The sequence below is a fragment of the Salvelinus fontinalis genome, chromosome 12, assembly GCF_029448725.1.
Source record: "Salvelinus fontinalis isolate EN_2023a chromosome 12, ASM2944872v1, whole genome shotgun sequence".
NCBI classification, from domain to species: Eukaryota; Metazoa; Chordata; class Actinopteri; order Salmoniformes; family Salmonidae; genus Salvelinus; species Salvelinus fontinalis.
The window spans coordinates 21,362,129-21,499,389 of NC_074676.1; the positions used below are offsets into that span (position 1 = coordinate 21,362,129).

Here is a 137,261-nt window from a genome sequence, read left to right on the forward strand (position 1 = left end):
CTACCTGTCCCAGACCTGCTGTTTTCAACTCTCTAGAGACAGCAGGAGCGGTAGAGATACTCTCAATGATCGGCTATGAAAAGCCAACTGACATTTACTCCTGAGGTGCTGACTTGTTGCACCCTCGACAACTACTGTGATTATGATTATTTGACATTGCTGGTCATTTATGAACATTTGAACATCTTGGCCATGTTCTGTTATAATCTCCACCCGGCACAGCCAGAAGAGGACTGGCGACCCCTCATAGCCTGGTTCCTCTCTAGGTTTCTTCCTAGGTTTTGGCCTTTCTATGGAGTTTTTCCTAGCCACCGTGCTTCTACACCTGCATTGCTTGCTGTTTGGGGTTTTAGGCTGGGTTTCTGTACAGCACTTTGATATATCAGCTAAGAAGGGCTATATAAATACATTTGATTTGATTTGATTTGGTCAAATAGCCCTTACACAGCCTGGAGGTGTGTTTGGTCAATGTCCTGTTGAAAAACAAATGATAGTCCCACTAAGCACAAACCAGATGGGATGAATAAATCACAGACAGTGTCACCATTAAAGCACCCCACACAATCACACCTCCTCCTCCATGCTTCACAGTGGGAACCACACATGCAGAGATATTCCGTTCACCTACTCTGCGTCTCACATAGACACAGCGGTTGGAACCAAAAATCTCAAATTTGGACCAAATGACAGATTTCCACCGGTCTAATGTCCATTGCTCGTGTTTCTTGGTCCAAGCAAGTCTCTTCTTATTATTGGTGTCCTTTAGTAGTGGTTTCTTTGCAGCAATTCGACCATGAAGGCCTGATTCACATAGTCTCCTCTGAACAGTTGACTTTTAACAAGGCACTCCTGTTAACTGAAATGCATTCCATGGGACTATTTCATGAAGCTGGTTGAGAGAATGCCAAGAGTGTGCAAAGCTTTCACCAAGGCAAACTGTGGCTACTTAGAAGTATCTAAAATATCAAATATATTTTGATTTGTTTAACACTTTTTGGGTTACTACATGATTCCATATGTGTTATTCCATAGTTGTTATGTCTTCAGTATTATTCTATAATGTAGAAAATAGTAAAAAATACAGAAAAACCCTGGAATGAGTAGGTCTCCAAACTTTTGACAGGTACTGTATATTCCTTCCTCCCATTCCTCCAGCCAAATCACAGTTAAGCCTCTGCAAATATTAACAAATCAGCAATTCTGTGTAGTATTCTATTATACACTGAACAGTGTGAAGTAAAATTCAATTTGTTGTGTTGAGTAGAAGTGTGAATTTCAGTGACAGGTTTTTGGAGAACGTTTAGCAAACGTGAACAACTGTCCTTGGTACGGGGCGAACAGGATGCTTGGCCACTGATTTTCTTCCACCATGGTATCGCGATACTACTTGGTATCGATATACTTGGCCTAGTATCGTATCGTTTGTACAATTTTGGTATGCTGACAAGCATACTGTATTTAACCCTTTAGACCCCAGTATAATTCTAGAATGCTGCTGTAGATTACTGAGAATTTTTCAAATAAAGCTTGTTTTCTCACACATTTCAAACAAGCAGACAGCTCAAAAACAAAGAACAAATGACAATTTGGTTTTAAAGACCACAACCTCTTCTTTAATGACACCACATTCATGTCAATAGGAATAACTAATTTTGTCTTCCATTGTGCAAAGACACTCACTATCAAAAAACGTTTAACACTCATTACAACATGAAACCCTAGAGTATTTACATTGTAGTAAATTTGACTAAATTACTCACTTTGAATTTACCAAGTATAACATTCTTATTTAAATATAAACAAATACAAATATCCAAAATGTGACCAGAGAACAATTTTCAGAAATGATTTCGAAACCCAGACAAAGGAGGCTATTTGATTGACAATAAATCTTATTTCTGTTACAATGTAAAAATGCAAACAACTATTTATAGACTACTTAAAAATGTAGGTAACCTCTCTCAATAAGATTAGTACAGACCAGGTCTGGCACAAAATGTAGAAATATTAGTCTACTATGATGACACTTCAGTGAATGCAACAAGTGCGCCCTTCAAACTTCACCTGCTTTCAAATGAGTAACAACTCGGTCCACACACCCTGGTGCCACAGTCTTGGTTCCTCTCTTCCTTGCACTGTAGCCATATCACAAAGTGAATGCACAAGCTGCATTTTGAATGCCTTCAGGGACCAGCGCCTGCAGTTTTTTTTTGCCTGTGCGTCCAACATTGTAATAGCTCCTCAGCTGGTCAAGATGGTAAACCCTGACCATTTTTGTTGTAATCATTACAAGCTCTGGAACAGATTTAAGTTCCTACCACCTTTAAAAACAACTCTAAAACCCCTACCACTGTCACTTTAGGCCCAGGCTGTGTGGTACAAGGGTGAATGGTGAGACTTGGGACAGATACTCCCCATGCAAATGTAGGCTCCCCTCTTGGGTGTGCTCTACCTCTACCTCTTCCCCTCCTCTTCCCCTCCCTCTTCCTCTCCCTCTGCTTCATCCTCCTCTCCCTGTCCTTCCTCATGGTCCTTTCCCTCCACTCTTTTCTCCCCCCTCTTTACTCTCCTCTTCCTTTCTCACTCCACTCCTCCATCCTCGATCCTTCCAATCATCTCTAACTCCTTTTTCTCCCTGCCTCTTGCTGCTGGGCCCTGACTCTCCACATCACTTCCGTAGCTTTCACTGACTTAGAGGAACAGAGTAACAGAGGGAGAAGAGAGAAGCAACAAACAGGATACAATTGTAGACAGGAACATAATCTCTCTCCCTCTCACACTCTGTCCCTTTCTTTCATTTTCTCAACCATACACATAACCATCTCTTCCTAACACGCCTCCCATTACACACACACACACACACACACACACACACACACACACACACACACACACACACACACACACACACACACACACACACACACACACACACACACACACACACACACACACACACACACACACACACTCTCTCTCTCTCTCTCTCGCTCTCTCTCTCCTCCAATCAACTCTTGCTTGTCTGACAGACTAACAACAGAGTTCGCCTATGTTAGCTGATTAGTTACGAAGCTGGGACAGTTTACAAATTAATTTTATCAGTAGAAGCAGGACAAAAAAAGGAACTTGTTAGCTAGATATGTAAACAAATATCTAATTCATCCTTATGAGCTCCATTAAGCGGGCATCTACTACCCTAACACGACAGCTAAGCTGTCATTGTCACGACTCCAACCGAGGCAGGCTCTCCTTCCCGTTCGGGTGGCGCTCGGCGGTCGTCGTCACCGGCCTACTAGCTGCCACTGACTCTTTTTCCTCCCCCTCCTTAATTGTTTATTTGTATCACCTGTGTTCAGTTAGTTGTTAATTAGTGTGGCTTTATTAGTCAGCCAGCCCGTAGGCTTCTTTGTGCGGGATTGTTATATTGTAGCTTTTGGGATTTCGGGAGTGAATATTGTTATTGTGGACTGGGTTTGTTTCTCGTGTCGTTGGACCGTTGTGTATGACACCCAGTACGTCCGTGTTGGACATTTTGTTTGCCAGTTGGGCATTAAAGACTCAACATATTGAAGCTCTGCTGTTCCTGCGTCCGACTTCGCACCCCCCGACACCCAGGGCGTTACAGTCATAAAATAGGAAAACAAGGCAATGTGTATATACAGTTGAAGTCGGAAGTTTACATACACTTAGGTTGGAGTCATTAAAACTCGTTTTTCAACCACTCCACAAATTCCTTGTTAACAAACTATAGTTTTGGCAAGTCGGTTAGGACATCTACTTTGTGCATGACACAAGTCATTTTTCCAACAATTGTTTGCAGACAGGTTATTTCACAGTATCACAATTCCAGTGGGTCAGACGTTTACATACACTAAGATGACTGTGCCTTTAAACAGCTTGGAAAATTCCAGAAAATTATGTCATGGCTTCAGATGCATCTGATAGGCTAATTGACATAATTTTAGTCAATTGGAGGTGTACCCGTGGATGTATTTTAAGGCCTACCTTCAAACGCAGTGCTTCTTTGCTTGAAATCATGGGAAAATCAAAAGAAATCAGCCAAGACACCAGAAAGAAAAATGTAGACCTCCACAAGTCTGGTCCATCCTTGGGAGCAATTTCCACGTTCATCTGTACAAACAATAGTACGCAAGTATAAACACCATGGGACCACACAGCCGTCATAGCGCTCAGGAAGGAGACACGTTCTGTCTACTAGAGATGATGATGAACGTGGTGCATAAATTGCAAATCAATTCCAGATCAACAGCAAAGGACCTTGTGAAGATGCTGGAGGAAACAGGTGCAAAACTACTCTATATTCACAGTAAAACAAGTCCTATATCGACATAACCTGACAGGCCGCTCAGCAAGGAAGAAGCCACTGCTCCAAAACCGCCATAAAAAAAACCAGACTACGGTTTGTAACTGCACGTGGGGACAAAGATCGCACTTTTTGGAGAAATGTCCTCTGGTCGGATGAAACAAAAATAGAACTGTTTGGCCATAATGACCATTGTTATGTTTGGAGGAAAAAGGGGGATGCTTACAAGCCGAAGAACACCATCCCAACCGTGAAGCGAAGGGGTGGCAGCATCATGATGTGGGGTTGCTTTGCTGCAGGAGGGACTGGTGCAGTTCACAAAATAGATGACGTCATGAGGAAGGAAAAATATGTGGATATATTGAAGCAACATCTCAAGACATCAGTCAGGAAGTTAAAGCTTGGTCGCAAATGGGTCTTCCAAATGGACAATGACCCCAAGAATACTTCCAAAGTTGTGGCAAAATGGCTTAAGGACAACAAAGTTGTCACGTTCGTAATAAGGACCAAGGCACAGCGTGTGTTGAGTTCCACATCTTCATTTGCAGTGAAACTTCTAAAAAACAAACAATAAACAAGCAATGAAATGTAACCTCAATGGTGCTACAACTACAAACACAAATAATATCCCACAAACACAGGTGGGAAAAATGGCTACCTAAATATGATCCCCAATTAGAGCCAACGAATACCAGCTGCCTCTAATTGGGAACCATACAAAACACCAACATAGAAATATTGAACTAGAACACCCCCTAGTAACGCCTTGACCTACTACACCATAGAGAACCAAGGGCTCTCCATGGTCAGGACGTGACAGTACCCCCCCCCCCCCCCCCCCCCCCCCCCCCCCCCCCCACCCCCTAAAGTGCGGACTCCGGCCACAAAACCTGAAACCAAATGGGGGGTGACTAGTGTCGGTGGCGGCTCCGGTGCAGGTCGTAGCCCCCGCCCAGACCCCGGATCCGACCATGGTGCAGGGCTGAACGCTGTGCCTGAACTGGGCACTCAATCCCATAGAAAATGTTTGGGCAGAACTGAAAAAGCGTGTGCGAGCAAGGAGGCCTACAAATCTGACTCGGTTACACCAAGCTTTGTCAGGAGTAATGGACCAAAAGTCATCCAACTTATTGTGGACACTTGTGGAAGGCTACCTGAAACGTTTGATCCAAATTAAACAATTTAAAGGCAATGCTACCAAATATGAATTGAGTGAATGATAACTTCTGACCCACTGGGAATGTGATGAAACAAATAAAAACTGAAATAAATCATTCTCTCTACTATTCTTCTGACATTTCAGATTCTTAAAATAAAGTGGTGATCCTAACTGACCTAAGACAGGGAATTTTTACTTCGATTAAATGTCAGGAATTGCGAAAAACTGAGTTTAAATGTATTTGGCTAAGGTGTATGTAAACTTCTGACTTCAACTGTATGCATTGTTAACACTTTCAGATAGTTATATATGTCCCAAAAAGGGTGGAAATATACCATTGTCCATGTGTGAACAATGTACCTATATTTATTAGGATTTAAGTGCCTGAGCTTTACCAAATGTTTTTCTGAAAGTCAAACTTCCTTTTTTCTGATACAGTACAAAACAAATAAAAAAATATAGACTTTTTTCACAAAAGTTATGTTGTCCAAAAGGAAGCGTATTGTAGGAATGACACAGATGACTAAACACCACTCCATTTCTGATTAACTCCACCAACGAAGTGGAGCAGAGACCAGGCTTTGTGGAATTCAGCTCTGACTACATCGATTCGACCAAGGTCGGTGGTTGTATTTGATTAATATTTATTGAAGTATGGATTTCAACAAACAAAGACAGGCACGCAACTACAGAGGACAAACATAGGTACAAGGTAAGCGTTTTATAATTGAAGTATTGACCTTGGGGTGAATAGATGGTCTCCGCTCCACTCCATTGGTGGAGTTCATCAGTAACTTCCTTTACCATAGAATGGCGTTAAATCAGTTAGTGCACCACAAGGTATATTAGCTACATCATAAAATACAATGAAATAAAATATAAAATCCCTTTGTAATTCTCCAATTAAGATAGTAGGTCTATCTGCATGGAGAAAACAACAGGCTTTCAGGTCTCAACTGCATCCATGACTGTTGGATAGAAGTAAACCCTCAGTGCCTGCTTTACTAATTTGTTTTATCAACGGTAATAGCTAAAATGCTAACATGCTAAGCTGAATAACTAGCTAGCTATATAGCTAATAAATGCTAAAAACAACATGAGAGCTAGCAGCTCAGGCTCACAGCCAACATTCCATATAGCTTGTGTACAAAGATAACATTCTAAAAAAACAAAGCTAATTCCAACTCAATGTATGAATAAAGTTTACAAGGAGCATATTTCACTAGTTATAGAGTTTATCTCTGTGATTCAAACACACCAGTTTAAATTGTAATATTTGTGTTGTGGAGAAATAACAAGGCAGGAGACGGAGTACAGTTAGTTTTCGTTTAGTCAAAACCTCTCGTGCTCTACAGGCACACTAGTGCGCATGTGCATTTCCTATTAGGTGTAGTAACGTACACTGTCGTAATACATCACTGCTTAGTAACAGCATAGTAACTAATATAAACAGATGTAGATCCCAGATACTACATAAATCACAGAGATAAAGCATAGCAGAAAATGCATAGCTTCTCTGAAAGGAGCTGAAGGTCTGATGCAACGGTCTTTGCTATCTGGGATCCTTGGGACATCCACATTGAAGTTGTAATTTAATATGGTTAAAGTATTGGTAAGGGTTGTGGTTAGGGTATGGGATAAGGTTAGGGTTAGGGTTTAGGTAGGGTAGGGTAGGGACAGTAGGGACGTCCCAAGGATTCCGGATAGCACTAACTGAAATACAACAGCTAGGTTCAAGGAAAATGGACCGAACCATTCTAGCTAGCTAGCTACAGTTCTTGGTCATCATATTTTCTTAAACCAGCTCTGCTAAACTCAGAAGACAGATTATTTTTTATTTAGATTTTTACATTTTTTATAATAATAATAACAAGGGAATAACAAAAAAAGTGTCATCTCAGGCAAAATAAAAGTTCTAATAATAACTGAGGGACAGTTAATTAATTAATTAATTTTCTATCGGCAGTGAAATAGCCCTGTACGGTCAATCACATTAAGTACACAGAGATAGAGTCTTCTCTGTTGTCAGTGCTGTGCTCTGAGAACACAGTGAGTGAGGTTTCCCACCCGTGGCTCAGTGCCACTCTAACCTGCCTCTACAGCCTGCCCTGGCCAGCACTCCCACTAATTGAAACAGATAGACAGTTTAAAAGGGGATAGTAGAGAGGAGGAATCAGAGTAAAAGGGATGAGAAGGAGCCCCTGGGGTAGAAGAGATAAAATTAGGTGACAGAGGTACAGAACAGGACAGGACACAGCAAGGGGCACAGCAGATTTGTCTTCCTATTAAACCAATGGGAAACCAATGGTTTTGGTCACACTTGTACCAGTTAGTAAACTACAGCTTTAAAAGACAACACACATCCTCATACATTTTTACAGATTGACACAACAGATCTGAAAACACACTCATTCCACCTACCTTATTGAAAGACACTCTTTCCTGCTGTCTGAGGAGAATGATACACTTTACTGTCACAACACAAACAGAGGACTGCAGAAGGAAACTACAGAAAGGTCTGACATGGAAACAACACCGACTTAGGACTACTCCACTATCTCAACACTAGACTGCTCATGGATGTATCATATTGGTACTTTGCTGTTCCACATAGAGATGACTAGACTCCTCACTGTAATTCCACATGGATATGTATAAAGGTCCACACGAAAGCCTGGGAAAAGCATTACTGACTCACCCCTACTGCCATCCTAGACCAGGGACAGAATGATGACACACACAGGTCTGTCTGTTCTCGTGTGTGTTTGTGTGTGCGTGTGCGTGTGTGAGGGAGGTTTGTCGGCCTCTCTTTGTCCCCTGTGAAGACGATGTAAGGTGATATGGAGCTGGGAAACATTGCTGTTCATGCAAGCAGGCTGGCCAGGTCTGAGCTCAGCTCAACTCAAGTTTCAAGTTTTATTAGTCGTATGTACGGGATACGCATGGTATACATTGTCCAATGAAATGGTTACTTGCAGGTTTCTTCTCGACAATGCAACAGAACTAATAAAATATAAGTATATGAACATAAAGTAAATGGCAAGATAATATAATAATACATTTTAGCATCAGTATAATGCAGGAAGGCACATTTTATAGTCCAATATGTACACGTGTATTGGGGAAGGGGGGATTGGGGGCAATTGTATAAATTGAGCAGTATAATAAAGGTCTGGTAGCAGCAGTTGTGATGTGTGTGTAGCATGAATGTACCTACAATGGGCATACAAAACATTATTTCCATGACAGACTGACCAGGTGAATCCAGGTGAACGGTATGATCCCTAATTGATGTCACTTGTTAATCCGAAAGGACTGTATTTTGATTGTGTATTTTTATAGAATTACTGTTGAAAACTGTAAATATACAGAGATTTGGCTATTTAGAACGCATTTCTACAATATGTTTCAGTTCATTTACATCTTAAACATCTTAAAACGTACTTTTATCAGTAATTTTAGCCTGTCTAAGCAGGGAATGTCTATTAATTAACAGTTTGTCACTCTTACTCTTATGTAAATTTAAGATTTTCACGTCATTTGATTCTACAAAAATGTTCTGTAATTTTACGGTTAATGTTTAGCACCCTGAGCTACCATGCTTTTGACCGTTTCTTTACATATACAGTACCAGTCGAAAGTTTGGACACACACTCATTCAAGTGTTTTTCTTTATTTTGACAGGACACATCTGGACATGACACTGGTTGAGAGAATTTCTAGAATGTGCAAAACTGTCATCAAGGCAAAGGATGGCTACTTTGAAGAATCTTAAATAGATAATATTTTTTCAAATCAAATCAAATTTTATTGGTCACATACACATGGTTAGCAGATGTTATTGTAAGTGTAGCAAAATGCTTATGCCTCTAGATCCGACAGTATAGCAGTATCTAACAGGTAATATCTAACAGTTCCACAACTAAACTTAATACACACAATCTAGTAAAGGAATGGGATGAGAACATATAAGTATAAAATATATGGATGAGCAGTGATAGAGTGGCTAAGATGCAATAAATAGTAAAGAATAGATAGTGAAGGATACAGTATACAGTATATACATATGAGATGAGTAATGCAAGATATGTAAACATTATTAAAGTAACTGGTGTTCCTTTTATTAAAGTAGCCAATGATATCAAGGCTGAGGTAGGCAGCCGCCTCTCTGTGCTAGTGGTGGATGTTTAAAACTTGTTATGGATAGGGGGCAGCATTTTCACATTTGGATGAAAAGCATGCCCATTTTAAACTGCCTGCTACTTAGTCCCAGTTGCTAATATATGCATATTATTAGTGGATTTGGATAGAAAGTACTCTGAAATTTCTAAAACTGTTTGAATGATGTCTCTGAGTATAACAGAACTCATATGGCAGGCAAAAACCTGAGAAGAAATCCAACCAGAAAGTGGGAAATCTGAGGTTGGTCGTTTTTCAACTCATTCCCTATTGAAGATACAGTGGGATATGAGTCATGTTGCACTTCATAAGGCTTCCACTAGATGTCAACAGTCTTTAGAACCTTGTTTGATGCTTCTACTGTGAAGTGGGGCCAAATGAGAGGGGAATGAGTCAGAGGTCTGCCAGAATGCCTTGAGCTCGTGATGCTCGTTCACGTGAGAGCGAGCTCTGTTCCATTGCTTTTCTGAAGACAAAGGAATTCTCCGGTTGGAACATTATTGAAGATTTATGTTAAAAACATCCTAAAGATTGATTCTATACTTCGTTTGACATGTTTCTACGGACTGTAATATTACTTTTTGTCTGAACTTTTGCCTGGACCTGCCCGCGCGTCGTGAGAGTAGATTGTGTACTAAACGTGCAAACCAAAAGGAGAAATTTGGACTTAAATGATGGACTTTATAAAACAAATCAAACATTTATTGTGGAACTGGGATTCCTGGGAGTGCATTCTGACAAAGATCATCAAAGGTAAGTGAATATTTATAATGCTATTTCCGACTTATGTTGACTCCAACATGGCGGATATCTTCTTGGGTTGTGTTGGTCTCTGAGCGCCGTACTCAGATTATTGCATGGTTTGCTTTTCTGTAAAGTTTTTTTGAAATCTGACACAGCAGTTGCATTAACCTGTTTGGGCTGCAGGGGCAGTATTGAGTAGCCGGATAAAAGGTGCCCATTTCCAACGGCCTCGTACTCAATTCTTGCTCGTACAATATGCATATTATTATTACTATTGGATAGAAAACACTCTCTAGTTTCTAAAACCGTTTAATTTTATCTGTGAGTAAAACAGAACTCATTTTGCAGCAAACTTCCTGACAGGAAGTGGAAAATCTGAAATCGATGCTCTGTTCTAGGGCCTGCCTATAAATGTCCTTGATATATGTCAGTATACATGCACTTCATACGTCTTCCACTAGATGTCGACAGGCAGTGAGAGAAGATATGGAGTGTATAACTTGATCTGGGGTCGAATAAAAGCTCTTTGTATGACGTGTCACCAGTTTCCTGTTTTCTGGAGAGCGCGTGAAGGGACCTGGTTTTGCCTTCTGTACAGCTGCCGTTATAGACGACTAATATCTCCGGCTTTGATTTTATTTGATACATGTGACAATATCATCGTAAAGTATGTTTTTTCAATATAGTTTTATTAGATTATTGAAATTTTTCCGGGACGTTAGGCGTGTTGCTTTGTCTGCGTATGTTCAGGAAGGAGAGCTTCGCGCCACTTTGCTAGCTTTCCGTGCTAATTGACATGAGAAAAGGACATTCTAAATCCAAACAACGATTGTTCTGGACAAAGGACCCCTTGTACAACATTCTGATGGAAGATCATCAAAAGTAGGACCCATTTTATGATGTTATTTCATATATCTGTCGTACGTGTGAACTAGTAGTTTGCGGCCAGGTTTTGGGCACACTCTCGCCATAACGTAAACTGCATATCAAAATGAAGTTATTTTAGAATTCTAACACGGCGATTGCATTAAGAACAAGTGTATCTATCATTTCCTATACAACATGTATATTTTAGTTATGTTTATGAATAGTTATTTGGTCAGAATATGTGAGTGTCAGAAAAATATCCGGACGTTGTGGGAAAAAGATGCTACGTTAGCACAATGTATAACCACTGATTTCAGCTCTAAATATGCACATTTCCGAACAAAACATAAGTGTATGTATAACCTGATGTTATAGGACTGTCATCTGATGAACCTTATCAAGGTTAGTCAAAAATTATATATCTTTTACTGGTTTGTTACGATCGCTAACTTTTGCTGCTGGGGAATGGATTGTGTTTCTGGCTATTGTGGTAAGCTAATATAATGCTATATTGTGTTTTCGCTGTAAAACACTTAAGAAATCGGAAATATTGGCTTGAATCACAAGATGCCTGTCTTTCATTTGCTGTACACCATGCATTTTTCAGAAATGTTTTATGATGAGTATTTAGGTATTTGACGTTGGTGTCTGTAATTACTCTGGCTGCTTCGGTGCCATTTCTGATGGTAGCTGTGATGGTAGCTGCAATGTAAAACTGATTTATAGCTCAAATATGCACATTTTTCGAACAAAACATAGATTTATTGAATAACATGTTATAAGACTGTCATCTGATGAAGTTGTTTCTTGGTTAGTTTGGTTGGTTCTTGGTTAGTTAGGTTAGTTTTGTGCATCCTACCTGTGCTGTGAAAAATGTCTGTCGGTGAGCTAACATAAATATATACGTGGTGTTTTCGCTGTAAGCAATTTTAAAAATCGGACATGTTGGCTGGATTCACAAGATGTTTATCTTTCAAATGCTGTATTGGACTTGTTAATGTGTGAAAGTTAAATATTTCTAAAAAATATATTTTGAATTTCGCGCCCTGCACTTGAGCTGGCTGTTGTCATAAGTGTACCGACCTCGGGCTTGCAGCCAGAAGAAGTTAATATTACGATTTATGTATTTTGAATTTCGCGCTCTGCAATTTCACCGGATGTTGTCGTGGTGGGACGCTAGCGGCACACCTAGCCCAAAGAGGTTTTAATATGGTAAATGTATATAACATTAGCATACTGTTGATGCGTATTTAAAACATTTCATAAACAAGTATCCATATGTGTCTAGCTGTGTCTAGCTTTGCCAGCTGTTAACACATTGTTAACAGTTGGCAAAGGGTCTCTAACTCTGATCTTGGGAGAGCCACATGCTGTGCAGGTTCTTTCCAGGCCAGCAGTAACACATTGTCCAGACTCAAGACCATGATTCTTCAAATGTGTGTTAACCTGTTTGGCGTGCAAGCCCGACGTCGGTACATTTATGACAACAGCCACTTCAAGTGCAGGGCGCGAAATTCAAAAGATAATTTTTTTAAATATTTAACTTTCACACATTAAGAAGTCCAATACAGCATATGAAAGGTACAGATCTTGTGAATCCAGCCAACATGTCCGATTTTTTTAATGTTTTACAGGGAAGACAAAATATGTAAATCTATTAGCTAACCACGTTAGCAAAAGACTCCACTTTTATTTCTCCATCAGTTTTTGACTCCATCAGTAGCTATCACAAATTCGGCCAAATAAATATATAAATAGCCACTAACCAAGAAACAACCTCATCAGATGACAGTCTGATAACATATTTATTGTATAGCATATGTTTTTTTTTCGAAAAATGTGCATATTTCAGGTATAAATCATAGTTTACATTACAGCTACAGTCAGAAATTGCACCGAAAGCAGACAGAAAAATTACAGACACCAACGCCAAATAACTAAATACTCATCATAAAACATTTCTGAAAAATACATAGTGTACAGCAATTGAAAGACAGGCATCTGTGATTCCAGACAATATTTCCAATTTATCAAGTGTTTTACAGCGAAAACACAATATAGCGTTATATTAGCGAAGCCACAATAGCCAGAAACACTTGGGCGCCAACGACCAGTTCACATGCACGACAGATATTAGAAATAGCATCATAAAATGTTTCTTACTTTTGGTGATCTTCCGTCAGAATGTTGGACAAGGTGTCCTTTGTCCAGAACAGTCGTTGTTTGGATCTGGAATGGCAAATATCCCTCTTGATTTAGCATGGGCACTTGCCAAGTGGCACGGATCTCTCCAACGTCAACAAAGTCAGAGAACGGAACACAGCAAAACTCCCCAAAAAAATTCAATAATCTGATTAAACTATATTGAAAAAAACATACTTTACGATGATATGGTCACATGTATCAAATAAGATCTAAACCGGAGATGTTAGTCGTCCATAACGACAGCTAAACAGAAGGCAAATCCATGTCCTCTTTCGCACGCTCCAGAAACAGGAAATGGACGGTCACGTCATACAAAGAGCTTTAATTCCACCTCAGTCCAAGATAGACACAACATTTCTTCTCTTACCGCCTCTTGACAACCAGGGGAAGGTGTATGAAGTGTACATAGACTCTTACGTTCATTGCCCATGTATAGGCATGAAGTTGAACAGAGCATCGATTTCTGACATTCCACTTCCTGGTCAGGAAATGTGCCGCAGAAGGAGTTCTGTTTCACTCAGAGAAATAATTCAAACGGTTTTAGAAACTAGAGAGTGTTTTCTATCCAATAGTAATAATAATATGCATATTGTACGAGCAAGAATTGAGTACGAGGCCGTTTGAAATGGGCACGATTTAACTGGCTACTCAATACTGCCCCTTGCAGCCATAAGAAGTTAATGATGGGCTGGAGCAAAAGCCTGCACAGTAGCTGTCTAGGACTAGAGATGGAGTTGGTGTTGTGCAAAGCCACACAGTCATTGGTGAACTAGGAGTACAGCAGAGGGCTGAGGACACACCCCTGGGGGGGGGGGGGGGAGCACTGTGTTAAGAGCTCATTGTGGAAGAGGTGTTGTTGCCAATCCTCACAGCCTGAGTCTGGCCATCAGGAAGGCCAAGATTCGGTTGCAGAGGGTGGTGTCCAAACCCAGGGCTATAAGCTTGGTGTCGAGCTTGGAGGAAACAATAGTGTTGACTGCAGAATTGTAGTCAATAAACAGCATTCTCACATAGGTGTTTCTCTTGTCTGTGTTACAACCATGTGAATAGCGATGGAAATGGAATCTTCCGTGGATCTCCTGGAGTGGTAGGCAAATTGGAGTTGGAGGGGGGTGCGTACCTGTGTCTGCCAGCCAGATTAGTGGAGGCTTCCTGTCAGCAACAGGGGGGTTGTGCGTACCTGTGTGTCTAGTGTTTTGGTAAACTCTCTTTGAAGAAATGGCAGCAGTTTTACGGGCGCCCAACCAATTGTGCTATTATCTATTTTTTTGCGTTATTTGTAACTTATTTTGAACATAATGTTGCTGCCACCGTATCTTACGGCAAAACAATAGCTTCTGGATATCAGGACAGCGATCACTCACCTCGGATTAGACAAAGATTTTTTCTTCAACAAGCAGGACGCACAGGACATACTCCGATCACCCAACAAGACCAACATCCCAGTTATTGGCAAGAGGAAGAGACGCAGGTACAAAGGCCACCGAGCGGGGTGCCTCGTAAGGATCCGCAGAAGGCGAGTGGGAAAGCTGCCGTTACCGCCAATATTACTCGCAGACATGCAATCATTGGACAATAAATTAGACGAGGTACGATCAAGAATATCCTACCAACGGGACATCAAAAACTGTAACATCTTATGTTTCACGGAATCGTGGCTGAACGATGACATGGATATTCAGCTAGCGGGATATACGCTGCACCGGCTAGATAGAACAGCACACTCCGGTAAGACGAGGGAGGGTGGTCTGTGTATATTTGTAAACAACAGCTGGTGAACAAAATCTAAGTAAGTGTCAAGATTTTGCTCGCCTGAAGTAGAGTATCTTATGATAAACTGCAGACCACACTATTTGCCAAGAGAGTTTTCATCTATACTTTTCGTGGCTGTTTATTTACTGCCACAGATGGATGCTGGCACTAAGACTGCACTCAGTCAGCTGTATAAGGAAAAAAGCAAACAGGAAACCGCTCACCCAGAGGCGGCGCTCATAGTGGCCGGAGACTTTAATGCAGGGAAACTTATTAAATCAGTTCTACCTAATTTCTATCAACATGTTAAATGTGCAACCAGAGGGGGAAGAAATCTAGATCACCTATACTCCACACACAGAGACGCATACAAAGCCCTCCCTCGCCCTCCATTTGGTAAATCTGACCACAATTATATCCTCCTGATTCCTGCTTACAAGCAAAAATGAAATCAGGAAGCACCAGTGACTCGGTCTATAAAAAAGTGGTCAGATGAAGCAGATGCTAAACTACAGGACTGTGTTGCTATCACAGACTAGAACATGTTCCGGGATTCTTCCGATGGCATTGAGGAGTACACCACATTAGTAACTGGCTTTATCAATAAGTGCATCGAGGACGTCGTGCCCACAGTGACTGTACGCACATGCCCCAACCAGAAGCCATGGATTACAGGCAACATTGACACTGAGCTAAATGGTAGAGCTGCCGCTTTCAAGGTGTGGGACTCTAACCCGGAAGCATATAAGAAATCCTGCTATGACCTCCGGCGTACCATCAAACAGGCAAAGCGTCAATACAGGGCTAGGATTGAATTGTAAAACACCGGCTCCGACGCTCATCTTATGTGGCATTTTATGTGGCAAACTATTACAGACTACAAAGGGAAGCACAACCGCGAGCTCCCCAGTGACATGAGCCTACCAGACGCGCTAAATCACTTATATTCTTGATTCGAGGAAAGCAACACTGAGGAATGCATAAGAGCATCACCTGCTCCGGACGACTGTGTGATCACACTCTTCATAGCCGACGTGAGTAAGACCTTTAAACAGGTCAACATTCACAAGGCTGCGGGGCCAGACGGATTACCAGGACGTGTGCTCCGGGCATGTGCTGACCAACTGGCAGCTGTCTTCACTGCCATTTTCAACATGTCCCTGATTGAGTTGGTAATACCAACATGTTTCAAGCAGACCACCATAGTCCCTGTGCCCAAGAACACTAAGGCAACCTGCCTAAATGAATACAGACCCGTAGCACTCACGTCCCTAGCCATGAAGGGCTTTGAAAGGCTGGTAATGGCTCACATCAACACCATTATCCCAGAAACCCTAGACCCACTCCAATTTGCAGACCGCCCAAACAGATTCACAGATGATGCAATCTCTATTGCACTCCACATTGCCCTTTCCCACCTGGCTGGGTGGTGCCAGAATAACAACCTATCCCTCAAAGTAACCAAGACTAAGGAGATGATTGTGGACTACAGGAAAGGAGGACAGAGCACACCCCCATTCTCATCGACGGGGCTGTAGTGGAGCAGGTTGAGAGCATCACCAACAAACTAGAATGGTCCAAACACACCAAGACAGTCATGAAGAGGGCACGACAAAGCCTATTCCCCCTCAAGAAACTAAAAAGATTTTGGCATGGGTCCTCAGATCCTCAAAAGGTTCTACAGCTGCAACATCGAGAGCATCCTGACTGGTTGCATCACTGCCTGGTACGGCAACTGTTCGGCCTCCGACCGCAAGACACTACAAAGGGTAGTGCGTATGGCCCAGTACATCACTGGGGCAAAGCTGCCTGCCATCCAGGACCTCTACACCAGGCGGTGTCAGAGGAAGGCCCTAAAAATTGCCAAAGACCCAAGCTACCCCAGTCATTGACTGTTCGCATGGCAAGCGGTACCGGAGCACCAAGTCTAGGACCAAAAGGCTTCTCAACAGTTTTTACCCCCAAGCCATAAGACTCCTGAAGAGGTAATCAAATGACTACCCGGACTATTTGCATTATGTTCCCCCCCCCAAAACCTCTTTTACGCTGCTGCTACTCTCTGTTTATCATATATGCATAGTCACTTTAACTATACATTCATGTACATACTACCTCAATTAGCTCGACTAACCGGTGCACCCGCACATTGGCTACCCGGACTATCTACATTGTGTCCCACCACTCACCACCTGCCAACCCCTCTTTTACGCTACTGCTACTCTCTGTTTATCATATATGCATAGTCACTTTAACCATACCTACATGTAATTACTACTTCAATCAGCCCAACTAACCAGTACCTGTACATAGCCCCGCTACTGTTATTTTTCGCTGTCTTTTTTACTGTTGTTTTTATTTCTTATCTATTGTTCACCTAATACCTTTATTTAAAAAAAAAAATGCACTGTTGGTTAGAGCCTGTAAGTAAGCATTTCACTCTAAGGTTGTAAGGTACATGTTGTATTTGGCGCACGTGACAAACAAACTTTGATTTGAATTGATAATCCACACCAGTATTTATAATCAACACTCTACAGTGCATATTATTCTACGCTGAGCTATTCTCCTCACATCCCCTCTGCTATAGAAAGGACAGTGTGTCTCTGGGTATTTAGCAGTCAGCATGTCAAACCTCTCAAGCTTCAAACTGATCTCATCCCAAATTGAGGCAAAATTGCCATTTAACATATTTATGGCGGCTGAAGACAAACCTGGTGTAATCTACTGGCGGTCACCTCTGCTAAGAAGAGTAGATCCTCCAGGATACTTCTTCAAGTAGGATTCTCAATTTTCCTCCAGGCTTTGATATATCAGTGCTAGGCATTTTTGCACCTCGATTGTTTCAGAATGTAATATGTACCATTAAAGATCTAGAAAGATGAAGGAAAGGAGACGAGGGGAGGAAGTGCTTAATTTTTTATAGAGATGTAGCCCATATTTAGACTATTGAGATACACCCCATGGTGCCCAATTACCGGTCATGTCTGACTGAATGCCTTTGTCTGCTTATGTTGTAGTTAATGGGACACCACCAACTTGCCTCTGTTTCCAAGGGACTGTATTGTGTTTGGGTGTCTAACAGAATCCCCAGTCAATGAAACCCACTGTATTTCCAACACAATCTGTTTTACAAATTCACAACTTAATCCCTAGCCAAGTAGTTTTCTATTTTGTTGACGACAAAGGTATAAATATGAGTTTCGTCTCCCTCCATTTCACCAGGGAAACCCACTGTATTTCCAACACAATCTGTTTTACAAATTCACAAGAGGCTCTGTGTTATCAGCATGCTGCATGTAGATGTTAGCTACGTTTTCTTAAAGAAAAACACACCTCATTCCTTTAATCCCGCAAAACTACAGCAGTGGATCTGATACCATGCCTACTTCTGTCAGCCCAGTGTGTGTGTGTGTGTGTGTGTGTGTGTGTGTGTGTGTGTGTGTGTGCGTGCGTGCGTGCGTGCGTGTGTGTGTGTCTGGCTATGCTGCTTTTTGATCTCCCCTTTATTGTCACGCCCTGACCGTAGATTGCTTTGTATGTTTCTATTTTTAGTTTCGTCAAGGTGTGATGTGGGTGGGTATTCTATGTCTGGGTATTCTATGTTGTAGGTCTAGGTTTTCTGTTTCCTGTTTCCTGTTTAGTGTTTTGTTTCACCTTTCAGGACTGTTCGTTTGTCGTTTTTGTTGTTTGTCAAGTGTTGTCGTATTTTATTTAAAAAAATTACCACTTACTACGCTGCACCTTGGTCCTCCTCTCCTTCTCCAGACGACAAGCGTTACAGAACCATCCACCAACAACGGACCAAGCAGCGTGGTAAAAAGGAGGAATGGACATGGGAGGACATTCTGGACGGTAAGAGATCTTACACATGGGAGGAGATTCTGGCTGGAAGGGATCGCCTTCCATGGGAACAGGTGGAGGCAGCCAGGAGAGCGGAGGCAGCAGGAGAAAGGAACCGGCGATATGAGGGAACACGGTTGGCAAGGAAACCCGAGAGGCAGCCCCAGAATTCTTTTGGGGGGGCACACGGGGGGATTGGCGGAGTCAGGTAGAAGACCTGAGCTAACTCCCCGTGCCTTCCGTGGCGAGCGTCGTACTGGTCAGGCACCGTGCTATGCGGTGCACGGTGTCTCCAGTACGTGTTCATAGCCCGGTACGTTACATCGCAGCTCCTCGCATCTGCCGGGCGAGAGTGGGCATCGAGCCAGGAAGGAGTGTGCCAGTCCTGCTCTCCAGGCCTCTCCTCGGCCCGGGTTATCCTGCGCTAGCTCTGCACACTGTGTCTCCAGTATGTCTGCACAGCCCAGTGCGTCCTGTGCCTGCATCCCGCACGTGCAGGGCCAAAGTCACCATACAGCCAGGACGGGTTGTGCAGGCTCTTTGCTCGAGACCTCCAGTGTGCCTCCACGGCCCAGTGTATCCGGTGCCTCGGCCAAGGACAAGGCCTCCTGCATCTCTCCCCAGCCTGGTGAGTCGTGTGCCTGTGCTAAACTCTAACCCTGCTGCATGTCTCCCCAGCCTGGTGAGTCCTGTGCCTTCTCCCAGAGCAAAGCCTCCTGTGATAATCCATGGCAAGAAGCCTCCAGTCATGATGCATGGCACGAAGCCTCCAGTGATGATCCATGGCACAAAGCCTCCAGTGATGATCCATGGCACGAAGCCTCCAGTGATGATCCATGGCACGAAGCCTCCAGTGATAATCCATGGCAAGAAGCCTCCAGTGATGATCATGGCAAGAAGCCTCCAGTGATGATCCATGGCACGAAGCCTCCAGTGATGATCCATGGCACGAGGCCTCCGGTGGTGGTCCATGGCACGAGGCCTCCGGTAATGATCCATGGCACGAAGCCTCCGGTGAGGATCCATGGCACAAAACCTCCAGTGAGGAGTTATGGCACGAGGTCTCCAACGAAGGACGTCAGTCCGGAGCCTCCAGCGTCTCCCTCTAGTCCGGAGCCTCCAGCGTCTTCCTCTAGTCCGGAGCCTCCAGCGTCTCCCTCTAGTCCGGAGCCTCCAGCGTCGCCCTCTAGTCCGGAGCCTCCAGCGACGCCCTCTAGTCCGGAGCCTCCAGCGTCGCCCTCTAGTCCGGAGCCTTCAGCGGCGACGCCCTCTAGTCCGGAGCCTCCAGCGTCGCCCTCTAGTCCGGAGCCTCCAGCGACGCCCTCTAGTCCAGAGCCTCCAGCGACGCCCTCTAGTCCGGAGCCTCCAGCGTCGCCCTCTAGTCCGGAGCCTCCAGCGACGCCCTCTAGTCCGGAGCCTCCAGCGACGCCCTCTAGTCCGGAGCCTTCAGCGGCGACGCCCTCTAGTCCGGAGCCTCCAGCGTCGCCCTCTAGTCCGGAGCCTCCAGCGACGCCCTCTAGTCCGGAGCCTCCAGCGTCGCCCTCTAGTCCGGAGCCTTCAGCGGCGACGCCCTCTAGTCCGGAGCCTCCAGCGACGCCCTCTAGTCCGGAGCCTCCAGCGACGCCCTCTAGTCCGGAGCCTCCAGCGACGCCCTCTAGTCCGGAGCCTCCAGCGTCGCCCTCTAGTCCGGAGCCTCCAGCGACGCCCTCTAGTCCGGAGCTTCCAGCGACACCCTCTAGTCCGGAGCCTCCAGCGACGCCCTCTAGTCCGGAGCCTCCAGCGACGGGCTTCAGTCCGGAGCAGCCAGAGTTTCCTTCCTGTCCGGAGTAGCCAGAGTCTCCCTCCTGTCCGGAGCAGCCAGAGTCTCCCTCCTGTCCGGAGCAGCCAGAGTCTCCCTCCTGTCCGGAGCAGCCAGAGTCTCCCTCCTGTCCGGAGCAGCCAGAGTCTCCCTCCTGTCCGGAGCAGCCAGAGTCTCCCTCTAGTCCGGAGCCTCCAGCGTCGCCCTCTAGTCCGGAGCCTTCAGCGGCGACGCCCTCTAGTCCGGAGCCTCCAGCGTCGCCCTCTAGTCCGGAGCCTCCAGCGACGCCCTCTAGTCCGGAGCCTCCAGCGTCGCCCTCTAGTCCGGAGCCTTCAGCGGCGACGCCCTCTAGTCCGGAGCCTCCAGCGACGCCCTCTAGTCCGGACCTCCAGCGACGCCCTCTAGTCCGGAGCCTCCAGCGACGCCCTCTAGTCCGGAGCCTCCAGCGTCGCCCTCTAGTCCGGAGCCTCCAGCGACGCCCTCTTGTCCGGAGCTTCCAGCGACACCCTCTAGTCCGGAGCCTCCAGCGACGCCCTCTAGTCCGGAGCCTCCAGCGACGGGCTTCAGTCCGGAGCAGCCAGAGTTTCCTTCCTGTCCGGAGTAGCCAGAGTCTCCCTCCTGTCCGGAGCAGCCAGAGTCTCCCTCCTGTCCGGAGCAGCCAGAGTCTCCCTCCTGTCCGGAGCAGCCAGAGTCTCCCTCCTGTCCGGAGCAGCCAGAGTCTCCCTCCTGTCCGGAGCAGCCAGAGTCTCCCTCCTGTCCGGAGCAGCCAGAGTCTCCCTCCTGTCCGGGGCCCGCTGCGAGGGTCCCCGGTCCGGGGTCGGCGGTAAGGTTCTCTGCTCCAGAGGAGCCACCTAAGTGGGCCAAGACTAAGGTGGAGCGGGGTCCACGTCCCGCACCAGAGCCGCCACCGCGGTGAAATGCCCACCCAGACCCTCCCCTATTGGTTCAGGTTTTGCGGCCGAAGTCCGCACCTTTGGGGGGGGGGGGGGGGGGGGGTTACTGTTACACTCTGACCGTAGATTGCTTTGTATGTTTCTATTTTTAGTTTGGTCAGGGTGTGATGTGGGTGGGTATTCTATGTCTGGGTATTCTATGTTGTAGGTCTAGGTTTTCTGTTTCCTGTTAAGTGTTTTGCTTCACCTTTCAGGACTGTTCGTTTGTCGTTTTTGTTGTTTGTCAAGTGTTGTCGTATTTTATTTAAAAAATATTACCACTTACCACGCTGCACCTTGGTCCTCCTCTCCTTCTCCAGACGACAAGCGTTACTTTTATAAAGAAGTGACTGACAGTCTTACACCAGCAAGCATTAACAGTAAGGATGTGTTATAAAGTAAAGACTACTCACCAGTACACAGAATCAGTCTTTAATGATGTACAGTACTCAAAGCTGTGAAAGGAGGACTGCCATCTTAAAACACACACACTGAGTCCTGTGCCACTTGGGACTCTGCTAAAATAATGAATACAGAATCTCTATGTAAACATTAATGGGAATATACTCACTTTGATCAGAGCCACTGTTGCTTCTGTGGCTTCTGTGTAAAGTGTAGCAGAAGAAGGCTAGTTGAAGCTGATGTAGCCTTGACATCACAATCCCCTGAAAATTGTGATGTACTCTAGTGTGGAGCGTTTTTCACATTCTAAAGCCAACCAACAACCATACAAGACCAGATAACACCCAGATACTGAAATCCAGTGAAGATGACAGTTACTTCAATTCTCAGGGGATTGTGATGTCAAGGCTATGTCAGCTTCAACTAGCCTTCTTGATGCATAGATGAACCAATGTGTAAGCCTTCTACAGGGTTCAGAATGTGGGAATACCATTTGGGAGGATGGTATCACATCCAAGCTCAGATTGATGCATGTTAGATAGGTGCTATGACCCTTATCTTACAGTTGATGACTATCAACTGCTGGGGTTCTTGTGGAGAGCAGGTCAGAGGAAGGTGGGTGTAACAGGTGGTCTCTCATATAGTAAGATTTAGTCAACTGATGGCTCAGAGCAATAAGCTTCTTGCTCTAGTGGCATGGTTATGTGTTGGTGCAGTACATACAACATCCCACACAGATATGGGGAAAATTGAGATTTAGTTAGATAGAGAGCACAGAGAGTCAGTGGAGAGAGAGAAAGAGAGCGAGAGAGGGGGAATAGCTTTTATTGAGCGTGACATAGAGAAATGGGATGTGGGGTTGTGGTTACTGGGGTGGTAATTGATTTGAGGATTCTGCTCCACTGGGAGGCAAGACATAGCCTGCCATCTTGAACACTGACAGAGGGAGGGATGGAGGGAGGGCAGGGTCCAGGTCTATGCAGAGTCAGGGGTGTGGATGAGGCCCATCCCAGCAGGGTAATAGATTGCCTGGCAGACTCACTGAGAGGGAGTTAATGAGACAGTTGGCATTGCTGTACTTTAGTTATTAATTCATTCGTAGTCCGCACACTTCAACACAAGATCAGTTTCATCAGATTGAGCCAGCACTGGTGATGTGATCAGGGAAGATGAGACGTTTCCTGTAGATATGAAGCAAAGGAACGTACACTTCTCATATCTGTTATCAATCACCATATTGATTGTGTCACGCCCTGACCTTAGAGAGCCTTTTTTATGTATCTTTTTGGTTTGGTCAGGGTGTGATTTGGGTGGGCATTCTATGTCCTTTACTTCTATGATTTTATGTTTCTATTTTTTGGCCGGGTATGGTTCTCAATCAGGGACAGCTGTCTATCGTTGTCTCTGATTGGGAACCATACTTAGGTATCCCTTTTTCCCTCCTTCCGTTGTGGGTAGGTGTCTTTGTTTGTGGCACTATAGCCCTTAAGCTTCATGGTCGTTTTGTATTGTTTTGTTGGCGACATTCCAAAATAAAAAGGAATATGTACGCTCACCACGCTGCACCTTGGTCTTCTTCCAGCATCGGCCGTGACAGATTGTCCTCTATCAAGGCAACACTGAAGCAAGAGAAAGTCTATTGAATGTAGAGGCTATGCTAATATACCATGGGTTTCTACTTCTGATATTTCTAATCACATTTAGAAATTCAATTTTGCTGAAGCAATGTCTTTTGGGAGAGAACCTAATGATTTATTATGGTAACTTTTAGGCTCAAATCTATTTCTTATTTTCTTATTACAATGGGCACTGTTCATATATTGTAGGGTCACAGCAGTAGAAAGTTTGGGACTCGGGCTTGTAGAGGACACCTAAAGAGACGTTCCACCTCACTAACCTTAATGAGCTTTGGTCTGAGCTCCTAGGCAGTAATGTCGTGCTACACAGAACTGCTCAGTTCACACATTCTTAATCAATGACATTTATCCACATCACATTACCAAAGGAGCAATGGGAGGGCATGAGAGAAATGCATTATTCAGCTAAATCTGATTTATCTCCGTTCATTAAGTCCTACCAAGTAGATCTTCACATTAACGTCTTCATAATACATTATAATGCATTAGGAGCTTAGGACTTAGGAGCTAAGTTCCTATAAACATCTACAGCCACAGTCATAGAGCGTTTTGAGCAGGCAGGTTGTGTTATTCAAGACATTCAATTTCACTACCAAATTATGATTTTACAAACATACTGAATGATGTTATTGGACTATCATATCCATTGCCTCTAATCTGAATTGCCATTCCATCTCAGCCAGAGATCATCGAATCAACCTGATATACTGATGAATTACAGGTAATGAGTTTTCTCATTGCTGTCATCAAGCTATATCACAACACATTAATTGGAAATGGAAAAAAATATTTCTGGACAATGTATTGCCTTGGCTACAGGTACTGTTCCTCTGCCGCATCCAATGCTGCTTTGACAGTTTTAACTTCAGACACCCAGAGAGAGCTGTGGTTATACTTGTTTGTATAAAAGCCAAAATAATAATTTATTCAGACATTTGTTTAGTCTTAACACTGAAATCTGATCACGGAAAGGGAAGAGGGATACGTAGTCAGTAGCACAACTGAATGCATTCCACTGAAATGTGTCTTCTGCATTTAACCCAACCCCACAGAATCAGAGAGGTGTGGGGGGGATGGCTTAATCATTGAGATCAGAGCAGATCTCATATGGAAGTGGATCTACAGTATCTGCGCTGGAAATCTAATGGAACTCACTGAATGAAACTATGGTAAGATTTGGCTTCCACGTTTAGGATTACTTCCTGGTATTTTTTATTACATCACCGATAGCTCACTCTAGTCTTGTCTTGCCAAAGAAAAGCCACATTATCTAAACTCTGTAGAGTATATGAATTGCTCTGGTTTATCTCATCTCCAAATGGTAATATAGCATGCCAACGTGACGCAAGGCCAATGTAAAATTTTGACTCGATGAGACTCAATGTACAATAGCATAAAACATATACACTGGCAAGAAAAAGTATGTGAACCCTTTGGAAATACCTGTATTTCTGCATAAATTGGTCATAAAATTTGATCTAATCTTCATCTAGGTCACAACAATAGACAAACACAGTCTGCTTAAACTAATAACAGACAAACAATTGTACGTTTTCATGTCTTTATTGAACACAACATGTGTAAACATTCACAGTGCAGGGTGGGAAAAGTATATGAACCTGGGGCGGCAGCGTAGCCTAGTGGTTAGAGCGTTGGACTAGTAACCGGAAGGTTGCAAGTTCAAATCCCCGAGCTGACAAGGTACAAATCTGTCGTTCTGCCCCTGAACAGGCAGTTAACCCACTGTTCCTAGGCCGTCATTGAAAATAAGAATTTGTTCTTAACTGACTTGCCTAGTTAAATAAAGGTAAAAAAAAACAAAACAAAAAAAAAACTTGTTGACCCTTCTTTGGCAACAATAACCTCAACCAAACATTTTCTGTAGTTGCGGATCAGACCTGCACAACAGTCAGGAGGAATTTAGGACCATTCCTCTTTACAAAACTGTTTCAGTTCAGCAGTATTCTTGGGATGTCTGTTGTGAACTGCTCTCTTGGGGTCATGCCACAGCATCTCAATCGGGTTGAGGTCAGGACTCTGACTGGGCCACTCCAGAAGGCGTATTTTCTTATGTTGAAGCCATTTTGTTGTTGATTTATATCTGTGTTTGGGGTCGTTGTCCTGTTGCATCACCCAACTTCTGTTGAGCTTCAATTGGCGGACAGATATTTATAAGAAAATATATTTCACCTTTATTTTACCAGGTAGACCAGTTGAGAACAAGTTCTCATTTACAACTGTGACCTGGCCAAGATAATGCAAAGCAGTGTGACAAAAACAACACAGTTACACAAGAGATAAACAAACGTACAGTCAATAACACAATAGAAAAATCTGTATACAGTGTGTGCAAATTAACCTGTTTGGGCTGCAGGGGCAGTATTGAGTAGCCAGATAAAAGGTGCCCATTTCAAACGGCCTCGTACTCAATTCTTGCTCGTACAATATGCATATTATTATTACTATTGGATAGAAAACACTCTGTAGTTTCTAAAACCGTTTGAATTATATCTGTGAGTAAAACGGAACTCACTTGGCACAAACTTCCTGACCAGGAAGTGGAAAGTCTGAAATCGAGGCTCTGTTCTACTTCCTGCCTATAAATGGGCATGATACGTATTAGTATACATGCACTTCATACACCTTCCCCTGGATGTCAAGAGGCGGTGAGAGAAGAAATTGAGTGTTTATCTTGGTCTGAAGTGGAATACAAGCTCTTGGAATGAAGTGTCACCAGTTTCCTGTTTTCAGGAAGGCGCGAGAAGGAACCTGGATTTGCCTTCTGATAAGCTGCCGTTATGGACGACTAATATCTCCGGCTTTGATTTTATTTGATACATGTGACCATATCATCGTAAAGTATGTTTTTTCAATATAGTTTAATCAGATTATTGAAATTTTTTCGGGAGTTTTGCCGTGTTCCGTTCTCTTCCGTTTGTTGACATGGAGAGATTCGTGCCACTTGGCTAGTGTGCTTGCTAAATCGAGAGGGAAAGAGGCCGTTCTAAATCCAAACAATGATTGTTCTTGACAAAGGACCCCTTGTCCAACATTCTGATGAAAGATCAGCAAAAGTAGGAAACATTTTATGAGGCTATTTCATATATCTGTCGTACATGTGAACTAGTCGTCGGCGCCCAGCTTTTGGGTACTCTATCTATACCCAACGCTGTATGTCGTAATGAAGTTACTTTTAGAATTCTAACACGGCGATTTCATTAAGAACTAATGGATCTATCATTTCCTATACAACATGTATTTTTTAGTTATGTTTATGAATAGCTATTTGGTCAGAATATGTGTGTCAGAAAAAGAGTCAGAAAAATATCCGGACGTTGTGGGGAAAGTAGCTACGATAGCACAATGTATGACCACTGATTTCAGCTCTAAATATGCACATTTTCGAACAAAACATAAGTGTATGTATAAGCTGATGTTATAGGACTGTCATCTGATGAAGAATATCAAGGTTAGTCAAAAATTATATATCTTTTACTGGTTTGTTACGATCGCTAACCTATGCTACTGGGAAATGGCTTGTGTTTCTGGCTATTGTGGTAAGCTAATATAACGCTATATTGTGTTTTCGCTGTAAAACACTTAATAAATCGGAAATATTGGCTGGAATCACAAGATGCCTGTCTTTCATTTGCTGTACACTATGTATTTTTCAGAAATGTTTTATGATGAGTAATTAGGTATTTGACGTTGGTGTCTGTAATTATTATGGCTGCTTTCGGTGCAATTTCTGATTGTAGCTGCAATGTAAACTATGATTTATACCTGAAATATGCACATTTTTCGAACAAAACATAGATTTATTGAATAACATGTTATAAGACTGTCATCTGATGAAGTTGTTTGTTGGTTAGATTGGTTGGTTCTTGGTTAGTTAGGTTGGCTTTGTGCATGCTACCTGTGCTGTGAAAAATGTCTGTCCTTTTTTGTATTTGGTGGTAAACTAACATAAATATACGTGCTGTTTTCGCTGTAAAACATTTTAAAAATCGGACATGTTGGCTGGATTCACAAGATGTGTACCTTTCATTAGCTGTATTGGACTTGTTAATGTGTGAAAGTTAAATATAAAAAATATATATATTTTGAATTTCGCGCCCTGCACTTAAGCTGGCTGTTGTCATATTGTGGGCGGCCTCGAGCTTGCAGCCAGAAGAAGTTTTAAGTAAGGAGGTAAGGTAATAAATAGGCCAATAGTGGCGATTACAATATAGCAATTTACACGTGCAGATGAGGATGTGCAAGTAGACTGGTGTGCAAAAGAGCAGAAAAATAAAAATAAATATGGGATGAGGTAGGTAGTTGGTTGGATGGGCTATTTAGAGATGGGCTGTGTACAGCTGCAGCGATCGGTAAGCTGCTCTGACAGCTGATGCTTAAAGTTAGTGAGGGAGATATAAGTCTCCAACTTCAATTATTTTTGCAATTTGTCCAGTCATTGGCAGCAGAGAACTGGAAGGAAAGGTGGCCAAAGGAGATGTTGGCTTTGGGTATGACCAGTGAAATATACCTGCTGGAGCGCATGCTATGGGTGGGTGTTGCTATGGTGACCAGTGAGCTGAGATAAGGCGGGGCTTTACCTAGCAAAGACTTATAGACGACCTGGAGCCTGTGGGTCTGGCGACGAATATGTAACGAGGACCAGCCAACGAGAGCATACAGGTCGCAGTGGTAGGTAGTATATGGGTCTTTGGTGACAAAATGGATGGCACTGTGATAGACTGCATCCAAATAGCTGAGTAGAGTGTTGGAGGCTATTTTGTAAATGACATCGCTGAAGAAGTCAAGGATCAGTAGGATAGTCAGTTTTATGAGGTTACGTTTGGCAGCATGAGAAAAGGAGGCTTTGTTGTGAAATAGGAAGCCGATTCTAGATGTAACTTTTGATTGGAGATGCTTAATGTGAGACTGGAAGGAGAGTTTAAAGTCTTACCAGACACCTAGATATTTGTAGTTGTACACATATTCTAAGTCAGAAACGTCCAGATTAGTGATGCTAGTTGGACGGGCGGGTGCGGGCAGCAATCGTTTGAAGAGCATGCATTTTGTTTTACTAGCATTTAAGAGCAGTTGGAGTCCACAGAAGGAGTGTTGTTTGGCGGTTTGTTAAAACAATGTCCAAAGAAGGGCCACATGTATACCTAATGGTGTCGTCTGCATAGAAGTGGATCAAAGAATCACCCGCAGCAAGAGCGACATCATTGATATATACAGAGAAAAGAGTCAGCCCGAGAATTGAACCCTGTGGCACCCCCATAGAGACTGCCAGAGGTCCGGACAACAGGCCCTCTGATTTGACACACTGAACTCTATCTGAGAAGTAGTTAGTGAACCAGGCGAGGCAGTCATTAGAGAAACCAAGGCTGTTGAGTCTGCAGATAAGAATGCGATTATTGACAGAGTCGAAAGCCTTGGCCAGGTCGACGAAGATGGCTGCATAGTACTGTCTTTTATCGATGACAGTTATGATATCGTTTAGGAACTTGAGCGTGGCTGAGGTGCAACCGTGACCAGCTCGGAAACCAGATTGCATATCAGAGAAGGTATGGTGCGATTAGAAATGGTCGGTGATCTGTTTGTTCACTTGGCTTTCGAAGACTTTAGGAAGGCAGGGCAGGATGGATATAGGTCTGTAACAGTTTGAGTTTGGAGTGTCTCCCCCTTTGAAGAGGTTGAACAGACTAGCAATAGGGGTTGCAACAATGGTGGCGGATAATTTTAGGAAGAGAGGGTGCAGATTGTCTAGTACAGCAGATTTATAGGGTTCCAGAATTTGCATCTCTTTCCGAACATCAACTATCTGGATTTGGGTGAAGGAGAAGTGGGGGAGGGGTTGCCAGGTGGAAAGCATGGCCAGCCGTAGAGAAATGCTTATTGAAATTCTCAATTATCGTGGATTTATCAGTGGTGACAGTGTTTCCTAGTCTCAGTGTTGTGGGCAGCTGGGAGAAGGTACTCTTATTCTCCATGGACTTTACAGTATCCCAAAACTTTTTGGAATTAGTGCTGCAGGATGCAAATTTCTGTTTGAAAAAGCTATCCTTTGCTTTCCTAACTGACTGTGTGTATTGGTTCCTGACTTCCCTGAAAAGGTGCATATCGCGGGGACTATTCGATGCTAGTGCAGTACGCCACGGGTTGTTTTTGTGCTGGTCAAGCGCAGTCAAGTCTGAAGTGAACCAAGGGCTATATCTGTTCTTTGTTCTACCTTTTTTGAAAGGGGCATGCTTATTTAAGATGGTGAGGAAAGCACTTTTGAAGAACAACCAGACATCCTCTACTGACGGAATGAGGTCAATATCCTTCCAGGATACCCGGGCCAGGTTTATTAGAAAGGCCTGCTCGCAGAAGTGTTTTAGGGAGCGTTTAACAGTGATGAGGGGTGGTCATTTGACAGCGGATCCATAACGGACGCAGGCAATGAGGCAGTGATCGCTGAGATCCTGTTTGAAAACAGCAAAGGTGTATTTAGAGGGCAAGTTGGTCAGGATGATATCTATGAGGGTGCCCATGTTTACGAATTTGGGGTTGTACCTGGTAGGTTCCTTGATAATTTGTGTGAGATTGAGGGCATCTAGCATCGATTGTAGGACCGCCGGGGTGTTAAGCAATTTAGGTCACCTAAATTTAGGTCACCTAAAGATAGCTTTACATTCTCCTGCAAAATGTCTTGATGAACTTTGAATACATTTTTCCGTTGATGATAGAAAGCTGTCCAGGCCCTGATGCAGAAAAGCAGCCCCAAACCATGATGCTCCCTCCACTATCCTTTACAGTTAGGATGCGCTTTTGATGTTGGTATGCTGTGCCGTTTTTTCTCCACACATAGTGTTGTGTGTTCCTTCCAAATAACTCAACTGTAGTTTCATCTGTCCACAGAATATTTTGCCAGTAGCGCTGTGGAACATCCAGGTGCACTTTTGCAAACTTCAGACGTGCAGCAATGTTTTTTTTGGACAGCAGTGGGTTCTTCTGTGGTGTCCTCCCATGAACACCATTCTTGTTTAGTGTTTTATGTATCGTAGACTCGTCAACAGAGATGTTAGCATGTTCCAGAGATTTCTGTAAGTCTTTAGGTGACACTCTAGGATTCTTCTTAACCTCAATGAACATTCTGCGCTGTGCTCTTGCAGTCATCTTTGCAGGACGGCCACTCCTAGGGAGAGTAGCAACTGTGTTGAACTTTCTCCATTTATAGACAATTTGTCTTAATTTGTCTGTTATTAGTTTAAGCACACTGTTTGTCTATTGTTGTGACTTAGATTAAGACTTAGATGAAGATCAGATCAAATTTGATGACCAATTTATGCAAAAATACAGGTACTTCCAAAGAGCATCTACAGATGATGGACTGATGAACGTCAAGGCTTTTAGAGATACTTTTGTAACCCTTACCATCTTTATGGAAGTCAAGAATTCTTAATCTTAGGTCTTCTGAGATCACTTTTGCTCGAGGCATGGTTCACATCAGGCAATGCTTCTTGTGAATAGCAAACTCAAATTTTGTGAGTGTTTTTATAGGGAAAGGCAGCTCTGACCTTCATCTCCAATCTCGTCTCATTGATTGGACTCCAGGTTAGCTGACTCGTGACTCTAATTAGCTTTTGGAGAAGTCATTAGCCTAAGGGTTCACATACTTTCCCAACCTACACTGTGAATGTTTAAATGACGTATTCAATATAGACAAGAAAAATACAATAATTTGTCTGTTATTAGTTTAAGCACACTATGTTTGTCTATTGTTGTGACTTAGATTAAGATTTAGATGAAGATCAGATCAAATTTGATGACTAATTTATGCAAGAATACAGGTAATTCCAAAGAGCATCTACAAATGGACTATCCAGACTATCCAAATAAAGTGTGACCTAAAAATCAAACACATTGTTGCTTCTCAAAACGCAGTGCAACACTCATCTTGTTAGTGCAGTATAACCAATGTAGCGTGTTGATTGAATGTACCGTATGTAAATTGATCATGTGATATTACAGTAATGTAGCATGTTAAGCTTGGTTATATTTATTAATGAGTATAATAGGTAATATTAGCATTAGGAAGTTATATTATCTATCCTGAGTGATTCTGCAGGGAAATGTTTGAATTATGTCCAGTGAACAATTTACAGTGAGGTTTATGTATATATGTAGAGTGTAAGTACGCATCTACTCTGCTTATTATTCCAGTGTGTATTGAGTAAAAAATTCATCTAAAGGTGTGATTACATGACACAATATCTTCCGTAAGTTAATGTAAGTTGTGATATGGGAGGCCATGATCAGTTTACTTGCACAGGCACACACACAGGCACGCACAGGCACACACAAACAGTTTAGCTGTCACGTTCCTTACCTGTTTTCCTTTTTCTTGTATTTATTTAGTTGGTCAGGGCGTGAGTTGGGTGGGTTTGTCTATGTTTGATTTTCTATGTTGGGATGTTTGTGTTCAGCCAGGTATGATTCTCAATCCGAGATAGCTGTCAATCGTTGTCCCTGATTGAGAATCATACTTAGGCAGCCGGGGTACACGTGTGTGTTTTGTGGGTGTTTGTTCTTGTGTCAGTGTTCCGCCACACAGGACTGTCACAGTAGTTATTTTGTATCGCATATTGTTTTTGTTAATTATTAAATCACTATGGAAACGACCCACTCTGCGTATTGGTCCGATCCGTCTCGCCTCTCCTCTTCCGAGGAGGAGGATTTCGACTGCCGTTACATTAGCCAATTTAACAGCTGGATGCCATGTTGCAGCCTCTGACTAGTCTATTCATCCATTCTTTGGGATTATCTGGCTACAAACACTATCCTCTGGACAAGATCCATTTTTGTCACTGGAGATCTCTGGGGTTGTGGGTAGCGTCCATCGTTGTGGGTAAGACAGTGGAGACAGGGGAGAGTCCAGTAAAAGGACAAATCACATTTTAAGAGAGACATTTTTTTCAGGTAATAACAGATTGCTGGGTTAGATTGGTGAGTGGACAGGACAGAGGCTGTGTGGGCAACAGAGTGGTTTATAAGATTACTTGGCAGGGGCTGGACCTCTCCCATCCTTCATTGCTTCTCTCTCAAACACACACATACATGCATGCATGCATGTACACACACACACACTAGGGGCGGTGAGGTTTTATAAGATTACAGGGCAGAGCTGGACTCGGGGGGAAAAAAGTGGGCTGGTCATGGACACTCAAACATCACAGAACTGAGGACTGGCTCAGGCAAGAACTGTGAAGCACGTGTAACCAAGTAGCCTTGAGGAAGGAAACCCCTGTATATACAGTGAGAGTAGGGGGAATAATTCTGTATGGGGGAATAAGGGGACATGGGGGGTTTGTGGAGAGATTATGACGGAAGGAAGAGACTGGGGGAGCGTGCATGTGTGTACAATATATGAATAACATCACCACTATTACTGCAGTGAATAATAGATTAATCTAATGTTCTGACAAATAGCAACTCCTGAATCCTGCTGTGAGTACGCAAAGTGGGACTGGGAGATGTTCCTCAGCCAAAGTCTGTGAGTAAATACAGCAAAACAGTGTCTCACCCTATTATGAAGGATTACTTTTGGCTTTCATCATGATTTCCCTACAGTGGAGCTGTGGATTGTTATTGCTTTGTCAGGCTGTTTGGGACAAGGTTTGAATCCTACCTACATTAGCTTACTACTATCCTGTACTTTTCATTAGCTGTATTGGACTTGTTAATGTGTGAAAGTTAAATATTTCTAAAAAATATATATTTCGAATTTCGCGCCCTGAACTTGAGCTGGCTGTTGTCATATTGTGGGCGGCCTCGGGCTTGCAGCCAGAAGAAGTTAACCTGTCTGGCTCTGGCTTTCCGCTAGTGGAACTCCTCCCACATTCCACTGAAAAGGCAGAGCGCGAAATTCAAAAGATATTTTTTTTGAAATATTTAACTTTCACACATTAACAAGTCCAATACAGCAAATGAAAGATACACATCTTGTGAATCCAGTCAACAGGTCCGATTTTTAAAAATTTTTTACAGCGAAAACACCACATATATTTATGTTAGCTCACCACTAAATACAAAAAAGGACAGACATTTTTCACAGCACAGGTAGCATGCACAAAGCCAACCTAACTAACCAAGAACCAACCAAACTAACCAACAAACAACTTCATCAGATGACAGTCTTATAACATGTTATACAATAAATCTATGTTTTGTTCGAAAAATTTGCATATTTGAGGTATAAATCAGTTTTACATTGCAGCTACAATCACAGCTACCGTCAGAAATAGAACCGAAGCAGCCAGAGTAATTACAGACACCAACGTCAGATACCTAAATACTCATCATAAAACATTTCTGAAAAATCGATGGTGTACAGCAAATTAAAGACAAACATCTTGTGAATCCAGCCAATATTTCCGATTTTTTAAGTGTTTTACAGCGAAAACACAATATAGCATTATATTAGCTTACTACAATAGCCTCCCACACTACCGCATTCATTCATCAAGGCACGTTAGCGATAGCAATAGGCACGTTAGCGATAGCAAATAAACCAGCAAGATATATAATTTTGACTAACCTTGATAAGCTTCATCAGATGACAGTCCTATAACATCAGGTTATACATACACTTATGTTTTGTTCGAAAATGTGCCTATTTAGAGCTGAAATCAGTGGTTATACATTGTGCTAACGTAGCATCTTTTTCCCACAACGTCCGGATATTTTACTGACACCTTTTCTGACACACATATTCTGACCAAATAACTATTCATAAACATAACTAAAAAATACATGTCGTATAGGAAATGATAGATACACTAGTTCTTAATGCAATCGCCGTGTTAGAATTCTGAAAATAACTTCATTACGACATCCAGCTTAGGTATAGCGAGAGAGTACCCAAAATCTGGGCGCAAACGACTAGTACAACATGTTCGACAGATATATGAAATAGCATCATAAAATGGGTCCTACTTTTGATGATCTTTCATCAGAATGTTGTACAAGGGGTCCTTTGTCGGGAAAAATTGTTGTTTGGATTTAGAACAGCCTTTTTCCCTCTCGATTTAGCAAACACACTTGCCAAGTGGCGCGAATCTCTCCATCGTCAACAAACGGAAGAGAACGGAACACGGCAAAACTCCCGAAAAAATTTCCTAATCTGATTAAACTATATTAAAAAAACATACTTTACGATGATATTGTCACATGTATCAAATAAAATCAAAGCCGGAGATAATAGTCGTCCATAACGACAGCTTATCAGTAGGCAAATCCAGGTCCCTTCTCGCGCTCTCCAGAAAACAGGAAACTGGTGACACGTCATGCCGAGAGCTATTATTCGACACCAGATCAAGTTACACACTCCATTTCTTCTCTCACTGCCTGTCGACATCTAGTGGAAGACGTATGAAGTGCATCTAAACTTTTAAATATCAAGGACTTTAATAGGCAGGCCCTAGAACAGTGCATCGATTTCAGATTTTCCACTTCCTGTCAGGAAGTTTGCTGCAAAAGGAGTTCTGTTTTACTCACAGATATAATTCAAACGGTTTTAGAAACTAGAGAGTGTTTTCTATCCAATAGTAATAATAATATGCATATTGTACGAGCAAGAATTGAGTACGAGGCCGTTTAAATTGGGCACGATTTTCCCCCAAAGTGAAAACAGCGCCCTCTGTCCTCAACAGGTTAACTTCTTTGGGGTACCCCCCCCCCCCCCCTTCTTCTCTATTTCTGCCTAAAGACATACCCTAATCTAACTGCCTGTAGCTCATGCACAGAAGCAAGGATATGCATATTCTTGGTATCATTTGAAAGGAAACACTCTGAATGTTGTGGAAATGTGAATTGAATGTAGGAGAATATAACACAATAGATCTGGTAGAAGAAAATACAAGGAAATAAACATACGTTTTCTGTTTTTTATTGTTGCTGCATCATCTTTCAAATGACCAAGAACAGCCAAACATACAGATAGGATGCTGTGGATGATTTGAATGAAGAACATAAGATGGCAACAATAGCTGAGCAAAGTTTTAGACTGAATAACTTTATAAATGAGCAAGCTACATGACATTGAGCATGAAGTCACCAAGGTGTCCCACACAAATGTACCCAAGTGGCCGAATTGGTACAGTGATACATTTTGAAGGAAATAACTATATACAAAATACATAAATACTATTCTAACACACACCCCCAAAAAATTATATATGAAAATAATTATAATAATAAAAAATAATAAACAAACAAATAACAAGGGTAACTATTTACACATTTTCTATTTACAATATTGTATATTTTATAAATAAATAAATAAATAGATAAATATTGTGAAGACCCTCAGCCCTCAGTCCTGGTGCCATGGCCCATAGCAGTCTCTTTCTGCTGTAAAGCAGATGCTTACTGAACAGGTGGTGCAGGTGATGGGGCATTTCCTGTGACAAAGGGCACAACGTCGCCTCCCCACTGTGCCCTTTTTGCCCTGAGGCACATTCATGCCTGCAGAGATGAATCTGGGCAGGTGAACACCACTGGTTGACAGAGCAGAAGGTGCTGCAGTGGACTTTCCTGGATGAGCAGCTCCCTGAAGGCTAGCTGTGAGATGGGGGCTGTCTCTATCAATTTCCTCTATAATTTGGGTTAAATCTGTATACCTAGACTTTGTTTTAGCTTTTCCTGATTTATTCGCCATAATTTAAATATATAAAGTTGTTGAAAATGCTATTGAATATGTACTGCTATGCGTAACACTCGTGGCTCCGTCAAGTAGGATTTGCAATGGCGAATGAACCTCTTTTACGCCAGAGTTTACGACAAAGGCTGGTCTTCAAACGTATAACCATTACATATTGCCGTTTACCTCAGCTCATTGGTTATCTTCCAAGCTAGATTTCAAGATGATCAGTGGTCATTGGGCCAAAATACAGTCAATCAACGATAGACCGGTCCTACCATTGGTGCGCAATGAGGTCATTGATTGGTGTCTTCAAATCGGTTTGTTTCGGCTAATACGTCCCGGGAAAAGAGCCATCATGTATGGTTGTGTTAGTAACAACCAGAGGATTGCAATGAAACCAACCATGACTGGATAAACGTTTGTTTAGTGTGTGTAATTACCACGAACGCTTCATCCAAAGTTGAATGAGAGGGAAATCACGACTCAACCCGTTTACAAATGTTTCGTGTTAGGCTATAAAAATAGATTTTATCAAACAAAACGAACATTCACTGTGTAGTTAGGACACTTGGCATTGCCACTAGAGGAAGATCTTCAATGGTAAGCGATTTATTTTATTGTTATTTCTGACTTTCGTGACGCTAATGCTTGGTTGGAAAATGCTAGTAATACTTGTGTGTGTGGGGCGCCGTCCTCAGAGAAACGCATGTTTTCTTTTGCAGTAAACCTTTTTGAAATCTGACACAGCGGCTGGATTAATAAGACGTTCATCTTTTAAATTATGTAAGATACATGTATTTACAAGAATGTTTAATACAACGAATGGTGAATTTAAAATGTCAGATCTCTGCAGTTTAACCGAATGTTGGCCTTATGGGACGTTAGCGTCTCACCTACCCTAGAGAAGTTAAAGGCTGTATTTATGAACAACATATTTAATCATAGAATTACATAAAATATAGGATCTCTATTGATTTTTTTAGGAGTGGTGCTGGAGCAGTCTAGTCCATGGACAGCACCTGTCATGTCCATTTCAAGCAGTGGTGCTGAGAGGAAAGCAGAAATGATAACCAGTATGATAAGGCTTGCTAGGCAGAGCCTTATCAAGTTTGATCAGGTGGCGCCATCTACTGCCCACTTGGGAAACAGTCTGTAACTAGCTCAGTTGCACCCCTGTTCCTCCAGTACTGCATATCTGTATATTGATGTACTATATACAGACAGCTATTATCAGCTCTGTCCTATACACTGACTGAGGACTTGGTAGCACTGGGATGACATGAGAATAAGAGCACTGGCACTGTAGCGTATAATAAAAAAACACAACTTCTTCTGCAGTCCCACAGTGAGAAAGAGAGAGAGTGAGAGGAGGGACTATACTGACTGTCTTGGATACACTGGGACAACATGACAATATTCTGGACATGGTATTCTCCTTTTTCTGTACTCCCTGACGAAGGCCATGCAGCCGAAACACGTCGTTTTTTAAACAACTTTGTTTCTATTGAACATGCCATACTAATAAAGGCATTTTAATTTATTATATGAAGAGTGCCTTGGTCCTCCTTTCTTTTTGATGACATGATAATATACTAGGCAGAGTAGGACAGCACCATGCAGGGTAGAATAGATTAGTAGGGATCCAGAGAACCCTAGCTTATTATCTAGTGGCGAATTCAGCATGTAAATCTTGGTGGGGCAAAAAAAATGTATAAAAATGGTCAGATGAAGCAGATGCTAATCTGCTATCACAGATTGGAACATGTTCCGGGATTTTTCCGATGACATTGAGGAATACACCACATCAGTCACTGGCTTTATCAATAAGTGCATTGAGGACGTCCCCCCCACAGTGACTGTACGTACATACCCCAACCAGGATTACAGGCAACATTCGCACTGAGCTAAAGGGTAGAGCTGCCGCTTTCAAGGTGCGGGACTCTAACCCGGAAGCTTACAAAAAATCCTGCTTTGCCCTGCAACGAACCATCAAACAGGCAAAGCGTCGATACAGGGCTAAGATTGAATCATACTACACCGGCTCCGACGCTCGTCGGATGTGGCAGGTTTTGCAAACTATTACAGACTACAAACGGAAGCACAGCCGCGAGCTGCCCAGTGACACATGCCTACCAGACGAGCTAAATCACTTCTATGCTCGCTTTGAGGCAAGCCACACTGAGGCATGCATGAGAGCATTAGCTGTTCCGGACGACTGTGTGATCACGCTCTCCGAAGCCGATGTGAGTAAGACTTTTAAACAGGTCAACATACACAAGGCTGCGGGGCCAGACGGATTACCAGGACGTGTGCTCCGGGCATGTGCTGACCAACTGGCAGGTGTCTTCACTGACATTTTCAACATGTCCCTGATTGAGTCTGTAATACCAACATGCTTCAAGCAGACCACCTTAGTCCCTGTGCCCAAGAACACAAAGGCAACCTGGCTACCGTCCGTAGCCATGAAGTGCTTTGAAAAGCTGGTAATGGCTCACATCAACACCATTATCCCAGAAACCCTAGACCCACTCCAATTTGCATACCGCCCAAACAGATCCACAGATGATGCAATCTCTACTGCACTCCACACTGCCCTTTCCCACCTGGACAAAAGGAACACCTATGTGAGAATGCTGTTCATTGACTACAGCTCAGCGTTCAGCACCAGAGTACCCTCAAAGCTCATCACCAAGCTAAGTAATCTGGGACTAAACACCTCCCTCTGCAACTGGATCCTGGACTTCCTGACAGGCCGCCCCCAGGTGGTGAGGGTAGGTAGCAACACATCTGGCACGCTGATCCTCAACACTGGAGCTACCCAGGGGCGCGTGCTCAGTCCCCTCCTGTACTCCCTGTTCACCCACGACTGCATGGCCAGGCACGACTCCAACACCCTCGTTAAGTTTGCTGACGACACAGCAGTGTTAGGCCTGATCACCGACAACGACGAGACAGCCTATAGGGAGGAGGTCAGAGACCTGGCCGGTTGGTGCCAGAATAACAACCTATCCCTCAACATAACCAAGACTAAGGAGATGATTGTGGACTACAGGAAAAGGAGCACCGAGCACATCCCTTTTTTCATCGACAGGGCTGTAGTGGAGCAGGTTGAGAGCTTCAAATTCCTTGGTGTCCACATCAACAACAAACTAGATTGGTCCAAACACACCAAGACAGTCGTGAAGAGAGCACGACAAAGCCTATTCCCCCTCAGGAAACTAAAAAGATTTTGCATGTGTCCTGAGATCCTCAAAAGGTTCTACAGCTGCAACATCGAGAGCATCCTGACCGGTTGCATCACAGCCTGGTACGGCAATTGCTCGGCCTCCGACCGCAATGCACTGCAGAGGAAAGTACGTACGGCCCAGTACATCACTGGGGCAAAGCTGCCTGCCATCCAGGACCTCTACACCAGGCGATGTCAGAGACAGGCCCTAAAAATTGTCAAATACCCCAGCCACCCCAGTCATAGACTGTTCTCTCTACTACCGCATGGCAAGCGGTACCGGAGTGCCAAGTCCAGGACAAAACGGCTTCTCAACAGTTTTTACCCCCAAGCCATAAGACTCCTAAACAGGTAACCAAATGGTTACCCGGACTATTTGCATTGTGTGCCCCCCCCAACCCCTCTTTTACGCTGCTGCTACTCTCTGTTTATCTTAAATGCATAGTCACTTTCCTTATACATTCATGTACATACTACCTAAATGGCCTGACCAACCAGTGCTCCCGCACATTGGCTAACCGGGCTATCTGTCACGCCCTGGCCTTAGTATTCTTTGTTTTCTTTATTATTTTAGTTAGGTCAGGGTGTGACATGGGGAATGTTTGTGTTTTGTCTCGTCTTGGGTGGTTATATGGTAAAGGGGGTGTTGGGTTTAGTGTATGGGGTTGTGTTTAGTGAATGTGTCTAGGTATGTCTATGGTTGCCTGAGTGGTTCTCAATCAGAGACAGCTGTCTTTCATTTGTCTCTGATTGGGAGCCATATTTAAGGCAGCCATAGGCATTATGCGTTTGTGGGTAATTGTCTATGTCATTGTGTAGTGGTCAGTGTCAGCACCATTTGTTTATATAGCTTCACGGTAGTCAGTTTGTTGTTTTGTTTCGTTCATTGTTCGTCTCTCTAATAAAAGAGAATGTATTTTTCACACGCTGCGTTTTGGTCCTCTCTTCCAAGTCAAGACGATCGTGACACTATCTGCATTGTGTCCCACCACCCGCCAACCCCTCTTTTTACGCTTCTGCTACTCTCTGTTCATCATATATGCATAGTCACTTTAACGATACCTACATGTACATACTACATCAATAAGCCTTACTAACAGGTGTCTGTATATAGCCTTGCTACTCTTTTTTCAAATGTCTTTTTACTGTTGTTTTATTTCTTTACTTACCTACACACACACACACACACACATACTTTTTTTTTCTCGCACCATTGATTAGAGCCTGTAAGTAATTTCACTGTAAGGTCTACTACACCTGTTGTATTCAGTGCACGTGACAAATAAACTTTGATTTGATTTGTTTTGATGCATGCCAGCAAAGCCACTACTCAACACAACACTAAACAATACATTAATTTCCCTATAACGGTGAAAAACGGTTCCCACAAACTGTTAGGGCCTATTTAAAGCTGTCCCAACAACAGTCCCAACATCTTACCACTGCTCCACCTGGCTATCAGTCTGGCAGCGAAACAGTTAATTCAGCCTCATTTACTTCCGTTTAAAAAAACATAGCTGATATTGCTGACTTGCTTAACAAATGTGTTTTTTAATGACAATTGAGATGTACAAACTATGGCATAAGGGGACGACAAGCGGATAAGAGGCCATCCATAATTTCGATTAAGACATTAATGAGCGAGCTAGGATGGACGTAGTCAATATAACTATTTGTTTAGCACTTTTGAAATGTACAGCGACAGAATTCAGAACATGGGCCGTTCTTACAGTGTTCTCCCTGTACACCAAGTCAGACCAATACGATAAATAAAGGGGGCATAGAAGCAGACAGTGAAAGCTCTTACAATTGTCAATGATTACATTTCTCTAAAACGGGTTATAGGCCACATGTGCACCACCAAGTCAGAACAGTAGGCGAAATTAAGAGTGGTAATTAGACCAAATGATTAGGTCACATGGGCTACTAACATCTTACTACACAACATACACTTAGTATTACTTTCTTAGCTACAGTATACATATCTCCTTGGCATATTACATAATTTATGCAGCAGCATACAATACATTTTTGGACTCACCTTGTTGTGCTGTGCTCACTTGAACAGGAAGGTGGCTCGGCGGTCCTTCTTGGGCAAATTGTGTCATCAAAGTCTGGCATTCTCTGGATTTATGGTGCTTTCAAAACAACTGGGAACTCGAAAAATAAATAAGGTTGAATCATGATGATGTCATTGATCTTCAGGTCGTAGCTCTAGGAAGAGGCCGGATTTACAATTCGTAAGTTGGAGTTGGATGAGTTGGATGACCGTTCAAAACGTATTTTCCCTGTCGGAGATCGTTTATTCCCTACTTCCCAGTTGTCTTGAACTCACTGAAGTCAAGCTTTCGCAGTTCCAAGTTAAGAATTGGTTTGAGCGTGGCACAAATCATGCTTCATTGACAGCCTGGCCAATGTTGACTGTTTATCATTTTAAACTTGGAAATGAGACCCTTAATCCCAGATTTGGGACCACACAGCCACTGTCACTGATTCCTTCCAAACCACTCATTGTTGAATTTGGGATTTCCAACTTGTTGCGTAATGTTTATGTCCAATGGCCGATGAGCACCAATACGTTTTATCTATAATTTCTCTTCATTATACAGTGCTCAAAAAAATTAAGGGAACACTAAAATAACACAACCTAGATCTGAATGAATGAAATATTCTTATTAAATACTTTTTTCTTTACATAGTTGAATGTGCTGACAACAAAATCACACAAAAATGATCAATGGAAATCAAATTTATCAAACCATGGAGGTCTGGATTTGGAGTCACACTCAAAATTAAAGTGGAAAACCACACTACAGGCTGATCCGACTTTGATGTAATGTCCTTAAAACAAGTCAAAATGAGGCTCAGTAGTGTGTGTGGCCTCCACGTGCCTGTATGACCTCCCTACAACACCTGGGCATGCTCCTGATGAGGTGGCGGATGGTCTCCTGAGGGATCTCCTCCCAGACCTGGACTAAAGCATCCGCCAACTCCTGGACAGGCTGTGGTGCAACGTGGCGTTGGTGGATGGAGCGAGACATGATGTCCCATATGTGCTCAATTGGATTCAGGTCTGGGGAAAGGGCGGGCCAGTCCATAGCATCCATGCCTTCCTCTTGCAGGAACTGCTGACACACTCCAGCCACATGAGGTCTAGCATTGTCTTGCATTAGGAGGAACCCAGGGCCAACCGCACCAGCATATGGTCTCACAAGGGGTCTGAGGATCTCATCTCGGTACCTAATGGCAGTCAGGCTACCTCTGGCGAGCACATGGAGGGCTGTGCGGCCCCCCAAAGAAATGCCACCCCACACCATGACTGACCCACTGCCAAACCGGTCATGCTGGAGGATGTTGCAGGCAGCAGAATGTTCTCCACGGCGTCTCCACTCTGTCACGTCTGTCACATGTGCTCAGTGTGAACCTGCTTTCATCTGTGAAGAGCACAGGGCGCCAGTGGCGAATTTGCCAATCTTAGTGTTCTCTGGCAAAGCCAAACGTCCTGCACGGTGTTGGGCTGTAAGCACAACCCCCACCTGTGGACGTCGTGCCCTCATATCACCCTCATGGAGTCTGTTTCTGACCGTTTGAGCAGACACATGCACATTTGTGGCCTGCTGGAGGTCATTTTGCAGGGCTCTGACAGTGCTCCTCCTGCTCCTCCTTGCACAAAGGCAGAGGTAGTGGTCCTGCTGCTGGGTTGTTGCCCTCCTACGGCCTCCTCCACGTCTCCTGATGTACTGGCCTGTCTCCTGGTAGCGCCTCCATGCTCTGGACACTACGCTGACAGACACAGCAAACCTTCTTGCCACAGCTCGCATTGATGTGCCATCCTGGATGAGCTGCACTACCTGAGCCACTTGTGTGGGTTGTAGACTCCGTCTCATGCTACCACTAGAGTGAAAGCACCGCCAGCATTCAAAAGGGACCAAAACATCAGCCAGAAAGCATAGGAACTGAGAAGTGGTCTGTGGTCACCACCTGCAGAACCACTCCTTTATTGGGGGTGTCTTGCTAATTGCCTATAATTTCCACCTGTTGTCTATTCCATTTGCACAACAGCATGTGACATGTATTGTCAATCAGTGTTGCTTCCTAAATGGACAGTTTGATTTCATAGAAGTGTGATTGACTTGGAGTTACATTGTGTTGTTTAAGGGTTCCCTTTATTTTTTTGAGCAGTGTATATCTTCATATGACAAGGATTAAAAAGGATTTGCCAGTAGATTGCCGACTTGATTCATGATGATGACCGCTAGCTAAGATTTTGAAAGTATTGTAATGAAACAGCAGGGAGCAGGTCTCGAACCCTCAACCTTATAGCCCGAGGTCCGGCGTGCTATCGACTTTGCCGCAAAAGCATGCTCCTGCGGCAGAGTCGATTTCCGAGCTTATAAACCAAGGGTCGTTACACTACTCCCTCCTTCCTAGCGCTAGCTTGCGACTCTACATCTTACAGGAAAGCACTCACCGGCCAAGCACACGTACTGCCGTGGATGCAAGGGCCGATCACTTCTGACACCAATGTAATGAAACAGGCGGGAGCAGGTCTCGAACCCTCAACCTTCTAGCCTGAGGTCCGGCGCGCTATCGACTGTGCCGCAAAAGCATGCTCAAGCATTAAAATCGATTTCCGCGCTTATAAACCCAGGGTCGTTACACTATGATGTTGACATGATCAGTCCAATCAAAGCTACAGTACATATAGCGTGATTTGACGTAATTTTATCTGTGGCTAATGACCTTGAGCCTTCTTGGATGGGCACTTATAACGTAATTCTATGGCAGCACCCAAGGGGCTAGAATTTTTTAAGTCTACCCTTAGACTTGGCGGTGAGGTAGTGTCCTCATGAGTGACAGAACACTGAACCAATCACGGCGCAACGCTTCGTATTTTCTGCTGGCTTGCCCCACTACCACAGAAAGCACTGAGCTAGGCTGAAACACCTGCATTTTGAAGCTGCCTTACTCAAGATAACTAAAAAGAGACCATGTTTGCATGCGGTATTATTAACTCAATGATATATATATATTTTTTTACATTGTTTGATATATTAACGCCAAAATAACATGCAAAACAGGCAAGCCCCCTGAAATGTGGGGCTCAAAACAGGTGGGGCTCTGCCACTGTTATTATCACTCCTGTAACAACCACAAAACATCTACTGCAGTCCCAGTGAGTGAGAGTGAAGGTAAGCGTGAGAGATGGAGAGACAAAGTGAGAAAAAGGGGGTAGAAGAATGTTCTCCTGCAGGTATGAACAGCAGTCTAGATCATCTTTCTCCGTCCCTCTCTCATTTCATTCCTCTCTGCTGTGTCTTGAGGGAGTTTGGATGGTGCGATTAATTTTCTAGTGGTTCTGGGGGTGTGTGGTGTGTGCTACACCTCTGCAGCTCCCTCTCCCCCTCCCCTTCTTACCTCTCTCCCTGCAATTCCATAAGAAAAGATGCTGTCTGACGGCAGCATGCTCCCCCTCCTTTCAGGTATGTACGCATGTGTCTAGGTAGGCACTGCACAGGTTCTGATAACAGGTTGGTCTGGCTTCATCCCCTGAGCCCTAGGAGTCTCTAAACCTCACTACACAGACACAAAGAAAGAAAGAAAGAAAGAGAGAGAGAGAGAGAGGGAGAGAGAGAGAGAGAGAGAGAGAGAGGAAACTCAACACAGGTGCTCCATAATGCAACAGGCTTCTCTATCCTCCAGCACAGCAGTGTGAAAGGTAGTCTTCCTTTCATCTCCCTTTCCACTGTCTTAATCCTTCCCCTCTTCTTTTATCAGACCCTTCCCATAAATTTCACAGCATTATAGTACTTAACATTACAGGCATGCAAATTCTGTCCATCCATACCCTTAAAATCATAAAAATCCATCAGGACTGGCTAGTGGACTTGAGGTGGAAGTGAAGTACCAGAGGACAGAGAGAGAGAGAGAGAGAGAGAGAGAGAGAGAGAGAGAGAGAAGAGAGGAGAGAGAGAGAAAGGAGGCCAGAGAGCAGTGGGTAAAATGGCACAGAGGGGCCCTTTCTCTGCCTCTCTATCTCCCTCCCTCCTGAGCCAGAGTAAGCTCATGCATTGCAAACACAAACAGAGTGATCTGAATGTAGGCCAGTCCTGCAGAGAAAAGTGAAAGTGAATGGTAAATCAAAACAATCTATCAGCTGGTGCCACGGCAACGAGTCCCCAAGTCACAACACTGGTGCTTGGCAGCAGGCACGCTAACTGACAACGACGCACACACACATTCTCTAATTAAGACATGGTGTAGGCTACACAAAGGTGGAACTCCTGCATAATTAAAAAGGACCAGTTAAAGAAAGACATTCTTTGAATTTTTCAGGAGCAGCCCACTTCACTTTAATATCCTTCCAGTTTAGCATATTTCTTACATTTCCAGCACTGTCCTGAGACTGCTGAGTGTAGAAGCTGTGCCTGCAGGATATATTGCAGCCAGGATACATTAGAATGGAATACCTTTATTCTCTGCTTAGTCTCTGAATTTTTTTTATAATAAAAAAGAGCCTCAGTCAACCTGTTACTATAGGGAAGTAATCCAGAGCGACAGATGGTGTACGCTCTCTCACACACACAAACATACACACAAACATGCTTCAAATGCAGGTAGTACACTCCCTCCCTCTCCACACCAGTGAAGCGTGGACCTGAAATAATAGATAAATAAATAACTACCAAGCCGGTGGGTGATGAGACTCAGGCTAGTCTTTACTTTCGAAAATCAACTCTGACGTTCTCTTCTCTCAGCCGGTGACTCGCAGGCCACTGCATCAGCAATCTATTTCTCTTCCAGTTTAGTTCATTGACTGGGTGTCAGGTCGAATCAACGCAGAGTGTGCGCAAGGGCGCTGCAGAGGACAGTGGTTTGGCTATACCCAACGACACTATAAGGCTACTCTTCTCCTAGAGAACTATAGACGGGTTAGCTGAAATCACAAACGATGTGCATGCTTCAATTGGTGCAGAAGGCCATGTGTTGTTATGATTCTGGTGGCCAGATAGCCTGCAAAAATAGTTGTTTCTATTAAATTGTCCAGTGATTTTTTTTGTCAAAATTTCGACAGCTGGACATAATAACGTCACACACTTTTTTTGCAAAACCCTCAAATAAATTGTAATGATGGAAGTGTTTCCATTACCAATTTAGAAAAATTGCATATTAATACATGTGTGACTGTCACGATCGTGTGGCGGATTGACGGACCAAAATGCAGCAGTTGGAAAATAAGCCATCTTCTTTTATTTAAGAAGAAGGAGAACAAAACAAAAACACTTAAACACTAAACAAAACAAGAAAACGACCGTGAAGCTACAAACGTTGTGCACATACATACAGGCTACAAACGTTCTACATAGACAATTACCCACAACCAATGAGAGCCTATGGCTACCCTAAATAAGGCTCCCAATCAGAGACAACCGAAATCAGCTGTCTCTAATTGGGAACTCATTCAGGTAACCATAGACTCTCCTAGACAACTACACATACATAGACAACACTAGAAACATGTACTCCACACAAACCCATATACTATACAACAACCCCTTTACCATAAACAACACCCAAAACCAACAAAACAAAAACATTCCCCATGTCACACCCTGACCTAACAAAAATAATAAAGAAAACAAAAATACTAAGGCCAGGGCGTGACATAACCCCCCCCTTGAGGCGCGAACTCCGGGCGCACCATACACAGTCTAGGGGAGGGTCTGGGTGGGCTTCCCTCCACGGTGGCGGCTCCGGCTCTGGTTGCGGTCCCCACGTCACCACAGTACCTAACCACCTCCTAGGCTTCCTCCAAACGACCCCCCTCCACCTTAACCCCATTGCATTCAGGGGCAGTTCCGGACTAAGGGGCAGTACCAGGGTAAGAGGCAGTACCAGGGTCAGTACTAGGGTCAGGGGCAGTACCAGGGTCAGGGGCAGCACCAGGGTAAGGGGCAGCACCAGGGTAAGGGGCAGCACCAGGGTAAGGGGCAGCTCCGGACTGAGGAATGGCAGCTCCGGACTGAGGAATGGCAGCTCCGGACTGAGGGACTGCAGCTCCGGACTGAGGGACGGCCCATGGCTGGCTGACAGATCTGGCTGCTCATGGCTGGCTAACGGATCTGGCTGCTCATGGCTGGCTGACGGATCTGGCTGCTCATGGCTGGCTGACGGATCTGGCTGCTCATGGCTGGCTGACGGATCTGGCTGCTCATGGCTAGCTGACGGATCTGGCTGCTCATGGCTAGCTGACGGATCTGGCTGCTCATGGCTAGCTGACGGATCTGGCTGCTCATGGCTAGCTGACGGATCTGGCTGCTCATGGCTAGCTGACGGATCTGGCTGCTCATGGCTAACTGACAGATCTGGCTGCTCATGGCTAACTGACGGATCTGGCTGCTCATGGCTAGCTGACGGATCTGGCTGCTCATGGCTAGCTGACGGATCTGGCTGCTCATGGCTAGCTGACGGATCTGGCTGCTCATGGCTAGCTGACGGATCTGGCTGCTCATGGCTAGCTGACGGATCTGGCTGCTCATGGCTGGCTGACGGATCTGGCTGCTCATGGCTGGCTGACTGATCTAGCAGATCCTGTCTGATTGGCGGCTCTGGCAGATCCTGTCTGGTTGGCGGCTCTGGCAGATCCTGTCTGGTTGGCGGCTCTGGCAGATCCTGTCTGACGGACGGCTCTAGCGGCTCCTGTCTGACGGACGGCTCTAGCGGCTCCTGTCTGGCTGGCGGCTCTAGCGGCTCCTGTCTGGCTGGCGGCTCTAGCGGCTCCTGTCTGGCGGACGGCTCAGTGGGCTCATGGCAGACAGGCGGCTTTGCAGGCTCATTGCAGACGGATGGCTCAGATGGCGCTGGGGAGACGGATGGCTCAGATGGCGCTGGGGAGACGGATGGCTCAGATGGCGCTTGGCAGACGGGCAGTTCAGTCATCGATGTGCAGACGGCAGACTCCTGCCGGCTGAGGCGCACTGTAAGCCTGATGCGTGGTGCCGGGACTGGTGGCACCGGGCTGGGGACACGCATCTCAGGGCTAGTGCGGGGAGCAGCAACAGGACGCACAGGACTCTGGGGACACACAGGAGGCTTGGTGCGTGGTTTAGACACTGGTGGTAAAGGGCTGGAGACACGCACCATATAGCTAGTGCGTGGAGGAGGCACTGGTGGTACTGGATTGGGGCGGGGAGGTGGCGCCGGAAATACCGGACCGTGCAGGCGTACTGGCTCCCTTGAACGCCGAGCCTGCCCAACCTTACCTGGTTGTATGCTCCCCGTCGCCTGACCAGTGCGGGGAGGTGGAATAACCCGCACCGGCCTATGTAGGCGAACCGGGGACACCATGCGTAAGGCTGGTGCCATGTACGCCGGCCCGAGGAGACGCACTGGTGACCAGATGCGTTGGGCCGGCTTCATGACATACGGCTCAACGCTCAGTCTAGCCCGGCCGATACGTGGAGCTGAAATGTACCGAACCGGGCTATGCACGCGTACAGGAGACACCGTGCGCTCTACTGCGTAACACGGTGTCTGCCCGTACTCCCGCTCTCCACGGTAAGTACAGGGAGTAGGCGCAGGTTTCCTACCTGACTTCGCCACACTCCCTTTAAGGCCCCCCCCAAGAAATTTTTGGGTTGTACTCACGGGTCTCCAGCCTTGTCTCCGTGCTGCCTCCTCATATCGCCTCCTCTCGGCTTTAGCTGCCTCCAGCTCTTCACGAGGAAGGCGATATTCTCCCGGTTGAGCCCACGGCCCCTTACCATCCAGTATCTCCTCCCATGTCCATGAATCCTGTGTAGGTAGGTCCTGTTGCCGCTTTCCATGCCGCTTGGTCCTATGGTGGGTAATTCTGTCACGATCGTGTGGCGGATTGACGGACCAAAATGCAGCAGTTGGAAAATAAGCCATCTTCTTTTATTTAAGAAGAAGGAGAACAAAACAAAAAACACTTAAACACTAAACAAAACAAGAAAACGACCGTGAAGCTACAAACGTTGTGCACATACATACATGCTACAAACGTTCTACATAGACAATTACCCACAACCAATGAGAGCCTATGGCTACCCTAAATAAGGCTCCCAATCAGAGACAACCGAAATCAGCTGTCTCTAATTGGGAACTCATTCAGGTAACCATAGACTCTCCTAGACAACTACACATACATAGACAACACTAGAAACATGTACTCCACACAAACCCATATACTATACAACAACCCCTTTACCATAAACAACACCCAAAACCAACAAAACAAAAACATTCCCCATGTCACACCCTGACCTAACAAAAATAATAAAGAAAACAAAAATACTAAGGCCAGGGCGTGACAGTGACTGCCTGTATGCCCTCCCACCTACAGTACAGTGCATTCGGAGAGCATGCAGACCTCTTCCCTTTTCCCACATTTAGTTACAGCCTTATTCTACAATGGATTCAATAAAAAATATCCTCATCAACTCAATACCCCATAATGACAAAGTGAAAACAGGTGTTTATAAATTTTTGCAAATTTATTAGAATAAGCCCTTTGTTATGAGACTCGAAATTGACCTCAGGTGCATCCTGTTTCCATTGATCATCCTTGAGATGTTTCTACAACTTGATTGGAGTTCACCTGTGGTAAATTCAATTGATTGGACATGATTTGGAAAGTCACACACCTGTCTACATAAGGTGCCACAGTTGACAGTGCATGTCAGAGCAAAAACCAAGCCATAAGTTCGAATGAATTGTCCGTAGAGCTCCGAGACAGGATTGTGTCAAGGCACAGATCTGGGGAAGGGTATCAAAAGAATTCTGCAGTATTGAAGATCCCCAAGAACAGTGGCAACCATCATTCCTAAATGGAAGAAGTTTGGAACCACCAAGACTCTTCCTACAGCTGGCGAAGGGCATTCATCAGGGAGGTGACCAAGAACCCGATGATCACTCTGACAGAGCTCCAGAGCTCCTTTGTGGAGATGGGAGAACCTGCCAGAAGGACAACCATCTCTGCAGCACTCCACCAATCAGACCTTTATGGTAGAGTGGCCAGACAGAAGCCACTCCTCAGTAAAAGGCACATGTCAGCCCACTTGGAGTTGCCAAAAGGACTCTCAGACCATGAGAAACAAGATTATCTGGTCTGATAAAACCAAGATGGAACTCTTTGGCCTGAATGCCAAGCGTCACGTCTGGAGGAAACCTGGCACCACCGCTACAGTGAAGCATGGAGGTGGCAGCATCATGCAGTGGGGATGTTTTTCAGCGGCAAGGACTGGGAGACTAATCAGGATGGAGGGAAAGATAAACGGAGCAAAGTGCAGCGAGATCCTTGATGAAAACCTACTCCAGATCACTCAGAACCTCAGACTAAGGTGAAGGTTCACCTCCCAACAGGACAACGACCCTAAGCACATAGCCAATGCAGGAGTGGCTTCGGGTAGCCCAGCCAAAGCCCGGACTTGAACCCGATCGAACATCTCTGGAGGGACTCGAAAATTGCTGTGCAGCAACGCTACCCATTCAACCTGACAGAGTTTGAGAGGATCTGCAGAGAAGAATGTGAGAATCTTCCCAAATACGGGTGTGCCAATCTTGTAGCGTCATACCCAAGAAGACTCAAGGCTGTAATCTCTGCCAAAGGTGCTTCGACAAAGTACTGAGTAAAGGGTCTGAATACTTATGTAAATGTGATATTTCAGTTTTTTATTTGTAATACATTTTCAAAAATTTCAAAAAATCAGTTTTTGCTTTGTCGTTATGGGGTATTATATGTAGATTGATGAGGAGAAAAAATGATGTAATCAATTTTAGAATAAGGCTCTAATGTAACAACATGTGGAAAAAGTCAAGGGGTCTGAAAACTTTCCGAATACACTGTATGGTGTATTTGGTGAGAATCACAACATAGGGTAGAAAATCAAAGGGGCAGTAGCCTACATTGGGTGTACACTATTCAATTGGAGCATTATTAAATCTGCAGTCATTCTTCTGCCATTTATTCTGTTACCAATAATACTTACATGTTAATAGTATCTTCTGATTACAATTATGTCTCATATTTTAACTAAATGCTTTCTATTAGCTTCCAAAATATAAGTACAGTTGAAGTCAGACGTTTACATAAACTTACAGTTGAAGTCAGAAGTTTACATACACCTTAGCCAAAAACATTTGAACTCAGTTTTTCACATATCCTGACATTTAATCCTAGTAAAAATTCCCTGTCTTAGGTCAGTTAATATCACCACTTTATTTTAAGAATGTGAAATGTCAGAATAATAGTAGAGAGAATGATTTATTTCAGCTTTTATTTCTTTCATCACATTCCCAATGGGTCAGAAGTTTACATACACTTAATTAGTATTTGGTAGCACTGCCTTTAAATTGTTGAACTTGGGTGAAACATTTTGGGTAGCCTTCCACAAGCTTCCCACAATAAATTGGATGAATGTTGGCCCATTCCTCCTGACAGAGCTGGTGTAACTGAATCAGGTTTGTAGGCCTCTTTGTTCGCACATGCTTTTTCATTTCTGCCCATAAACTGAAACTGCGTTTAAATGTATTTGGCTCAGGTGTATGTAAACTTCCGACTTCAACTGTAGGTGTATCTAGCTGTCCGATAACACATTCTGATGGAATGGCTTGTCCTGCACACTAAACCCAAAATGCATTGAGTGAATGTTTGAAAAAGGTCTTGGTTCCTTTCTAAACATAGCAATGTGAATGCAAAGAGGACGCAGACCACAAAATAGGCGAAGTGAACTGGCAAAAGAGTCGAGTCGTCATTCAAAGGCAAGGACCGTGTGAATACAATGAGAACAGAGTTATTTAGCTTTTTTTACTCCAGGGAAAACACCCTTAATATCAAACATAACTTCCCAGAAAGTAGTTACCATGTTCTCAGAATATACAATATTAATGTTCTAAACACATTTCATGGGACTTTGCAAGAACATTCCTGTGTCCAGTTTTCTGAGGTTTAGGAGAATATTCCATCAATGTCACACCAAACATACACAGAACATGGTTGCCATGTTCTCAGAATATACAATATTAATGTTCTAGACACATTTCATGGGACATTGCAAGAACATTACTGTGTCCAAGAACATTTAAAACAGAGGACAGTCTGTCATTGTCCCCTGGAGGTTTATGACTAGTTCACAGTCCTTGCTCATCACTGGAACTTTCCTATGAAAATGTTAGGTAATGACCTAATGAGACCCCTAAGGGAACGTTCTCTAAAGTTGTGGGAACATTTGTTGTTAGCTGGGGTAAAGCTAAAACTTTTAATTTGGCTCTATACTCCAGCATTTTGGATTTGAGAAATTAATGGTAAATAATGTATTGTGTCATTTTGGTAAAATATGTTTGTTAACACTTCTACATTAATGTCGATGCTACCATGATTACAGATAATCATGAATGAATCTTTAATAATGATGAGTGAGAAAGTTACAGATACACAATAATCATACCCCCAAAACATGCTAATCTCCCACCAGGATAAATTACAAGGGAGGTTAGCATTTTTGGGGGGATATGATATTTATGCCTCTAACATTATCTGCATAGCTATCATATTTTTTTGTTATGCTATTATTGAAAGAGTTGTGGCAATGTCAGACCAATCCAATTAAAATCAATGGAGCTGGTGGCAGACATATGTGATTAAATCTTTGTTTATACTTTAGGCCAATGTAAGGTTTGGTGCACTCATTATCAAGGGGAATTTTCATGTAAAAAGCCCAATGAGCATTAAAATGCAAACTTCATAGGAGCGCATCAAATTTGGTGTCCAATGAAAGCTAAGTCTATATTTTTAGAAATTAAGGCATATTTATAGACATTTTTTCAATTCCTTTCCATTCTAATAAGTAGGAATAAGCACAGGCGTTGATTTCAAGTTAAACAAATGGAAAGAAAACATCTGGCTGAAAAAGTCTTAAAAGTTATTAGAAACAAACCCATCTAGAATCGGGTCGGACCCCCCTTTGTCTCCAGAACAGCCTGAATTCTTCAGGGCATGGATTCTACACAGTGTTGGTCAACTGGTATCAAGGGACTGTAGATATGCCAGGAAAACATTCCACACATCATTATTCCACCCCCACCAACCTGTACAGTTGACACCAGGCAGAATGGGGCCATGGACTCATGCTGCTTACACCAAATCTATGATGCAACAGGAACCAGGACTCGTCGGACCAGGCTATGGGTTTCCACTCCTCAATTGTCCAGTGTTGGTGACCGCGTGCCCACTAGAACTGCTTCTTCTTGTTTTTAGCTGACAGGAATGGAACCTGTGTGGTCGTCTGCTGCAATAGCCCAGGACTGATGAGTTGTGCGCTCCGAGATGCCGTTCTGCACACCACTGTTGTACTGTGCCGTTATTTGTCTTGTCATGTGAGGATCAAAATGGGCAGATCAGACTGATGGGGGGGTGACAGAAACCAGGCCTCTCTCTCTCCCACAGAGAGGGAGAGGGGGAGCTGCTGGATGGGTACCTTCACACCCTGCTGTAATTCTTTGGAGGGGGAACTTTCTCTCTCGACCCTTTAGTATTGGGATTGGAATGTCTTTTGTCTAGAGAGACTGTTGCCAGTCCAAAAACGCTAATGTTCAAAAAGTGAACTTTGGAACAATATTTCTGACATCCGAATGTGGGAAATTGTCAGTTGGGAGATGTGGAAAACGAATGTCTTCATTGTGATATCATTAGAAATGGTATAGAAATGGTATAACGAACATACTGAAACTGTTTATGTCAAGTTTCCATCCAAAACATTGTGTATGTGATACGAACAATTATGAAACTATTTTTGTTAAGATATGATTGTGATTCTAATTTTCTAATAAGATAATTGTTTCTGAGAATACCTTGCACAGTAACTAGCCACACCCCAAATGAGGTCAGAGCTTGTCAGCGTGATGGAACCGCCCTTTTCGACCAGAGTGCTTAAAAGGATCGGGGAAGAATTAACATGTCATACCAGAAGATGTGAGATCATGGTCCACACGTTGAAATGGTTAGAAACTCTGAAACTCTCAACCTCAACACTAGATGGGTAGATAACTTCACCAACTAGACCAGGAAATGTGGAGCGTTAGCTACATGTAGGAAATGGTTGAAACAACACGTGGTGAAGAAGATAAACTCACCAGACTATACCCGAACATGAACAGGCTGCAGCTGTCCATGTAAAAGGGGTTAAAGAAGGTTTGGTTTCAAGAGAGATAGATGACAAACGACAGCATTCAAACACGTAAATACATTCATTGCTTCTTATTCTAAAACGCGCGGCGGTTCGTGTGCAAAGTATATGATTAATGTGAAGATAGTCCTAGAATGTATTCACAATTAATGTCAATTTTTCTCTCTCTCTCTATTTTCCCGACACCTTTCTCCATCTCTGTGTAATAAGCCATCATATCATGTCAGTCCACTAGGGACTTTTGTCTCATGTAAGTGTGTATGTGTATTCTGTGTTATTATTTAGTTAGTTAGTAAATAAATAATTAAATACATTTGTGAAGTACTGAATGATGAGCAAAGGTTGGGGTTCTTGGGGATCCAAAAAGGTTACAACTGTTCAGAATGAGACTGATATGAGGTAATGATTAATAAGTGACTGTTATCGATATATAGCTTATATCTTCTAGAGTTTAATTCAGGAAATGGTAACTTGTTAAAGAACTTCTTCTGTAGTGCCCCAAATTACTAATGAGTTAATTGGTACATGATTAATTGAATTGGGAAACAATTAAATATAGTTAGTGGATTAAATAAATAACAGTCAAAAGTCACATCACGACAGCCTGTTGCTGCCTGCCTGTTAGCTTCCACAATTGTTGCCATTTTCCTTCGGCCTCTCATCAAAGAGCTGTTTTCGCCCACAGGACTGCCGCTGACTGGATGTTTTTGTTTGTTGCACCATTCTAGGAGACAACAGGGTGGTATACCTAATAAACTGACGACTGAGTGTACATGAAACCACAATAATGTTGAAGTAGAGAACTAATATTAACATTCATATTTAGTTTTAGTTATTTTAATTCTGCAGAAGTTTAAGAAATATTCCCTAGTGTCTTCTCATTCTGTCACACAAAAAAAACATATCTTTAAGATATATTTAAGTAGGATTTGAACTCACTGTAGAGTTTGGATAAATGTGAGCTAACTATTTGCCCCATAGGAGCTCTGTCAACATCACCTGTAGAATGGTAGGTGTCAAGCTGCTGGAAACAATTTATACCCCATCTTCACATTTCCTCTCCCAGTTTGATCTTCTTCATGAATCCACACACTTTGTCATAACTGTTTAGAATGTGTGTGTCTTTACAGAGTTAGATTCAGGTTGTTCAGTTTTCTGAACACAGCAAGATAGGCAAGGCGGGCTCTCCAGTCTGTGTCCTTAAACACAACCACAAGGGGGTGTGAGTGCTCAGACAGAAAATCACTTCGGACAGGCGGGCGGGCAGAGACCAGGTAGACAGTGCAATGCACACACACCGTTACTAAAGTAAAAAGGTAGGCCTATAAATATAAAATAACTAGAGATTTCACATCAGTGACCTCAGTAAAAAAAAATCCCAATATATTTTTCTTCAGGCCCGGTCCTGCACCACTTCTATCAAGAGACAGCATCCAGTTGAAGCTATCAACTGCCTTTTCTCTCATGCCTTTTCACTCAGGAGCGAAACAGAAGTCCACATGAAGCCACCTGTGCGTCAGAAGGGGGAAGGAGAAAAATAGTTGAGTGTCATCCACAAAGCAATGATATGCAAATGTATATTGATATAATGCAGTGATACCCACATTTAGCTCCTCCAATATGTGGGTAGCATACCAAAATATAACCCACAGACATGGACCTTAATGGAAAATCATCATTATACTTTGCCACCCCAAAATGGACAAATATGTCAAGTTTGACCTGCTGGCACATGGACAATTAGTCATTATCATAGCCCATTGGTCACATAGCTGCCAGCTGGCTAGTGGCTAGATCCGTGGTGATGGTATTCTTACTCAGTCACTCCAACTAGATCCTCACTGACACAGTTTTCTGAATTGAGTGTATAATGTGATCATAGACACACTGCACAACATCTGTTTTGTGTTCATCATCCATTTGTATCGGGGAATTCAATCGCTTTTTGACAGCACCCCTTTTGATTTGAACAAAACCTCCCATACTGTACATATTTTCCTATTGTAGAAATGCTCAGAAAGTGAATTTTTGGACCTGAATAGCAGACATTTAAGAGATAAAGGTGCTCAAAGTTGATCTATTTTGCATACCCCACTATACCATGAGAAATCAATCTTCATCAATGGAAAAGATAAATGATTGAGTTCGATTTAAAAGCTTATAAACAGGGTTGTCAATCTTTTTAATAATTTCTTAATTTAAAAAAAAATGTTTATACAAATATATCATTTTGTTTAACTCAAAAGGAATGCTGTCAAAAGGTGATCGAAATAAAATGTTTTTACCCATCAATGTTTTAAATAAATAAAATGATGGTTGACTTTTCTCATTAGGGCATCTTTGCTGACAGGGCGTTACCATCCCACTGATGCACAATGATGTCATCAAGCAGTAGCCTGTGGACTTCTTGGATCTCGAGAGGGCTTACAGCAACTTCGTCACCCAGTCTGCCAGTCTGCAACAACGCTTCTTCCTCCACTACCCCTCCCATGTAAGCATCTCTTCTTTCTCTACTACCCCTCCCATGTAAGCATCTCTTCTTTCTCCACTACCCCTCCCATGTAAGCATCTCTTCTTTCTCCACTACCCCTCCCATGTAAGCATCTCTTCTTTCTCCACTACCCCTCCTCATGTAAGCATCTCTTCTTTCTCCACTACTCTTCCCATGTAAGCATCTCTTCTTTCTCCACTACCCTTCCCATGTAAGCATCTCTTCTTTCTCCACTACCCCTCCCATGTAAGCATCTCTTCTTTCTCCACTACCCCTCCCATGTAAGCATTTCTTCTTTCTCCACTACCCCTCCCATGTAAGCATCTCTTCTTTCTCCACTACCCCTCCCATGTAAGCATCTCTTCTTTCTCCACTACCCCTCCTCATGTAAGCATCTCTTCTTTCTCCACTACTCTTCCCATGTAAGCATCTCTTCTTTCTCCACTACCCTTCCCATGTAAGCATCTCTTCTTTCTCCACTACCCCTCCCATGTAAGCATCTCTTCTTTCTCCACTACCCCTCCCATGTAAGCATTTCTTCTTTCTCCACTACCCCTCCCATGTAAGCATCTCTTCTTTCTCCACTACCCCTCCCATGTAAGCATCTCTTCTTTCTCCACTACCTCTCCCATGTGAGAAGCTAACAATCACTTAAAGTTCAAAGGTACTGTGTGTACTTCCAACAATTTTCCAGGTGAACAGACTCTGTCTTTCCCCCTCTTTCCTGTCATCCCTCCAGCACACCCACTACCCCCATTATGCAGGCCTAGCAGCGGCAGGTTGGTCTCATAGGGGTCTGTTTAGTGATGCTCTACTTGAGTTTGACTCTCCATTAGGGAACCTGCTGTCAACTCTGGAACAAACTGGAGTCCTCAACAACACTCATACTGTTCACTGCTGATAACGGGTAGGAGCTATGTCGGTGTGTGTGAGATGGTGTGTCAGTGTAGTTTACTAGTAGCGTGTACGGATATTATGTAATAGTTTGGTTGCATACCATGTGTTTTTCTGTGTTTACTACTGGTTTTAAAACAAATGTGCAAGGACTAAGAGCCTTTCACATTTTACCTTTGGTGAACCTCTCTTTCCCCATCCAGGCCTGAGTTGATGTGTATGGCCACCCCCCACCCCCCCCCCCCCCCCCCCCCGTCTCACATCTGAACTAGATTTGGAACTTCATTTCATTTGAACTACCTTTTCCAGGAGTCACCTATGAGACATTATTCACACTCAGAGTTTAGTTCAATGCCATTTGGGCTGAAGAAGAGAAGATGAGTACATTGCATAATGTGTTCTTAAACCAGGCATAGTCATTGTGTGTCTCTGTTCGACTTAATTGGCGGCTCGTGGCAATAATTTGAAAGAATGTGTTGTTTTCCTCAATCAGCTGAATGCGCCACTTAGTTTATAGAACCATGGTTACGTGAGTAACCTTATTAGTGGCTTGGACGTACAGAGCGGTAAAAGCAGTTTCTAGCGCTTCTTGAAATAGTTTTCTTGCTACAAATTTGGTTATAGATTTTGAATGGTTGGAGCTATTACCTGTTTCCACCTACGACACAAGCTGTGTAGGACTCATTAGAAGGGAGAGAGTGATGAATCTGCACAGAATAACTACAAACGATCATACTTACAAGATTGTTTGATGATCATCTGTGATGTTTTCCTGAACTTTCCAATATCTTCCTGAGTGAGGCCATGATGTTCTACCCTACAGACCCCAGTGAGAAGTACAGAGAAGTGCAGAGGATAGGGATGGTCAAGGACCATTTTGAAGCCTCCACAGAGCTTGGGGAGAGCCAGATCGGGAAAATCTAGAGCCCTGCCGCTCCCTGCACTGCACCCCCAAACCTTTCTACTGGCAGTGTGGCTGATGCACCCTCAAACGTACAGTGCTACTTGTACTATAACTTTTGTAAGACTAGTTCTAGTACCTCTACTACTGTGGATGAGGTAGCCCCAAAGTTAATATCTGAAAGTGTGGACAGACTGTTCTTTAAGCCATATGAGAAACTACTGTATGTGGGAAGGAGCACTTAGAAATGGTACATCCAGTTCCACGAGTGTCTAATCTACACATTCTAATTCTATGGATGATGGCACCATCATGTGGACAAACCCTGCAATTCAGTGACAACAACACATAAAGACTACTGTATTGGCCTGTTTCAGGAAATACAGACCGAAAATAAATTGTGTGTATGCTTTTTAAATACAGGATTGTATTAATACACTTTTATAGTGAGGGCGAATGTAACATCTTACAACCAGAGGAGTGGTAGCCAAATGTAAACCTCTCTCTACTAACTAGACCCACATGAAAAATACTACAGTTTACTATAGAATACTGCAGTACTTACTATATAATTCTATAGTAAACCGTAGTATACTGTAGGATACTATACTACACACTATTGTATCTCTCAATCTTGTGTAGTACTTACTATAGAATGTTGTAGAATATTATAGTAAATACTGCAGTATTTACATTCCCCTCCCCCATAAGTGAGAAACCTACATGCCAAGTAAAGACCATATATTGTTTTCCCTTCAGGTTATATAAGAGAGCACAACCTCCACTTATATCTCAAAGATGATATAACAAAAACAATATTATAAGTACTACACTAATGTCTGCAAAAATACTACAGTAAATACTACAGTATAGTAGTCTGCAAAAACAGTACAGTAAATAATACAGTAAAGTACAGTCTGCAAAAACACTACATGAATTACTATTGTATATACTACAGTTTTCTTTTACTACAGTATTTATTACTAAAGTTAACTGTCAATACTACAGTATACTAAAGGAAATACTCCAGTATTCACTAAAGTCCACAAAACACTGCAGTGAATACTACAGTAAAGTCTGTGAAAACACTACAGTGAATACTAGTATTAATGCTATTTATGCACACTATAATACTTTTTCACGAGGGACAACTTCATGTAAACAAATTGTACAAAGTCAGAAAGTGAATGGAAAATCTCAGGAAATGGATTTTACAGAATTCCGCGGCAAATTTTACAGGAAGAACCACTGTATGTTATTGTGTGTTTGTATGCATGTGTCTGTGCCTATGTTTGTGTTGCTTCACAGTCCCCACTGTTCCATAAGGTGTTTTTCTATCTGTTTTTTTAAATCAAATTTTACTGCTTGCATGAGTTACTTGATGTGGAATAGAGTTCCATGTAGTCATGGTTCTATGGAGTACTGTGCGCCTCCCTTAGTCTGTTCTGGACTTGGAGACGGTGAAGAGACCTCTGGTGGCATGTCTTGTGGGGTATGCATGGGTGCCCGGGCTGTGTGCCAGTAGTTCAAACAGACAACTCAGTGCATTCAACATGTATTTATGCTGCAATAGTTTATGTGTCGGGGGGCTAGGGTCAGTCTGTTATATCTGGAGTATTTATCCTGTCTTATCCGGTGTCCTGTGTGAATTTAAGTATGCTCTCTCTAATTCTCTTTTTTTCCTTCCTTCCTTCTTTCTTTCTCTCTTTCTCTCTCTCTCTCTCTCTCTCTCTCTTTCTTTCTTTCTCTCAGAGGACCTGAGCCCAAGACCATGCCTCAGGACTACCTGGCCTGATGACTCTTTGCTGTCCCCAGTCCATCTGGTCATGCTGCTGCTCCTGTTTCAACTGTTCTGCCTGCGGCTATGGAACCCTGACCCGTTCACCGGACGTGCTACCTTGTCCCAGACCGGGTGTTTTCAACTCTCTAGAGACAGCAAGAGCGGTAGAAATAATCTGAATGATCGGCTATGAAAAGCCAACTGACATTTACTCCTGAGGTGCTGACCTGTTGCACCCTCTACAATCACTGTGATTATTATTATTTGACCCTGCTGGTCATCTATGAACATTTGAACATCTTGGCCATGTTCTGTTATAATCTCCACCCGGCACAGCCAGTAGAGGACTGGCCACCCCTCATAGCCTGGTTCCTCTCTAGGTTTCTTCCTAGGTTCCGGCCACACCTCCACCTTTGGCATTCCTGTCTTTTCTGTAGATATTACAAACATGTATTGCTACCACTGTATCATCAAAGGTACTATATAAGTGAGTTTCAGAGATTGTCAGAATATGAATGTCATCTGTTACTAGCAAATGATTGACTTCATGAACCTTGTTTCTTAAGCTACATATGTTAATGTGGGCTATTTTTAACACTTTTCTGGGATGCTTGAATGTTTTTATTGCTTTACTGGGAAGCTTAGCAAAGGTAGACATGCTCAGGTTATTTATGTTAGTGCAGGATGAGCTGCACACAGTGGACTTCTTTCTTGGCCACACCACCTCAGTGCTAACAGTATAACTCTGGTTCATAGTCATATGATTACTGCACACAATAGCCGTAGGATCAGCAGAGTTATTCAGGGCAGTAAGAGGGACATAAATTAAGTTACTTACACTGTGTCTTCCAATGCCCCTGGGAATGTACATTTGCTGAAGTATTATGACAATACAGCGACACAATGGTAGGGATTAAATGAGCTGGGATTGGGTCATTGATAAGTCAGTCTCAACGCAGCCTTATAATGCTGTGAAAGGATCCAGGAACCCAAATAACTTTGTCAATAAATGTTACACCCACCGAGCTGCAATAGTCTCATAGACAGTTATGGAGGGCTAAAAGTCTGCTGAACCGTTCAATGGCACGATATATGGAGGGCAGAGGGACAGATATTATGGGGTGCTTGTTGGTGTCAAGTAGTGACCCAATCAGTTCTTTAAAATCAATCTTCAGCTGTTCATGTGTCATTCGACCCCACATGAACCATGACAGTATCAGCCCCCGGTGACTGACGCAAAGCCTCAGGAAGCAACCTGGTGATCTCCTGAACTTTTACCCCAGGAAAACACAGTCTTTGGTACAGATATATGCCTCACCATGGAACTCCCTATCACAATAGCCGGAATGATCCAAACTCTGTCGTGTCTCGAAGCTGATTGCGAGGCCAGAACTCACATGAGAAGAGGACTCCTGAAGGCCACAACAGCCAAACGGACAGAACTCTGTACCAGAGAGCACGGCCCAACGGAGGGGGGCCGTGGTGGTCCAGGCTGTGCCCAGGCAGTTGATTGACTAGGACAGGGAGAGGTAGCTGGAGGGACATCCACAGTCATGGAGGGAACACCCAAGTCCCCGGCAGAAAACAGCTGGTACAGGTGCTCAAAGCGATTTGAAAGTCTTAAGTCCAGACGCGTGAAGAAGGCAGGCGTGCCGAGATTGAATCTTCTCCTTCTTTCTGGTTCCAACACGCATCCATTAACGCTCACCTGGAGTCCAACAATGAGCAGCCATTTTCTGGTTCAAGCTAGTAGAGGTGTGCAATGGCAGAAATTGATCATAGTCCAGGAAGGTCCCATTATGATCCTCTTGAATGTTTTGATAGGAAGCATTTGATAGTCTCATGGAATCCATATTCAGTTCAAGGCGATTCGTCAAATGTATAATTTCTTCATGAGGAGTAATAATCCTTTCTTTAGCTGCATCAAGTTCAAAACATTTTTCACAAATGAAGGTATCCATTGGACCTTTCCCCGTGACAACTTCGAACATCTCGTAGATCAAACACTTACTAGCATGGCAGTCCCCAGCAGATTCAAAGGAGTTTTCACTGCTGAACGTCGACAGTCGAAGGGAACAAACATTTCCTAGTGCCGCCGGGGACTTAGATGCTCCCTCCATGGCCGCGGACGCGGAGAGCGAGAGAGAGGCGCAGGGAGATGGGTGATGGCTGGGTCGGTTGTCAGTGGCAGCTCGTTCCTTGCTACGCACCGGCCGGCTGCGTGTTAATGTTTGGTGTAGCCTCTCAGAGCTGTGTTGGGCATGTCCACAGTGTCTGTAGTCGAGTGGGATACAAAACATACAATTACAGCATGTACTGGCCAACAATTGGAGTCACACACACACTGGAAATAAGGACTTTTCTTTAGTAGTTCTATAGAGAGCGTTGTATGAGTTGAGCTCTTGGTAGCCTGGCTCAGTTGTTGGTATCCAGGCACTAAAGTTTCCGGGGGGGAAAAGTTGAATGAATAAAGTTGAGCGAGGAAAAAACGAAGAAGTTGGTAATTGTGTTAAATGCAGAGTTTTGATTAAACGGTTATTAAAAGTACAAAAACGACAAACAGCACAGCAGAACAACGCGGATGTGTGACGTTTTTCAGGAAAGCAGACACATGTGCTGTATGATGGGGTATTCTTGTCAGGTCATGTTTCTACTTGCACGAATGCACACACACAGAGAAAAAAAGATTGTAACTTGGACCTAAATCATGCATTAATGTTGACATTTGAATTACAGTGGCATATTTAAGCAATAAGACCTGAGGGTGTGTGGTATATAGTATGGCCAATATACCACAGCTAAGGGCTGTTCTTAGTGCCTGAATACAGCCCTTAGCCGTTGTATTTTGGCCACCACAAAACCCAGAGGTGCCTTATTGCTATTATAATCTGGTTACCAATGTAATTAGAGCAGTAAAAATAAATGTTTTGTCATACCTGTGGTATACGGTCTGATATACCACGGCTGTAAGCCAATCAGCATTCAGAGCTCGAACCAACCAGTTTATTACTGGGGTTGGGATTTTACTCTATAAATGCACTTTAGACAGATGATTCATAGAAATTGTGATCCAGCAGCACAGTCACACAACCACAAGAAAGAGACAGTCAGACGCATCCCGACATCAAGCATATCGTTTATTCATAAGTTCAAACCCATGACAAAGCAGTGTTTTTCTTTGTTTTTCTTTTACATTTTGACAAGTCCCCCTAATGATACAAGATAGATTAATGTGTTTTTGTCACATACTGATGCTCTAGTTATACAGTGAATAATATTGTTTGTTTATGGATTTAAAAAAAAAGTATATTACGTGTTAACTGGATGTCTGAGCTGCTATTCATGACTAGGGGATCCTTGGTGGTTGGTTGGTGTACTTTAGCTATTAGGGAAGCTCAAAGGACTTCAATTAATCTGTTACAAGACAGAAACAAAGACACAAAACAAACGGGTACAGTTAAGAGATGGCACACATCTGGAGCTCAAAGCCATGGGCTACATTGTCAAGATGCGATAGGTTCCCGTCAGAGGTGTGGACTCGAGTCACATGACTTTGACTCAATTCACAAATTTGATGACTTGAGACTCTGCTTGATAGAAAATAAAATAACTTGATTATCTGGCCAGGTTTTGGAACGTTTTGTCTCCGTGGAGAGCCAGAGACAGTATCGCACTTGCAAAAAATCAAACATATTGGCTAGTGAAACGCACACATGGCCCTCTGATTGGACCAGCAAAGTCAATCAACACAGGTCGGGTGAGCTAGCGTAGTGAGGTTTTAGGGAGTTGAAACTGAATGGGCAAAATATATATTTTTTTATACATATTTTAATAGGCTGCATATAGCCTACCATTTGTATTGTATATTAACACAATTGCTTATTCGATGTGGTCATTAACATAGGTCTACGGCATTGAACAATTATTTTAAAAACATCTCATCTGTGCTTCAGAACCAAAAAGCTGCGGGTCTTGACTGTTGACCAATGTCCAGTCATCAGCATTGGTGCGCAAAGGCGGTCGCACACATCCAAATAGTGACCAGAAAGCACTTGTTTAATTTTCTCCGGTTTTGCCTAGCAACAACAGAGTAGCCTGCCTACATTCATATGATCCATATAGAGTACCGTTTAGCAATCTGCTACGGACGCATCTTTGCCACAACTATGGCTACCTGGTGATTTCATTTATAATTTTCAAATTTCCGATATGGCTTAGTTTGGGTGGGTTATAATTATACAGCTCAGTGGTAACATCACACTACCTTCAATACTTATGGGATGAAGATGTAACATATTCTGGCGAATTAATTACTTATTTGTGAGGAAGAAAAAGGCTACAGACAGATCATGCTTTCCATCCGACCCCGACAACCTCTGCTGCATACAGGTAAGCCATATGATCCTGCTAGCTCTGGACTCCAGCGAAGTGACAATGACCACGTTTACATGCGCACAGTAGTCCGGATAGTAGCTCATATCCCGCTTAGTCTTATTCGGTTGTTTACATGCACCTTTGATATCCCGCTCATGAGTAACCATGAATAAACAGAATATTCCTCATTTAAATTCATATGGGCTAAATGGGATAGTAACTGAAATATGAACACTGACTGTAGGCCTATTACCTCTCACATGTAGCGGGGTGAGTATAATTTGTGGAACGTTCCAACAACTTTGTAAATAACGAGGTTGCCAACACACAACGCATTCAAAGTTCTATAGCGGCAGAATAAGATACCGGGTAGGTTGTTGGCAGTTAAAGATTTTCACTCACCACATTTATTCAGAAAAATGTCTATCCTCGATCTGGTAGCCTATGGACAAACATTAAGAACAATATATGTGGTGAGTTGATGCCTATTTGGCAGCTAGTTAGCTAGGTGAATTGATCATGCTACTTTGTATGCATTGTTTGTTGGCATCCTTGTACTTTACGAAGTTTTTGGAACAGATTCATGTTGGAACGTTCCACAAATTATACCCACAACATATAGCATAATAAAATATTAACCCCTTCAGAATTATGCATTTATTGCAGTAAAATTATACAACAAATGTTAATTTCGTCATGGGAACAGGAGTGGAGAAATATTATTTCTTTCTTTCAGCATCTCGAGAAAATACAAATACCAGGGTAATGTGTTATCTTTGACACTAATGCAAGCAGACATATGCACCCAAGCCAAACTGTCTTATCAGAAATGTGTTTAATTGTTTTCTCAGCTTTTCTTTTCCTTAAAACCAGTCAAAATGATTACATTTTTACATTTTGCAAAGGACCAATCGTTCCAATGTTTTGGAGTTGTTGCATTTTCTTCCAGGTCTATAAACAAAACAGACAACGTTACAGGTATTAACTAGATTACTAATACATTCATTCTATCAATGTAAGACATTATTCTGGTGAGCACTACTTTATTTAGTCTTCTGGGCAACAATTTATGACAAGAAAAGCTGCATGTAGGCCTATCTAACCATAGTTGACAAACAATCGGCCTACCAAATGTAGTAAATTATAATATGGCCTACCAAATACTGGAAATTATAATATGGCCACCAAATACTGGAAATTATAATATGGCCTACCAAATGTAGTAAATTATAATATGGCCTACCAAATACTGGAAATTATAATATGGCCTACCAAATGTCAGAAATGATAAGCAGAAAGTTGTCTAAATTAGTGGTGAATGTAGCTAGTAGGCTATACGGTCCAGTATGGAGTAGGGGCAAAATAAATTATGGAATTATGGTGGATTGAACTGCACAGGTAGCCCACCTTTTGAAGTGATTTGACTATCAGATGAAAACATTATTGCAGAACACCATAGACTGCACAACACCCATGATATGTGCAACTGAGCCTGCACAGACAGCGAAAAACAACAGTAAAGGGTATAAGTTGTTTACCTCCCATCTAAGATCAGCATATCCCAGGCATTTTATCTGGGTTTCTCATAACCAGGACACAAGCTTTTTTGGGTTATTGTAATTGGGAATGGTGTTTATATGCACCATCTCAAAAACAGAATACTTGAGTATCCCGAATAATAACGGGATATTAGTGTGCATGTAAACGTGGTCACTGTGACATGATATCCCTAGTTGATAGACAGCTAACTTGAATGACTTTCAGCTCAAAATGCAGGTGTAAAACATAGTTTATTTGTGTATCTTTCGTTTTGAAAATGCATCACCGTTTTTTGGCTGTAATGATAGGCTAAATTTGAGCAGCGATTGTGCGCACCTTTGCGTGGGGGTCTAAAACTTTAAACGGGTCAAACAGTTAGAAAACCACTGAGCTGGCGAACAGATGGCTGATTTGCTGAACAGCTATATAGGATCGTGTGCAGTGCAAACGTCAAATTGTAGGGACAGAGGATTGTCATAAATTAATATACATCTTTTTTTTTTGCTGATGATCAAGAATATCAACTGTTTACCCTGCAAGCTCACCAGCAATGGGGTATCAAGCAACAATTTCTAGCATAGGCCAGGCCTACTGGTGTTTTGGTATGTCAAAATTGCTTGAAATTTATAATTTACTTATAAGGCTTGCATTTGGAATTTGGTAAAATAAATTATTACATAATCAAAATGTGTTGTTGACAAAATAATGAAAAGGGCTGTCTGGTAGCCTAAAAAAATTGACAAAGATTTGTAGTTAAACAAGCCTTTGCCTGTATAGTTTAAAAAAAAACTTGATTTGAGACATAAAAAAACTTGTGACTCGACTCGCTCTTAGAATGCAAGACTAGGACTTGACTCAAGACTAAACCCGTTCTACTTGGGACTCGATTTGGACCTTGTGACTTTAGATTTGCAGTGACTCGAATAATAGTGACTTGGTCCCACCTCTAGTTCCCGTGTGAAAGCAGACTCTGAAAGCTATTTTAATTGGTTAATCTCTACTACTCTGCTTTATCAGCGGAGTGGCCAGCACTTGAGTGGGTGTGGCATTGGATATCAGCAAGGTCAAAGGTGACACGTTACGTGTGTCCCCTAATAACAATGTCACAGATTTGCCTAAAAGCAGTGCTGCTGAAGCCTGTCTGTGGGGTGAACGTCTGTCTGAGTTAGCAAGAACTTAGTGGTTCACAAAACTTCGTGGTTGATGTAGAGACGTGTATGGAAAGGCAACACGCTCATTAAAACAAATAATAAAAGGAAATGTACAATGTTTTATCTTTTTCCATCGTGGTTTTCATGGTTCTTTTTTGAATTCGTCTCCCTTTTATTTTACATATTCCATTTCAATAACATACTTAACGTAAAGGACACAGCACTATCTTGTTGACTCTATAGTATTTACAGGATCTAACCGACAGCGATACACATTTAGATTTTACCCTCTCTCCCCTCCTACTGACACCACTTTCACAAATAAACTGGTCACCATGGAGGTCCCATGCCTCCTCATCACCAGCAGATCAACAATGCTCTCCTCTACAAGATCTTACTTTTGCTGTTTGATACACGTTGAAGAATAAAAGCAGTAGAAGTAGACGAGCATCCCTCGTCTTCTATACTCAACCTGATATTGGGGATTGCAGTATGACACCTGTTATTTCAATTCATTCTGTGTTGGCCACCTCTCTACTCCCTTCATCTGTTTAGATGTTATACTGTATGCTATGTGAACTGGAAAAGACAACTGTAGAAAGTAAAATGTCCTATTATAAGTAGGCAAACGATGTACTGTATATTACCTATGATAAGAGTGAAATCAAGGAGTACATGTGGAAAGGTCAACTAATCAGGACATTTATCAGGCAGAATATGAGCCATTAGACATTGTAAAGTCAACTTGTAAAACTGTGTTGGTCGGACCAAAGCCTATTATATCCAAGAAACTACCGGTCTTTCAATGGTGGCAAGTCAATATCAAACCTTTTTCTAACTTAAAGGGGAACTCCTCTCAAAAACTACCTTTTTGTATTTTTTCCATAATTGTTCAGCATTTTGCATCATGATGATGTGGCCGGTGACATCTTGAAAGTCCAATATCTTGAAAACTTTAATTTTTAGACTCTATCCTCTTTTTGACTTGATCGACCTTAAAGAGAAGGTAGAAGGACACAGGAGAAGGCACCACTACTTTCTTAGTCAGCATTATCTATGTCATGACTTTACTTTCCTTGTTGCCTTATGTACAGTCAACCAAGGCCAATCTGGCCTTATTCTCAGTGGACTCAACCCAAACAGGGACCGACACCCACCTGTACAACAGTGCTTCCTGTGAGGGAGTAGTGTTGAACAGTCAGAACTGTGGGATTATGGCTTCTCCTGAAGAGGACCTTCAACTGTCCTCAACCTGATATTCAGACTGATTATGTCTGTACATGTACATTAGGACACTTCACTGTTGGACCAGATAGAATGGAATAACATTGGATGTTTCTATAATACTGTATTTGCACCATTAGAAGTCCAGAAGCTGAATGATTCTCTCCCTCTCTGTTCCCAAAGCTCTGACAGTTATCGCCCCCCTGTTTCCATAGCAACCTCTTCCTGCCACTCTGCTGTGTTTGGAGATTTGATCAGAGGAGCTGTTGTCCAATGACAGATGACTACTGAGACTGTTCTGGACCGTGGTGGGCAGGGCTTACTATCAGGTCAACATCATCAACATAAATCAGAACCCTTTCAATGTCAAAATGACCAATATGATGAAGAGCCTCCATTGCAAAACTGAGGCTTCATTCCATTTTGGCCCTAGTCCCTTCCCCTAGCTCCTGATGGCAACTCCATTTAGCTCAATTGAAGGGCTAACTGTGGCCATCACCACATCGCTTACACCTGCTCAGTCCTTTCAGATCTGACGCCAGTACATTTTCAAACTATGAATAAAAAAATGGTGGACTTCAAAGCTGGGGAAGGAACTAGAGAAGAGAATTGGAACCAGGCATAAGCCACATAACACAACCAGTGAAAGGATAAGCTCTCTGAAATAGGTCCAAGTCCCACCATTTGGTAAACACTGGGCTAAAACATCATCCCTCTCTTCCTTTCTACTTCCTTTCTTCACTTCCTCTTGTTTGATTATTGGTTGTGGATGCTACTTACATAGTTTGTATGAGTCATCTGTATTTCTCTACTGCCTATACATAGGTGTTCCTAATGTGTATATTTACAGAACACACCATTTCTTGTACACGATACAGGTGTTAGCTCGGACCAATCACATCACTGTACTCTCTCTCTTCTTCGATCTTTGAACAAAAACATATTTACACCAAACCACACCTGACCAAATAATATGCTTAATGTCCTCTTGATTGTTGCGCTATTTGTGTGTCCTAATTTTTCTGTGTGTGATTGTGTGTGCATTACCCTCCTAGCCATGCATTGGAACATGTGAAATAGCAGTAGGAATATCATTGTTGTTATTGTTTTTTAAACCGAAGAGGATACATAATATCTAAAATAAGGTGCCAAGACTTATTCCTAGAACTGTATCATAGAAAAAGAAACAGGCGATCCATCTAGAAGATGGAAAATAAACTTGTAAACAAATGAATCAATAAATAAGTCAATAAATTAATAAAACACGTCGCATACTGTAGAACGGAAATTAACATTCCAGTTTTAGAGGGATACTGTATATATGGAGTGTTTTACAACGGAAAGAAGAGCCACCAGTACCCTCTGGTGGTGAGATTGATGAACCTACACAAGCTGCAGCAAGAAGAAGAGGAGATGGTTGTCATGGCAACACTTCCTACTTCCTGCCTGCTCTACTCCAGGTAGATGTCTTCGGTGGGGCAGGCGTACTCCAGGTGCTCCTGGTAATACTCCTGGAAAGCCCGTCTAGAGAGCAAGACAGAGAACAAAGGCCGTAGCTTAACAAACAGATGTCCACAATCAAATCACCCTGCAATAATGTCTCAGCCAGACTCACATCATGGTTCTAACCCAAGATGAGCATCAGCTTAGTAAACATTTCCCCATACCATTATTCATGTCTGAAGCCTTTCTGTCCACTAACCCTGAGTCCCCAGCCCATACCGTCCTGCTCTGCCCTCTGCTTTGCTGTGTCGACCTTGAACCATGGCCATCTTTAATAATTCAAACCCAATTTGCCTGATTCAGACAAGACAGGAACTACAGACATTATAAACCCCAGCACACACACACACACACACACACACTCTCTCTGTCTTTCTCTGTCTCTGGCTGAGAGAATGACTCAATACTTTGTAATGACTTTTCTTCTCCTCTCCAGCATGCCAGCTGAACTAAAGGGCTTGATACTATAGGTATAGTAGTCTATGGTTTCCAACATTATTATTCAGACCACAGTATAACAGTTTTTCATATAAGCAATAATGACCGAGATTGGGAGATAAAGCAGTGCTAAAGCATTGTTAGGCTCAACCCTAATCCACCCCCCCCCCCCCCCCCCCCCCCCCCCCCCCCCCCTCTTAGCCCTGCCTCTCTGTTTTGCACTATCCTGCGAGCCACATCGAGTCGGAGTGGTCTTCCAATTCAACTGAATGAAGGGTAGTGTCTTTTCAGCACTCTAGTTGGCCCTCCAAACTAAGTAAATTGACATGCAGACTTCCTTTCGAGTGGTTATCAAAACTCCCAAAACTGCAACCCACGGGTCTAAAGTTGCTTCAAGAAGATGGCAGGTAAAAATACTAGGATGGAAACGCATGTAAGTAATTATATCTTAAAAACAAATTATGCAAAAAAAATACAGTTCAGAGGAATATGTTAGTTAATGTATACTGAACACAAATATACAATGCAACAATTTCAATGATTTTACTGAGTTAGTTAATTTAAGGAAATCAGTCAATTTAAATAAATTCATGAAACCCTAATCTATGGATTTTACATGACTGGCCCAGCCAATCAGACTGAGTTTTTCCCCACAAAAGGGCTTTATCACAGACAGAAATACTCCTCAGTTTCATCAGCTGTGTTGGTGGTTGGTCTTAGATGAACCCACAGGGGAAGAAGCCGGAAGTGGAGGTCCTGGGCTGGGGTGGTTACACATGGTCTGCGGTTGTGAAGCCGGTTGGGAGTACTGCCAAATTCTCAAAAACAATGTTGGAGGCAGCTTATGGTAGAGAAATTAACATTCAATTCCTTGACAACAGCTCGTGGACATTCCTGCAGTCAGCATGCCAATTGCACGTGACAAAACTGCACATTTTAGAGTGGCTTTTTATTGTCCCCAGCACAAAGTGCACCTGTGTAATGACCATGCTGTTTAATCAGCTTCTTAAATATGCCACACCTGTCAGGTGGATGGATTATCTTGGGAAAGGAGAAATGCTCATAAACAGGGATATAAACACATTTGTGCACAGATTGAGAAAAATACGCTTTTGTGCGTATGTGATCTTTTATTTCAGCTCATGAAACATGGGACACACAGTTAACATGTTGCGTTTATATTTTTGTTCAGTATAGAAAAACATGATTATGCATATTTTTTGGTCATCACTACGGGGTCACAGCCAATGCCTTACTGCAACTTAAATAAAACAAATAGTGCTGTGGAGAGGCTCTACATGCCTAGGTTTACATGCACAGCTTAAAGGGGATTGAGAATCATACTCCAAAGTGTGTCCTATAGCAGAGATGGGTGTGTGAAAGGGAGACTGAAGTACTGTGTGTGACTCACCCAACACTCTCGGCCACACGCCGCATTGACTCCTGGGAGACAAAGACGTGGCAGGCAAACCTGTTCAGCATGGGGTGTTTAGTAATGAAGCCAAAGTAGCTGAGGAGTGAGAGAGGGGGATAAATGAATAAAGTTGAATGTTTTACCTTTATTCTTTGCTGTTTTATTGTCTAATGAAATGTTTCCTCAACATTAATTTTCATACCAATTGTTTTTGGGATGGCATCCACAGAAAGAGATGTTCTTCATCTGGAAGAAGTGACTACATCTGTCAAACTGGAGAGGGGGAGAGAGAGAGAGAAAGGGAGGGAGGGGGGGAGAGAGAGAGAGAAAGGGAGAAGGGGAGTGAGGGAGAGAGAGAGAGAAAGGGAGGGAGGGGAGTGAGAGAGAGAAAGGGAGGGAGGGGAGAGAGAGAAAGGGAGGGAGGGGGGGAGAGAGAGAGAGAAAGGGAGGGAGGGGGGGAGAGAGAGAGAGAAAGGGAGGGAGGGGGGGAGAGAGAGAGAGAAAGGGAGGGAGGGGAGAGAGAGAGAAAAAGGGAGGGAGGGGAGAGAGAGAGAGAAAAAGGGAGGGAGGGGAGAGAAAGAGAGAAAGGGAGGGAGGAAGAGAGAGAAAGGGAGGGAGGGGGGGAGAGAGAGAGAGAAAGGGAGGGAGGGGGGGAGAGAGAGAGAGAAAGGGAGGGAGGGGAGAGAGAGAGAAAAAGGGAGGGAGGGGAGAGAGAGAGAGAAAAAGGGAGGGAGGGGAGAGAAAGAGAGAAAGGGAGGGGGAGAGAGAAAAAGGGAGGGGGAGAGAGAGAAAGGGAGGGAGGGGGGGAGAGAGAGAGAGAAAGGGAGGGAGGGGGGGAGAGAGAGAGAGAAAGGGAGGGAGGGGGGGAGAGAGAGAGAGAAAGGGAGGGAGGGGAGAGAGAGAGAAAAAGGGAGGGAGGGGAGAGAGAGAGAGAAAGGGAGGGAGGGGGAGAGAAAAAGGGAGGGGGGAAGAGAGAGAGAAAGGGAGGGGGAGAGAGAAAAAAAGGGAGGGGGGGGAGAGAGAGAGAGAAAGGGAGGGAGGGGGGGAGAGAGAGAGAGAAAGGGAGGGAGGGGGGGAGAGAGAGAGAGAAAGGGAGGGAGGGGGGGAGAGAGAGAGAGAAAGGGAGGGAGGGGAGAGAGAGAGAAAAAGGGAGGGAGGGGAGAGAGAGAGAGAAAAAGGGAGGGAGGGGAGAGAAAGAGAGAAAGGGAGGGGGGAAGAGAGAGAGAAAGGGAGGGGGAGAGAGATGCTCATATTATGTGGTAGTTTCAGCATCCTTTTTATTGCACTACAGTCGCTTAAGAGACTCTGGCCAAAAAATATATGTCCAAGTTTACACTCGTCCCTTACCCTCACCCCCCTTCCCATGCACCCCTCACTTACATCTCCCCATCTCTCACCTCATCCAAAGTGTCATATTCGTCCTCCAGGCTCATTACCAGTTTAACCCCTTGTAAACTAATCTCCAGCTCACACAGAGAGGGGGGTCTCACATGGACCGTCCGCTTCCGCGCTATCGCAATCTGACAAAGAGAGAGTTCAATACAGATCAACTTTGTTAATTGAACACTGTCTCACACTATTGAGCACTCTATGACCTGTTCGTTTACCCAATCCAGAGTGGTGCATTTCCTGTTTACCTTCTGCATGGCGGCACAGAGGATACCATTGCCTTGGTGATAGGGCACCTCCACAGAACCCAGGAACTGAACGCTGAAACTGTCCATCCAGGCTGGGTTCCTCTTCACTCCTACCGGAAGTACACACACAGGAGGTGACATCAGACTGGATGCATTTATGTACTGTCTATTTTATCTTATTGACATTCAGGTTATGTGTCTCCAGTGATGACATACTCTGTATAGAAAGTGAAGTGTTGACTGTATGTCAACTTTCCAGTAGAACTGTGCTCCTACCAGACATGAACGTAAGGTTTATGTCTCTCTATCACTCACCCATTATCTCCTTGAACTGCCCTATGACCTCATGGGCATAGAAGGCAGGGAATATCCCCATCTCTCCTGTCCGCATGTTGTAGCCTCTGTACCAGTAGTCATCCTCCTCCTCCTCGACATACAGAGGGTCGTCCACATCCAGCTCCAACTCATCCACATGTCTAGGGATAAACCTGTAGGAGGCAGAGTGTATAGATACACACACATTACTTGGTTTTAGTGAGGAGGAAGCAGCATCTGTCTGGGTATCAGGTGACTCCCCGAGGAGAGGCTGTTAGCTGAAGAAACAGCAGAGACACATTTAGGGATAGAGGGAGGAGGGGAGAGAAGAGGGAGGGCGGTAGGAAGGGGTGAAAGGGAAGGGGGAGGGGAAGTGCTGAATGATTTAGGTTTATAAAGGTTAGGGAGAGAGGAATGATTCAGTTACTGAGCAAAGGGGAAACAGTGAGCACACATACACACACACACTGAGGCCCAGGTGGTGGCAGGCTAGTGTGTGTATAGCTGTTCCCCCTGCAATTTCACTAGGGCCATGACACCTGCCCCCCTCTCACTCTCTACTTTCCTCTCTTCCTCTCTCCTTCCCTCCGTCCCTCTCTCCAGACCACTAGTGATTCACCAGAGTCACGTCTCCTACTGCACACAACCATCCTTTATCCCATATCACCTACAATCCATAGTGCATGTGTGGGACTAAGAACAAAGAGTCAAACAGATAAGAGATTATAACATGCTCTCTTGAAATGATATTTACAGGTTTTTCTCTGATCATGATTTCAGATTGTATATAAACAGAGAGCAACACAACAAGCAACGGTATGTCTGTAAAGGATGTTCTGAATGCTATGGCTCACCTGTATACAGCCCTGTGTGTCTGGTCCCTCTCCTCTCCGTTGATGGTACAGGAGAACAGCCCAAATGACTCTGTACCTGCACAGGTACAAACAGTGAGATCACTGATACACATGTTGGTAGGGACATTATTATAACCCATAGAACCTCTCTGAATAACATCGAAATGAATTATAACTGCATCTGTCAAAATAACCCATTACGATGAAATTCTTCTTTCTGTTTGTAATAGGTCCTTAATTATGTAGCCGATCCTTCAGTGATCTTCTATCATGCTACAGCTTGGGAGAGCTAACATGGACACTCTGGATTCAGTAAATGAGACATATTCAGTTGGGATCTAACGCGTACAGGCCTGAATAAGAATGAATACAACAACCATGTCTCAGTCACTAGTTAGCACAGTCATGGGTGGTACTGATAACTCAAAAATGTACTCAAAAGGCATACGTGAAATATGCAAATAAGCCTCAACACCCTACAGCTTTAAAAAAACACCCAAAATAAAACCTTTATCAACGCAGTTCCACAAAGAACCAGAACATATTTTTGTAGAACCTTTTATGATGCTTGCTTTTGGAATGAAAAATGGTTATTTGGCGCTCTTGATTTTTCTATGGGTCTTCAAAGAACCATTCCATTTAAAGTTTGTTCAAAGAACCTAAAATGGTTCCCCTATGGCATCACTGAATAACCTTATTTGGTTCCAACTGGAACCGGTATTTTTAAGTGTAGGCTACTTACTAGAGGATCGTGAGGTGCTGTTGACAAACACGTTGAGGAACTTCTTGGAGAAGTGCATGTCAGCCTCAGGTGAGGAGTCTTCTGACGAGCTGAGGAGTTCTGGCCGCACCCCTCCGTTCCCCCGGAAGTACCCCACCTCCCCCATCGCCAGAGGGTCATCATCACACAGTGTAGACAGCTCACTGTCATCACTCAGCACAGAGGTACATCTGGGAAGGGCACGGTTCACACAGGTTAGTCATAATAGCTTAATAGAAGAAGACAATATAAAAGCATCCATAATGCCCTATAAAGTTGACTCCTGATAAATCAGCTTGGGACTGTTGTGACAGCACTGACTAAACAGGAGTAATTAAACAACTTGATGTAAATTACTTTTAAATTGCCAATAGAATAAAATTCAACTAAACCCTTCCACAATAAAGGTGGGCCCTTTCTCCAAGTAAGTACCTCCTGAGGCTGACCAGCTCCAGTGTAGTGTTCTCATCCACCACCAGAGTGTACTTCATAGAGTCGTATGCCAGACCGTCGTCATCCGGCTGGGACCGCAGAGGGAGGTCTCTCTCACACAGGGTGCCTTCCTGCTCCAACAGGGTGAGGTCTCGAACGCTCTCGTCGATGGGCGGAGAGCTATCCAGGTACTGGTGGCTGCCACCGTAGGATGACTGCTTCCTCAGGCAGCTCAGGAACGGGGAGGAGTCTCCCTCTTCCTCATCGTTGTCAGTGGAGTAGGTGAGGCTGAAGCATCGGTTGGTCTGGGCTGTGGGGATGTCCAGGGTCATGCTGTGTTTGACAGTGGTGATGCGTTCCAGGGAGGCCGTAGAACGTCCGGTGGGCTTGGCCTCTGTCTCGCGGCCCTCGTCCTTGTCAATCGCCACGCTCTCACTCAGACTGGGAGGGTCCAGCTCCTTCCTCTCCTCCAGCATCATCAGGTCATTATCGGGCTCCACAGTATCATCATCATCCTCTTTTTCATCCTTCCTCTTGGTGTTTTTGCCTGATTTAGGGCTGGTGATTTCTTTCTCAGAGTCCTGAGTGTGATTGTTGTCTGTGGATACCCTGTTGCCATAACGCTCCACGATCACCGGTCTGATGGTGTCAGCTGTGGGATTGCTCTTGTACAGACAGGGGCCAAATCGATCGTTGGCTTTCCCTGTATTCCATTTGGGCAGCTCTGCACTCTTCTCCATCTTCTCTCTCTCCTTCCACTCCTTCCTCGGACCCTTCCCTTTTTTATCCTTCGATTCCTTCGTCCCAGATTTCAGCATTTTGTCACCCGCAGCGTCGGTGAACGTGTCTGGCTCGATGTCTGAGGAAGGTGAGATGGTGTCCGAGACGGACACTGACCTCTTGAAACAGTCCTCGGGACAGCTAATTGGATAAGACCCCTCCAAGATCATCTTGTTCACCAGGTTGTTAAGCAACCAGGGTGAGTCTGAATTCTCGCTCAGCTCGTCCTCGCTCTCCGACTCGGACTCTCCCTCACTGTTGACGTCGTAGTCGTCAGCGTGAGTGGGTATAAGTCTGGGTCCCACTGGCAGGTAGAAGGAGCGTTTGAAGCTCTCCAGGCTGTGGTCGGGTTCTATCTGGAGTACCATCTGTTTGGAGATTCTGTCCTCACAGCGCGGGGGTGTGGGCAGGGCCTCATCTGGGTCAGGCTGGTGCTCATAGGGCAATTCATCATAATCATCTACACTCTGTAGGCCCATCAGAGCCTGACCGTCATCATAGGGCTCTGGGGGCAGGATGGGGGAGTCAGCAGGGGGGGGGGTGGCTAGGCTGGGGGAGGGTAGTGGTGAAGGTAAGGGTGAGCCCACTTTGATGGGGTCTGGGTGGCCAAGGAGGAGCGATACCTTCATTCCCACAATGCTGCTGTCCTGTTCTAACTCGTTGTCAGGGCCCAGTTCCTGGTCGGAGGTGGGTGAGCTGGCCTCCTCAATGGAGTTGGTGAGGTGAGAGGAGCGTCCACTACTACTGTCATCACTGGTCATATCCAGCTCTGTCTCTGAGATGGAGGAGATCATATTGGAGACCAGGGGTCCTCCGCAGGCAAACGCTGCCTCCAGCTCCCCCTCAATGTCTGATTCTGACCCGGGAGAGCTCAGGTCATGCTCTTGGTCTGAGGTAGCGTAGCACCGCTTGGCGTTCATGTCAGCGATGCCAGGGTCCGAGGACGGAGAGGTGGAGTCATTGGCCGCCTCATTGGCTGTAGCTGGAAGCTCGCTCTGGTCAGTGCTTCTGGATTGGTCGAGAACATCGGAGCGGCTTGATGGCATATAGCTGGAGAAAGAAGCCAGCTCACAGGGCTCGATGGAGGGGAACTCAACGTAGACTGAGCTCTGGTTCTCCTTACATGCCATGTCATAGGTCTCCTTACACATGAACTCTACGTCAAAATCTTTCTCCAGCTCCTCACCTGACAGAGGGGTGTCAGCTCCGTCATTTCCCCCAATGGGAGCAGTGGAGGACAGGCATCGGCTGGTCCCGTCTGGGTCGTTTTCCAGTTCCCGGTCCAGGCCTGACTTAGTATTGACCGTGTAGGTGTCGGTGGGACGTCGCTGGGTGGACATGCAGGACCGTGAACTTTTGTGGTTGTGGTCAGCGTTGTTGAGGTCGTGGTCGACCTCGTGGTCGGCTGAGGAGTTAATGACCTCGTCAGAGCCCAGGTGAGACTTGTGTTGACCGAAGGAGCCTGATGGAGAGAGGGAGAGGAGAGGGGATAGAGAGAGAAGAGAACAAGTGGAGATAAAATGAAGAGAGATGATAGAGGTTGAGGGAGATGAGAATGCAGAGAAGAAAAGAGATTAGAATTGATCATGAGAACATTATTGCAATAGCCACTTTAAACCAGAAGTTACCAGAGTAGGGATGGCAGTGATGGGAGCAGTAGATAAACAGACCTATCTAAACTATCCTCTGTGTTGGGCACAAACACAGTCTATATCTATAGCTCTGGCCAGTGAGGACAGGACGACTACAATTTTACATCACTAGATGTTTATGGGGGATGACTTCTGATGTGCGGCCATTTTGTTTGCTATTATATTCGGGTCTCTCCCATCTGTTGCCATCCATGTCGCAGAGGGGCCTGCGAGGGGACTGGGGGTGGCCACCATCCCCTGCCTGTTTGGGGGGGGGTACCTTTGCTCTGGGACGCTGGGGCCTGGGGGGCTGTTTGGGAAGGGCACTGGCCTGTCACGTGGCTCCCATCTTCCAGACAAGAGTGGGCTGGAGACAGACGGCCTGCACGCAAAAGGACAACAGCTTACAGTAACATTTAAAGACACAGCATCAATAGACAATACTAGGTAGATAAATGATCATACAAACATTTGTAGAAAACCTTTTCCTTAGAAAGCTAGGGTATTTGAGTGGAAATAAGCTGCTAGGTGTTGGCAGTGGTTTATTATTGGTAAGTAATAAGACAGCACAGTATTCACCTTGTGAGGTGGGCTTGCGTAGAGAGTGCTGCCAGCTGCCCTTCTTTGGAGAAAGACTGCTGTTGTTGTTCAATGAGTCCTGAGAGAGAGAGAGAGTGGTGGTGAGGTTAAGGGTGGTGGGCCGGCTCTTCAGCGTGCCCAGGGTAGGGGAAGGAGGAAGGGAAGCGGAGGGGGAGGGTGGAGCGTCAGGGTCCACGTCTTCATCCTCATCTTCCTCATCCTCGTCATCGATCATCTCAAACTCCTGGAAGTCATCCTGGAAGGAGCAGACCTGGTGGTGAATATCGCTCTTCTCCAGAATCAGACAGTCCTGACAGAGAGAGAGAGAGCGAGAGGGAGGATATGAAGGGAGGGGGAGAGAGAATGAGTAACTGGTGGCATGGCAGAGATTGCTTTAACAATATTTTAACATTGTGAGCAGCTAAAATGCAATGCTGTCAGCAATTCTCAAATGCTAGTATGAACAAAAGCAACAACCCCAGAGTCACCTTCCTGGGCTCATATACAATAGTTTTCAGAGAGCTGTGGGACAGTTAAACCCAGAGCTGCCTACAAGAAGAATATAACACTGCAGTATCCCATCAGCACACAAACACACATCAAAGCACTGCAGTAGGCTGGGGCTCAGGTGACTTGTCCACTCTGCTCCAAAGTCTAGAAGGAGAGAGAGAGAGAGAGCAACGTGGATTGATGATGCCTCTCAGGTTTCAGCTGTTTTACAGTAAAATTAAATTTAAATTAGATTCAGATGTGTGTGTGCGCATTTGCATGCATGCTTTTGTCCAGGCTAAAAGCACTCAGCACATCTTTGTACTGTATATCTTTGCACATGCAAAAAGTATGGAAATAGTCCCTGTACCGTTCAGTAATTTTATTTTTTTTACCTTTTATTTAACAAGGCAAGTCAGTTAAGAACAAATTCTTATTTACACTGACAGCCTACACCGGCCAAACCCAGACAACACTGGGCCTATTGTGTGCCACCCTATGGGACTCCAAATCACAGCCAGTTGTGATACAGCCTGGAATCAAACCAGGGTGTCTGTAGTGACACATCAAGCTCTGAGATGCAGTGCCTTAGACCGCTGCCCCACCCGGGAACCCTAATTTATTTTATTTTTATTTTATTTTACCGATATTTTATTTTAATCTAATCAGTCTCCAAGTGACTAGTTGGTGGCAATAATTATAGATGATATCTTTATTTAGTCATAGTCGCTACAATATGAATAGCCAAGTTGTTACATCACTCACTACACAACACTATATTGCTTTTGACAGGAAGAACACTGGATTGAATATATTCTAGCTATCCACTTTGCATTTGAACAGCACAGCACTTTCCTCATCGGTCTCTTTCCCTCCTCTCTCCCTCTCAAGCCCACCTTCTTGTCCCCTTCACACAGGACTGCTAACGCCTGCTAAACCTTAACACCAGAGAAACTAAAATCAACCATCAATCTATAACCCAGGGGAAATCTAGAAGATACATGTACAGCACAGTTTCTCAGAGAAAGTCAAATGACAAAGCCTATTGTACAAGAGACATTTCATATCTTTTATGGGAGTTGATCAATTGCTTTTTATTAGTATTACATTTTTTTTGTGTGTGTGATCGCATTTGTTGATCTATTAATCTTATAGTCATACTGATAGTTTTGTGTATTGGTAGTGTATTAATGATATTGTAATGTACTCATAACAGTATTACACCATAGTGGACATTTAAACATTGACATGTGACATCATTTATCTACAGTTAAACATCACCAGATAAATAAGAATGTAATGACTACATTCTGCTCATTGGTGGCAGTGGTGATAGTGGACAGCTATAAATATGAGTGCGTGTGTTTGTGGATCAATCCCAAGTACCCAAGGACATCCCACCATGTGGGTCCAGACAGAGCTGACATTCCCTCCCTTCTACAGGCCAGGCAGCCAGCCTGGCGGAAGCACAACCCTTGTGCTGACAATGAGTTTCCCCTCTCTCCCTGTCTCAACGATAGGAGCCAGCACCATTATATCCAGAGGAATTAAATTGATAGGAGGGAGAAAATGTTGCTGTACTGTTTGTTAATGTGATAGTGTTCTGTGTTTGTGTCACATTATCAGTTCATTACCATACCACCCTGCATACCACTGCTGGCTTGCTTCTGAAGCTAAGCAGGGTTGGTCCTGGTCAGTCCCTGGATGGGAGACCAGATGCTGCTGGAAGTGGTGTTGGAGGGCCAGTAGGAGGCACTCTTTCCTCTGGTCTAAAAAATATCCCAATGCCCCAGGGCAGTGATTGGGGACACTGCCCTGTGTAGGGTGCTGTCTTTCGGATGGGATGTTAAACGGGTGTCCTGACTCTCTGAGATCATTAAAGATCCCATGGCACTTATCGTAAGAGTAGGGGTGTTAACCCCGGTGTCCTGGCTAAATTCCCAATCTGGCCCTCAAACCATCATGGTCACCTAATAATCCCCAGTTTACAATTGGCTCATTCATCCCCTGTAACTACTCCCCAGGTCGTTGCTGCAAATGAGAACGTGTTCTCAGTCAACTTACCTGGTAAAATAATGGTAAAATAAATAAAATTACATTCTACTAGTATATACTGTACATCCAACAACAGGAGACCAAACATACATATTCCCAATACATCCATGTTAATCCAAAAACAGATTAATATTGATTGGTCCTGGTTTATCAATAGCATTTAGTGATTGATTAATAACACTAATGGCTCCTCTCCACACCCTAATTATACAATGCAGTTGGAAAGTGTTCAGACCCCTTGACTTTTTCCACATTTTGTTACGCTACAGCCTTATTCTAAAATGAATGAAATAAAAAAAATGGAAATAGCTTATTTACATAACTATTCAGACCCTTTGCTATGAGACTCGAAATTGAGCTCAGGTGCATCTTGTTTCCATATCATCCTTGATGTTTTTACAACGTGTGGTAAATTCAATTGGATTGGACATGATTTGGAAAGGCACACATAAGGTCCCATAGTTGACAGTGCATGTCAGAGCAAATACCAAGCCATGAGGTTGAAGGAATTGTCTGTAGGGCTCTGAGACATGATTGTGTCGAGGCACAGATCTGGGGAAGGATACAAACAACATTTCTGTAGCATTGAAGGTCTCCAAGAACACAGTGGCCTCCATCATTCTTAAATGGAAGAAGTTTGGAACCACCAACACTCTTCCTAGAGCTGGCCGCATGGACTGGGAGACTATTCAAGATCGAGGGAAAGATGAACGGAGCAAAGTACAGAGAGATCCTTGATGAAAACCTGCTCCAGAGTGCTCAGGACCTCAGCCTGGGGTGAAGGTTCACCTTCCAACAAGACAATGACCCTAAGCACACAGCCAAGACAACGCAGGAGTGCCTTGGGGACAAGTCTCTGAATGTCCCAACCAGAGTCCAGACTTGAACCCGATCGAACATCTCTGGAGAGACCTGAAAATTGCTGTGCAGTGATGCTCCCCATCCAACCGGACAGAGGTTGAGAGGATCTGCAGAGAAGAATGGGAGAAACTCACCAAATACAGGTGTGCCAAGTTTGTAGCGTCATACCAAAGAAGACTTGAGGCTGTAATCACTGCCAAAGGTGCTTCAACAAAGTACTGAGTAAATTATCTGAATGTCACACCCTGATCAATTTCACCTGTCCTGGTTATTGTCTCCACCCCCTCCATGTGTCGCTTGTTTTCCCCAGTGTATTTATCCCTGTGTTTCCTGTCTCTCTGTGCCAGTTCGTCTTGTATGTTTCCAAGTCAACCAGTGGTTTTCCCGATCTCCGGATTTTTGCATTCTCCTTTTTCTAGTCCTCCCGGTTGACCATTGCCTGTTTCTGGACTTTGTACCCGCCTGCCTGACCATTCTGCCTGCCTTGACCATGAGCCTGTCTGCCACTTTGTACCTCCTGGACTCTGATCTGGTTCTGACCTTTTTGCCTGTGCACAACCATTCTCTTGTCTACCCCTTTGGCTTAATAAACATTGTAAGACTCCAACCACCTGCCTCCTGTGTCTGCATTTGGGTCTCGCCTTGTGCCTTGATACTGAACCCTGATGTAAATGTAATATTTCAGTTTTTATAACATTGCAAAATAAATCTAAACCTGTTACAGTATGATACTGAATTACAGTAAATTACTGGCAGCACAGTAAGTTACTGTAGATTTACAGGAAAAAAAATATGGTATGGTACAGTATTCTGTGGGGAACAGCATTGTCACAAATGGGTGCACCAAAAATAGCCTCTTACAAAGCACGCCTCAAAATATGGTAATGAGACAGATTCTTTTGCCGCCCACATTTTCCTACAAAACAGCATAGTTCATAGTATGCTTCTGTAAATATACGCAAAACAGTTATTTACTTTAAAATTGTATTGTAAAATTACAGAAGTGTAGCGGGATGACATTGAGCCCCCATAATGTATTGCTCTTTAGTACTGTAATATAGAATTACAGTAGCTGTTCATTTTTCTGTAAATTTACAGCAATTTGTTAGTGCCGGAAAAGGAGAGCTACCAGAGTGAGAGACGCAGACCCACAGGCCCTATTTGTCTACTACCCCTTTGCTATGGCATATTATTAATAATATATATGTGCAGGGGCATTAATCACTGTTAGAGAGAGCAAAAGAGAGTGAAAGAAAGGATGGCGGTAGAGGGGGAGACTCACTTCACCTGATAGCTCAGTGATTTATGCCCGAGTCTGACTCAAGAGACTGAGTATCCTGTCTGCTCCCAAAATACTGACTGCCCTCTCTCATTCTTCCTCTCACTCTCTCTCATTCATTTTGTATTTATCTCTCATAATTTCTCTGGTTCTACTCCCAAAGATTGACAGATGCCAACAGGAAAATAAGCCATTTGCTTCCACCCAACCAGGCTTTCACTGAGATTCATTATACATGGAAAACAGAGAATGGAAGACAACTCATGCTCATTTATAGCTCATCTCTTGAGCTCGTCTGTAGCTCATATCTAACTCCCAGATAGACAGACAGCCAGGTCACGAGACTGGAGGGAAAAATGCAGAAACTGTCCAACTCAGTTGTTAACCTCCCTTTTCTCTTCACTGAAGCATTATGGGAAATGTAGGCCAGTGTTCTCTCCACTCCTCTTAATCTGCATAGGAATGACAGTGAGGACATGTGAGAGTACCCAAATTAGTAAAAATCATCATCATGATATTCAGAATGTCAACATTAGGAATAACAGAATTGGAATTGCTTCTTTGTGCGTAATGGGGAAATGAACCATTCCTAGGTTGATTATTTATATATGTACAGTAACAGTCAAAAGTTTACCTCTACATGTACTCATTACAAGATTTTTCTTTATTTTTACTATTTTCTACACTGTAGAATAACAGTGAATACATTAAAACTATGAAATAACACATATGGAATCATGTAGTAACCAAAAAAAGTGTTAAACAAATCAAAATATAACCACCCTTTGCTTGATGACAGCTTTGCACACTCTTGGCACTCACACCCAGCTTCACCTGGAATGCTTTTCCAATAGTCTTGAAGGAATTCCTACAAATGCTGAGCACTTGTTGGCTGCTTTTCCTTCACTCTGCGGTCCAACCCAATCGGGTTGAGGTCGGGTGATTGTGGAGGCCAGGTCATATGATGCAGCACTCCATCACTCTCCTCCTTGGTCAAATAGCCCCTACACAGCCTGGAGGTATGTTGGGTCATTGCCCTGTTGAAAAACAAATGATAGTCCCACTAAGCCCAAACCAGATGGGATGGCGTATCACTGCAGAATGCTGTGGTAGCCATGCTGGTTAAGTGTGCCTTGAATTATAAATAAATCACTGACAGTGTCACCGGCAATGCACCCCCACACCTCCTCCATGCTTAACGGTGGAAACCACACATGCAAAGATCATCCGTTCACCTACTCTGCGTCTCACAGACACAGCGGTTGGAACCAAAAATCTAAAATTTGGACTCCACTGGTCTAATGTCCATTGCTCGTGTTTCTTGGCCCAAGCAACTCTTCTGCTTATTTGTGTCCTTTATTAATGGTTTATTTGCAGCAATTTGACCACGAAGGCCTGATTCACGGAGTCTCCTCTGAACAATTGATGTTGAGATGTGTGTTACTTGAACTCTGAGAAGCATTTATTTGGGCTGCAATTTCTGAAGCTGGCAAGTCGATTGAACTTATCCTCTGCAGCGGATGTAGCTCTAGGTTTTCCTTTCCTGTGGCGGTCCTCACGAGAGCCAGTTTTATCATATTGCTTGACGGTTTTTGTGACTGCACTTGAAGAAACTTTCAAGTCCTTGAAATTTTCCGGATTGACTGACCATGTCTTAAATTAATGATGGACTGTTGTTTCTCTTTGCTTATTTGAACTGTTCTTGACATAATATGGACTTGGTCTTTTACGAAAAAGGGCTATCTTCTGTATATCCCCCTACCTTGTCACAACACAACTGATTGGCTCAAACGCATTAAGGAAAGAAATTCCACAAATTATCAAGGCATTCCAGGTGACTACGTCATGATGCTGGTTGAGAGAATGCCAACAGTGCAAAGCTGTCAACAAGGCAAAGGGTGGCTACTTTGAAGAATCTGAAATGTATTTTGATTTAACATTTTCTGGTTACTACATGATTCCATATGTGTTACTTCATAGTTTATGTCTTCACTATTATTCAACAAATGTAGAGAAGTCAAAATAAAGTCAAAATGAATAAAAACCCTGCAATGAGTAGGCGTGTCCAAACTATTGACTGGTACTGTATGTGTGTATCGCAGCTTACTACAGTTCAACCAAGTCAAAAAACATAATTACACACATGAAAACATCTGTATTCCTCCTTCTCAAAGCATTCTGGGTCATCATCAAAAACACATTAGTAACTGCAGCAGTTTACACCAATAGTATGGAGGAAGGCATGAGCTTATGTTGTAAAAACATCATCACATTTTAAACATTTAAATCTTCTCTCCCACGAAATGCCCGTTCTGGTATATAAAAAAAATCCAATGATTGAAGACTCTGCTCCGGGACATAATCAGTTTATGATGGTATGGATGTGTGTGTGCGTGTGTAACTCAAAGGGAGCCAAGCCTAATCTTGAAAGGGGTATGCAGATTAGGAAGTGAACAATGAATGGTCATTAATCAGAGATGGGGATTGGGCAGAAGGATAATCCCACTTTCTGATTGGTTGTCAGCCTTGAAGATCAAAGAAAGTGTTAAAAGAACCCTCCACAAAATTATTTCAGTGCTTTATCACACACATACAAATACATGTGTAAACAAACAGAAACCATTTAACTACGTGATAATTAATGGGCTGATGACAATCACCCAATCAAATACATAAACCAAACACATACATTGTGTGTGTGTACAACACACACACACACACACAACTCTCCAGCTCTGTTCTTAATCCAGAGTGTCAGTCCGATGTCAGCAGGATTAGTTCCTTTGTGGCTGGGCGACTTGGTGGCGGTGGGTTTGATGATGCAACATAACAAAGAGTGACACTGTCTCTGGCATACACCCACACATCTGTGGACTGAGCAGTCAGGGCCTGTTCGTTCCATTGGGTGATCTGCGTTTGAAATATGACATCTCAGACTGCAAGGATAAAAGCTTTGCTTTCTGAGGTTGTAGGCCCGGGTCGTCTCTACACACTGACAAATTGCTTTGTAGAAAGAACTTTGCATGTGACTGAAAAAATATAACTCAATTTTCCAGTTAATGAGGCAGAAGCAAAAACATCTCTCTCTGCTTTGGGGAAGAGGAGGAATTGAGGAAGAAAGGAGGGGGTTGAAGGTAGGATCTCTCTGAACGGAGCTCTGCAAAGCAGTTAGGGAAGGAATGAGCAGTCAGGGGAGAGGGGAGAGAGAGGGAGGAGAAAAGGTGGAAAGGAATGATGCGGGAGGACTGTCTCTGCATAGCAGCAAACTGCACTGGGTTATTCACCCTTTTCTGCAGCTATGGCTCAAAGCCACACACATAAAACATTCACATCCCTCAGGAGAGAGAGGGGGGAGGGAGAGTGAAAATGGGGAGAGAGATAGAGAATGAGAGAAAGGGGTGACAGATAAATAATTAAAGAAGGAAACAGAGAGATAGATAGAGAGGAAGCAGACCCAGTGCTTCTCCAGTAGTACAGGTCTGTGGATTATCTCCAGAGCTCGGTCACTAAGAGGGGATTTGAGTTGTACATTACAGTACCATTCATATTCTGCTCTGATGCTGGAACTGATGTTGATAGGATGGAAATGATAGGGCAGGGCTGAGCTTAGTATAAGGACACTAATGTAATGAGCTCTAGTAACACAGGTATTAACAGCAAGTTACACTGCCGCTTATATAAGAGATGAGCCGAGTAACACACAAATTGGCAGTTATCACCTCCAATGGCTATATCACTCCCTCTCTCTCATTCAATCTTTCTCTCACTCTGCTTGCTGTCAACCACAGCAATTGTCAATCAAAGCCCTAAGCACCATGTGTTGGCAGAGACTCACACAGCCACACAAAGAAACCCAAACAGACTGACAGCCAAGTTGCTTTGCTTCAAATTTGTAGGTAGACATTTTTTTTCTATCTGTACTATAGGAGGAGCTTTTAGTTTACACAGCAGTAGTTTGAAGCCGTCTGCAAGCTAATCTATTTAATGATGAGAGCAGAATAGCCCCCAGAAAATTATACTAGTTACAGACATGCTGTTTCACTACATTACATTGATGTATGTGCCTGTGTGTTTGTGTATGTGTGTGCATGCGTGTGTGTGTTCCACCTTCTCGTATGGATCAGAGTCGTAGTTGAGTCCTATTCCACAGTCATCTGTGATTTCAGACAGATCCTCATCATCAAACTCCTCCAGACTGATGTCATGGGCAGGCCTGGAAGAACAGGAGGGAGAACGTTAATACTTACACATAGTACACGCACACACCTACATCTACAAACAAACACACACATTTGTGATTTCACCTCCAGTCCTCATGTACCTGACCACCACCCTTGAGGTGAGCATCTCTCCGAGTGATTCCCACACAGAGTGGTCCGACCCTGGGGACGACTGCTCTGAGATATGGCGTTTCACTCTATTTGGGTCTGTGCCTCACTCACCAGACACAAGAACTCACACATCCTCCATATTTTGCTTTGATCTCTAAGCAGACAGAGTTTATTTTTTCCCCCCCATGTCCCCAGTTTACAGACAATAGTGCATGAGCTCATCATCTTGTTTTCTATAAACCATCTGTATAACTGTGGTCCATTAGTTACAACAGACGCTCAGCTATCTACTACATTAGTAAGATACTTTTGTAAGGCTCAGAGGGAAATGCTGCAATGCAGGTTCTCTAGTGAGGACAGGACATTCCAGACAGGGCTTAGTACAGATGTCCTTCTTGAGACTAGTTGAGTATCTGGAGCATCAGCATTTGTGGGTTCGGTTAGTGTCAGAAAACACATCAAAGGTGGAAACGTAAAACTAGATCATTGTCTAACTGGGCAAAATTGCATACCGTAAGTGCTAAATCAGAAATATTGGCTAGATCATAAACACACACACAGAGCTCCTGACCAGCAGCAGCCTACAATGTGATACAGGGAAATTATTTGGGATGTCATCCAATATGAATTGCTGTCTGAAAAGAAACTATTTAGGCCTTTGTGAACTCTCCTTACTGTAATAAAAAAAGCAACTACAGGACTGTTGTCGCTGATATCACTGTGTGTACAAACTATCTCCAATTATGTTAACATTGGACATCTAGGCTGAGTTGCAATGAAAAAGCCATATCTCAGACTGGCCAATAAAAAAAGATTAAGATGGGCAAAAGAACAGACACTGGACAGAGAAACTGAGCTTCCCGGAGTCGCCTCTTCATTGTTGACGTTGAGACTTGTGTTTAGCGGGTACTATTTAATGAAGCTGCCAGTTGAGGACTTGTGAGTCGTCTGTTTCTCAAACTAGACACTAATGTACTTGTCCTCTTCCTCAGTTGTGCACTGGGGCCCCCCACTCCTCTTTCTATTCTGGTTAGAGCCAGTTTGCCCTGTTCTGTGAAGAGAGTAGTACACAGCGTTGTACGAGATCTTCAGTTTCTTGGAAAATTCTCACATGGAACAGCCTTCATTTCTCAGAGCAAGAATAGACTGACGAGGTTCAGAAGTTATTTGTTTCTGGCCATTTTGAGCCTGTAATCGAACTCACAAATGCTGATGCTCCAGATACTCAACTAGTCTAAAGAAGGACAGTTTTATTGCTTCTTTAATCAGAACAACAGTTTTCAGCTGTGCTAACATACTTGAAAAAGGGTTTTCTAATGATGAATTAGCCTTTTAAAATTATAAACTTGGATTAGCTAAAACAACGTGTCATTGGAACACAGATGGTGATGGTTGCTGATAATGGGCCTATGTACACCTATGTAGACATTCCATAAAAAACAAAAGAAACTGCCATTTCCAGCTACAATAGTAATTTACACCCTTAACAATGTCTCACTGTATTTCTGATCAATTTGATTTTATTTTAATGGACGGAGAAAAAAAAAAAATCTTTCAATAGCAAGCACATTTCTAAGTGACCACAAACTCTAACAGTAGTGTAGGTCCTGGATGTCAGGAAGATTGGCCCCAGTGATGTATTGGGACGTACACACTACCCTCTGTAGCGCCTTACGCTCAAATTCCGAGCAGTTTCCATACCAGGCGGTGATGCAATCAGTCAGGATGCTCAACGGTGCAGCTGTATAACTTTGAGGATCTGGGGACCCGTGCCAAATCTTTTCAGTCTCCAGGGGGGGGGGGGGGGGGGGGGGGAATGTGTTGCTGTGCCCTCTTCACAACTGTCTTGGTGTGTTTGGACCATGTTAGTTAGATGGTGATGTGGACACCAAGGAACTTGAAACTCTCGACCCGCTCCACTTCAGCCCCGTCGATGTTAAATGGTGGCCTGTTTGGCCCTCCTTTTCCTATGGTCCACGATCAGCTCCATTGTCTTGCTCACATTGAAGGAGAGGTTGCTGTCCTGGCACCACACTGCCAGGTCTCTGACCTCCCTATAGGGTGTCTCATCATTGTAGGTGATCAGGCCTACCTCTGTTGTGACGTCAGCAAACGTAATGATGGTGTTGGAATCATAGTCCGTAATAGTATTCAAGCCCTGCCACATCCGACGAACGTCAGAGCCGGTGTAGTAGAATTCAATCTTAGTCCTGTATTGAAGCTTTTCCTATTTGATGGTTTGTGTAAATGCCTAGCGGGATTTCTTATAAGCGTCCGGATTAGTGTCTTGCTCCTTGAAAGCTCGGTGGGGTTGTTGCCTGTAATCCATAGCTTCTGGTTGGGATATGTACGTACGGTCTAGAGGTAGAACGGTTAAATCGGCATGGCTGATTAATTAGGTCCAATTTCATAACAATCGGTAATCTGCCTTTTTGGATGCCGATTGTGGCCGATTACATTGCAATCCACGAGGAAACTGCATGGCAGGCTGATCACCTGTTACGCGATTGCAGCTTCAAGAGGACCTTGTGGTGGCAATGAGCCAAGGTAAGTTGCTAGCTAGCATTAAACTTATCTTATAAAAAAACAAATCAATCTTCACATAACAACTAGTTAACTACAGTACACATGGTTGATATTACTAGTTTAACTAGCTTGTCCTGCGTTGCATATAATCAATGCAGTGCCTGTTAATTTATCAAATCACAGCCTACTTCAACTTTGCCAAACGGGTGATGATTTAACTTCTTATGGCTGGGGGCGGTATTGAGTAGCATGGATGAATAAGGTGCCCAGAGTAAACTGCCTGCTACTCAGGCCCAGAAGCTAAGCTAACACTCTGAAGTTTCGAAAACTGTTTGAATGATGTCTGTGAGTATAACAGAACTCATATGGCAGGCAAAAACCTGGGAAAAATCCAACCGGGAAGTGGGAAATCGCCCCAGGTTTGTAGGCTTGCCTATCCAATATACAGTGTCTATGGGGTCATATTGCACTTCCTAGGGTGTCCACTAGATGTCAACAGTCTTCAGAACCTTGTTTGCTGCTTCTACTGTGAAGGATGAGGGAATAAGTCATGGTTGAGGTATGGGTCTGGCAGAGTGCCACTCAGGCGCGCCCCGGTGAGAGTTAGCTGCGTTCCATCGCATTTCTACAGACAAAGGAATTCTCCGGTTGAAACATTATTGAAGATTTATGTTAAAAACATCCTTGATTCTATACATCGTTTGACATGTTTCTACGAACTGTAATGGAATTTTTTGAATTTGTCTGGCCTGCGTGTCATCAATTTAGATTTTGGAACTAAATGCGCGAACAAAATGGAGGTATTTGGACATCATTTATGGATGTTATCGAAAACAAAACAAACATTTATTGTGGAACTGGGATTCGTGGGAGTGCATTCTGATGAAGATCAAAGGTAAGTGAATATTTATAATGCTATTTCTGACTTCTGTTGACTCCACAACATGGCGGTTATCTGTATGGCTTGTTTTGGTCTCTGAGCGCTGGACTCAAGATAATAGCATGGTGTGCTTTTTCCGTAAAGTTTTTTTGAAATCTGCCACAGCGGTTGCATTAAGGAGAAGTTTATCTAAAGTTCCATGTAAAACACGTGTATCTTTTATCAATGTTTATTATGAGTATTTCTGTAAATTGATGTGGCTCTGCAAAATCACCGAATGTTTTGGAGGCAAAACATTACTGAACATAACGCGCTAAGATTTTTGGATATAAATATGAACTTTATCGAACAAAACATACATGTATTGTGTAACATGAAGTCCTATGAGTGTCATCTGATGATGATCATCAAAGGTTAGTGATTCCTTTTATCTCTATTTCTGCTTTTTGTGACTCCTCTCTTTGGCTGGAAAAATGGCTGTGTTTTTCTGTGACTAGGTACTGACCTAACATAATCAAATGGTGTGCTTTCGTTGTAAAGCCTTTTTGAAAAATCGGACACTGTGGTGGGATTAACAACAAGTGTATCTTTAAAATGGTGTAAAATACTTGTATGTTTGATGAATTTTAATTATGAGATTTCTGTTTTAATTTGGCGCCCTGCACTTTCACTGGCTGTTAAGTTGATCCCGTTAACGGGATCTCAGCCGTAAGAAGTTAACAAAAGCGCATTCACGAAAAAGCACATTTGTTACACAAATGTACCTAACCATAAACACCAATGGCTTTATTAAAATCAATACACAGCAGTATATTTTTTTAACCTGCATATTTAGTTAAGATAAATGCATGCTAGCAGACAATATTAACTAGGGAAATTGTGTCACTTCTCTTGCGTTCAATGCAAGCAGAGTCAGGGTATATGCAACAGTTTGGGCCGCCTGGCTCATTGCAAACTGTGTTCCTTACTAACAAAGACCGTAATTAATTAGCCAAAATGTTACATAACATTGAAGGTTGTGCAATGTAACAGCAATATTTAGACTTAGGGTTGCAACCCGTTCGACAAAATAAAGAATGGTTCTGTATTTCACTGAAAGAATAAACGTTTTGTTTTCAAAATGATCGTTTCTGGATTTGACCATATTAATGACCAAAGGCTTGTATTTCTGTGTGTTTATTATAAACAAGTCTATGATTTGATAGAGCAGTCTGACTGAGCGGTGGTAGATAGGCAGCAGCAGGCTCGTATGCATTCATTCAAACAGCCCATTCCTTCGTTTGCCAGCAGCTCTTAGCCATGCTTGAGGCACAGCGCTGTTTATGACTTCAAGCCTATCAACTCCCAAGAGTAGGCTGGTGTAACCAACGTGAAATGGCTAGCTAGTTAGCGGGGTGTGCGCTAATAGCGTTTCAAACGTCACTCGCTCTGAGACTTGGAGTAGTTGTTCCCCTTGCTCTGCATGGGGAACAACCTGTCCCAAATTAATATAGTTTCGGAGTTTATTTTGATATTTAAACCTGTGTGTCCTGATTGCGTCTGATGTAGGTGGACAAAATCAACATCCGTGCGATGGCACACTCGGACACACACACTCGTCAGCATGTTAGACTACACACGCTGAGCATCATTCACAGGTGATAGTCACCCATCAGACTAATCTACATTTAATATTGTCTTTACATATACTAAATAATATGTGTGAAATTAGATTTGATTTAGAAATGGGCCATTATTATGCTCCTGTTGGAAGAGGGGCAGGGGAAATAAGTCATGTATGCACTTAAATAGCGAATGGAGGATGCTTTTCCCGCGGTTCATTTTCATGCAAGCCAGGTAGGCTACTCCGGTTGTAAAGCAAAGCAATGTGCTTAGTAATAGGATTGTTGAGAAATACATTTCGCCTATAGAAAGCTGATATGGCCTCTATTAAAAAGAGGATACTCAAAACTCTTCTCACGCAATTGCATAGCATATAGTAAATTTTGCACAACATAAGCTCATTGCTCTCATGAAGTGTTCGATTTGATTTTCGAATGCATTTGTATTGATGTCAGAGTGATTAGAAGATTACAGGAGTGCAGACTACCAGGCCATTAGTGACAAGTTTGGTGGCCTACTAATGACCATCAGCGGCATCAGAGCGTAGTTTTGGAGAAGCCTAGTTACCGTGACTAAACAATCACATGGAATTTGACTGTGGTCATGACTCATGAACGCAGATGTGGCAGTAACACGGTCACTGTAACAACCCAGGGCAGGGCATGTGTGTTGCTAATGGGATTGCATTCTACACTCTTAGAAAAAAAGGAGCTATCTAGAACTTAAAGGTAAAACCCCTTTGGGTTCCAGGTAGAACACTTGGAACCAAAAAGGGTTATCCTATGGGGACAACTAAAGAACCCTTTCATAACCCTTTTTTCTAAGTGTGTAGCTAGCTCTCAATTCTGGGAGGTGAATCTAGCACTGCCAGATTTCTGAGAGAAGTCGAACTTCACTCATGATTCCAGAACTCCACTCAGGAGGAGCAGCCTTAGAATAGAATTAGTCTCGTTTATTCTTCTAAATTCTAATCATCAAAAGGAGGGGTGGCTCCTTTCAGCTCCACTCCCACTTTATCTTTCTGTAAGAGATTCCTGGTGATGTAGATGACTAATATGACTCATCCCCTGGGCACAAACTGGTTGAAAGATTGTGTCAGCGTAATTTGTCAAACTTTGGTGACGTGGAATCTTTAAAAAATACATTGGATTTGAAAAAGTAATGAACAAAAATCAACAACTGTTGTTTTAAGGGTGACATTTCAACCACAGGATTCTGTCATGGTGATGTCACGTTCCTGACCTATTTCTGTTAGTTTGTTGTATGTGTTAGTTGGTCAGGACGTGAGTTTGGGTGGGCATTCTATGTTTTCTGTTTCTATGTTGGTTTAAGGGTTGCCTGGTATGGCTCTCAATTAGAGGCAGGTGTTTGGCATTTCCTCTAATTGAGAGTCATATTTAGGTAGGTTGTTTCACAGTGTTCGTTGTGGGTGGTTGTCTACTGTGTCAGTGTTTGTCGCACCATACGGTACTGTTCGGTTTGTTTGTACATCGTTCCTTTTGTGTAGTCTATTTTCCCTGTTCGTGCGTTCTTAGTGTTTTATGTAAGTTCGTATAGTTCAGGTTTGTCTACATTTGTTTTGTTATTTTGTTAATTATTTCAAGTGGTTTCGTTTCGTGTTTTTCCCGTCTTGTTTTATTAAAATTATGTCATCACAACCCGCTGCGCCTTGGTCGAATCACTACTCCTCCTCTTCGGTTGTAGATACCGTTACAGGTAACCTCATTTCAACAAAATAGGTTTGAATTTTTACCTATAAAACAACATCAGATCTTCTATGTTAAATCCACAATCAGAAATAAAAAAAACAATAGGCTAGGCAGCACCCCCTACTGGAGAATGGATTTACAGCTACCATTTGGCCTTCCATCCAGGGTTTTAACCAATCCCAGTCCTGCATAGCTATGACATGACAGACTATTACCAATGAGCTATTATGAGAATGATTGTTGAGAACTCTCCACTTAAACTAAATAGATCCACTGTTGCTACTGAAGTCATTCCAAAGGGTAGGTTTAACAGAGTTTAACAGATCAAATGTGACCATACTTTATCACTCATATATTATCAAGGATGCTATTTCAGCCTATAGAGCATTTGCAAAGTCATCAACAACTATTGTTTCAATTCAACAACAACAAAATAGACAATACAATAGGCCTAAGGTTTCAAGCTCTGGTTGATTTAAAATGTCATGATATTGAATTGTGTTTGGTTGTCAACGCAACCAAATATCAACATTTGAAGGAGATGCATCTTCTGCTTGGATAGATCCATCTGTACCACTGACTGAGTCTGGCTTTCATTGCAGTTGGTCAACAAATTAATAATTGATATGTTGGAATCAAATCTCCATCTCAACCAAAAATCTAAATTAAAGAATAGGTATAAATCAAATCAAACTTTAAATAAAGTACATTTAAAGTTTGATTTTATTTAGTCCTATTCTTTAACATAGATTTTTGGTTGAGATGGAGACCAAGCTAAGGTACACAATAGTAGGTGTTGATAGACAGAAGGTACACTTTGATAAAAGGTGTAAATTGGTCATCAAAAAGAAAGGACCAAGGCACTCTTCATATAATTAATCAAAATGCCTTCATTTGTATGGCATGTTCAATGGAAACAAAGTTTTAAAACTGACGCGTTTCGGCTGCATGGCCTTCATCAGGGAGTACAAAATAATAAATAGACTATTAACTTGTCGACAAGTTAACAAATGATATATGTTGGAGTCACGTCTCCAACAAGTTTAAGAATAGGATTAAGCCAGTTTCTCAGATTGAACTATCCAAGCAGTAGGTATATCTACTTTAAAATGTTGATATTTGGTTGTATTGTCAACCAAACAATTCAATATTACTTGTGTAATACAGTAAAAAGCTTCAAGTTAAGGCTATCTTACAAATTAATGTAACATTCAACCTTAAAATGAGTAACATTTCCATGGCCACATTTTGCTGTTACTGTACACTTTTCTTCTTATGTAAACATATAGGAAGAAATACTGATACCAACAGGCTCAGAGACCATTTCTATCTACAAGCCATCAGACTGCCGTACACTTGAACTGGACTGACCATCTGCTCTGATTCTCTGCACCTTAGCACACACTCATATGCATACACCCACACACATCACAACTGCTGCTACAAGAATCTTATTATACTGCTCAGTTTATACACTGCCCCCATCCCTCAATACACAAGTAAATATTGGACTATATAAAGTGTGCATGTTCAAGGTAGCATGCTTAGGTCGTCACAGGTCTGTGGAGAGCGTCGCAATTGCTGTAATAATCTGTGCAGAACCTCGAACGGAATTGATCACTTGCATCATGTACTTTTAATATAATCTCAACTGCAATCCAGGTCATTTGGTTCTGCTATTATATGAAGCATAGCGATAACACATTAATCTGTTGTATGAATGAACAAAATATCTGATATTGTATTTTAATTTGAACTTTGCTGCGCTTTTACATGGTTGAAAGCACATTGATAGACATTTGTGACAAACAAAAATCCGACATTGCTTTTCCGATGGAATTTGGTTGTGCTTTTAGATGGTTGAAAGAATAGTGATAACACATTGGAAATTCACATCATATATGGCTGACTTTTTGAGTGGGTGAGTGCCTTCATAAAGTATTCCCACCCCTTGACCTTTTCCACATTCTTGTATTACCGACTGAATTTAAAACAGATTAAAATTGAGTTTTAGAGTTTTGAGTTTGTCACTGACCTACACACAATATCCCATAATGTCAAAGTGGAATTATGTTTTGTGAAAATGTTTGAAATTAATAAAAAATGTAAAGCTGAAATGTCTTGAGTCAATAAGTTTAACCCTTTTGTTATGAAAAGCCTAAATAAGTTCAGGAGTTTCAAACACAGATTCAACCACAAAGATCAGGGAGGTTTTCCAATGCAAGCCCAGGCACAATCCTAGAGGTCTGCTTTCCACCAGACACTGGGAGATGAATTCACCTTTCAGCAGGACAATAACCTTAAACACAAGGTCAAATCTACACTGGAGTTGCTTACCAAAAAGACAGTGAATGTTCCTGTGTGGCCGAGTTACAGTTTTGACTTAAATCTACTTGAAAATCTATCGCAAGATCTGAAAATGGTTGTTTAGCAATGATCAACAACCAATTTGACCGAGCTTGAAGAATTTGAAAAGAATAAAAATGGGCAAATGTTGCAAAATCCAGGTGTGGAAAGCTTTTAGAGACTTGCCCAGAAAGACTCACAGCTGTAATCACTGCCAGAGGTGTATCTACAAAGTACTGACTCGGGGGTGTGAATACTTATGTAAATTAGATATATCCTTCTTTTTTCCCCCTAAATGAGCAAACATTTCTAAAAACATGTTTTCACTTTGTCATTATGGGGTATTGTGTGTAGATGGGTAAGGCACTTTTTCATCAATTTTGAATTCAGGCTGTAACACAACACAATGTGGAGTAAGTCAAGGGGTATGAATACTTTCTGAAAGCAATGTATCTCATTGATCAACGTCTCAACCAAATATTACCCAATTATCCACATTGAAATGGTGTGCCCAGTGGAATAGGACCTCTCCAATCACCCCCCCCCCCCCCCCCCCCATCTCTCATTTGAGAAAAAAATAAAAGTTCATGTTGGAATACACAAAGTGACATGAGCAACATTAATAAAAGTACTACAGTAAGGCTTTATGGATGTTATAGAGGAACCAAATGTTTCAGCAGAGTTTATGCTCAAACTGAATCCATGAAAATAATACCTACATGTGTCTAATATTAGATCCATAACGGAATCTGCTCCTTCATGGGTTATGAAACAGAATATTATCATAATCTGTAACATTTCTGTTCATATCACCTACAGCCATATTGTATTTTGTTTTATGTTTTTCAATTGAAGAGAAAAATGTATCTGGCAACAGCCTAGCAGTGGATTATAGAGGTGAAGGCTGCATCTTTAAGAATGAGTCAAATCTAGAAATGCCTGGCAGTCAGAGAATGCACATGTAGACCTATACGGAGTTAAACTAAGCTTATACTGTGCTGCTTGAACCCCTTGTGCAATTACAGATGTATTTTAGTTTCTACCATGAAATCTTAATTTAAATCAGAACCAGTCTTTTTGATCTGACATAACAAGTTTATATTTACCAATACCATATGTTGGTATAGAGGAAATCATGCATGTAGTATAATAATTTTTTTTTAAAGGAATTAATGCAGATGCAAAAATAAGTGAACACCAAGTTGCATTGGTTAAATTAAGTAGGTAAGTAGAATCCAGTGGGGAAATAATTTGGTACCAAATGAACCAATCAAAGGAGAGATAGTTAGGAAAGTGTTTGAGCGGGACTAAGAAACCTGAGCTGTGTTCAAATACCCATACTATATGCAACATATGAGTATATACTACTAGTTAATTTTAGTATACTGTAAATGAACAGTATCATTTCAGTTGAACATACTAGAGCTTCGCCTGTCTACCGGAAGTTGATACTGTTGCTATGCAACCTCTTGCTAGCATAACAAATTACTAGCTAAACATTTTACGATTTTGGGTGTGTTCGTAAATGCAATCTGGAGTGCCAGAGTGCGCTCTGGGCGTTCGTAAATCCAGAGCGTTGTCACATTGTCTGTTCGTAAATTCAGAGCGTTCTGCTCTCGGAGCGTTCAGAGCACAAACTAGACGCTCTGGCCGAGGAGTAGGGTTGATCCAAGCGTTCAACGGCAGTCAAGCACCCAAGCTAACTGGCTAACGTTTTCTAGCTACTTCCAGACACGAATGAGAGACCATTTTACTCGCTGGTTAGGCGGTTTTCATGTTATCCAGAGAGTTGGTGACTGTAACTGTGTTGCTGGCAACAATTTAATTCCACTTTTTTATGCTGACATTTACTGACACCGGCCATATTCAACGGATGTTGGGCATTTGTAAATTCATGAGTTATTCTGCACGAGACTGCTTTGAAATTGGAGCAGATAGCCATTGAATTGCAAGACTATACCACTTAGCTTAGAATTATGTAAATAATCAAGTCAATAAACGTTGGGTAGTTAGTTAGCAGATACAGTTGAAGTCGGAAGTTTACATACACTTAGGTTGGAGTCATTAAAACTTGTTTTTCAACCACTAGACAAATTTCCTGTGAACAAACTATAGTTTCGGCAAGTCAGTTAGGACATCCACTTTGTGCATGACAAAATTTATTTTTCCAACAATTGTTTACAGACAGATTATTTCACATTGAAACATCAAGACATCAGTCAGGAAGTTAAACCTTGGTCGCAAATGGGTCTTCCAAATTGACAATGACGCCAAGCATACTTCCAAAGTTGTGGCAAAATGGCTTAAGGACAATAAAGTCAAGGTATTGGAGTGGCCATCACAACACCCTGACATCAATACCATAGAAAATGTGTGGGCAGAACTGAAAAAGTGTGTATGAGCAAGGAGGCCTACAAACCTGACTCAGTTACACTAGCTCTGTCAGAAGGAATGGGCCAAAATTTAACCAACTTATTGTGGGAAGCTTGTGGAAGCATACCTGAAACGTTTGACACAAGTTAAACAATTTAAAGGCAATGCTATCAAATACTAATTGAGTGTATGTAAACTTCTGAACCCCTGGGAAAGTGATGAAAGAAATAAAAGCTGGAATAAATTGTTCTCTCTACTATTATTCTGACATTTCACATTCTTAAAATAAAGTGCTGATCCTAACTCACCTAAGACAAGGAATTTTTACTAGTATTAAATGTCAGGAACTGTGAAAAACTGAATTTAAATGTATTTGACTAAGGTTTATGTAAATTTCCGACTTCAACTGTAGTTAATATACTGCCTGGCAAGTTGGATGTATTAGTAGCCAACATACCGGTACATACTGCTATAATGCTATGCGGTTCATAAGGATAGCGTAGCTAAAAATAGTCAGCCAACATAATGTGTAACGTGACTTATTTGAAAAGGCATTACTTTATAAAAAAATTCTACATTTTCTTAAGATTTGTCATAGTTAGTTAAAGCAAGAATTTGTATCCGCTCTCGACGGACTTCACGTGAATATTTTCCGGCATTTTCTTAAATTCTGAAAAGTTATGAAGCCACGCCCATTTTCTGAAGAATTGCATTATGGTCCCTAAAAGCACAGAAATAGTGTCCACTACATGTATACTTTGTATTTTGGCTAATTTAGTATGTCATCAGGGAACTTTTGGAATACTAACTATATCCAAACTATGACCAATAAGCATACTATATACACAATTTACGTCACAAATAGTACGGTTAGTATGAGTATTCGAACACAGCTTTGGTCAGTTTAGTGTTACCCATTCAGGTGAATGCAAAGCATACCATGCTGAAAGGAAAGGATATCTCAGAGGACATCAGGACGAGGGTAATGAGAGCACATCAGTCTGGGGAAGGCTATAAAATCATCTCAAAAAGGTTTGAGCTCAGTCCACTGTGAGACTAATAATTTACATATGGAGAGCATTTTTAACATGACAGCAACTCAGCCTAGAAGTGGACTCCCTTCCAAAATATCCCCAAGAGTCACAAGAACAATAATAAATCAGGCAAAAGCCAACCCAAACATATCATCTAGAGATGTGCATACCTCCCTTGCTGCATCTCAGGTAACTGTGCATTCTTCAACAATAAGAAGAACACAATCAAAATTGGAGGGTTGCTAGGAAGAAGCCTCTGCTGTCAAAAAAGAAGCAAACTGCTCGTCTTAACTGCCAGAGTCCATCTGGACAAACTAAAGGTTTCTGGAAGTCCATTCTCTGGACCGATGAGTCCAAAATTGACCGTTTTGGTCACAATCAACAGTGCTATGTGTGGCGAAAACACTACCTACCACCAAAATAACCTTATCCCAACAGTCAAGCATTGTGGTGGGAATGTCAAGATCTGGGGCTGCTTTTCCTACTCTGGGCCTGGATGAGTCCACATCATTAAGGGAACCATGAATTCGGAGGTATACCAGGAGATTCTTGAACAGAACGTCAAGCCATCAGCTGGGATTAAAATGGGTCTTCCTACAAGACAGTGAGCCAAAGCATTCAAGGAAATCTACCAAAGAATGGCTCAGGAGAAAGACGATTTGTGTTTTGGATTGGCCAAGTCAAAGTCCTGACCTAAATCCAATCGAGATGCTGTGGCAGGACCTGAAGCGTGCAGTTCATGCCAGAAACCCCTCAAACCTCACTCACTTGGCTGAGCTCTGTAAGGAGGAGTGGACAAAAATTCCTCAAAACAGATGTCAGGGACTGATTACTGGCTATAGGAGACATTTACTCCAATTTATCGCTGCTAATGGAGGTGCCACAAGCTATTGACTGAAGGAGTTCATATATTTTTGCACACATCAAATCTGAATTTCTGTTAAATCAACCACTTTTGTTAAATAAACAATGAAAATATATATTTTTGGTTTCTGTCATTTACTTGGAATGTCTTTATTACGAATTTGGTTTTAGATAAGGATTATATGCTTATTTTAATATTTTATAGTAAAATAATGACCAGCCCTGTAGGGTTCACATGTTTTCAAGCAGTACTGTATCTACCCCAAACCATGAGCACAGATGTGAAGTGTTAAACTATCCAATCAACAATAGGTGGATACACGTTTTGTGGCTATTGATGTTAAATGAAAAGTGTAATCTATAGCCTATTGTAACTGAGCTCACAGCACCCATTTCGGGCTATGTTTGTCTCAACAGGGCGTGGGCCTCATTCCCTCCGCCTCTGAGGTAATTGAATCTGAGCTAGAGAATGCGCCAGCCAGGCAGGCAAACGACATGACCGCCAAATATCTATAGCTTGTCCTCCCTGTGAACATTCCTCCTCTCTCCCCTTTGCTCTTAAAGGCAGTTATGTGTTGTGTATAACTCAAGGGTATTTTCTAAACGAACTCACATCAAGCGAGAGACAAAAACATAAGCAACCAACACAGCATCAGCTACGCGCTGCACGTAGTGATATAGCTATATAACGACGTAGAGAAGCATCATCAGCATCCAATAGTCCTATATGTCTCATGTTGATAATAATACAATGCGGTAATATCAACAAAACTGACTAACATACTAACGGTTCACCCCATCCTCGCACATCCGCCTGTATCACCTCCTCCCTTCAGTATTGGGCGCTCGAGGATAGCCAACCCGCTATGCCCAGCCACCCTTCATTGCTCCGTCTGCGGATTTGTTGTCTTACCTGCAGCCTGGAGGAGAGAGGGAGTGGAAGGTGGAGAGTGAGAACATCTCATCCCTGTCCGCCATCTTCCTCCAGAAACGACTCGAAGTGACTGCAGATAAACACTGAGGGGGCGCAGTCCATTCACAACCGCGGAGCGCGACAGACGGACGCAATATGGACAACGCAGTTTCTCTCGCTTTTCCTCCCTCTATCCTACTTTCACGCTGTTAAAAATGCTCCTGGCCTCGACCTAGCCAAATCAGATACACGTACTCAACATCACCATCAAATCTGACTTGAGCTGCTATCCACTCTACGGCCCGGAAATGGCAGAATACAGAGAAAAAGAACAACAATGTGGTAATCACAGAAACAAATCGTATCTGCTCCCGATGCGGCCAGCCCAGCCAGCCAGCCTGTCGCGCACACACACGCAGCCTGCCTTGCCAAATATCTGCTGTGATCTTGCCTGTGAAACAAAGCAGCGGTGCAGAAAGGGGAGGTATGGGTGGTGATAAGTGCCAGAATTAAGCCTCGTGAAGCAACTGATTCGTCTTACCAAGTCACCTAATGCGCCATAAAATACCACCATGAATTAACATGGATGTCAATGGAGCCAAGTTTTTTCTACGGCCTAAAACTGCCAACGCTTTCACGTCACGTCATGTGACACATGACATAGTGTTCACATCCTGTGTCAGTTGAACAGATTAAAAAGGTCTACATGTGTTACTCGTTAGTTTAAGTGTCTGTTTAGTTTATTTTTAAAGATCTCACCATGAACGCCTTACAAACATCTACATGTGCATGATTTTGGAAAAAATATTTTAATTGCCAGATTAAACCATTTCATTTGTCGATTTAGCTAAAATAGGCATATCACCTCATTACAAAAATTATTAGGCTCGTTGATATCGCAGCCAGCCACCATTACTGTGTAGATGATGCTTATTTCTCACATCAATATAGACAAGGGCTTCTTTGTTGGAGGTAACCCAATTCAGAAATAAAAGGTAGCCTAGGTCTCTACTGGTGAATTCAACTCGGACTTCAGTGCGTTCAAGACAACTGGAAACTCAATAAAAAACTAGCTCAGACTGGGATTTTTGGTTTTTGAACGGTCATCCAACTCAGAAATCCAATTCAGAAACTCTGGCATTCTTTCTTTGACCTGAAAATCGCTGATGACATGATTTTACCTTGTCTTTTTCCCCAGAGTTCCCAGTTTACCAGTTTAACAGACACAATCAGTCACCATGCAATCCTTAGGCTATACATTTCTGTGGAGATGTCTTATGGTTAAAAGAAGGACTCGAATTGAGTGGAAGAAATAAAAGCTGAAATAAATCATTCTCTCTACTATTATTCTGACATTTCACATTCTTAAAATAAAGTGGTGATACTACCTGACCTAAGACAGGGAATTTTTACTGGGATTAAATGTCAGGAATTGTGAAAAACTGAGCTTAAATGAATTTGGCTAAGGTGTATGCAAACTTCTGACTTCAACTGTATGTAAAAATACAGTTATTGAATTATTTAATTTAAATGTTTAATTAGACATACAATAATGTTGATGGCAGACATAAAAGAAAGGATACATGTCTATAATTTCTTATGTCAGTGGGGTTGGTGAGGGAGGTAAGGGATGGAAAAGATAGAGGTGAGTTGTGAGAGAAACTCTAGGGTGGTGTCATGACCACTGGAGTTATATACCTTAGCAGTACCTACCTGGAAGCGGTGGTTACTTAAAACTTTTTAGGGATAGGGGGCAGTATTCGGAAATTCGGATGAATGACATGCCCAAAGTAAACTGCCTGTTACTCAGCCGCGGAAGCTAGGATATGCATATAATTGGCAGTATTGGATAGACAAACTGTTAAAATAATGTATGTGGGTATAACAGAACTGATATGGCTGGCGAAAACCCGAGGAGAATCCATCCAGCTTTTTTTTTTTTGAGGTCACCACCCATTGAAATGGCTGTCTATGGGAAAATCAAAGGAATACCTCACAGATTGCAGTTCCTATGGCTTCCACTAGATGTCAACAGTCTTTAGAAAGAGTTTCAGACTTGTTTTTTGAAAAATTAGCTAGGATTTGTAGTTTTTCTAAGTGGCTCTCATTTTGATTGTAGCATTGTGGCGCACGTGGGCACGTGGATGAGGGCGTTCACTTCATTATTTATCTCCGGTAATGAACATACTATTCTCCATCTTAAATTTGATCGTTTATTTACATATTAGGGTACCTGAGGATTGATTAGCAATGTTGTTTGACTTGTTTGGATAAAGTTTATTGGTAACTTTTAGGACTCTTTTGTATGCATTTTGAACGAGGGAAACAGGTGGATTACTGAATCAAGCGCGCCAACTAAACTGACTTTTTTGGGATATAAAGGACTTTATCGAACAAAACTACCATTTGTTATGTAGCTGGGACCCTTGGGATTGCAAACAAAGGAAGATCTTCAAAGGTAAGTGATTTATTCTATCACTATTTCTGACTTTCGTGACACCTCTGCTTGTTTGGAAAATGTTTTTAATGCTTTTGTATGCGGGGCGCTGTCCCCAATGTAAGACATTTGTATTTTTATGTACTTTGAATTTCGCGCTCTGCAATTTCACCAGATGTAGCGCCCCACCTATCCCAAAGAGTTTTTAACTTGACCCATTGGTTGAGATTGACTACTTGGAGAAACCCCTGGGCCAGTAATGGTACTGCTGACAGCATGGCAATGCCACCAACCATGAGGAGGCAAATGCAAATAGTTATCATCTGAGTATTTTATATTCACATTAACGGATGGTGACCCAAGCTTGGATCGAAAGAGCAGTTTCCCAGGTCTCGCCTTCCTTTCGTCATTCTTCCAAGCCAAGTCATTCGCCCGGATGTCGAAGCACTTGGTCCACTTGATTCTCCTCCGGTGGCTCTCCTTGTTTCTCTTGCGCCTTGTCCATGTCTCACCTTGATTGATAATAGAAATAAATGCAATTATATTTCATATTATTACAAATACATCTCTTACATATCTCTTAGAGGACCAGAAAATAAATTAACAGCGGACAATCATTTTTACCAGGTCAAAAATCTCCACATCCTTCTCAGCCCTTGCCTGAAGGTGGTCCTCGAAGGCATTCTGATCTGGTTCGACAACTTCCACCACAACAGGTGGAGTTTCAGTGATCTTAAAGTACATTAAATAAAAATAGCAATAGACAAACACTAAGTATATCACAACTTTTTTATGCAACAGTATATGCAATATTATTTTATACAATTGCATTGTTTACCTCAGTGAACAGCTGTGGCTCCCGTCCGTACAGCAGGCGATAGGGTGAGTACTCTGGAGGCCTGGACACTGCTGTTGTGTGCAAAGAGAATTACTTTCAGATTGTCCTCCCACCATTCCTGGTACACGTCAAGAGACTTGCCCATGGCAGTCCCTTGGCACGTTCATCCAAACCTGAACTCACCAGACATCTACACATTCACATAATATATAAACTCACTGTACTATCAGTGACAATTTTTTTTAAATCTATAAATTACTGGAGGCCTATGCGAAACGATGCTATAACCATTACATTATTAACCACTAATATGTATGCTAACATTGACAGAGCTAACTAGGGCTTAGCCAAGCAAAAGTTGGTTAGCATCAAGAAAGCAAACTGTTAAACACTATTTTCTTACAAATATTAACACTAACACATTTTATCATGACATCACTTATTTAAATATATTACCTAAAGTAAACTGAGCCTTTGTTCATTGACAATAAAACTAATTGAATCTAAAACATTGTTGAAAAAAGGTACAGAAAGTTTGGAAGCGGTCTTAATCCCTTCTCTTACATGTAAACCATTTGTACAGAAAACCACGGAACCACCACTGCGATATAGGCCTACACTCAGATATAAGCATACACTCTCCCTGTCTGAGTCTGTAATACCAACATGTTTCATGCAGACCACCATAGTTCCTATGCCCAAGAACACTAAGGTAACCGACTTAATTACTACCGACCCGTAGGCTCGTAAGGCTGGTCATGGCTCACATCAACACCATTATCCCAGAAACTCTAGGTCCATTCCAATTTGCATATCTCACCAACAGATGGGGTGATCTCTATTGCACTCCACACTGCCCTTTCCCACCTGGACAAAAGGAACACCTATGTGAGAATGCTATTCATTGACAACTTTATTATTATTTACCCATTTACATTTAAGTCATTTAGCAGACGCTCTTATCCAGAGCGACTTACAAATTGGAAAGTTCATACATATTCATCCTGGTCCCCCCGTGGGAATTGAACCCTGGTCCCCCCGTGGGAATTGAACCCACAACCCTGGCGTTGCAAGCACCATGCTCTACCAACTGAGCCACACGGGACCACGTACCCAATGCCTATTCTTTCCTTAAAAATGGCACTGTTGGTTATGGCTTGTAAGTAAGCATTTCACTGTACGGTCTACACCTGTTGTATTCGGAGCACGTGACAAATAAACTTTTGATTTGGTTCTTCCTTTAAAAGTTGCGTCATACTGCTGCACACCTTGAGAGCTGCCACAGAATTCTATGGCATGTTATTTCATTATCAGCCATTATTACCATTAATGCTAGTTAGACCACCAGAGGGCATCTTTAAGAAGCATTTGATAGCCTTCAGTATTGGCTGTACTAGAGAATTACAAAAAAAAAATTGTAAGAACATAGTATATGGGATTGATTTTAAGAAATTTAGCTTAATTAGTTTGATCAATTTTATGGTGCTTCTATTCCAAGAAAAACTAAAAATGAAACCCTCAGGGTCAATTCATAAACCACGTGCCATGGAATCTCTTCCCAATTATTTTGCAATCTATATGGCTCTCCATCAATAATAAAATTTAGAGGATTGGGGCGAGGTGACGAGTCTTGGAAAGGTGTGACTTTCAGGTTACAATAGGCTATAAGTATACAGCAGATCGCCGATTGTCCTCAATTTGATTATGCTGTAACAACATACTGTAGCACCATGACCATGATTTCTATTCATTTAAGTGAGCAGACTAGGGCTTTCAGGAGGAATGGAAAATCTACTGGAGAAATTTCAAAAATAATCGTAGACTTAGATTATCGTAGATAATCGGGGATTTTGGTCACGGACAGCGCTATTCGCAAAAACCATCATCAGATGCCTGTGTTATGCGAAAGCTCAAGAAAATTAACAATTACAGTAGGTAACAATACTGTAAAGTAGGCCTAATAATGCTAAAAATAATGCTTAAATAAATTGACTGCTGGCCTTTACTGTATGCTGCTCATTTTTACATTGTATTCCATTTCCAGCGAGACTATTCAAGCCATCAACTCACTGATGAATGAAGATGATGAGCGATCGGCAAAGACCATCTGTAATCTGCTGGCATCACGGCACATCAACCTCGCTCTAATCACAGTCAGAAGACAGTTGAAGAAATTTGCATGGACTAATGGGAAGGCTCAATAAGACATGTTAGATATATATAAATATAAAAAATTCTGAGAACAATAACCATGTGTGCTCGATTGTTTTGTACTGTTCTGTAGTTTCGACCCAATGATTCGTCTGACAAACAAATACATTTGTGACCTGCAGGCCCAGGCATGGATCAAATCTGGCGAAACGTCATGACGTCATCTTCACAGACTAATCAACCGTGGCCACTGAGCAATTTGCTCAAAATTGCTACAGAAAAAAAGGAAGAAGATCATGCAAGCCGAGTCTCAAGCATCTGCTCAAACTCCATGTGTGGGGGGCAATTTCTCCCCAGGGACCAGGCCCTTGTTTCATTTTTGACAGTAAGTTTGGCTATTTACAAAGCAAAAGGTACATAAAATGTGTTCCATAATAATTTACTGTTGCCTCCTTTTTCAGGTATCATTGCTCAAGATTTCTTTGAGGAAGAAATCATCAACATATATGCTGAACCCTATGTCAGAGAGGTAATTCTGGGACCACATAGTTTCCTTCAAAGTAGGATTATAGCAAAATTATGTTATATTTAGGCCTATTTACATGTATATTACTGGTATTGTAACTAATGTTGGCTGTTGTGTATTTTTTATTCTCCAAATGCAGACTGACCCAAAACACACTGCCGCCACGGTTTGCTTTGTAAATGAGGGAATACACTGAGTCAAATACATTGATCATCTCATCAAGGTTTTGGAGCTGGGTGAAAGTGCAACTAAAATGTAGTTTAAATAAATGTCTGCATTTTGAATGTCTTTTTTCTCTTTATTTTATTAACGAAAGCATAAAGATGTTGATGAAGAAATAATGTACTGCTGTTTTGAGTTAGAAATGTAACACTTTAGAATACTTAAGCATTGAATACATTGCAAGTTGGGGGATGTTCACACCTACACTATCCGGGCTATACAGTCTATTGTCCTGCTAATAGGGCTACACCTGATACAGTACTATAGTACACTTGTGAAAAACAAGTATTTGAAACCCTGTTTTCAAAATGCCTCCAGCTGTCCATCACTACTGTAAATAAAAACACAGCATTTTGTTTACATCTTGATTATGTTCTTTATTGTAACCACAATGTCACAAATAATTTGTATCTACCTTTACAATTACTTTTAGAGTCTTGGATTTACAAATGTGCTCATCCTGTCATTTTTTGTTAAATCCAGTTCGGTTTTAAGTGTAACTTCTGACTGACGCCTTTAGTGAGAGGTCTGATGCTTTAATATTTAATATATTCAATGTAATATTTAATATCCAAATTCATATCTAAGGGGATTTTTTTCATGCCATTATTAGTTACATTGTTTTAGTTTGAACGTGCAGACAGGCACTAAGACCAGCTGGAACTTTTTCCTAGTCAGCGCCATTATTAATGCAATGCCTTTTAAAGTGTTGCTCTGTGCTACCAAGTGGGGCGGTGCGGGGTGGGGGTCCACCCCATCCACCCCCCCTTTCTCCTCCTCCCTTCCCAATGGTCTAGGTCTGTCTTCTGTGCGCTGCGGCCTGTCCCGTGCCCCCTGCCCTCATGCCCTGAACCTCATGCGCCCACCTCTATCTAAGTGGATAAAGTTGGAGAACTGCAAGGCAATCCCATTCTGCGCCACTCAGGAGCCATGACCAATATGACCAATATATATTGTCCTGCTAATAGCCCATCCTAGAAACGTTGATTAACCTGTTTGGGCTGCAGGAGCAGTATTGAGTAGTCGGATAAAAGGTGCCCATTTCAAACGGCCTCGTACTCAATTCTTGCTCATACAATATGCATATTATTATTACAATTGGATAGAAAACACTCTCTAGTTTCTAAAACCGTTTGAATTATATCTGTGAGTAAAACAGAACTCCTTTTGCAGCAAACTTCCTGACAGGAAGTGGAAAATCTGAAATCGATACTCTGTTCTAGGGCCTGCCTATTAATGTCCTTGATATTTATTAGTATAGATGCACTTCATACGTCTTCCACTAGATGTCGACAGGCAGTGAGAGAAGAAATGGAGTGAATAACATGATCTGGGGTCGAACAAAAGCTCTTGGTATGACGTGTCACCAGTTTCCTGTTTTCTGTAGAGCGTGCGAGAAGGGACCTGGTTTTGCCTTCTGTACAGCTGTCGTTATGGACGACTAATATCTCCGGCTTTGATTTTATTTGATACATGTGACAATATCATCGTAAAGTATGTTTTTTCAATATAGTTTTATTAGATTATTGACATTTTTCGGGACGTTAGGCATGTTGCGTTGTGTGCCTTTGTTCAGGAAGGAGAGCTTCGAGCCACTTTGCTAGCTTTCCGTGCTAATTGACTGGAGAAGAGGACATTCTAAATCCAAACAACGATTGTTCCCAACAAAGGACCCCTTGTACAACATTCTGATGAAAGATCGTCAAAAGTAGGACCCATTTTATGATGCTATTTCATATATCTGTCGAACATGTGAAATAGTCGTTTGCGCCCAGATTTTGGGTACTCTCTCGCTATACCTAAGCTGGATGTCGTAATGAAGTTATTTTTAGAATTCTAACGCGGCGATTGCATTAAGAACTAGTGTATCTATCATTTCCTATACAACATGTATTTTTTAGTAACGTTTATGTATAGTTATTTGGTCAGAATAGTTGAGTGCCATAAAAATATCCGCACATTCTGGGAAAAAGATGCTACGTTAGCACAATGTATAACCACTGATTTCAGCTCTAAATATGCACATTTTCGAACAAAACATAAGTGTATGTATAACCTGATGTTATAGGACTGTCATCTGATGAAGCTTATCAAGGTTAGTCAAAAATTATATTATATTATTATATATATTATAACAAAAAGTGAGCGAGAAAATTTGTATTCTTGAACATGGGGTGAGACATTGTTACTAATTTGTAAATAAAGCCAGCTTGTTATTTAGAATGACTTATTTCTGTTTTTAGAGGGAGAGAAACCAAAAGCCTACCATCGCCTCATGGGTCTCCCGGTTGACACAGGTATTGAACCAGTATCTGTAGCAACGGAGTTTGCACTGCAATGCAGTGTCTTAGACTGCTGTGCCACTCAGGTACTGTACAATGTGACCGGTTGGGAGTAGGTTACAGTACTACAGTAAGAGCAAAATAATCCTAACATTTCCACAACCTAATTGTAGTCTAAGTTTCTCTTATAATAACAACCTTAGTGTAACAACAGTTTTAGTAAGTAATACTGAAGTCGTGCACAATTACAGTGCCTTGCAAAAGTATTCATCCCCCTTGGCGTCTTTCCTATTTTGTTGCATCACAACCTGTAATTTAAATGGTTTTTATTTGGATTTCATGTAATGGACATACACAAAAAAATAACATGTTTCAAAAATTCAAAAAAATAAAAAACAGAAAACTTGAAAACAGAAAATATATGTATTCACCCCCTTTGCTATGAAGCTCCTAAATAAGATCTGGTGTAACCAATTACCTTCAGAAGTCACATAATTAGCTAAATAAAGTCCATCTGTTTGCATTCTAAGTGTCACATGATATGTCACATGATCTCAGTATATATACACCTGTTCTGAAAGGCACCAGAGTCTGCAACACCAATAAGCAAGGGGCACCACTAAGCAAGCGGCACTATGAAGACCAAGAAGCTCTCCAAACAGGTCAGGGACAAAGTTGTGGAGAAGTGCAGATCAGGGATTGGTTATAATAAAATATCAGAAACTTTGAACATCCCACAGAGCACCATTAAATCCATTATTAAAAAATTGAAAGAATATGGCACCACAACAAACCTGCCAAGAGAGGGCCGCCCACCAAAACTCACAGACCAGGCAAGGAGGGTATTAATCAGAGAAGCAACAAAGAGACCAAAGATAACACTGAAGGAGCTGCAAAGCTCCACAGCAGAGATTGGAGTATCTGTTCATAGGACTACTTTAAGCCGTACACTCCATAGAGCTGGACTTTACGGAAGAGTGGCCAGAAAAAAGGCCATTGCTTAAAGAAAAGAATAAGCAAACACGTTTGGTGTTCACCAAAAGGCATGTGGGAGACTCCCCAAACATATGGAAGAAGGTACTCTGGTCAGATGAGACTAAAATGTAGCTTTTTAGCCATCAAGGAAAACGCTATGTTTGGCGCAAACCCAACACCTTCTCATCACCCTGAGAACACCTTCCCCACAGTGAAGCATGGTTTTGGCAGGATCATCCTGTGGGGATGTTTTCATCAGCAGGGACTGGGAAACTGGTCAGAATTGAAGGAATGATGGATGGCACTAAATGCAGGGAAATTCTTCAGGGAAACCTGTTTGACTTCCAGAGATTTGAGAATGGGACGGAGGTTAATCTTCCAGCAGGACAATGACCCTAAGCATACTGCTAAAGCAACACTCAAGTGGTTTAATGGGGAAACATTTAAATGTCTTGGAATGGCCTAGTCAAAGCCCAGACCTCAATCCAATTGATAACCTGTGGTATGACTTGAAGATTGCTGTACACCAGCGGAACCCATCTATCGTGAAGGAGCTGGAACAGTTTTGCCTTGAAGAATGGGCAAAAATCCCCAAAAACTAGAGACATACCCCAAGAGACTTGCATATGTGATTGCTGCAAAAGGTAGCTCTACAAAGAATTGACTTTGGGGGGGGGGGTGAATCTTTATGCATGTTCAAGTATTCAGTTTTTTTGTCTTATTTCTTGTTTTTTCACAATAAAAATATTTTCCATCTTCAAAATGGTAGGCATGTTGTGTAAATCAAAGGATACAAACCCCCCAAAAATCCATGTTAATTACAGGTTGTAAAGCAACAGAATAGGAAAAATGCCAAGGCGGGTGAATACTTTCGCAATCCACTCTATTAGTTTCTATTTGGTTTATGTTGCCCATTTTTGGTCAGTAAGACAGAGTAGATCCTTGGGACCCAAAAGCATAATCAGTGCTGTAACTTCCCCTTGCGTTGGTCTGGAGCAGGTTACCGTACTAAACCACAAATTGCCTCTAAGTCCCGCAGCATAATCGCAAAACTTTTAGTTGAGCAACCACTGTACATTATTGTAGAATAGGCTACTCCTGTATCCATACTATATTAGGATACCATTAAGATTTAATTGGTCTTGTCAGGCAATATTTTTAAGGTCTTCGATCGAAGTTGTGTGGCATTCCTCTGTAACGTATACGCTGGGAGTCGGAAAGCAAGTGCAGGTGGTGAGTTTAATAATAAACAGAACATAGCCCAATACAAGAACCACACGCAGAATATAGACATAAAACACACAGTCAATACTGCATGGAGAATGGCACTAAGAAGGTGACTTAAATAGGGGAGGTAATCAGTGAAGTGATGGAGTCCATATGTGCCCAATGAAGCACAGGTGTGCATGATGATGAATGCCAGGTGCACGTAATGATGAATACCAGGACCGGTGGTTAGTAAACCGGCGATGTCGAATGCCCGAAGGGGAAGAGCGGGAGTAGACGTGACAACCTCGTTGTCACGACTTCGACCGAGACAGGCTCTCCTTCCCGTTCGGGTGGCGTTCGGCGGTCGTCGTCACCGGCCTATTAGCTGCCACTGATCCTTTTCTCCCCCTCCCTATGTGTTTATTGGGCGCACCTGTTTTGTATGAGGGTTAATTAGTTGGGCTTATTTAATCAGCCGGCATACACGTTTCTTTGTGCGGGATTGTTTGTTTGTAAGTGGTGGTGTTTGTTTCGTGCATCGTGTTTGCTGTACTGTTCTCGTATTCCCCGTGTCTGGGGTTGTTTAAGCGGTCACCCAGTGTGTTAGTTGGGTGGCCTAGTTTTCTACATGTTCATTAAAGAACATTTGGTTATTGCACCTGCTGTTGCCTGCGCTTGACTTCCACTCCGACACCCAGGCCTTACAGAATCCCGCACCAAAAAAATATGGAGTCAGCAGGAGCAGCGGCCAACCCTCTCCCATCGATGGAGGAACAGGTGTTCCATCACACCACGGTTATCCACCGTATTGGATCAGCGATGGAGTCAATAATGGAACGTATGGATCGATGGGAGAGGAGTGGTTTCCTCTCTCCACCTTCGGCTCCTCCAGCCCAGGACTCTCCATCCCTCGGCTCCAGCGCTCTCCATCTGACACTCCCGAGGGATTATGATGGATCGGCGGCGGGGTGCCAGGGGTTCCTACTCCAACTGGAGCTGTACCTTGCCACCGTAAGACCCACTCCCTCGGGAGCGGAGAGGGTGAGTGTCCTCGTCTCCTGCCTCACGGGTCGTGCTCTGGAGTGGGCAAACGCAGTCTGGAATGGCCCAGACTCAGCGAAGGAGCACTACCCAGAGTTCACCCGCCGTTTTCGGGCCGTATTTGACCATCCTCCAGAGGGCCGAGCGGCGGGAGAACGACTGTTCCACCTTAGGCAGGAGAAGAGGAGCGCCCAGGATTACGCGCTGGAGTTCCGCACCCTGGCTGCAGGATCTGGGTGGAACGACAGGGCCCTTATTGATCACTACCGGTGTAGTCTCCGGGAGGACGTCCGCAGGGAGCTAGCATGTCGGGACACCGCTCTTTCCCTGGATGAGCTGATTGACATGTCTATCCGTCTGGACAATCTGCTGGCTGCCCGCGGGCGTTCTGAGAGGGTCCTGTACGTTCCACCACCCAGCCCCTCCGCTCCTATTCCGATGGAGGTGGGAGGGGCTGGGCAGAGGGGTACCGGAGGAGGAGGCTCTCCCTGCACCAGCTGTGGTCGGAGAGGACACACGGCCGATCGGTGCTGGGGGGGTCCGTCTGGGAGTCGAGATGGCAGGCGGAACACTTCTCGATCACCCCAGGTGAGTCCGCACCAAACTCACCCAGAACCCCCTGTTAGTCACATGTTTGTCTTGATTTTTTTCCTTAAATTTTTCCCCTCTTCCCAGCATAGGGCGCTAGTCGATTCAGGCGCAGCTGGGAACTTTATGGATCGCGGACTCGCTTTTAGGTTACGGGTTCCGCTTGTGCCGATAGATTCTCCCTTTCCCGTGCACTCCCTAGATAGCCGGCCATTAGGGTCAGGGGTGGTCAGGGAGACCACGGTTCCCCTGGACATGGTGACGCAGGGGAATCATAAGGAGCGTATTAGCTTTTATATTATTGATTCGCCTGCGTTTCCGGTGGTACTAGGGATTCCCTGGCTGGCCCGGCACAATCCTAAAATTTCGTGGAAACAGGGGGTTCTCCAGGGGTGGTCAAAGGAGTGTTCTGGAAGGTGTTTGGGATGCCACGTCGGTGGAGAGTCCAGACCAGGGTTCCACGGTGCGCATTCCCCCCGAGTATGCCGATTTGGCAATCGCTTTCAGTAAAAGGAAAGCGACTAAATTACCACCTTATCGATCGGGAAGGGATTGTGCGATAGATCTCCAGGTAGACGCTGCGCTTCCCAAGAGTCACGTGTACCCATTATCCCAAGAGGAGACGGTGGCTATGGAGACATATGTCACTGAGTCTCTGGGACAGGGGTACATTCGGTCCTCCATCTCACCCGCCTCCTCGAGTTTCTTTTTTGTGAAGAAAAAGGAGGGAGGTTTGCGTCCGTGTATTGATTATAGAGGTCTAAATGCCATCACAGTGGGGTTTAGTTACCCACTACCTCTCATTGCTACGGCAATGGAATCATTTCACGGAGCGCAGTTCTTCACAAAATTGGATCTCAGGAGCGCATATAGTCTGGTGCGTATTCGGAAGGGAGACGAGTGGAAAACCGCATTTAGTACCACATCGGGCCATTATGAGTACTGCGTCATGCCGTATGGGTTAAAGAATGCTCCAGCCGTTTTCCAATCCTTTGTAGACGATATTCTCAGGGACCTGCACGGGCAGGGAGTGGTTGTTTATATCGATGACATTCTGATCTACTCAGCCACTTACGCCGCGCATGTGTCTCTGGTACGCAAGGTGCTTGGTAGACTACTGGAGCATGACCTATATGTCAAGGCTGAGAAGTGTGTGTTCTCCAAACGAGCCGTCTCTTTTCTGGGTTATCGCATTTCCACCTCGGGCGTGGTGGTAGGGAGTGACCGCATTAAGGCCGTGCGTAATTGGCCGACTCCGACCACGGTAAAAGAAGTGCAGCGGTTTTTGGGTTTTGCCAACTACTACCGGAGGTTTATCCGGGGTTTTGGCCAGGTGGCAGCTCCTATTACCTCACTGCTTAAGGGGGGTCCGGTGCGTTTGCAGTGGTCAGCAAAAGCGGACGGAGCTTTCAACAGGTTGAAGGCGCTGTTCACGGATGCGCCCGTGTTGGCACATCCGGATCCCTCTCTAGCATTCATAGTGGAGGTGGACGCGTCCGAGGCTGGGGTAGGTGCCGTGCTATCACAGCGCTCTGGTACGCCACCAAAACTCCACCCCTGTGCTTTCTTCTCGAAGAAGCTCAGCCCAGCGGAGCGTAACTATGATGTGGGGGACCGGGAGTTGTTAGCAGTGGTCAGTGCCCCAAAGGTGTGGAGACACTGGCTTGAGGGGGCTAAACACCCTTTTCTCATCTGGACCGACCACCAGAATCTGGAGTATATTCGGGCAGCCAGGAGACTGAATCCACGTCAAGCAAGGTGGGCCATGTTCTTTACCCGATTCCAGTTTACCTTAACGTATAGACCGGGCTCCCAGAACGTAAAGGCGGATGCACTGTCCCGTTTTTACGACTCGGACGATCGGCCCACCGAACCCACTCCCATCCTTCCCGCCTCTAGGCTGATAGCACCAGTGGTGTAGGAAGTGGACTCGGACATCGAGCGGGCGTTACGGGCGGAACCCGCTCCTCCTCAGTGTCCGGTGGGGCGGAAGTACGTGCCGCTTGGTGTCCGGGACAAATTGATTCGGTGGGCTCATGTTCTACCCTCCTCGGGTCACCCTGGGGTGAAGAGGACAGTGGGGAGCCTTCGGGGAAGGTATTGGTGGCCTACCTTGGCAAGAGACGTTAGGGTTTATGTTTCCTCCTGTTCGGTATGCGCCCAGAGTAAGGCTCCTAGGCACCTTCCTAGAGGGAAGTTACAACCCCTCCCCGTTCCACAACGGCCTTGGTCGCACCTGTCCGTAGATTTTCTGACCGATCTTCCCCTGTCTCAGGGGAACACTACGGTACTGGTGATTGTGGATCGGTTCTCGAAGTCCTGTCGTCTCCTCCCGTTGCCCGGTATGCCGACAGCCCTACAGACTGCGGAGGCATTATTCACCCACGTCTTCCGGCACTACGGGGTGCCGGAGGACATTGTTTCTGATCGGGGTCCCCAATTCACGTCCCGAGTATGGAGGGCGTTTATGGAGCGGTTGGGGGTCTCGGTCAGCCTTACCTCCGGTTATCACCCTGAGAGTAATGGGCAGGTGGAGAGAGTGAACCAGGAGGTGGGTAGGTTTCTGCGGTCGTATTGTCAGGACCGGCCAGGGGAGTGGGCGAGATACATTCCCTGGGCCGAAATGGCCCAGAACTCACTACGCCACTCCTCTACTAACATGTCCCCCTTTCAGTGTGTATTGGGGTACCAGCCGGTCCTGGCACCATGGCATCCGAGCCAGACCGAGGCTCCTGCGGTGGAGGAATGGGTGCAGCGCTCCAAGGAGACATGGAGAACCGTCCAGGAATCACTCCAACAAGCTAGTGGACGGCAGAAGAGGAGTGCTGACCGCCACCGCAGTGAGGCCCCCGTGTTTGTACCGGGGGACAGGGTCTGGCTCTCGACCCGAAACCTGCCCCTCCGCTTGCCCTGCCGGAAGCTGGGTCCGCAGTGTGTAGGGCCCTTCAAAGTCCTGAGGAGAATAAACGAGGTGTGTTATCGATTACAACTCCCTTCCTATTATCGTATTAACCCCTCGTTTCATGTGTCTCTCCTCAGGCCGGTGGTAGCTGGTCCCCTGCAGGACGGTGAGGTACCGGAGGTCCCTCCTCCCCCTCTGGACATCGAGGGGTCCCCGGCGTACACGATACGGGCCATTCTGGACTCGAGACGCCGGGTGAGGGGCCTGCAGTACCTCGTGGACTGGGAGGGGTACGGTCCGGAGGAGAGGTGCTGGGTACCGGTGGGGGACATTTTGGATCCGTCTATGTTGAGGGATTTCCATCGCCTCCATCCGGATCGCCCTGCACCTCGTCCTCCGGGTCGACCTCGAGGCCGGTGTCGGCGCGCTGCGGGAGCCGCGCGTCAGAGGGGGGGTACTGTCACGACTTCGACCGAGGCAGGCTCTCCTTCCCGTTCGGGTGGCGTTCGGCGGTCGTCGTCACCGGCCTATTAGCTGCCACTGATCCTTTTCTCCCCCTCCCTATGTGTTTATTGGGCGCACCTGTTTTGTATGAGGGTTAATTAGTTGGGCTTATTTAATCAGCCGGCATACACGTTTCTTTGTGCGGGATTGTTTGTTTGTAAGTGGTGGTGTTTGTTTCGTGCATCGTGTTTGCTGTACTGTTCTCGTATTCCCCGTGTCTGGGGTTGTTTAACCTGTCTAGGATCAGCGTGGCGCTAGCGGCACACCCCCCCCCCCCCCCCCACTGAAAAAACAGTGCCGCGAAATTCAAAAAAAATATTTTTTTTAAATATTTAACTTTCACACATTAAAGTCCAATACAGCTAATGAAAGACACAGATCTTGTGAATCCAGTCAACATGTCCGATTTTTAAAATGTTTTACAGGGAAGACACAATATGTAAAGATGTACATCTATTACCTAAAAACACATTAGCATAATCCACCATCTTTTATTTGTCCACCAACACCAGTAGCCATCACCAATTCGGCTAAACTAAGATATTTATAGCCCCTAACCAACAAAAAAACTCATTAGATGACAGTCTGATAACATATTTATGGTATGGGATAGGTTTTGTTAGAAAAAAGTGCATATTTCAGGTAGATGGCATAGGTTACAATTGCACCCACCGTCACAAATGGAATAGAAAAACTACTTAGAGCAACGTGTTTACCTACTTACTAATCATCAAACATTTCGTAAAAATACACAGCATACACGAATCGAAAGACACAGATCCTGTGAATACAGACAATATTTCAGATTTTCTAAGTGTCTTACAGCGAAAACACAATAAATCGTTATATTAGCATAGCACATACCACATAGCAGCCCAGCATTGATTCTAGCCAAAGTGAGCGATAAAAGTCAACATCGCCAAAAGATATTAATTTTTTCACTAACCTTCTCAGAATTCTTCCGATGACACTCCTGTAACATCACATTACAACATGCATATACAGTTTGATCGAAAATGTTTATATTTAGCCCCCAAAATCATGGTTAGACAATGTGAAATGTAGCTCAGTTGGTCAGAAAATGTCCTTGCGCCACTTAGACAGTGATCTACTCTTATACATAAATACTCATAAACGTGACTAAAAAATATAGGGTGGACAGGGATTGATAGACAATTTAATTCTTAATACAATTGCGGTATTACATTTTTTAATTTATCCTTACTTTTCAATACAGTTTGCGCCAAGCGAAGCTACGTCAAAAAACATGGCGTCCTAAGCCACTAAAATGTTTCGACAGAAACACGATTTATCATAATAAAAATGTCCTACCTTGAGCTGTTCTTCCATCAGTATCTTGGGCAAAGGATCCTTTCTTGGGAGGAATCGTCTTTTGGTGGAAAGCTGTCCTCTTGCCATGTGGAAATGCCAACTGCGTTCGGGATGAACTGAAAGCGTGCCCACCTATTCACAGCGTTAAAGAAATAAATGTCCCAAAATCGCACTAAACGGATATAAATTGCTATAAAACGCTTTAAATTAACTACCTTATGATGTTTTTAACTCCTATAACGAGTGAAAAGATGACCGGAGAAATATAACAGGCTAAACTAACGCTTGGAACAGGAGAGGGTCGGTGTCCTCCACGCGCGTGACGCACCAAGAAAAGACTTGCTAGCTACAGGGTTTTTTGATTTATAGGGCCTGTGAACGCGCAATCGACCCCATTGGAATCGTCATCACGTAAAGGCATCCAGGGGAAGACGTAAGAAGTGTCCGTACAGTCATAGCAATATCAGTGCCTTTTTAACTGACTTCAGAACAGTGGCCAACATTTCTGAAATCTGAATCCATGTCAGGGAAATTGCTGTAGAATGGGCTCTGTTCCACTTAGAGACAAAATTTCAACTCCTATAGAAACTATAGACTGTTTTCTATCCAATAATAATAATAATATGCATATTGTACGATCAAGGATTTTGTGGGAAGCCGTTTCAAAAATTACCAAATTAGCATAAATAGTCTAAACAGCGCCCCCATCCCCAACAGGTTTAAGCGGTCACCCAGTGTGTTAGTTGGGTGGCCTAGTTTTCTACATGTTCATTAAAGAACATTTGGTTATTGCACCTGCTGTTGCCTGCGCTTGACTTCCACTCCGACACCCAGGCCTTACACTCGTTCCCTTCTTCAGTGAAAAGTAGTTATGCATCCCCCATTCAATTCAGTTTGAGTGTGAATGTGTAGGCCTTGTGACAGTGGATAAATAAACCCATAGCTCCAGCACACAACGGCATGTAGGGTTAGTGTATTACAACGTAAAATATGTATATATCCTATAGCACCCCGTGTTTATATTTTCATTTACAATTTAATTCATCCATTAAATACATAATACTAGAACATCAAATTACGTTATTATTGTACACTAGCCTACTCCACTATCGACACACTAAACAATATTGCCCACATGCTTTCGACAATACGTTATCAAAAAGTTATTATTTTAATATAAAACAAATTATCAACACAGTAGGCCTAAATATATTCCTAACAATATCACAACTTAAATATAGACTATTTGCTCCTCAATCGGATCAAGGACATCTTGGTCATTCTAAGGAAACTATCTGGGGCAGACACTCAAAAAGCGCGTCTGTGTCGCCGCCGAGCTCTCAAATACCATGCCTATCTCACTCTGAACGGTAACTGCTATCCGGATTCCTTGGGATGTCCTTACTCTGAACCCTAAACTATAACTCTTAACTAACACTAAGCTTAACCATTTTATATTTATACTTGATTGAGGTAGGGACATCCCAAGGATACCGAATAGCACAGACCCTCTGGGTAAGCATATGAACTCCTCTATTCGACTGAAAGCCATGGACGCATCCCTTATTGGTTGTGTGATGTAGGCTACAGGGAACTGGTAACACAGTCTGTGATTGGCCAACAACATTTAGATATGTACACAGCGAGATAAGATAACATACCATGCCATGAGGTGTTGAGGGAAAGACAGATTACCTATAGATTAGACATATTATTTTCTAGGCAATTAGTGATAACAGGAAATACACAAGCCGTATGCTCAGTGGCTACTTCGGAATGTCGGCTTGCACGGGAAAAATTGTACGTTTCAACATTTATGGTTGAAATGTAATTAATATAAATATAAACTATGCACCTCATGACTTTCATTAACCCGCAGGCGTCATGCAGACGTTAGTAAGGCATTGGTATGATGACATGTTAGTTACTACACACAGATGTCACGCACACGTTAGTAAGGCATTGGTATCATGTCATGTCAGTCAGACGTTCAATGGTAGGCGACAGCCACAAGGTGGTACGATTGCCTTGGCTTAATTCTGGCACCTATCACCCCCCATAGGAAGGCTTGACGGGATAGATTGTGGAAAAATTGTATGTTTCAACATTTATGGTTGAAATGTAATTAATATAAATATAAACTATGCACCTTATGACTTTCATTAACCCGCAGGCGTCATGCAGACGTTAGTAAGGCATTGGTATGATGACATGTTAGTTACTACACACAGATGTCACGCACACGTTAGTAAGGCATTGGTATCATGTCATGTCAGTCAGACGTTCAATGGTAGGCGACAGCCACAAGGTGGTACGATTGCCTTGGCTTAATTCTGGCACATATCACCCCCCATAGGAAGGCTTGACGGGATAGAGACAGCAGACATAGTGTTTGTGAAAGGCCCGTAATTCGGTGGCCCGTAAGTCGGGTCCGTCCTGCAGGTGGGCTTTTCTGCAGTGCAGGAACCCCTCTTTAATGTAAAGTGAACTTCACAACACGTTCTAAACCGTTCTGGTGACAAACAAACTTTGTTGCCCTGTCTCCAATCATCCACATGGCTGGCTGCTTTGCTACAACCCGAAAAGACCAGAAAGATTCTCCATTATTTCATTTTTCTAAGAACCCCAAAAACGGAGACAGTGAGAGAATATATTCAAGTATCAACATATTAATTTATAGTGCAGAGACATAATTCAAATCCACAAGTTCAAATCCCCATCTCCATCCATGGTTTAGGAAAGAGATGATTTTACAAGCTAGATACTGCGGGACATTAACACAAGCAAACCCTAAACAGACACATTTTTCTTAAAATGGAAGTGATTTGATTGGTCTGAAGCCAAATCCAAACTGGCCTCCCTTGGGGGTTGTTTTGCTGCACCAGGACCACCCACAGTTGAGCTCAGCTTATTTTATAATGTTTTTATCAAGGGAGGCCAAATGCTTGCTGGCATCACTCAATCAAACGCTATGGTGGCAACATGTTAACAGCTTCTGGTCTGCTTGTGCATCAGATACATAGCCTACTGAGACCAAGGGACTCTGTTTTGCTCGCCCGTATGATTTCTCCGTTGAGATTCAGCCACTTGCGAATTGACGGAAAATTATGAAAACACAGAGATTATTATTTTATAATTTAAATTGATTTATTGGTCAGCCTGGCTTCCCTTGGCATCCACGAATACACGCCACTGATCTACAAAGCTCATTGATGCGATTTACTGCTCTCGCATTTAGCTATTTGCACTGTATGGATTGTGGTTGTTGTGGATGGCTCTTCAAAAATGTATATGTGTATTTTAACCCAATAAAGATTGAATTGAATAACTTTAAGCTGCCTATCAAAAAAAAAATGCTGCCAGTGGACAGTCATTGGAAATTGTGTAAGTGCAACAGCTGCATAGTGCGGATCCCAGACTATGGAATAAAGGTTTGAGGGAGTTCCTACCATCTAAACTCCTCCAAGATATTGTGCTCCATACTGTCAAAACAAGTTTAATTCAAGAAGATCACGAGTGGGGCTTTTATTTCAGTACTGTTTTTTTTTTTAAATCCATCTGTCCACATTCAGAAATATAGTATTATTTCTAACAAATTAACATATATTTCAGGATGTTCTGTATCCCTGGAAACAATCAGAATTGATGTAAGCATTACAGTTTTGAAAAGAAAGATTATCCCCCAAAAAGTGGTCTATTGGCACAATTTACTCCTGGTATGGGGTAAGTTGAGCCGTGGACACATTTCTGTACTGAATGAAATATTACCACACAGAAAATTCTCTGGTGTTAAATCAAACACTGAGAGTGTTCAATTAACACTGAAAGTGTGGACCAGTATAGACACTGGAACAGTGTTAAATTAACACACTGTTTGGTGTAAAGCCTTATTTCCCAGAGTGCCTTTCAAGTGAATTGTAGAGTTACCACCCATGACTGTATTTATTAGTGACAGAGACATGGTTGTTGCATTCATCCATTTTCAGGCCTATGGACTTCACCAAGTGAGCTCATGAGCGAATACCAATATGTAATGTTTTCCATGAAACGTAATGATATTTGGATGGAACCAGATCAAAGTATGTTGACCAAAGTATTAAACATGACTGTTGCTTCTACATTGATAAAGTGTCATCATACTGGTGCCTTCCCCCGTGTCAAACACTTGGATTCAGGAAGCGGGATTATTTGGGGAATAGGGTGATATCACCCTAATTCTCTTTTAATACACCAGTGGTAACATGATATTTTTGTACCTAATATAAATAAGTACTGCCTTGTAACCAACATCGGATAAGGCGTGTTTGCAGAGGAGCGTGGTTTATATAGCTAGAAAGCTACTATACTGGTGCCAAAATGTGACTGTAGGGTGTCAGCAAATATAATTAAAACTTTACCCTACTAATATATGGCAAAGATACTTATATGTTTCCCCTTTTATCTGTGCCTGGTGTTAGCTAGTTACTGGCTAGCTAGGTCTTAAGCCAGCATGGCAAAAAATGTCTGTCTCAACACATCTGACAGTGCTGCTGTGAACCGCATTGCAAAGGACATGCCAAAACAATTTGGGATAAAAAGACTGGACAACATTGATGCAATTTCAACATTGTTTGAGTTGCTTTGTGTATCATCAAATTTGCTTGAGATGGTTTACTACAACACTGCTCACTGCATCCAAGTTGCTTGGCATAGATGTTTCAAAAAACTATCAGACAAGGTGAGCTCATGAATATAAGCTCCTCGCTTACTCAGCCTGTATTTTCAAACTTCATGGTAGTTATCCATAAGAGAAAGTAATTTTTCTCAAATTGAGTTTTTTTTCTCCAAAATAAATATTATGGGTGATATTTTAGTTCAGCGGTTCCCAAACTAGTGGTCATAAAAATGGGGTCATGGAAATATATGTGACTCAATAAGGCTCCCGAGTGGCACAGCGGTCTAAGGCACTGCATCTCAGTGCTAGAGGCATCACTACAGTCCCTGGATCGATCCTGGATTGTATTACAACCTGCCGTGATCGGGTGTCTCATAAGATGGAGCACAATTTGTCCGGGGCAGGCCGTCTTTGTAAAATAAGAATTTGTTCTTAACTGACTTGCCTAGTTAAATAAAATAAACTTTTCAGAAAACTAGGAGTATGTCGCGATTTACTACTTAACAGGAGAGACATTTGAAAATATTTTTTTTCATTTAAATTAGTTTCTTGGCAGAAATGTCTTCGGGAACATATGAACCTTCATGTGCCTTAATAACAAACTCGTATGCCGCCTGGAAATACAAATAAAACTGTTAAATTGTTTAGTCACAGAAAAAGCCAGGAACCTTCCCGCTAGCCATGATTGGTTGAGATAATGGGAGGGCTGGACATACCGAGAGATGAGTATGGATTGGTCTGCCATGTAGCAGGCTTCTGTCTGTAAGATGAGCTGGTCAGTATGTGTATGTAATCCTTTCTAACACAGCTTTTTAAAAAGATATCATATAGTATAACTGCACAGTTTTTGCTCTCCACTTTCCAGAGGACTGAGTTTTGAAATCAATGGAATGCACGGTGGAATTAGGGTGTATAATAGCTAAGGAGATCGAAAAGATTCTGGCGTTTGTTTGCAAAAATGCAGAACGAGCCTAAAAGAGAACACATAGAAAGGCTGTTGTAAAGAACACCTGTCTCCGGGTTACATCTTCAAACTAAGGCAACCATGGTATCCGTGACAGAGACGTAGAAGCATCCATCTATGTATACGGTTAAGATAGTCTAGCTTGCTACATTTTTAGACATTACGCGTTTCTAATTTTGTCAGAAAGGCATACTGTTAGCTAGCTAGCTAACGTTATCTGGCTGGCTCGCTAGATAACGTTACATGTATGATCTGTGTAGAATTATTATTCATATCTCAAAGCCATTTGCATTGTTAGTTATAGCATAATGTTAGCTAAGTAGTTAACATTGCACCTGATTGGTTAGCTACCTGCAAATTTATGCAGTGTAGTAACATTTTGAGTTGGGATTATGGTTAATAGTTTAGCTAGCTAGTCAACTGCCAGGTCGCAGTTGTAAATGAGAACTTGTTCTCAACTAGCTTACCTGGTTAAATAAAGGTGAAATAAAATGTTTAAATAAAATAAAATGTCTAAACAAAAGAAGTAACCATTTCAATAGAATGTTCATGATGTCCCTGTGACAACTGTCGAGAGACGTAGCTGGTAAATTCGCACTGACATAAAAAGAGTTTAACCAGCTCTGCTAGGGCAAGTAAAATGTTCAGTGAGCTGTTCCCTCATTTGTGTCTGGAAGTAGCTAGCAAGCTAGCCAATGTTAGCCAGTTAGCTTGAGTGCTTGACTGCTGTTGTTAGCGCAGAACATACGGATCAACCCTACTCCTCAGCCAGAGGGTCCAGTGTGGGCTCTGAACGCTCAGAGTGCAAAGTGCTCTGAATTTCTGAACTGACAATCTGACAACGCTCTGAGGTTAGGAATGCCCAGAGCGAACTCTGAGCACACTCTGGCACACCAGATTGAATTTATGAACACACCCATTGTATAAACTCACCTATAGTCTTTAAATATTTGGTTGTTTAGTACATGGCTTCAAATGTGAATCCTTAAAAACTGGCCTATAGTCTTTAAATATTTGGTTGTTTAGTACATGGCTTCAAATGTGAAGCTGGGTAGGGCTATAGCTTAAGAGGGTGCGAACGATGCTGAATGGGTGTAGACAAAGAAGAGCTCTCCAGTAGGTACTAAAACATTCAAGGGTACATTTCTCAAATGTTACAAGTTTATTAACTTTCAAAGCAGAATTACTTTCCCATTGTTCTTCAACTGTAGTGTATGATATAACATTTTCGAGCTCTGAGTCTCTACTTTTATCCAATGCAAAAAACACAATTTCAAATTTTGCAACATAAGACCGAATCGAGCCGGTCGATCGCAAATACAATGCATAAGGAAAGTATTCAGACCCCTTGACATTTTCCACATTTTGTAACGTTACAGCCTTATTCTAAAATTGATTAAATATCCCCCCCCCCCCCTCATCAATCTACACACAATACCCCATAATGACAAAGCAAAAACCGTTTTAAAGCTTTTTTTTGCAAATGTATATAAAAAAACGAAACGGAAATATCACATTCACATAAGTATTCACACCCTTTACTCAATACTTTGTTGAAGCACCGTTGGCAGCAATTACCGCCTCAAGTATTCTTGGGTATGACACTAGAAGCTTGTCACACCTGTATTTGGGGAGTTTCTCCAATTCTTCTCTGCAGATCCTCTCAAGCTCTGTCAGATTAGATGGGGAGCCTCGCTGCACAGCTATTTTCAGGTTTCTCCAGAGACGTGTGAGAGAAAAATTGTTCTGTGTCACACCGAGGCTTGGTGGTTATTGAGGGGGAGTGTTGGAAAGATTTTTCGCATTGAGAAAGGAACTGTTGTCATTCACAGTGGTTGTAAAAAACAGACTTGGTTGACTTTCTTTGTAATGAAAATAAAATAATAGAAAACAGCATCAGTAAGTGTCCCACACGAGTGATGACTGCTCACCTCCAATGCGTGGAAGAGCATTTTGGGACCTGCTTTCCCATCGGTTTGACTGTGTTCCTGGCTCAGTTGACATGCCGGGAAGTGAAATCAAACAGCTGATCCAGCTGTGTTGTGCCCAAATCCGGCAGACAACACATTCACGGGTTACTATGGAGGAGTTTTGGTTCCTGACTCAAAGGGAATACCCTCCCGTCTCCCTCTGAGCACTAATGCCGCATTCAAAATAACTGGGAACTCGGAAATCTACAACTTCCGACTTCAGTGCATTCAAAACAACTGGGAACTCTGTAAAAAATTTGCTCCGAATGGGAAAAATCATTTTGAACGGTCATCCAACTCGGAATTCCAACTCGGGAACCCGAGCCTCTTTCTAGAGCTCCGACATTCCGACCTGAAGATCACTGACGTCATGATTTGACCTTGTATTTTTCTGACTTTCCATTTGTTTTGAATGTGGCATTAAACCAAATATTGATCCATGTTGGATGTGACAGCAGCGATGAGGTTTGAGAAGCTTTGACGTGATATGCATCAAGCACACCCATCTCATTAATAGTGGTTAGATAAGATGAATTATGTCAGACTAATTTGCAATTGACTGTCATAGCCCCACATTAAAAGTACACCATATAGGGCCTCCCGAGTTGTGCAGCGGTTTAAGGCACTGCATCTCTCATCTTTTTAAGTGGGAGAACTTGCACAATTGGTGGCTGACTAAATACTTTTTTGCCCCACTGTATATACAAAAGGACCCTTCCGGTTTTAGCATGACAATGCTCCCATGCACAAAGCGAGGTCCGTAGAGAAATTATTTGTCAAGATCGGTGTGGCACCATCTTGACTGGCCTACACAGAACCCTGACCTCAGCCCCATCGAACGCCTTAGGGATGAATTTGAACGCTGACTGCGAGCCAGGCCTAATCGCCCAACATCAGTGCCCAACCTCACTAATGCTGTTGTGGCAGAATGTAAGAGGGCCCAGCAGCTTTTTGTTTTTGCATGTACATTGATTTATTCATTAATGTTATGCTTCTCAAATATAAATGAGAGACTGTACATTTTCTAAAATAATTCAAGATGTTACTTGGATTTATTGCACACATTACTGAAATGGTTGTTCCAGTATAGGTGCATTAGATAGTCTCATATTTCAGTCTTCCCAACCCTGGCTGGCATTCTTAATGCCGGTTGCAGGCAATTAAAAAACTCAGACGTTTGAATACCCCTACTCTGGCTGGATTACAATAGAAATTTAACATAACTAAGCAAGCCAGCATAATGTGACCGGTTTTGTTTATAACCTAAAATGTTGGGTTGTTCGGATTACCCAAACATGGGTTAATTTAACCATCAGTTGGGTTTTATTTCACTTTCATTCCGGGTTGACCAAGCAGCTGGGTCTTTTTTTAAATGTAATAAATTATTTTCAGGAGGCATGGCTTATTAGGGGCATAGCTCTTAGATAGTTATTTTTGGCCACCCGTAATAGTAAATGTCATACCTTTTCATGATGGTAAGTTTGTACACTGCATTGTTAAATATTTAATTAATATTATTGTACATTATATATTGTAATACTAGGGGCGTTACAGGTGTAATGTACAAATAATTATATAATCCCCAAATTATGCCACTCACAAAAAAAGCATGAATAAAGGTATATAAATACTAAGTATTGATCCTTATGATCATATTATAGAGTTATATATTTTTTTATAATACATTTAGTATGTAAAGGAAAACAAACAAAAGTAAGCACCTATGATCTTCAATGTATTTGGGAGCAATTGAGATACATTGTCTAGATATAGTCAAATATTGTCTGTCTATAATGACATGAAATGATCAGTAGATTTGAGGTAATTTGGGGTTATTTCCTTCGATTTATTAAATTCCTGGGCCAGGGATCCATGGATAATAAATATTGCAAAGAAGAAAACAGATCGCCTTGTCTGCTGCTTCTAGTGCTTTTTTCTGCATTGAGATATTAAAACAGCCCAAGGAGCTGTTGTTTCTGATTATGTCACGACCTGATCTATTTCACCTGTCCTTGTGCTTGTCTCAAACCCCTCCAGGTGTCGCTTAATATCCCTGGTGTATTTTTCCCTGTGTTTCCTGTCTCTCTGTGCCAGTTCGTCTTGTTTGTCAAGTCAACCAGCGTTTTTGTGTCTCAGCTCCTGCTTTTCCCAGTCTCTCTTTTCTTACCCTCCTGGTTTTGACCCTTGCCTGTCCTGACTCTGAGCCCGCCTGCCTGACCACTCTGTCTGCCCCTGACCTGGAGCCACCCTATCGCTTGGTACTGTTTGGACTCTGACTTGGTTTAGGAACAGTCACCTGTACCCGACCTGCCTTTTGCCTACCCCTTTTGCTATAATAAATATCGGAGCTCAACCATCTGCCTCCTGTGTCTGCATTTGGGTCTTGCCTTGTGCCCTTATAGATGAAGCATTTTGACAGGTTATCCGAGGATAAACATGTTTTAAACAAACCTGCTTGGACCAATTTGGTTAAGTAAGTCTCGAGACAGGAGATGACATTTTGGAAAACAGTTTCATATCAATGTTTATCAAAGATAGGGGATGACACTTATCTTGCCTTTTTCATAAAAGCAAAATTAGTGCTGGAGTCACATTTCTCCCAAATGAACCTTTGCGAACAGCTGTGTTAATAATTTTGAGCAATAGTGGACCTAATTGATTAAAACATTTTGAATAGACCTCAGGGGCAATACCATCCCATCCAGGTGATTTGCCTTTGTTCATGCTATTCAAAGCTCTTTTGAGTTCATTGAGAGAGATTTGGGTTCCCAGCGAGGCAGCTTCTTCAGTTGAAAAAAGAGGAGTTATTAATTATTTTAGAAATGACTTAGTGTGGCTTGGTGTGGATTTACAATCAGAGGTTTACAGTTCTTTATAGAAGCGAGAGAATCTTTGATTTATTAATTTGGGTTCTGATAGTAATTCCCCAGTTTCAGATACAATAGTTGCTGTATCAGCTAATTGATCATTACTGCGTAGCTTGTTGGCCAGTAAACGACTGGGATGATTACAATGGAATGCAAATTCTGCTCTCTGTCTTATCAATAAATTAAGTTCTGTCTTGACTTTGGAAAGAGTAATAACTACCTGGTCTGAATTTTCCAATTCTTCTTTAATTGTGATTGATTCAAACCAGATGGAAATGCAGTTGCATAATTTTTAATAAAACCTTTGGTGGCATCCCATAGAATTGTACAGGCTGCATTTCTTCTATAACCTTTCTATTACAATAGCCAAACAGTTGGATAAACACCATGTGAAACCACAATGTAATGCAACTGATGACATGGGGTGAATTTAGAACTCGCAAACAATCAGCTTCAAGTTGATTGGTTGTTGCATGCGATTTTAATCAAGTTTGAGTTGGTTCATGTAACAGCGAAGTTGCTTGAGATGATGTAACTTGCAACCTGAAAATGCAACTAAAATTGCATGAAAGTTGCTTTGTGTATCCCCAGCCTAAAGCTTTACACTAAGCAGTGTGTTAGTTCAACACTGTTCAGTATCTATACGGGTCCATACTTTGTGGTAATTTAACACTGGGGAATTTGCTGTGCACTTTTTAAAACCATGTCTATCTTTATTTCCAAAAAACAATTCAACACAATCACTTTTTTTTATTTGAATCATTTTCAGCATCTTTTAACACCTAACAAACACTTTGTACTTTTGTAAAACCCTTTTAACATAGGCTAGGCCATATTGTTACCTCACATCCCAGTGATAATGCCCTACTCAACTTGCAATTGGCTCAACCATTGGCTAAACTTTCCCCATGGCCATATTATTCCACAGCTACAAGGATGCACTTTCAAGCTAGGGTTTAGACGTCATATTGAAGCTTATAGAGACCCCAACTGATATATAGAACAATTTGAAAATGATCTACTTTGTTTAGATACAAGCATCATGAAACCTCAACACAATAAATTGGTGAAAATCAATTTTTTTAACCTAACTTGCTAACCACTTTTTCCATGTGGTTTCTTCCTTCACATACCTCTTCCTTAAGTATTTGGTGAAATTATAAATTTTTTGTTTATGGTTTCCTAGTAATAAGGGTGGCTCAATTCACACCTTTGGCTCAACTTATCCCACTCTTCACTAGGCCTAATGACACATGCTCAAACTCGCACACTTTTAATAGACTTACAGTGCCTTCAGAAAGTATTCACACCCCTTGAATTTTTCCAAATTTTGTTGCGTTAAAGTCTGAATTATGGAGATTGTGTTACAGCCTGAACAATTTCAAAAAATTGTCACTGGCCTAAACACAATACCCCATAATGTTAAAGTGGAATTGTGTTTTTCAAATGTTTTACAAATTCATATTCTTGAGTCAATAGGTATTCAACCTCTTTCTATGGCAAGCTTAAATACGTTCAGGAGTAAAGGTGTGCTTAACCATTCAAATAATAGGTTGCATGGACCAACAACATTTTAGTTAGTACACAATACTAACCTAATGGACAGAGTAAAAAGAAGGATGCCTGTACAAAATAACAAATATTCCAAAACATGCATCCTGATTGCAACAAGGCACTAAAGTAATACTGCAAAAAACATGGCAATGCAATTCACTTTTTGTCCTTAATACAAAGTGTCATGTTTGGGGCAAATCCAATACAACACATTACTGAGTACCACTCTACATATTTTCAAGCATAGTCATGGCTGCATCATGTTATGGGTATGCTTGTAATCATTAAGGAATGGGGAGTTTTTCAGGATATAAAATAAACGTAATGGAGCTAAGCACAGGCAAAATCCTAGAGGAAAACCTTGGTCAGTCTGTTCCACCAGACACTGGGAGATGAATTCACCTTTCACCAGGACAATAACTTAAAACACAAGGCCAAATCTACACTGGAGTTGCTTACCAAGAAGACAGTGAATGTTCCTGTGTGGCCGAGTTACAGTTTTGACTTAAATCTACTTGAAAATCTATCGCAAGATCTGAAAATGGTTGTCTAGCAATGATCAGCGACAAATTTGACAGAGCTTGAGGTATGTGGGATGCTACCATCCCACCTGGCCAACATCCAGTGAAATTGCAGAGTGGTATGCCTTATTGCTGAGTGGTATGCCTTATTGCTGGCTGGTATGCCTTATTGCTGGCTGGTATGCCAGCAGCATACCACCCTTCATCCCACTTCTGGCTTACCTCTGAAGCTAAGCAGGGTTGGTTGTGGTCAATCCCTGGACGGGAGCCCAGATGTTGCAGGAAGTGGTGTTGGAAGGCCAATAGGAGGCACTATTTGGTTTAATCTAAAAAATAAATATCCCAATACCTCTGTGCAGTGATTGGGGACATTGCCCTGTGTAGGGTCCTGTCTTTCACATGGGCCATTATACAGGTGTCCTGTCTCTCTGTGGTCACTAAAAATCCCATCACCCCTATATTGTAAGAGTAGGGGTGATAATCCTGGTGTTCTGTTAAAATGTCCAATCTGGCCCTCATACCATCATGGCCACCTAACCATCCCAAGCTTCAAAATGGCTCATTCATCCCCTGTAACTATCCCCCAGGTCATTGCTGTAAATGAGAATGTGTTCTCAGTCAACTTACATGGTAAAATAAAAATTAAGCTACAAAAGTGTCAGTCCTCAACCTTAAAATGTATTGACAATACAACAGAACAGATTAACCGGAATGACAAATACTCTCACTGCTGGCCAAAAATAACTATCTAAATGCCATACCCCTAATAAGCCACAACTCCAGTCTTCGGATCTGACCTGGTGGATCATGGCTCAAAAACCCAACATCAACAACTCAACCTAAAGAAAACAATGTTTTTTTTGTGACTCAACGGGCTTTGTCAAAATATCCCAATATGTGTTCTGTTCAATATCTACCCAAAGTGGGTTGTTTTTAAACCAGTATTATTTAGAGTGTATACTGACATGAGCAGTGCAACTCAACTGTAAAGAAAATTCAAGTGTCTGCATAACAGAGCAACATAACTCCAAACATGAAAGATAAGAAGCTACATAGCCCCTAGCCTATATGAGTATTAAAAGACACGGGCCCCCAAAAAATGCCTGTAGAATGGAATAAGTTATAAGACCTCTATGATTCATTTAATCAGTTCTACCAGCTAATGTGAGATTGTTTGATTACATAACATTTGAGGACACATAACTTTAGGGCCACTTCCCTTCTAAGTTCAAGTTTGTTTATTTGTCATATACATGGAGTACACAGTGCAATAACATGCATAGTTGCAGGTTAACCTCTCGACAATGTAACAACAATAGGAAAAGTAAGTAGCTAAGTGAATAAAAAGTGTAATAAAAAGAAAAGCAAAAATAATAATTTGGCCAATTTAATAATGAGCAGTTTTTTTTACAAATAGTTGCATAGCCTATATGGAAATAACAGACGAGCCAAGCATGTTTACCTTTAGACCTCTGATTAATTTCATTTTGTCAGTTCTACCACCTCAGCATTGCCCATTTTAAATCAGTGAAGATCAGCTTCAGCCCACAGGGGGGCATTGTGTCATTGTCACAATATATAAATGCTTCAGGGGGGCATTTTTCACCCAACTCGCCTTCCGAACATTCTATTCCCAACTTATTGTTCTATGTCACAATGCCTGCTTTATTATTGTTGGCAATGAGAACTGCCCACGTTGCTGGTAGTTAAAATGTAAACAACAACCAATAATTAATGATGGAACTCTGAGGTCGTCCCATTGTTTACTATAGGGAAATATAGGCATGCTGGTATATTTCACCAAATATCTCACAATGTGTATATTTAGATATTTTCAAGTTGGACACCATTTTATTCAGGATAATCTCCTCTTTCTAATTACATAAGGTTGGAGAGCGTACTCTTCTGTCATCAATCGCTAGACCATAAATAGTCAGAAGTTGCCAATTTTGTCCTACTTCCTCATTATGCAGAAATAAGCACACTTGGCACCATCGAGGTATGGATGTTTACTTTCTACACGAGATGTTATTTTTCAGTTCCAGTGTCACCTGAGTCTCTGGGTTCACGCCCAGGCTCTGTCGCACATTTGTGGCCTACTGGAGGTCATTTTGCAGGGCTCTGGCAGTGCTCCTCCTTGCACAAAAGCGGAGGTAGCGGTCCTGCAGTATATATATACACTGCTCAAAAAAATAAAGGGAACACTTAAACAACACAATGTGATTCCAAGTCAATCACACTTCTGTGAAATCAAACTGTCCACTTAGGAAGCAACACTGATTGACAATAAATTTCACATGCTGTTGTGCAAATGGAATAGACAAAATGTGGAAATTATAGGCAATTAACAAGACACGCCCAATAAAGGAGTGATTCTGCTGGAGGTCATTTTTCATTTTGCAGGGCTCTGCCAGTGCTCCGCCTTGCACAAAGGCGGAGGTAGCGGTCCTGCTGCTGGGTTGTTGCCCTCCTACGGCCTCCTCCACGTCTCCTGATGTACTGGCCTGTCTCCTGGTAGCGCCTCCATGCTCTGGACACTACGCTGACAGACACAGCAAACCTTCTTGCCACAGCTCGCATTGATGTGCCATCCTGGATGAGCTGCACTACCTGAGCCACTTGTGTGGGTTGTAGACTCCGTCTCATGCTAACACTAGAGTGAGAGCACCGCCAGCATTCAAAAGGGACCAAAACATCAGCCAGGAAGCATAGGAACTGAGAAGTGGTCTGTGGTCACCACCTGCAGAATCACTCCTTTATTGGGGGTGTCTTGCTAATTGCCTATAATTTCCACCTTTTGTCTATTCCATTTGCACAACAGCATGTGAAATTTATTGTCAATCAGTGTTGCTTCCTAATTGGACAGTTTGATTTCACAGAAGTGTGATTGACTTGGAGTTACATTGTGTTGTTTAAGTGTTCCCTTTATTTTTTTGAGCAGTGTATATATATATATATATATGCACACGCACACATATTGGACCAGGTCTCTCTTGGAAAGAGATGTTAAAAAGAGAAATACCTGTATAAATAAAGGTAAAATACCCCAAAAAATATATACAGTTGAAGTCGAAGTTTACATACACCTTAGCCAAATACATTTAAACTCAGTTTTTCACAACTCCTGACTTTTAATCCTAGTAAAAATTTCCTGTCTTAGGTCACCTATGATGACCACTTTATTTTAAGAATGTGAAATGTCAGAATAACAGTAGAGAGAATGATTTATTTCAGCTTTTATTTATTTAATCGCATTCCCAGTGGGTCAGAAGTTTACATACACTCAATTAGTATTTGGTAGCATTGCCTTTAACTTGTTTAACTTGGGTCAAAAGTTTCGGGTAACCTTCCACAAGCTTCACACAATAAGTTGGGTGAATTTTGGCCCATTCCTCCTGACAGAGCTGGTATAACTCAGTCAGGTTTGTAGGCCTCCATGCTTGCACACACTTTTTCAGTTCTGCCCACACATTTTCTATAGGATTGAGGTCAGTGCCTTGTGATAGCAACTCCAATACCTTGAACTTACTGTCCTTAAGCCACAACTTTGGAAGTATGCTTGGGGTCAATGTCCATTTGGAAGACCCATTTGCGACCAAGCTTTAACTTCCTGACTGATGTCTTGAGATGTTGCTTCAATATATCCACATAATTTTACTTCCTCATGAGGCCACCTATTTTGTGAAATGCACAAGTCCCTCCTGCAGCAAAGCACCCCCACAACATGATGCTGCCACCTCCATGCTTCACGGTTGGGATGGTGTTCTTCGGCTTGCAAGCCTCCCCCTTTTTCCTCCAAACATAACGATGGTCATAATGGCCAAACACTACTATTTTTGTTTTGTCATACCAGAGGACATTTCTCCGAAAAGTATGATCTTTGTCCCCATGTGCAGTTGCAAACCGTAGTCTGGCTTTTTTATGGCAGTAGTGGAGAAATTGCTTCTTCCTTGCTGAGCGGCCTTTCAGGTTATGTCGATTATAGGACTCGTTTTACTGTGGATATGGATACATTTGTACCTGTTTCCTCCAGCATCTTCATAAGGTCCTTTGCTGTTGTTCTGGTATTGATTTGCACTTTTCGTACCAAAGTACTTTGATCTCCAGGAGAAAGAACACGTCTCCTTTTTGAGCAGTTTGACGGCTGCGTGGTCCCATGGTGTTTATGCTTGCTATTGTACTATTGTTTGTACAGATGAACGTGGTACCTTCAGGCGATTGGAAATTGCACCCAAGGATGAACCAGACTTGTGGAGGTCTAACATTTTTTTTCTGAGGTCTTGGCTGATTTCTTTTGATTTTCCCAAGATGTCAAGCAAAGAGGCACTGAGTTTGAAGGTAGGCCTTGAAACACATCCACATGAACACCTCCAATTGACTCAAATTATGTAATTTAGCCTATCAGAATCTTCTAAAGACATTACATCACTTTCTGGAATTTTCCAGCTGTTTGAAGGCACACTCAACTTAGTGTATGTAATCTTCTGACCCACTGGAATTGTGATACAGTGAAATAATCTGTCTGTAAACAATTGTTGGGAAACCGACTTGTCAAAACTATAGTTTGTTAACAAGAAATGTGTGGAGTGGTTGAAAAAAACAGTTTTAATGACTCCAACATAAGTGTATGTAAACTTCCAACTGCATCTGTACTTCTAGCCCTTCTTTGGACAATGTGTTAACAAACCTCCAAACGAGCTTCAATGGCATACAACACTCCTTCCGTGGCCGCCAACTGCTTTATAAATGCTAGTAAAACTAAATGCTCTTCAACCGATTGCTGCCTGCCCGCCCACCCGCCCGACTAGCATC

At 42.8% G+C, this 137,261-nt stretch overlaps 1 protein-coding gene across 2 annotated transcripts; it reads right to left on the minus strand.

Annotated features, from left to right (window-relative positions):
* Positions 1–64,137: 64,137 nt before the first annotated feature.
* LOC129866961 (C-Jun-amino-terminal kinase-interacting protein 2-like) lies at positions 64,138–103,436 on the minus strand. Of its 2 annotated transcripts, none has more exons than XM_055940018.1 (13): positions 102,913–103,436; positions 88,442–88,547; positions 79,651–79,960; positions 79,352–79,453; positions 76,661–78,902; positions 76,211–76,419; positions 75,469–75,544; positions 74,615–74,787; positions 74,300–74,409; positions 74,060–74,182; positions 72,865–72,935; positions 72,660–72,758; positions 64,138–70,831 (listed from the first exon to the last, which is right to left on the minus strand). In XM_055940018.1, exons 1-13 carry the CDS (start codon positions 102,975–102,977, stop codon positions 70,759–70,761), a joined length of 3,759 nt encoding a protein of 1,252 aa, XP_055795993.1. In that variant the 5' UTR covers positions 102,978–103,436; the 3' UTR covers positions 64,138–70,758. The 2 variants fall into 2 exon arrangements, with proteins under 2 accessions (XP_055795993.1, XP_055795994.1); XM_055940019.1 differs by lacking the exon at positions 102,913–103,436 and adding an exon at positions 102,784–102,884.
* Positions 103,437–137,261: the final 33,825 nt, after the last annotated feature.

Bases quoted from the DNA above. Each gene is read 5' to 3' on its own strand.
- LOC129866961 (XM_055940018.1), bottom strand. From the start codon at position 102,977: ATGGCGGACAGGGATGAGATGTTCTCACTCTCCACCTTCCACTCCCTC. The intron at 79,961-88,441 runs GTGGAACACACA...TCTCTCTGTCAG, and splicing joins ACTCTGATCCATACGAGAAG to GACTGTCTGATTCTGGAGAA. The intron at 72,759-72,864 runs GTATGAAAATTA...CTCACTCCTCAG, and splicing joins TGCCATCCCAAAAACAATTG to CTACTTTGGCTTCATTACTA.